A 144,179-nucleotide genomic window follows, 5' to 3' on the forward strand; every position below is an offset into this window, starting at 1 on the left:
TTGGACAGTCTTAATGTAAACATTATGTTTGTAAATAGCTTTTCCCTACTGTAATTTTAGTCACTTTAATATTTATTAAATTTATGGTTACTCTTTTTATTACTTAACATTTTTTTATTACTCTATTTTTATTCTGTAGGGTTACTTTTCATTTTAATTCATGTTTTACAATATTCTTACTGCATTTTACAAGCACTTTTACAAGTTTTATATCTAAATTGTATCTCTTATAAATTCATCTATGTTTGCATTGATATTCCAAGGACTGATTAACAGCTTAGAGATTGGTATTACGTCGAAGTAAGAAATGATGTTGTTACGGCTGGATAGCAGTAACTATAAGTGCTCTTCTTCACTCAGGGCCTTAAAATTACTTGTTATCCTAAGCATTAACTACGCTTCTGAGGTTTTTAAATACAATATCCTAAGGATTGACTGCCAGTTTAGTGGTATTATTTTGAAGTAATATTAGTTTAACTCAGTTACAGCTGCTGTCTTTTTTGTGAATGCATTACATTTTAGTGCTCTTCCTCACTTACCATTCTGGAAATAACTCGAGTAAATGTTCTCCTAAGCTTTATCTTGGAGGTTTTAAAGTTTGCTAGCACTAAGTAACCCAAGAATTTATTAACAGCCAAGAGGTGCTGTTCCTCACTTATGGTGATGGAAAATTCCAGACTTGAGTATAATCTTTTTTTAATGTTCTTTTAATTGTTTATTTCAGGGATTTTTTTATAATAATTGTGAAACATTTTCTTATTTACTTATTTATTTATTTATTTATTTATTTATTTTTATTTATTAATTTTACCCTATTTACCCTTTTGTCATTTTTGTTGTAAAGATTTTTTGTAAAGCAATATGAGCTGCTTTTGTATTTGAAAGGTAGTGTACAACTTAACAGTATTATTATTAGTAGTAATATTATTATTACTGTTATTATTACTGTTTTTATTATTATTATTATTATTAATTTTATTGATGAGTATCAACATCAGTACAAGGTTTAAATCATACACTGATAAAGTCTGACTAATAAACCCACGCTGCCCTTACAAAACCTTTCATAGGACCAAAATATAGTGTACTACATAAATTTCATCGTACCTGGCCCCTTAAAATTACGTGAACACTTCCAAATAAAATAAACCAATAAGAGACTTGAAATAAATAATTGAAACATTAACAGAGATTTTATTTAAGGACATGTTTGAAACACGTAGTTTCCAAAAATGAGTCTTAGATCATTTTTATAAATGTCAGACTCCAGGACTATTAATAACACCATGGTTTACAACTAAACATCAATTTGTTTGCACTGTTCTCAGAGTGCTCCAATATAGACAGAGCCATGAAACTTTGCAGATTGGTCAAGCTCTAGTGATGTCACAAGCTCTCTGTGGTCAGGATGCGTCTCTGACAGAGATCCTTTCTTGGCATGGACCTTTCATCTCCCTCTTAGTTCTGAGGGCCACAGGACAGACAGTATATCATTTCAAAAAGAAACAGAAAAGCTTTCAAGTGAGCACGTCCCTTGAAACGTTACCCAGGCCATAATTATAGTACAGGGAAGCTGGGAGGCTTTGAGCTGAGCTGCAGAGCGCTGCGGTGGCCTGGTGCACTGGAGACTGAACAGGGAGATGAGGATCAGAATGGAGGAACATAAGGAAAAGGCACTGACGTCATCACAGATGACAATGCTGTGAAAAGTATACACAGAGCCTGTGGATATAACAGAGAGAATGTATGTCATCTGTGAATGCAATGAGCATCATGCAGATTGAATAGATATACATGGTCTTTAGGTCCTGCTCTATAAAATATACATTCACACAGTGGCTCTTCTGAAATCAAGGGTTTGGGTACTTGGAAAACTGCTGTGAGGATTTAACTGAGTTTAACCTCATAAACAAGAGTAGCTTCAAGTACTGATGTTGGGCATGACAACATTAGGCCTAAGAGTAAAAACAGGAACTAGGAACTAAAAAGAAGGTTTGAATATACATAATGTTTGCCAGAAATCACCACAAACATAATGAGAAAAACTGTCTAAAAGGTGCAGTATATTGGTATTGGTAACATAAATAAAAGTCCTGGATTACCCATATAGAAATAAGCTAGGTTTGAAGAGTCCACACTTATTTGTGAGCAGTGGGCTAAATTAGTCATGCACAACTTCCATCCAAAACTATTTTAACATGTGTGTGTGGCCACCATACTGTTTTTCAGAGAATATACCTCTTCCAGATTCCATGTGTCTGTCTTAGTCATTTTGGAAGAGGAGGAACACACAAAGTGAAGCAAATAAATGTGATGTAGACCAGACAGACAGATGGACAGGACAATCAGGTCAGATCTCAAACCCATAACTAATAAATCACTCTCCTCTGTAATTTAACAGCGTACATATGACGGCCGCACAATCCATCATTTCAGCATTGTCATTATGGTGGTCGCAAACACAAATTTCCTGGTTGAGGGTACTATGGGTGTGTTTTGCTGCCTGTGTTTGCATGTGTGTTGAATGCAATGGTGCTTTTTGCAGTGTCGATGTAAAGTGCCCTTGGGTATCTAGAAAGGCGCTATATAAATGTAACTGTAAGTAAATAATTTTATAAAATAAATAGATTACAAGACATTCAATATCAGCTGAGGCAAATTAAATCAAACATATTTTTGCTGTCCAGATTAAAACATGTATCTCTATTTTTTTCAAACTTTGGTTCATTACATCATCTGAACACCGCAGCTCTTCTTCAAACTGTGTAAACATTTCATGATTAATGGACCAATAGAAATCCTCCTACCGGGCCAACCTAGAAGAGACATTTTCACTTAATGACTGACTGACTCCTAATGTTCAAATGTGCATGCCCGAGTAGGAACTGTTAGTTCAGCCATATTTCACAGAGATTAGGTGGCACTACTACACCTTCTGTTCAGCGATATTTCAGATTCCAGTTTGTAAACATAATTTGGAACTTTTTGACCATTTCCACCGACATTTACTGTTTCACGAACCAGCAAAATTAGTTTCCAGCTGGAACTAAAGAACAGTAGGTTCTTCAGCGTAAACCGTAGCTGAATAATAGAAAATAACACAGGAACACGCTTGGTTTGTATGTGTTTCTGGGGCTGTGTTTGGTGGGACATCATGTGCGTTAGCCAGAGCCTCGGCTTGGCAATATTTAGTTCACAAGACATTTGATTAGTTCAGCAACATTTACACACATTATATCTCAGAGTAGGACTGCTGAAATTGTCTTACTTTGCATGAGTGGGTGACTTTGTGGAGGGGAGACCTTTTGTGGCATTAGTGTGTTTATAAAACTCCATATAACTGCGCACAGCCACATTAAGCATAACACATTTTCTCTAACCAGTTACACTGAATAAATTATTAATTGTAATTCTTAAAATTGTGGCGGCACGGTGGTGCAGCAGGTAGTGTCACAGTCTGGAGGTTGTGGGTTCGACTCCCACTCCAGGTGACTGTCTGTGAGGAGTTTGGTGTGTTCTCCCTGTGTCCATGAGGGTTTCCTCCGGGTGCTCCGGTTTCCTTCCACGGTCCAAAAACATCCAATGGTAGGTGGATTGGCGATTAAAAAGTGTGTGTGTATATCACTCTGTGAAGGACTGGCCCCCCCTCCAGGGTTTGTTCTTGCCTTGATCCCAATGATTCCGGGTAGGCTCTGGACCCACTGTGACCCTGAACTGGATAAGAGTTACAGACAATGAATGAATGAATGAATTCTTAAAATCAACAAAACAATCTTTGTTCTTTGGTGGTAGATCATCTAGTATTTATTTTTAAATAAAACAAACCAGAAAAACACTGATGCCAGTGTTATATATTATGAACAAAATTTTATGCTTCCTTTTTCATGTCTGCATTTATTAGTCCAGCCCTCCATATTTTCTGTACAACACAATCCCATAATAAAAACCACATGTAAACAAAGACATTGACATGAAGCACCCAAGCTTCTCCAGACCTTCCAATGACAAAGGCATGTATTTTGGGCTTTCCTGTTTTTGAAATGCCAGAAACACCTTTGTAACAATGTCTATAAGGCTAATGGCGGTCCGGTTAAACTAGGCTTCACTAGTTTCTCTTTATTTACATTGACTTCCACTGAAAGTTAAGAAGGTTTTTCCTTCTCCTGTAAATTTGATATTTTGGAGATACATGTTTTTCATGCAGCAATAGATAGATACATATATAGACAAATATAGATCGACAGATATACGTTGATATCAGACAAAAAATATCACAAGGTAATCTTTTCCTTAGTTCCTCAGAACTAAGTACTCTAACATATTGCAAAACTTGGAAATATCCTAAACTTCAATAATTTTACACTGTGAATGTATTACATTATAGATTACATTTGGCTCCTGTAGCATCAGACACTGAACTATATAGCCTTCCTTTCCACTTTACGGTAAATAAAACCACAGGATGTGCTCCAGATGGATAGGGCGAGGATTATGTATAACTAAAACAAAAATCCTGGCAAAGAATTCTGACTGACTCCAATATATCTTCACAACATTTAATAAATGTGCTGGGACTGGAGCAGTAGATTTGACTGATCTTACTATACACAGGATGCTTTTGCTGTGGTTATGGCCCAGGCTTAAGAGGAGCTAAACAGACTTAGATAGGTTCCGTGACCTCCATAAACTTAGCAAATAAATTCATGTGGTTTAACCCTTATGAGTCCAGATTTGTTATATTATGTTTGCTAGGATATTTTAAATGTAATTTTGCAATCACATCATATTGCCATAGCGCTATATATATATATATATATATATAGGTAATAATCATATGATTCAGGTCTGTGCTTCTTAATTTATCGTGTTTGCTTTGTAATAAGAAACATTTCGTATTTCTTTCTAAAAGGCAAGACTGTACCTTATATATCTCTTATACTTCAAAACATAATTGCAAAAACATACACCAAAGTTCAGACCCTACACTTCCAAAATAATATCTTACATGAGCTACAATTACAATACAATAAAAATATTATTTAGGGCAGCAATATCTAGTGCCGCTGTCACACTGTTCCAGGGTTCTGGGGTTGTTGGTTTACCCACCTCAAGTCACTGTCTGTGAGGAGTTTGGTGTGTTCGCCAGGAGCTTGTTTATCCTTCCATATTTGTAATGAACTGCCTCTGCAATCATAGCCATAGGGTTAAGTGTGTGAATGACTGGGTGAGTGTGTGATGGCGCCCCATCCAGGATGTGTTCCTCACCTGCTGTGAGGTGACAGGTCTCTGGGCAGCTCCACCCACAGTGCCAGAGGACACACTGGTTTCACCCAGAGTTTTCTGGTGGTCTCTGGAGCCCTATGGTAATGTTTACCACCGTGGAATCATGCTTATTACCTCTTTAACAACAGAATTTTAATCTGGCTAAACTTGCATTTACACTGGTAAAATCTCCACATTCAAATCTTCAGATACATTTTACTAGTAAAAACAGCAGTTGCAGAAATCTAAATTTTAATAATAACTAATTATTTTAATTTTCGATATCAATAAAATAATTGTCAAAACCAAATCATATAAACTATATTTTAGAGAGCTGAAACTGTACATATCTTGAATGCATATTACTACTGGTCAAAGCAAAATTAAATCTATCTTTAATAAGTGTATTGAAACCCCTGAATTCCTTAATCATTTTTGACAATCTTTTGTACATACAAATACATTTATTGTTTGCATGCTTTTAAATGCTAAGATGTCTGCCTTCAGTCCTGAATGATGTGAAGGCTGAAGAAATACTCTGGACCTCCTTTTTATGTTTGTTATGTTGTATTCCTGCTGACCTAAATGAAAAATTGCATTAAAAGAGCAATCAGATGTTTTCTCTAGCAATTCATCTTTCAATTCATGTAACACCATTATGCTGAAACTTAGAGGCCTCATTGTTTTTTACTAATTAATGATACTGTACTAAAACAGTTTAAAATGGCTGGCAGTATGTAGGGCAAACATTCTTGGGGCATTAATGAGTTAATTCAGGGTTTACAAAGCAATTACATCTCACATCTCATGGGATATGCAATTAGTTGAAAATGTATCAATAATAAATCAATCATTTCATAATTATTGTTTGCTTCTTCTTGGTTATAAGAAGGACTTATTGCTCACTTAACTGTTGTTCAATCTAACAACATCAGAAATCACACACAATAAATACACTTCTTCAGCAAAAATCTTTTTAATAGTGATCCACACTTTGCTTCCTGGACAGTGTAGAGAATAAAGTTTCTGAAAAGACCACACTGACGAACTACTGAGGTCTGTCAATTACATAGATACCTTCTGATCTCAGTAGGGTCTATGGGGTGAAATTCCTGCCCAGGTTAGCCAGGGGTCTCTGAGTGTGGGAATGGCTTCTGATGGAGGACAGCACAGGTGTTTCTGCCGCTAATCCACAGCTGTATTAATAAATCAATGCCTGTATTCATAAAACAGTGAACAGGAGTTCAGAAGAATAGACATAACTGCATGGATTAGCAGGTATAAACTCTTACACATTTATATGCAAAACACAGCGTATTTCCCTCTAGCGTAAGTTATCTTTAGCATAAGATAACACTGCATCTTTTTACCTAAATATATTTCGTTTTATAACAGAATATTAACAAACTGTACAATTAATTGCATTTGCATAATTTTCTGATTTTTTTCAATGACCTTTTAAAATACCCTTGCTGGAGTATGCTATTTCCAAAACTATATTTAATATATTCTCTTTTTTAAATAATTTCATTACACTAATAATATAATTATGAAACTAAACCAGAATGGCTTGCCATTTTGTGATTTGGTAATGACACAGGACTGTGACCCATTTTGAGAAAGCCCTGTATTTACCTGGCAAGCACAACAAAGCTGTGGTTAGGGCAGTTTCTCTGAAAGCATCCATCAGAGAATGCATTGCCCCCTGCATTGGAGAGAAGTTTATGTAACAGACCCTTTTTGGGTGTAGCTGAACGACAGGTGCATGATTTCCAACTTTCCCCCCCACATCCTCAGGCTAAATTAAAATGCCACGGCAGGCCCGCTTTGTCCTGCTTCAGAGCCTTTAAAGGATTTGGGGTGGTGCATACCTGATGGCCAGAGTGGAGTCTGCTGGAACCGTCTTCCTGGAGCCCAGGTCAATGCATATATAAACACTTCCTCCCCTGGGGGTCAAGGACTTCTCTTGGATTACACGGCCTGCCAGTCGCCTACTCAATTCTCGCTGTGGCTCCTGAGGTCACTGAAACTCTCAATGTGCCGTGGGGGTGGCCATGGCTAAAAAAAGAGACTAGAAACAGTAAGTAGAGCTTATGTCCCTATCTTTTTGTGCATGTGGGCAGCCAGGAGGCCGGGGCTCTCATATTAGAATGTCCCCTGCTGGGTCAGGAACAATGACATCAGTGTTTATAGTGATATACCAAGAACTGACTAAGCCAGTGCTCAGTTTTATGCATCCACCCTGAGTGCAGAAAGAAGAGAAAGCACAAAATGCGTATTTTATAATGCATCAATATTTAATGAAAATTAATTTGAAGAAATGTTATTTTCATCTAAAGTGTCTATGAAAAAGAGAGATCATATTATATATATATATATATATATATATATATATATATATATATATATATATATATATATATATATATATCTTCTTTTAATCTAAGGATAAATTCACGAATTAAAATGAGGATCATTTGTATTGGTCCTGTCACCAATATCTCCCTCAAAGGCCAACTGCTTTCATCAAATTATAAAAATAATAAAAATAAAAAACTCTACCATCCTTTCATTCTGTGATGTTTCAGAATTATTTCCCTTATTTCCCCTAAGGCCTCTAACCTTTTGTTTCAGGAGAACTTGCTGAGCAGATTTCATCTTTTAATGTGGAGAGACATAAACCCTTCTCTGAGGTTGTGTATAATACTTGATGCTAAAGCCTCTATACTTACAGAGTATTGTTTAGATCAGATGCTAGACATGAGCTTCAAAGGGATGCACACATGAGAGGCCGGCATGCCCCCGTGCCTTTGAAACCAAACACTGTTATGTGATGTTGTTGGGGTGACTGTCATTCAAAGCGTTCAGCCAATAAATAAAAAGTTTAAATACAACCATGTGAACTGCTCAAGAGACTTGTTAGTAAATCTGAGATAATCAATCTTTCACACAGACAGAGTGAGCAAAATAAAATGGCAGTTGATTATGTTTGAGGTAAAAAGTTTATTTGAAAGAATATGTTCTTAAAGAAATGCAACCTATTCAAGGCCAGGAGATTCTTAGATGGGTGGGGGTGGGGGTTCCCATAGAGGTCATTTTGACAAGTGCATGTTACCTCTGCTGAGTGACTACACATGCAGACCAGGGTCTGGATTTGCATACTAAATTTGAAGCATTTTTCCAGTCCAAGGATAAAGATCTATAGTCTGTAATAAAATAGTGGCTAAAGAATAGTAGCCCAATAGCCAACCCTCTGAGTACACGTACCTTTATCTGATTATTCTTCTGTAGTTTATCACAAAGCAGATGTGTGTAATAGAGTGTGAGAAGTAGGGAGTCAAGACATATTTAAACCACAAAAAAGTCAGGCTGTGAAAAAGGTTATGGACCTTTCTCTGGGGCTCCCAAAGGTGCAAATGTCTAACTGTTTGCTTTATCATAGGGGGATCATAGGTTCAATCCCTGTGATGATTCAACCATCCGAAGCCAAGAGTCCAAAAGAGCATTACTGGCTTCAATTTTTCTGTGTAGTAGGACAGCCATCTCTCTTTCAAATATGTCAGCACAACTCTAGCTAATGCAGACATCTATCAGTGTTCTCCCTCAAGCATGTTGAGCGGTGCTTTGACCATTATGTTGAAAGCAGTTCAGATGACATGATGGCTGGTCTAAATTAGGGAGGGTAAAAAAATTTGTATCAAGACTAATTAAATGCTGTCTTTTTTGTCCCAGAATCCTAAGTCAGTGCTGCCCTATTTGTACAAGCTTTATAGATTTCATCATCTTGTATTTGTTTTATTCCTGTAATGCTGAAAGTCGTAATGCTGGGGTAGGTAAGAAAGGTACACTAAGTATTAAAACAGATGTGGTTGCTGGGAAATAAGCTTTGCTTCCAGAAACATCTGCATTTCTGAGGGCAATTCTATATGTTGCTGCTCAATAACTGTTCACTTTTTTTTCATGATGGACCCCCATTTCTGCGGCAAAAGTAGCTTTGCCAGCCCCTGGTAGTGTATCTTGCTGGATCCTCTGATTTATGGGCTAGACTCCTTTTCCAGATGCATGCAGCGCTACAGCAGGAAAATATCGAGCTCCAAAACCAGCTCCAAAGCCCAAAGTCCTGCTCTGACACACACAGAATGTCAGGCGGTTCTTTAGACCATGCAAGCCCTACACTAAGGGATTCAACTTTTCATGTCCCACCACAGAGTCTAAATGAGCACTAGCAGATAATTTGCAGGCTGAACTCTGTGATAATTTAGATGGATTATGAGTGTTAGAGCATGTTTCATGTCAAAGGCCAATGTGTCTACAAACATAAACACAGGTGGAAGTGAATGAAATACCTGTGGTAGGCCTGCAAGTGTTGTTTTTTTTTTCTTTTCTTTTTTTTACCAGCTGTACTTGTTTCAATTAAAAAACATAAACAATTATATAGGAATCATATCATATTTCATGCTAAAGTTTAATAATAAAATATGTTTGTAATTGTGAGCAATGGAAAAGACATCATAACAAATCGCAATGTGAATGATATCTTCATGTCTATGGAGTCAAGACTTAATTCAATGTGTTGTTGTTGAAGGGGAATGGAGAATTCCATGACTTTGTCTCAAGGTCATAAAATCGAAAACCTTTTTCCATGTTCGCCCTTTCATTACTAATTGGACTTTATATTAGAAGACACTATATTTTTAAAATATTAATGACAGCCCTATTTCAGGCACTTTAATACATCAGTAGCAACAGTTTTAGCAACAACAGCCTTGTTAACAAGGAAAATGTGTTATGTATTTCACAAACTTCCAGTGATTCATTTCCCTGTAATACTGATGGCATGGAAAAGACAAGGATACTCTTCTAATGCAACACAGCGATTAGATGGAAGTGATAAATGACACGCTACTGGTGGATAGATATAGAATGGAAATGGATGATGTCCAGTCTCCTCCAGTGGAAAACAGTGGACCTGCACAGGTCAGAGTGTGTGTGTTTGCAGCACTGTAGATGGGTCATCAAGTTATTATAATATTTTCACAGCTTTCTCTCGATATGCTATGTTTTCAAATGTAATAACAGAGCATAGATGGCTTTTTCCTCCTGGATCTTCCTTCTCAGCTCTTTCTGCACAGCTCTCAGCTCCTCCTTTGTCTCCTGATCTAAATGCCCTCTTTTCTCCTTCTGGAGAACATTTTATCAGGGTCGATCCACGATTTGTTGTTGGAGAAACGCCTAAAAGTCCTGTAAAGTAAAATACTGTAATTATTACAGTATTTTACATTCCTACATAGGTTCATACCATATTGTGCTGTAAGAACCAAGTGAATATGAAAAAATAGTTTGTGTCATATTTAAACATAACAAAAATGAATTTTGTTTCATACTTAATTTAACTCGATTCAGAAATAGCCAGCAAGTTACAGAAAACAGATTTAACTATTGCCTATTTCTGGTCATATGCTCTACAGTAAAGAGAATACCACCAAGTCTTCAACCATTCCACATTACGTCGCCTTCGATCATCGGACTCCAATCTCCTCACTCCCATCACCAAAGCTAAGCACCGTACCTCCGGGGACAGGGCCTTTGCCATAGCTGCTCCCACCCTCTGGAATTCTCTCCCTTCACACATCCATGCTTCAGACTCACTACAAACATTTAAAAAACAATTAAAAATGTATCTCTTTAAACAAGCATTCAGCATCCACTAACAACCATGCTTTCTGTTATTGTTTGTCTTGCTGTACGTGTTTTATTTTCTGTAAAGCGTCTTTGAGTTGTATAAAAAGTGCTATATAAAACTGATTATTATTATTATTATTATTATTACTCACTTAATGTAAAATGTGAAAAAAGTCATTCAGATTACTTTGTTGTGGAATGTTACATTCTGGTAAAAATACAGTCACACGTACTTCACAATTTTTAACACCAAAAGGAACTTAATGTCTGAAGAATTTAATGCCTCTGTGTGTAACGGCTTATCCAGTTCAGGATCAGGGTGGGTCTGGACATTACCTGGAATCATTGGGCGCAATACAAGTACACACCCTGGACAAGCAGCCAGGCCATCACAGGGCACCACACATTCATGCACACACCCATAGACACTTCTGAATAGCCAATCCAACAACCAATTTGTGTTTTTGACTGCTGTAGGTAACCAGAGCCCCCAGAAGAAACTCACAAAAACATAGAGAGAGAACACAGCAAACCCCTCACTGGCAGGACCCTGGAGCTGTTTAACAGTGACACAGACTGTTGCACCTTGTTGAGGGGCACCATCAGACATTTTTTCATTGCAGAGTGAGCCCTAATACTTTGTAAAACAAAATTCAAAATATCTTAGACTCTGAGAGTGAAGTTTTTTGGATTTAATTGATATTCAGAAAGAGAAGATGGTTTAAAATAAAAAGCAATTGATAAACCTTTATTTTTAGCTAGGCTGTTCTCTCTGCGGGTGTTTGTGTCCCAGACCTCCATCTTTAACAGGAACAGGAAATACTGTAGAAGTCTAGAAGTTGATGCACTGCCAACTTTAAATGCCATCTCTAAAAATACCAGCCAGGAATTTGGGGCTTGGCAAAGGGGGCAAGGTCGGTGGCCTGGGCCTTGTCGCCACTTTGAGGGCCTATTTTGACACGGCAGGCCTGTGTGTGTGTAATCTAACCCTGTCTCTCTCTTGGCATCTCTTGTTACTTGTGCATAATCCCTCTGCTTCTCTCCCTCTCTCTTGAGTTGCCTTGTACTCAGCCAGGGCTCACTCGAAGAGGTTTAGAAGAGAAGGGGATTTTCTGTATACAGTCTTCTGGGATGGTCTCCTCTGGGGCTTTTTGGTATTACAGAGCAAAAGAAAGTCTGTCAACCACATGTCTGGTGCACCAATCCTAAAAATGTGTGTCCACGGTGACAACGCAGTCGCTATTTTACCCTGACTCTGCTAGAATAGTGTTCCCCAAAGAATGTTCCCCACAAACATTCAAACCAATTTTATGTTGAGTTAGGTCATTGATACTTGAATATGTTGGTGTAAAGTTTTCCCTCTCTTTTTGTTGCCAAAAAACATGTTTTTGAACTTCAGCAAAGCTTTTATTGACTATGAAGCATGAACTGGGGCTGTGTCAAAAGTTTATAAAAGAAAATTAGTATTCTACTGGTTATTCTGATCAAATATGAAGAGATTAGTTTTTTTTTTCTTTTCAAAGCAACCTATGAAAAAAGTATATTTCCATCCCAAAAAGGTCAACCCAAATAGGTGTCTTGTGTCTGTCTGTCGTGTCTCATGTGTCTGCACGCTGGCGTCCGTCTAGTGACTGACACTTCTGCCCGTGTCTCATTCATGTTTTGTTTATTTGTTGAGTCATTTTGTTTAAATTATACCTGTCTCTGAGGGTACCTGAGTGCTGTGGGTTTTCTCTTCTGCTGTGAGATCTGACTTGGGGGACCTGGTTTCTCCGTTGCTGCTGAGCTTAGCTGTTTTATCTCCAATACTAACGGCTGGGCCTACTGACGAAGGGAGCTGTTTCCATTGCCAAAATTTGCCAGCTGCCTGCCTGTCTTTGCTGCTGTCCCCTAGGACTGCAGACTGAGAGGTCTGCTGTGGCTGCTGCTTGATGTCCCTGACGTTGACCAAGGAAGTGCTAACACTGGTGCACAGACAGACCTCTCATGGTGCCTATTTTTTTCTTTATTCATTAACTTTGGCAATGGGTGCCCTTTTTCTGGGTTGAGCACCTGCCCTCAAAAATGTCTGTGTATGTGTCTGTCTGGCGCTGACTTCTGCTGATTCGGCTGAGGAGTTTCGGCCTGTTTCAGCCCGTTTCGGCCTGTGAGGTAGGGCGATTTTTCAGGCACAGTCAATTTCCAGCTACCGGCCAATAAAACTGCTAACATCTACAATGACTATTGTACTCTTGTTCCATTTATTTATTTGTGTGTGTGTGTGTAATCTGTTTTGTATATTTTTGTATTTATTATTAGATGTCATATATGGCTTAGAACTAGGTATTTGTGTCAAATAATTATGACATTCCTTTAGCCCAGTTAATCTCACCAGAAATCCCAACCAGAAGAGCAGAGGTTAATTCCTCCTCAGGACACATTACATACACATGTCCTTATAAACATTACATAGATAAAAAACTATTCAGCAAATAACACTATATTAAAACTTCACAAAATTGAAACCAAATTATGACTAAGTACGAGGTTCACATTTTGAGACATATGAATATGTATAATGTGCAAAGATGTGCAATGCATCACAGTATATCTACATTAAGAGTCAAGTATGTGTGTTAAATCAACATATAAATCCACTACTGCACAACTTTTGTCAGATTGGAATTTATGTGTTTTTGTGAGTACACTTGCAATTAGTCCTGTCATCTTCAGCCAGCAGAAGCATGCTGGCTGTATCTCAAATGGCTCTGTACTTCCTACATAGTGCATTGCACATGTAGTTCATATTGATGAACTACAGTGTCTGGACCAAAATAATGCACTGAATGTTAGAAATGGAGCTGAGCCTGTGATAGCTGAATATAAATGGATTTGCGTTAGACCTATTGTGTAGTACTTGGGTGTTGAAGCCGTTATATAAGGACATATATCTTGCACTACACCAGGCTGAGGGACCCATTTGGAACTGAGCCCCATATATGTCTCATTGTGAGCATGGGTACTGTTTCAGATTTGTTCACATTTTCAGTAACTGCTTATCCAGTTCAGAGTGGCAATGGGTCCGAAGCCTACCCAGAATTACTGGACACAAGGCAGGAACACCAGTCCTTCGCAGGGCGACACAAACTCACCTATGGACACTTTGGAGTAGCCAATTGACATACCAACATGTGTTTTCGGACTGTGGGAGGAAACCACGCAGACACGGGGAGAACACACCAAACTCCTCAAAGAACCTGGAGCTGGGTGACAGCAACACTAGCTGGCGTGCTGCCCTCATAATTGATTAATGAGGCTTGTAATGTGAACATTCAAAAGAGAGAAGCACACTTAAGCCTTTGCTTATAGTCACATCACATCAGTAAAGTCACGTCAAATAACAGGTGAAAACAGACAGTAGAAACACAAAATGGTCAAAAAGTGAACAGTCAAAAGTAGAAAAACAGTAGGAAAAATAATAAGGGATGCATGTATTACTTTAGCAATAGTGATAGCTGTATGTACAATAATTACCCTAATTTTCTGCTCCAAATTATTTTCAAATAATGTTTCTGACAAAAATATAGTTAGTCTATATAGTATAGTCTTTTTAATCTATAAACAGTATAATGATAAAAGAAATCATTTACATTAGTAGTACTATCTTTGCTAGTGCCAGTGGCCCCTGTAGAAAAACTCCAATCATCACCAGACTTCTTTGTTTAGACTGCTTGAACCAGGTGTTTAGATAATTCAGTCTGTTGCTGCTGACTAAGACTGTGCATGCCCCTCTTCCCAACATCCCCCTGGGCCCTTTCTAAGACAAGATGCACATTATCCCTGAATACTACCCCAGAAGAGCACTGGAGAACTGGGGAAGTAATTTGCAGACATTCTTTGTGGTAGAATTAAGAAACTGCCACACAATATGTATTGCAGATTTTACCATCCACTGTGCTTGAATGTCACCTGACATTCAATTGTTAAACAGAACCCAGAGTTTTTTCTATGACTAAGTGTAATTTTAGGCCCAGAACTGTCTATCCTTTCAAGTCAGGTCTTAAGAGCAGCCATCTGGTCTGACCAGAAAGGGTCTTCATTTTGCTGACTGACAGGCTTTTTTCGTTTTAAAACATCCTAACAACCATTTCTCTTAATTTTCTAGTCTTTAAAAAAACCTTCTAACAGACACTGCAATATGGTTGTGTTTGACAAAGCAGCTGGGTTTTTATTTATTTATTTATTTATTTTTTGCCTTGAGCTTGGCACTAAGGTGAATATATTTGAAATTTAAAATAATTACCTCCATGTTCCATGTTTGTATAAAATATAACTATGCTGAGTACAGCTCTTGAAGCATTTTTACCATTTTATTCTTTGGAAATAATGTATATTTAATTCTCCATTGTAGATCCAAACTAGGACCCTCAGCAATGGAGTAACAAACAAATCTTACATAACGTCGATTTTTATTGTAATTTCCACCATATACTGTGCACACAGCACAGTGACCATAAATGTTTCTCCAGGACCAATGTGCTACATAAATAAGGCGACCAGACGTCCTCTTTTACCCGGACATGTCCTCTTTTTTAGATTTAAAAAAAAATGTCCTGGCGGAATTTCACAAACTTCCGGGGTTTTGTTTTTCTAGAGCTTACATAGAATTTCGAGAAGCGTTTCGTTCACAAACTAGTCCCGCCCTCCTCTACTCCGATTGGTTCGCTTGAGTGAGAAGGGGGAGTGGTGAAGTAGCCTAAAATCGTCGGATTGGACGGTCTGACGTGTCCTCTTTTTCACCATCTCAGATCTGGTCACCTTATACATAAACCAACTTACACAGAACTAAAGGGCAGGAGTGCAAAAAGTAATGTGCAACAAAGCACAACAAGTAACAACAACACAGGACAAGGAACAATAATTCAAGACAATAACAATAAATATTAGGGACAGGAGAGTGTAGATAACCAGTCAAACTACAAATTACAGGTGTCGTAAGTGTGATAAAGTGCAGTATGCTATAATGATATTGTCGATATGAAACACTGTACACTAAATTGCAGCAGGAGGAGACTAGTGATTTTAATAGTCCATTTCATGTCCATTTCAGTAGTCCTTCATCTAAAAATATTATGGGCGAATTAATGATTGCTGTAGACTAAAATTACCCCGCCCTTAATCAATAAATCAATCAACTTTTTTTTAATGTCAAAAAATTAAGGAACCAATCCATCAACTTGTGGGAAGGCGTTTTGAGCTGTAGGCAAACAGTAGAGGATTAAATTGATATAGAAGCAGGGCATAAATTCAATTTTATATTTCCAGGTATAGTCAAGGTGTAACATTACATATAAGCGATTTTAAGGCATTGTAGGTTATTTTTAAGAAAAATACCCACCTCTAGTTAAAGTAATTTTTTGCAAACGGGAAGCACGGGTTGGGAAAAGAGCTCTGACGCAGCTCAAGCAAATTAAACACGACAGCAGTGGTCTTCTGCTGCCATCTGTAGAAATGCCCTACGCTTTGCACCAAAGAACCATTGGACCCCATTGAAAATACACGTAGGCAACTGTGCTTTAGTAAATCTGTTATCCGTACACTTAACATGTATGTGTCAATAAAGATTACATTTGTATATAGTAAATAATTTATTAAATAAACAACATTTTAGTATTTACTAAGATATATTTAGTATTTACTAAGATACAAAAAACTGGATAAAGATTGTCAAAGTGTATATTAGAAAATGTGTTTTTGAATAATAATAATAATAATAATAATATAATTAAATGACAATGACAGCGGTACATGTAGCTAGCTAAATTGGCAGATATCATTAGAAACAGGTTTGATCTTCGTACGTCGAAGCTTTGAATGTGATTAGCTTGAAAGAGTGTTACAGATTCCTGAAATATTAACGAGGATTCACCTCCTCCTGTTTGGAACCACAGAGACACTGACACTGATTTACGGGTGGGAATGCCGACATTTAGATTCAGAAACACTTGATAAGCATTATATTTTCTCTAGCGGCCGTTATGGAGGGGGCGTGTTTCGGTGTGTTTTGCCTGAACTGAATTTTTCCCCTCGGCTGTATGAGGAGCATGAGCCTGCCTCCATCGACTGTACGGTGGTACTGGCTGTAGTTCTTTTTTTCCTTTTTTTTTTAAAGGAAGAAGAAGGGCTCAACACATAAGGACATAGAATACGGACAAATAAGAGCCAGAAGTCGTCGTGGCGTCGTCAGCAGAAATATTTTCTTTTTCTATGTGGCGTTAGTAGGACACAACAGGTAAATCCCATCAAATAAACAGCGCTAAGGTGAATGTTTTAGAGCGGAGAGAAGCCCCGCTCCTCCATTCGTTGCTCCGCTCGGTTAGCTGAAGCCGAGTGGAAACAAAATGGGGGTTAACGTTGCCACCGTTACTACAGGGGTGGAGCAGTTTTAAACCGAACATTACAGCCCTTGTTTCAACCGGGCGCTTTAATAAAATACTTGATCAGCGTGTTTTGTTCGAGTAAAGAGGAGATGTTACAGACGAGGCCTTTTGGTGCTTTTTAAGATCGTCTTCTCCGTGTCACCCACGTAGCGCCGCAGCTCTACAGAGAACAGCGGCTCCAACCAAGCTCAAATGAGCGTTAACGTTAGTTTCTTACTCGAGACCTCGACTCCCCCTTAACCTGTTCAACGTCTACAACGAGGATAGTCAGATTCACACGGAATTATTATTGTTCCACCTTAAATGGTGCGACGGCTATAAAGACGCTGAAGTTAATGTATGTTGAATATTCCGTCCCACCTTAAAAGGTGCAGCAGCTGTAAAGATATTGCAGTTGGCTTATTTTAATTCATCCACCTTAAATGGCACAGCAGTTAACGGATCAGGACTTGCAGTTTTATTCGAAAATTCCGCTCCACCTTAAATGGCACAGCAACGCCACAATGTAACGTTAACTGCCGAACAAATTAAGGTGGAGCGGAGAATTGTATTAAGCAGTAAATATGAGCCTCGTGCAGATGCCGAGGAGGAGGCGGATCTGTGACATGTTCAATACTGTCATACAGATATCTTGACTGTACGCGTATATCCGTTGCTGAAAAATGTTGTAGAGGCGCGATGCCTTTAAGCGTTGCTATCAGTGCAAGGTCTCTGCGGTGTGAGACATACGGTGCAGATTAAACATTAACATTACATGCCTCCATTCGCCTGTTTTCCCATGAGGAACAAAGAAATGTAAATAATTTTATAAAAGCAACGTGAGACTGTCAGGTCAAATCCAAACATCAGAATTAGGCAACGTCTTTTGAGTCGAGCGGTGTACAATGTGAATTATTAAGAGTCGGCAGACATGACCGATGACACAATTCCAGCCGTTAGCTAGGAATCACAGAAGACTCAAACAACCTGTGCAAGCTCACGCTCCCTCCGACACGTGAAGCCTGCTACACACAGCACTATATTACTCCTCATGCTCCGAGGAGAGCGTTGGCTACCTGGAACTGGTATACTGCAATAACGAGTATTCTGGTTGTAATGCTGCGAGAAAACTGTCCATGCTACCTGTCCAGAGACAGGCCTGTTGTGCTCTTAGGCTCCCAGCCTCACAGGGCTGAGGTATCATCATGGATAAAATTAAGAAAATTTCACTGTACACAACGTGTCAAAATATAATTTTGCTAAATTGGGACAGACAAAAAGTGTTAAAGTGTTTGTTTCTTTCTCTCTCTCTCTATCTCTTTTATATATATATATAAACACACACACACCTATTTTAGTTATAATTAAACAAATAAAGCTATTGTGTTTTACAGTATTTGTGTATTCCTTTAGGTATTTAACCCAGTCACACTGTGAAACAAGGTGAGCACTCAGTACAAACATCTTTTTAAAATTCACATTTCTAAAATTCAGACAATTTCTATTCTAAATCTAAAATCTATTTTTTTAGTTTATCTGAAGTAGCATGTCAGCCAGGGGAGGAAAGAAGAAAACCACCAAACTTTCCCGTTCAGCACGGGCAGGGGTCATTTTCCCTGTTGGGAGGATGATGAGGTATTTACGCACAGGCACCCATAAGTACCGCATTGGTATGGGTGCTCCTGTATACATGGCAGCTGTCATAGAATATCTTGCAGGTAAGAGCAAGAAAAGCATTATTATTATTACTATATTGAAAGTATATTTTAAATTGTATATGTGAAAGAAATCAACATTTTGTTGGTTGAAATATTTCTAATTAATAACAAATTATGTATGATCTGTTATTCTGTTAGCTGAAATTTTGGAGTTGGCTGGTAATGCAGCAAGAGACAACAAGAAAGGCAGAATAACCCCTCGACACATCAAGCTAGCAGTGGCTAATGATGAGGAGCTTAATCAGGTACAGTAGCATCTCACTGATATAGTAGTAGGCTATTTTAAAGAATTTTCTACACACTTCAAACAAACTGATAAGATGACCAATGGATAGATCTGACACATTTCCTTGACAATTAGCCTAAACAGAACCTGTTGTATTTTACTCTTTTCAGTTAAAATTTCAGTCTAAATTTAGATTTCATATCAAAGAATTTAATATACCATTGTACACTGTATATAATACACCATTTGCCATAGTTAATTACTGCATTTTAAGTAATATCGTAATAGACTCTGTACCTGTAGTCTGCACAATGACAAAGTTGAATCTAATCTATTTATGTATAGTTTACAATGCAGTAATTAATGTGTAACTGAAGACTTATGCTAAGAGAGCAATAAACATTGGAGTAAACTGTGTTAACCAAGTTAAAACACATTTTTATATACACATCATTTATAAGCACATTGCCCCATTGTTACAATTTACTAATCGTCAAGTTGCTGAACAGAATTCACTGCATTATAAAAGATGCTTCTTGTTTCCTGTGCTCATATTTATTCCTTCTTACAAGTGCATGCAAGCATGTTGACTAAAAACCCTGAGAGATATATTGAATATCTCTTCATCACATGCTTGAAGAAATATCAGGTGACCTACAGAAGCTTTGTAATACCACCCTGATGTTCTGTATGTAATTTAACAATGTAGACATGCTGCCTTAAAATGCATAAAACCACATGCACATTATAAACTATAGAATATTTCTGATTTCTTGAATATGGTGCCAATAAAAAATAACAGATGTCAATGTTTAATGCAATTTTTTAGAACACAAGACATTATCCAGAAACTTAAATTACTCAAGAAGAATGTGTATTTTTTTAACCCACACGAATCACTGCCACCCTTTTAACTGCAGTATCAGGGACCCTGATTGGGCTTTGCATCCAACAAATCTACGTTTATTTCATTTTTTTTTTATGTGTGCGCAGCTGCTCAGAGGGGTGACCATTTCAAATGGCGGCGTCCTGCCTCGTATCCATCCTGAGCTTCTTTCTAAGAAGAGAGGAGGTAGGGTGAAGGTTGACACACAAGTTACAGTCCCAGAGAAGACAGAAAAACGAGCTAAGGGCACCAAGAGATCCTCCACCAAAAAGAGCAGAGGAAAACCAGGCCGCAAACCCAGGGTCAGTCCAGTGCTGTCTCCTTAAAGCTGAATGTGTTTGGATTTGATGCGGTTCCTGGATGGTGCTTAGACATAATTGCTCTCTTTTATATGTTCACCTTGTGTATGCAGAAGGGTACAGAGAATGACAAAGATGCACCCAACTCTACAGTGGATGATGGACCAGGAGAGGGCTTTACTATACTCTCAGCAAAGAGTTTGTTCCTTGGACAAAAGGTTTACATCTGAAATGTTTCATTTTCCCTCACATTTACAGTTATTCATATTTTGTTTGTGGGTGTTTCTCAGTTTTCATAGGTGTAATAGTAAGAAGTTAATGTCTCTTATTATTTGTACCAGTTGTCTCTTACAGAGAGTGAGCTTAGCAAAATTGGATCTATCAAAGTGGAGGGAATTATTAATCCCACAAATGCAGATATAGATCTGAAAGACGGAGTTGGTAAGTGCACTAAAATATGTTGACAATAATAAAATTCAGAATGACCTTAAAAATTCTATCCTCAAATGGTTCTCACTGCCATTATTCCCTGATCTAACAGATAACTCCATATTATTTATTAGCGTTGAAATAATGTTTATTATCAATACTCACTGTGTGATATAGGAAATGCCCTAGAAAAGGCAGGAGGGAAAGATTTCCTAGATGCTGTGAAAGAACTTCGGAAAACACAAGGCCCTTTGGAGGTTGCATCAGGTAGAATTTGCTCAGCCTTTTACAATTAGAGAGTGGACTATACTGTTTGTATATATATTATTTCGCTTTGTAATTAAGTCAAACACTATAATTCAAGATATCCTGTTATTATTTTCTCTCTAAAACCTGTTGTATCCTTCTCTCCTTCAATCAGTCGCTGTTAGTCAGGCCAGTGGGATGGCAGCTCGTTTCATCATCCACTGCAATATCCCGCAGTGGGGCTCAGAGAGGTGTGAGGATCAGCTGGAGAAGACAGTGAAGAACTGCCTCTCTGCTGCAGAGGAGAAGAAGCTCAAATCAGTGGCCTTTCCATCTCTGCCCGCTGGAAGGTGAGTTTTTGGTGTCTAAGATTTCTAACCAATACAGAGAAAATATTTTAGAAATATTTAAGGCAAATTAGAAATATGGTCTCTAGGCAGAGAATATTGTTGGCGCTTGTTTCTGTTTCACATTGGTCCAAATGGATGAATTTCATAGACTTTGAGATGTATTAAAATGTAGGCTTCATCATTATGATTGCTAAAAGATCCACTGCCTAGCTAACATTTTGGTCTTAAGGTTATATATTACTTAGAGCTGGTAAACTTTGTTAATCATGCAACAAAAAATTGTCTTCAGATGTAAAGCATATTGGGCATGACAGCAAGCGCAGGCACCTTGAGAATAGTAGAGCCATGTCCAGGTATTATGGCATTAGTAAAAGGATTAAAATAACTCAGACAGCTTGAACTAAGCCCTAACCAAGTTACGAGTGCGTTACCTGCATCATTCTTAAATCAAGACCAGGGTTTCATGCAGTAATGTGGTCATGGCCTTGTGTTTATTATATTGTACCAGTGTTCGACAAAGTCTTCTTTTATTTCACAGAATTTATTTGTCAATCTGTTTCAGAAATGGTTTCCCCAAGCAAACAGCAGCCCAGCTCATACTGAAGGCCATTTCAAACCATTTTGTTTCAGCAACCACCTCCTCTTTGAAGAACATTTACTTTGTGCTCTTTGACAGTGAGAGCATTGGGATATATCTGCAGGAAATGGCCAAGATGGACAGCAAGTGATGATAATTTAGCAGTGGGTTTCTTTTGTTTGTAAGGTCATAGCCTGGATGCTAGTCTTTCAGTGTTTATGTAATCTCTGTACTGTCATCAAAATAAACAGAACTGACAGCGTTAGCATCCAGGCTATCAGTTGCAGCTTGTTTTACTGTTGGTATAGTGTCACGGAAGGTACTGTAGGTATATTCAGAAAAGAAAAAAAAATGTATAAACAAGGATGTTTGTGAGTGAAGTACTGTACGCATTTATGTTACACTGTCCTTTATGACACTCAGAGTAGATGACATTAATTTTTGCCATTTCTATTCTTAGACAGATTTTGTTTTTACATTCCATGTTGTAAAAAGACTTTGGACCATTGTTTTTCAGCTAGATTTCCTGTGTAGTTTCTGATACAGTTAGTTTACTAAGAAAAAGTGTTTCTCATTCTGATTTGAAATAAAACCAGATGTTTTACACCGTATCAGTAGTAGCAGTTGTACTTAATTGTAGAGATTCCTTGTAAAGAAAGAATTTCAGTCCTTTACATTTTAATTTTTATAGCTTTAAGTACACTGACTATAGTCTCAATCACAGACACTCCACCCACAAGTTGACGTTGAGTCTGATCATTTCAGTGCACTAACCAGACCTTATTGTCAGTATTCTGCCAGTTGAATTATGATCCCTATCTGTACATCTGCGTATACACACTTCTGTGTATTGTTTTTTTTACTGGCATCTATATTGATCCAATGTGAATCACCTCCTCCTACATGTCATGCCAAATATCAGAATTGCGATTGGTCCTTTTGCATGTCAGTCAAATTTAATTTCCTGCAATACTAGGCAGTTCTTGGCCACTTTAAGTGGTGAAAGGCACCAGACTCTCCCTAGAGACTCTAACAATGCAAGACTGCACTGACTTGAGCTTTCTTTAAGAATTGTCAACATGTAGCTTCTGGTTAACAGCAAGGAAAATTATGTTAAAAAAATGCAATGGTAGCATCAGTCGACCACAAACATTTAGTCTTGCATCGCAAGATTCTCTAGGGACTAAACATGGCTAAGAACTGCCTACTACAGCAGGAAAAGAAATCTGAATGACAAGCATGACCAATCACAAATGACTAATCACAAATCTGTTTTTTTGGCATGACATGAATTCATATCAGATCAGTACCAGAGCCTGAACAAAACGATACACAGAAGTGCTTTTAAGCAGAGATATAGAGGCAGAGTGCATCTGGCAGAATCCTGACAGTGAGGCCAACTTGACACATCTAGGCATCATACCCTCAGTCTACTTTTGAGTAAGTGTCTGTGGCTGAGACTAACAGTCTTTAAACTTATTAAAAGCAGGTACATTTTATTATGTACAGCATAGAAAACTGATTCTGCAATACAAAACTCACCAATCAAATTTGTTTACCATATATTTATTACATTGTAAAAAGTACATTTTATTCATATATACAGATTTGATGTAATTTCCTGTTGACTACAGAATTAGTGGCAGATTTTTCTAAAATGCCGTACAACTAAAGCACACATTTCTGTTTGGGAAAACCATGTTTCCTGAATAATTCAGAAATTCAGCTGCTCAAAATATGGTGTTGGTTATTCTAGTTCATTACAGTAAAGGGAGATAACCAAACATACTGTAAAAGTGTTGAAATATTTCTCACTTATAATGGAAGGCAGGGCTTTGAAGCGGCTTTTTTATGCTCTTACCAAAAACATACTACTTTTAGCTGTACTGCGTTTGGAATTTGTGCGTGTCTCAGTATTCTCAGTACCACACACTTTTCTGTTATTTAATTAAAGACCAAACCAGTCTGTAGATGTCCAGGAAAGTCCAGAGTAAAGACGAGTCTCCCATATATATATATATACTTTTCTTTGGGTAAAAAGATACAATAAAGAGGAGTCCCTCAAAATAAGAGTGTATTTCAGAAAACTGAGAGTTAAAACAGTGTTGTATTTATTCTAGGAATGAGGCCTTTAAAATTAAAATGGTTAAACTTTGAATTACACCAAAATAGAAATATAATCTAATGCACAATGTGACCTCAATCCACACACTCTCTTTAAGACCTCTCAGGAGTTAAAAAAAAAAAAATACAATAAAACCTGACATGCAGATTTCTGCTGAAAACACATTCAGTCATTTAAACCACTTTAGACAACCTGGACATAAAATAACACCTCTGGAATGTTCTAAATGTGGTATTTGATGAATAAATTATTCATGACAAAAAAAAAGCTTTCATCTGCTGTAATCTCACCTTGCTCTGGGTTAAATAAAGGCAATATTAGATCACAACTTAATAAAGAACTAAATTTATGGGGTAACCTTTCTGACTGTAGTTCTCCACATGAAAAATACAATGTCATGGTCTACATAGAGCAGAGTGTAGCTATATTTCAAAGCCTAGACAACCAAATATTTGGAAAAATATAAATTAGGTTTTTCTATTTTTATTATACAATTTAAAAGATCATGAGTGTCATGGAGAGTTAATGCTAGAGCCATTTCTATGGTTTTATTTTCCTCACACAGTGCAGTCCGTACATCCGAGAAATGAACATATTTTTGTCTGTAAATTCTTTTGAATGTTGTGCTGAAACTAAAGCAAATAAATTATTAGTATAATTTCAGAGTCAAGTTTATGAGTAATCTGGAGCACTGTTGCATTAATATATTAAATCTGCCCAAATGGTTAGAAAAAACATAATCCTGAATCAGTGGTGGTCTCTTCCCATCACTGTAGGTCTGTTCTTCATATTCCAGTTGTGCATGCCTAGTCTGAATAAATATTATCTGTGCAAACTGGATCAAAGGACATGAGGTTCAACAGCATTGGGTAAAATTACCTTAAGTGTAAGTGCGTTTTAGACAGGAAATGAGGAGCATGCAAATCCCTCTTTCTTTTCTTCAACGCTCCATTTCTTTTTCCAAAGTCTGCGCCTGATGTACTGTATTTCTTTTGGGCTGGTCATGAGGCAAGCAGGGGAATGGCAATGCAAAGTGAGCCCAGCAGTGTGGCATGATCTCAAATCCTCCAATGTCCACTTCTTGAAGCTCAAGGCCAAGCTGGAGTTTTTTATTTGACCTCAGAACCATCAGCAGGTTCAGCAGCCCGGGGTGGTAGCAGGGGTACAGGTGACGTGGCTTCAATCAGTGCAGGGTTTAAAATGATTGGCAGGGACATGGGGGGGACACCCACTTGCAGTGGAGAAGCTAAAGGCTGCAGTATTAGTGGAGACTGGCTGAGTGAGGGTGGAGACTCAGATCTTTTTATCGAAGTGGGCGCTGGTGGGGTGGAGGGTGGCACTGGAGATGATCTATCAGTTCCTGTAAGAGTTTGAAAGAACAAGTGACGTAGATACACTTATGAACTTTAAGAATGACAACACATGCTCACCTGAACTGACCAACTTACTAACCAGGCTTGGTTGATATGTGCATATTTGTTTGAGGTTTTGAAATCAAATAAAACTGAAATATTGTAGCTCATGGTTTGATCATGAGAAAGAAATGCAATAAAATTACACAATCTAGTCACTGATCGGGTGATTATTAAATATTTGGCCATTTTTGTTGTCTACAAATGTCAATTCTCAAAAAGACAACAATACAGGTATTAACATAATTTCAGTTATGGGTTATATGGCAAACTTGGCTACTGTGAATTTAGCCTTTATACAAACATGAATAATTTGATGTCCTGGATGTTTATGTTAAAGAGGAAAAAAAAGAAAACAACTAAATAATTACAACATTTGGTCCCTGTAAGTGCAAGACAGGAATCTCTGCCTAACATCAGGAAAGCACTGTTCCAAGCTCACCATTGGCACTGGGTGTTGGCATGTCCTGGGGTGATGCAGGTCTGCTCGTGGTCTTAGGCTCTGTAGGGGCTGCTGGCACTGATGCAGGAGCTGGTACAGGGGAAGAAGCAGGAGAACGGGGAGCAGGAGGTGGCACAGGCTCTATAGGAACACTAGGCACAGGTTCTGCACACATTTAGGGCACATATAAATGATGACTTACATGCAGAAAAACAGCACAAAAATCTGAAGCATGGGAGGAGAAAATGTGTTAAAATGTCTGTTAAATGTGTGTTTTGTGACCTGGCATGACTGCTTGTTTGAAGAGTTCCTCTCTGAGGTGAGGCAGGAAGCAGTCGATCCTCTCCCAGGTGATCTCCCATAGATCAGAGTAACCTGTACGAGAGTCTGCACTGTGGAAGATGCCTGCTGTGTCCATCACCAGCAGCATATTCTTCAGAGACTCAGGTATAGCTTCCAGCTGCACAGCAAATAATGGGATTTGTAAAATGGATAGCATCTGTGACTGGGCCACATTCAGATCCACTGAAGAAACACACACCATCTGAGCACTGTATTATGGCAAGTATCTGAAGACTACTGAACTAATCATAGAATAATACTGGACAGTTACATTTCTTAACTTTTGACTAAATATCTAGTCAATTATATATGTATACACTTTTAATAGTTGTGCATAAGTAATTATTTTACCAATAGCAATAAGCCATGAAGGTTTCTTACACCTCTAAAAATCCCCCTACTTCATTTGTTACAATTTAAGGTATTTATTCAATTTACTGAGACCAACAAGGGTTTTGTACATAGCCAATTACACAGGGGAATGTATCAAGAATATCCAACTTATGGCCATGGAAAATGCCACAATAACCAATCACATATTTAATATGCAAAGTGCTCTTTACTTGTGGATTTCACAGCCCACTTCACCATGTTTCTCAGGTGCAGTCTGATTTAATTCAGCTATAGATTTATTTTCTCTACACTTTTCTCGTTCCATTACACTGATACAGGCTTCATTTAACTCATCTGTCCACAAAATGTTTTGTTTCCAGGAGTTTTGGTGTCTTTTTTATTCTGTACTTTGTTTTATTTTGAACCCGTTTTGCTGGATTATAGACCAAAACCAGACCAAACGGTGTCACTGCCCACTAACTTGCAGTTTGACTAAATTAATCTTACCAAAAGGTCACTGGAGCCAGCATGCATGTATTTGTCCATGAAGTCAAGAATGGTGAGCCACAGAGCAGCGAATGTGGGCAGAGAGAGGAGTGGTGAAAGATGCTGGAGGAATACCTGAGGAGGGCAACACAATGAACATTATCTTCCACATAAATTATCTATAAGGTTTACTATTTACAAAATTATTTAAAGAGCTCTAATAATTTAGTTCTTGATATGTTGCTTTTAAAACAACGCAAAACCACTCATTCAACTTGAACATTTAAAAGCTGACAAGCCCAACAGAAATATTCATTCAAACATGAAAAAAATTGCATTTGTCTAAACCAATAAATTTCCCTTTCTCAGACTGTTCGTTTATTTGTCAAAATAGCCAAATAAATAAATACAAACGTTCAAGATAAGATGTGTATCTGACCTTGGAGAGTAGTGTGCAAGCCCTCATCCTGGTCTCCTCCATACCTCCAACATCTGCTGGGCTGATGTTGTCTAAGAGTTTGGTCAGGAGTGGGAATAGGACCTGTGACAGCAGGGTTTTAGTTTCAGAGTCAACATAAATTTCTGTGTGTTTAACATGTATTTATTCTGTCACATGGGATTGGCTGACCTTGTTAAAACAAGATTCCCACTCTACAGCATCCAGTGTTTGCAGATCATGAACAAGTAGTGCCCTCTGAAGGTAGGTGAGAGCCTGCATGCGGACTTGCCTTCTGGCATCACAGCACAGCCATGCCATACCTGCAAAATTACTTTGGTTATATATTATGCTTACGTGCCAGTGTATATCTTTGTGTATGTATCTGTATTACTGATGCTGTGAATTGTCAGATATTATCTGAGCCAAAAGTTAGCTGACCAGTGACCACAGTAATGTTTACTTTCCAAAAAATGGGGTCTGGTTATGCCTTGTGTATTTGTAGAATACTGCACCCAGTGTTGGCAGATTTTAGTTGCAGTGTTTAATATAAACCCATTTCAGATTTGGGACATATTGTTAAATGAAATAAAAACAATAATCTGTGATGTGGTGGGTCATTACTCTCCACCTTGTCAAACAGGTGTTTCATCATGTCAAAAAAAAAAAAAAAATTTCAATCCAAGACACAGGAGAAGAAGAACCCGAAAACACCGCTGAAAGTGAGTAATATTCAAAATCTTAAGGCAGCACTGCATGAGAAACTGTCATGCTACTGCCATAAATATAGCCACATGTGCTTGGCTGGGATGCCTTAAGTAGATTTGTCTCCTATGGCGATTCATGAAAACGAGCATCAGACAACAGTGACCACAGAGTCTTGAGTAAAAGTCCACTCAAAAGCTTCAACAGTGTTATCCTCATTTCCCAAAGATTAAAAAGTATAATTAATATGAATTGACTCACTGGTAAACTAGCCTCAGTCAGAAATTTAATTGCAGGTCAAATAGTTGATTGGATCAAGACTTAAGTATGCTGTGTGTCTGACCTTGAAGCAAAGGACACCAGCAGCTGGACCAGAGTGTTTGAGAGTCGGCCTCAATCTTCCTGCCACCAGCCTCAAGATGGCGCTGTTCTTCTGCCCAGGAGCTGTAGATACTGGCTGCTCGTGTGTGAAGTGTATGCATCAAATCTAACAGCTACAAAAGAACATATATTGCATTAACTATTTACTTGACATTTTTCTTTAAATGTGCTTTGCTTAAACAGTAAAAAATAAATAAATAATAATAATAACAACAACAGAGGAATGAATGACATCTACTGTTTTGTCCAGTTGGTAAAAGTAGGCTTGAAAATAAGTACAGTGAAACAAACCTGGAATATGTCTCTGCAATACATCATTATACAACAAAATATAGTAGACTGAACTGCTGCACTGTAACTGTCTCTTCATATATACAATGTGTTCTGATTTCTTAAAGAATTTACCAGCCCTTCCAAGAATATTAAATTTTAAAGGCAAAAATAAGCTAAAGACGCAAGTTTATCAGAGCAGGAAATCCAGGGGCTTCAGAGAACAGGATCATATGATTAAAGTTTGTATTACATAAATCATTCATTTAAAGCAGCAACAATTTTATATTGACAGACCTCAACTAAATAGATCAAGACACAAATGTTTTTTCTAAGCAAATATATTTAGAGAAGGTTATCAGCACTGACTGTTTTCTTCTTGGCGAGCAGGTATGGGAAAAAGAAATACAAAAAGAAACACCCTCATCCCAAAATACCCCTTGCCACCCTGCAACTTTAAAAGCTTAGCAGCAGGCATGATGACAGACAGGTAGAGGTAGAATGGAAAGGGCTGCGGTACTTACGTCCTGACTAACCTGTAAAGACACAGTGTGATAGCTAGCTGGCACACCCTCGTCTTCTTCATCATCACTGTGTGAACGAGAGGGCCGCTGACTGGTAGGTTTTGTTCGTCGAGACACTCCCTCCTTCTCTCGAGGCTTCTTCCGTAGCCGACTAGATTTGGAGTCATATTTGTGACTCTTCTTTTTCTCATGAGTACGATAACCTATCAAACCAACAGACAGACAGAGAAAGAGAGACGAGTGAGAGTAAATCCAAACAAACTTTTAAACCTGTTTAACATTCTGTCACCTTGTCTAATAGTCTTTCCTGTCTTTTCAGTAATCTGAGGCAGGGAAACACTTCATTCTTTTATCTTTCAACAGCAGTACAGTTCATTTATAGCATGGCTGTCTTGGAAATGCATCAAAATATTTTTTTTTGCTTCCCGAGGACAAAGAATACCTCTCCTGTTTGCTTGCAATACTGTTTCCATTAGCTGTACCACAGATTAAAACTATGTGCTTTGATCAGACTGCCTTCACAGTGAGCCTGTAAAGCCATGTTGACAGCAGGTATGTACAAAAGTGCATGGATCCCTCTGACCAATGAAAAGGCCATGTCTAATGGCAGAGCCAAGAAGCGCTGAATGAGTTTTAACTAAATCTGCTGAAGATAGCTGGATTGAGAGACACAGGAATAAATGAATTGAGGGCATACAAGTCATGCAGTTAGATTGCCCCGAGTTAAATGACTCACCCTTAGAGCACAGCTTAAGGTACACCACCAAAGAGTTTCCAGACATTGACACATCCAATTAGAGTGCTATGAAACTGAACTACACTAAGGCTCCCTAATCCCACAGGAGTCCATCTGTACATGGGAGGCTTGAAAAAAAAATGCCATATTGAAGGTTGGGTTTGAAACAGAATTATGATGTCAGGTCAGAGTAAGACAACACACGTTTTTTAATTACAGTGCTCTTTCTCTTCCCACTGAGATCTCTTTTAAGGAAGGGTGCTGAATCCCTGAAGCAACAGCTGTTTGAGTGGGATCCAAATCCATGTTGGCTGAGTTAAAAAGCAGGCAACAGGAAGTATTCTTTTTCATTATGTAAAATTATTATTTATTGTCTGAGTCTGCATCAAAGATTGAAATGTGTGCACGTGGGCAGGCACTGACTAGAATGGTTAACCACACACTGACCACAGTTTGACCACCTTATCCACTGCACAGCCACTTTAAAATCAGTATTATTTATTTCTTCATACTAGAATATTCTTGTAATTATGCTGCCCATACTGCCTTCTGTATATACAAAGCATGCATTATTTATATTGTAAATCTACTCTCAACTGCTGTTTATGTAAAATTGTAACTTATACTGTAATCTCAAATCACTGTCCAACCTGCTCTTTATGTAAAACTATAATTTATATAGTAAATATCAACCTTGAAAGGATTGTTATCTGTTGCCTCGCTGCCCATGTGAATTTATAAATATACATCTTGCTGACTTTTGGAAGACTGTCCACAATTTTTTACTGAACTCACATACAATGACAATAAAGACCATTTTACTCTTATTGTGTACATTCTGGATGAGACATAAAACTAATGACAATGGATACCTCACAGCAAGCAGAATTACTAACCTCCATTAAGACTGGCTTCCACAAACACTCGAATGGCTTTAACACACAGCTCAAAGTTCTCAGGGGTAACGTGTGCAGCATCGCGTACAATGAAAGAGAGAGACTCCACACACTTAATGAGAGACTTGGTGTCATGCAGGCCCATATCCTGACCAAGGGTTAGACTATACTGGTTGATTGGTGGAGGAGTTTGGGGTTTGGAACCTGGAGCAACTGGTGTTTTACTGCCATCCAGGTCATCTTTACCCACCTATTAAAAAAACAAATAGCGGTGTATTCTTAATTTAATAATCCTTTCTCTGTAGTGCATATGTAATTAAATTGATTTTTAGGTGATGTTTATATACATAAATTACATCTCTTGCATATCTAATTGTAATTTCTTGCAAAAGTCCAATTAAAAAATTACATTGTCAGTAACCAACTGACAAATATTCAAAACAACATCCATTTTTGTAAAAGAGAGGGGAAAAAAAAAACAACTTACACCAGAATCCATTTGTCAAAAAACATGACAATAAGCTTATATATAAAAGTGCATATTATACATACAGGAGCCATAACAAATGAGGGTGTATGTTTGCTCACCACCAGCCATCCCACATCAACATCTGTTGCAGAGCGAGGCATTCTTGACTTCCCATGCTCAGTGTAGACCTCAGAGTCTGAGGTATAGCCCCGGTCTAGAGTAATTTCACTCTGGTGGTAAGAGCTAATTTCACTGTCAGACTGAGCACCTGGAGAACACATACATTGCTAAATCAATAAACATATCACTACAACAAATGCACTGCAAACTTGGCTGCCGGTACACATATATTACATCAGTAGAGCAATGCATTATATTCTTCACCTGTGTCACTGTCTGGACCGGTGCTGGTGACCTGCAGGGCAGCTGGAGGTTTGACCCCAGCCCCAATACACTCTAGAAGGCAGAACAGTGTGAACCAGTCATCAGTGCAGTGGATGTTGGCAGCATTTGTTTTGAGGAGCTCGTGCAGCCCATAGGCCACCTCTCGACTCACTCGAGACAGCACATGAGGCTTCATCATCAACAGCAGGCGCAAAGAGAGCAAGACCTGTAAGAATAGCAATAAGCAATTTCACAGCATGAGGAAAAAAAATGGTATGGAATGCGAAAGTGGTTTGTGAATTACAACATTTGTGTAATCTTGGGATGCAAAATATATTGCATACGAAATACTCATATCGCAACAGTTTGCAACATCTAAAAGGAGCTTTCTTGCTAATCAAGTTTTCACTGTGACTCAAGCCTCCCGACTTATATGTAGCACTAGAAGACTATCAGAATTAATGCAGCTATATTCTGATTGTATATTACTGTATGGCAATCACATTTAGCAAAAATAACACTTGTTGTTAGTATATAATATGTTCACATACCTGTGAGCTGATGTCCTCTCTGCGCAACAAGCGTATAGCGAGTCTCAACAGTCCCACTACAGCTCTCTCAACCAAGAAGCAGCTCTCATGGGCATGCACACACAGGTGATACAGATGGTCACGCACAGTCTGCCACACACATGATACCCGGTCCCTGTTAGCAAAGAGACCCTGTTAGACACAAGGAAATCCCTAAAAGAATCCTCTCTGAAGCATAGGGTCTTATCTCACATCTCTACAGGGTTGTACCTATTTTCTAGGACAATACGAAGCAGCATTTCAAGACAGAATGCGGCATCTTCTTCATCATAAGTCTCTTCATCAGGAGTCACCGAGATCAGTGCCTGGCACATATGTAAATGGGTAAACACATCAGTAAATGAACGTCTCGTATGAGAGCTTAAATATATCACATTACATATAAGAATCTATTTTTTTTTTTTTAATGGGTTGAGCAATTTATTTAAGCAATCATAAATGAATAAGGACTAGATGGACATTGCTCACCTTCATGAGCTCCTGTAAAGATTCCAGTTGCAGAAACTTACTCTCTGTTATCAGTTTTTCTGGGTCACATTGCTGTCAGGAAAAAGAAGAACAAAAAAAAATTATGACCAAAGTTTTGTTAGCAACAGCATAAACAAAATCATCAGAGGTGTGTAAATGCAGGTTTTAAATACAGTTTTAAGAAATGGAGTTTGTAATTCTTGGTAGTTAATTGTTGATGTAACTGAATAGCTATGTATTGTCTCATGTTTTAATAACTATAACATCCTGGACAGGAAACTGGATCCAGATTTGAAGTTTTCATTACATACCTCACGCATACCGCTAAAGTTTAAAACATGAAATACATACCTTTATACAATGCAGGGCAGCTTGTTTAGCCTCCTGGTTCTCAGTTGATGGGCCTCGAAGTCCGGACTGTTCTGCTCCACCACTCAGTGTCAACCAGTTAACAAAGCTCAAGACAGCAGACTCACCCCTGAAAAAGACATTATTCAGTAGTCTAACTAAAACTTTGTTGAATTTGTATGTAATATGGGGGTATTAAGTAGTTTTACCTGTTTGATGGTGTCTCTTCACGCTGTAGCGAAATCTTTCCATTAGGTTCCACAAAGTCTTCAACCTTTGAAGAAAAGATTGTGGGTGTTATTGTCTATGGCAGCCTAAACAAATGTACTTATACCATAGATACACCATTCTGACAGCAGGTGGCAGTGTAACACATTTCTAGAAAATCAACACGTTTAAAAAAATTCCTCTGTGGAAAAACACTCTCAGAAAAATTACGTTTGCACAGTTACAGTAGTTTGTGTCATCTCAGTTTGAGTGTCCTTCTCTCACCTCTACCATGGACTTGGGTAAGAGTTCAGCCCTGAAGAGTTGGAGCATAGCATCCATGATGTTTTTCCAGCCCTCTCGCAGAATGTCACCATGACGATGAGCAAGGTTAAATACAGTCTTTGCTGCCACTTGAGCCTTTCCATTGCTGCCAAACACTGTGGGTAGGTTCTCTACAGACTGAACACAAAAAAGAACCACAGTCAAAAACAAAGGGTCTGATTTCACATATGAAGGTGGTCACTCTAGAGGTGTCAGAATGTGCAGTTTAAAGACCACTCATTAGCACAAAGCTGTTCTTACCTCACTGCTAAGTGTGGTAAACTTGCAAAGTGAGATGATTAAATTATCAAACACATCACTGAAGCCGTAGTGTGCTGAAATCATGGCACATTTCCTGAAAAAAAAGGGGATATTATTGCGGAACTAGGCATAATGTTTAACTGAAAATTCAGTTTGTGTGGAAAAAGCACCTGGTGTGTGATAAGCCATTTGATAATCACATACTCTAGTTGGGCAGCTCATTTATGATTAACAATTCTTTAATGATTCAACTTGAACTCAAAGACATGTTTTTACCTGAAGCCTGCAATGGCTTTTTGAATTATTGCATCATCCAGACTCTTGTCAAACACGTAAGAGAGAGCAGCGATGGTTGGGCCCCAGGTCATAGTGAACAGATCATGGTCATAACTGCCTGCAGGCAGGTGAAGGAAGATGCCTTCAGAAGTGGCCCCTCTGTGCAACAGCACACTCCACACGTAGTTCTCCTTTACCAGACCTGTCTGCTCATCAGGCATGACAATCTCTTCATTCCTGCAAGACAGTCACGCATAAAAAATTTCATTTGTTACCTTTACTCTCAGTCTAACGAATGAACAATGAGGTATGAATGACAGCAATTTACATGGTTTTAAAAACACTTATGTTAATATTTTACAGCACTTTGGATAATGAGAGATTTACAGTATAAATTAAGCAATAATTATTCTCTTTTGTCAGTTTCATAATAATAGCAAATATATTTAAATCTCAGCAACAAAAGTCTTTTTTATAAGCTTTTATTTTGTCCATCTTCCATTATTTTTTTTATATTTGCATTTACTTTTTCACAGAATATTTTTCCACACATTCAATGTTCAATTTTTAGAAGCTGGTGGTATTTTCTACTTCTCATGATCCAACTAATTTCAAACACTTTGAATAATGTTGAGATCTGGGTTCTGTTTAGTTTTCTCTTTAGTTCGGAAGCAAGAGGAAAGCTTGATTATCTCTCTCAATAGGTCAAATTGTTACTTTATTGTTGGTCTGATGGTAAAAGTTTTTGAAAATCCTGAATGATTAAGCCCCTGCTTTGGAATCTCGAGGCAATGTATTATCTTTTGTTTAATCTTCACTAAAATGGGTCCTAAATGTATTACTTGTACAGAATGGCAATTTTTAAAGTAAATAAACATACCCATTGACATTTGCAAAGAACAGCATTTGCATTTAGCTATCTCTTACTTGATGGCATTGTAGATATCTTCCAGCATGTCCTGATCAAAGTCTTTGCCACCATTCACACCTTTTAGATTCTTCTTGAATTGCTAGATAAACGTTAAAAAAAAAGACAAATAAGGAAAAAATAGATTAAAATTCCTTCATTCCAATCATTTATACCAACATCTAACTCATATCAATTTTCAAATCCAATAATGGGTTTACTGATGCTGCTGTCCCTTAAGTGTTGGTATCGGGCAGTTTGGTCTAAGGCCAAACTCAGCTCAAATAAACAGACACATATCCGCTGTTGAGTGATGGCGTTAGGCCACTGTTTTACTGCATGCCTTCTTAATGGCAGGTAGAGCAAGATCCCTTGGGAGAGAGATGATCAGAAAGAGAAATAAACAAGGGAGTAAACAGTGGGGAGTGGGGGAAGGGCCAGCTGGGAATGAGGTTTTCATAATGGAGCTCTGGTCCAGACATTCACTATAGCTGCTGTAGAGACGAGACAGCTGGACTCACACTGTCAGCCAAACAGCACCGTGACCTCTCAGCTTCAAGAGCTCCACTTTCACTCTGAACTCTCTCCTTCCACTTATCCCTAAAGCATGCAGTGTGAATATCTGAGGATTGGGTTCCAAGAAGTCCTGATGTACCTCTACAAGCTTAGTGGACAGATTTTCAGATTAATTATGGTGCTAAATTATACTGTAAACACATCTGTGTATAGTGCAAACCCCCTCAAAACATACATGTATTGTAAATTTGTCATGGTGATCCAAAAAAAAAAAAAAAAATAAAATGTGTATGGATGTGTGTGTGTGTGTGTGTGTGTGTGTGTATACACTAGCCCGTTCCGCTCAACTGCTGACAGGACTGATAAATTGGCAGGGCCTAGCAACCTCATACAACACTTACTGGAGCTACCAGTTGTTTATGTAGCAACAAGGATGTGTAGAATAAATTTATCTCCAACGCTAAACCTACATCTGAGAGACAGATGTATAAAATGTACCCGCCTATATTAGCTTATACTTGCATATTATGTGGCTGTTAACAGTGACTGTTTGCAAAGTACCGTATTTTCCGCACTATAAGGCGCACCTAAAAAACTCAAATTATCTCAAAAGCCGACAGTGTGCCTTATAATCCGGTGCGCCTTATATATGGACCAATATTGAGCCACAACAGGTCTCGCAACTACGGTAAGCCTACGGTACGCCTACTTCATTTTCTTCCGCGCGCGGTGCATACTGGATATATACCGGTATATATATATTTCATTTCCATTTGTTTTTTATGTAAAGCCCAAAATGGCTCCTATTAAGAGACACGCATATGATGCAGAGTTTAAACTCAAGGCGATCAGTCACGCAAAAGAACACGGGAATAGAGCAACAGCAAGAGAATTTAACATTAACGAATCACTAACGAACGGGATTCGTGGATGAGGAATAACTTAGTAAAATGAGCTTTACATGTTTATTTTGTGTGTTGTGTGATTTTAACGTTTGAGCAACGTTGAGTTATTGATATATTGTTATCGCTTTGCACTATTTCGAGTGTTACTATATTGTGATTATTATTATTATTGAATCAAGGAAATCTCCCCCCCCTCCCACGATGTGGGGTATATTAACATTGCACTACATGTTTTACCTTAAACTACGCTGGGTTGTAATCTATTAATAAAGTTGAACTGACCTATCTGACTGTTTTGTTGACATTCCCTTTAGCGCAGCTCCATCTAATTGATGCATAACGTAACCCCCAGCCTCTACTGTAGCATCTATTGTATGCGCCTTATAATCCGGTGCGCCTTATATATGGACAAAGTTTTAAAATAAGTCATTCAATGAAGGTGCGCCTTATAATCCGGTGCGCCTTATAGTGCGGAAAATACGGTACTCTCTAGAACATGTATGAAAAGACAGATAGCCTGTGCTGGTTCGGTTATGTGTACATCCTCACCTCCACTGTCATGGGGATGTTCTGTTTACGAACGTTGTGGTTATGCTGATCTGTGTTCAACATAATGACAGCGTAGGCCAAAGCGAAGCCAGCATCATTTGTCAAGAAGGGATTGCCATTCACTTTCTGTAAACAGAAAACAGAGCAACACATTGGTCACAGCAAATATACATCTAGAAATAAAATTTACATTCAGAATAAAAGCAAACATTTATATAGATAGTGTACTTAAAAATAACATCAATGTGATGTGCTTACTCTTTAAATGTCAGACAGTGAATCCATTCTTGTTACAATAATTTGTGGCAACAGAAAGGGCGCAACCTTGTTTAGCTACTTTGTATGATGATATGACCTCATTTGCAGTGACTGAGGACTGACACTAAGAAAAGACATTACTACAAATACTTTCCAGGTCACACAGAGAGAGAGAGAGAAGCTTTCTTTATTTAAGAAGTACATACATGCTCTCTTCAGTGGTTTAGCCTCATCTCTCACTGCAGTATGGTTATGTCATGCTTCCTAATGCAACATTTTCCTCTTCCCTGATTACCTGCATGACTAATGGCCCTGTCCTTAATCCTCATTGGGTTGCTGTACCACAGTCACTAATTACCTGATGATGGGGCCAGTTGGTGGTCAGGATGGCCTTAGCATGTGGTAATGGAAGAAGTGTGTTCCAATAATTGTGAATGTGAGAGAGATAGCAACTAACCTACGACCTATTTACAGTATGCATGTACATGTAGTATGTCGTTCTGCTCAAGTGTACTCGTGAGTCCCTGCCAAGTCGAGTGTGTGTGTGGCAGCTGACTCACATGCCAGTTGTCAGTGAAGGTTTCCAAAAGTCGCTGAATGACCGGCGCTTCGCCAGGAAGGCGGAAAGCCTCCAGATACAAACGCAGTGCCTCATCTATGCGCAGCCCCTGAAAGGTGAACGTACTAGACGAAAAACCAAAAGAATGCCAAGTCAAAAGCTTTTAACCACTTCACATCATCTTAAACAAAGCAGACTTCATATTATCCTGCTGATTGCACAAATCAGAGACCGCAAATATGAAATATGAAACATGCAATGACCATGAAACTTCTCGTCCTAATGCCTCTATCATGATACTTAGCACAGCTAAATTCTCAATGTATTCCAAAATTCACATCATCCCATAGCTTTAATTAAGAATTCAGAAGCTGCAAGCACAAAACTTCTTAAAGGAAACAGGATGAAGATTAGTGATCATAGCTCCAAAACAGGAAAATATATATTAAAGTGCAAATCTGACACCAGAAGTAAACAAAAATCAGTAAAAGTTAGCATGTGATTGTTCAAGTTAATGTCTCTTAAAAGAAATCTTACTTGACAAAACTGTCCAGCAGCTCCATGTTCTTTCGGTCACTGACAAATTCACCTATCATCTTTTTGTCCAGACGGGGGTTTTCTCTAAGCCACTGAGCCACTTCATTGTTGTCCATTGGACTGCTGAGAAGACCTTTTTCCTGTAGAAACTGGATGCCTTTCTTAGGTTTCTGATTAAATTGCTCTGTGCCTGTGATCAGGAGCTGCAAAAAAAAAAAAAAAAAAAAAAAAAAAAAAACTAAGCTACACTTCTAATAATAAACAGCACTGAAATAAGCAGCTAACAAGATTTGTGGAGCAATAAATTTATACATCATTATTTTTACTATTCTAAAAGGTAAAAATCTATTTTGTGTAGATCCATTACATATTTCTCAATATGTGCAGAACCATAGATCACCTTTTTCTTGTTTTTGATGTCCACCAGTTCCTGAGAGTCTGGAAGATAGCTGGAGAAACGCTGAGGCTTTTTAGGACTTTTTGTCTCAGCTGCAACATTTGAAAAGTAAAACAAGAAACTGAATACAAACACATACAAACAATAATAGATAAATATTCCACATAAAAAAAGACAGTACCTGATTCTGTTTCCTCCTGATCTTGCCTACCAAGCCTCATCTTTTCCGCCATTAGATGGCCACTGGTAGGAGGACATATTGACTGCACCTCAGACTCCACTGAGGTCTGCCCATTAGAACAAGTCACTACCTTCACAGACTCTAAAAGTTTACAAGTTCAGCAACAATCACTACATTATTACATATATGAAACACCACAAAAAAATACAAAAAAAGGTATGTGCATAATACATATACATATGTATAAAAACACAGTCAGACTTCATACCTGTTACAGCATTTGTGCTATTGCTGACAGCAGCCTCTCCTTCAACGGTTAATGTTTCCGTTTGCTCCTGCTCAGCACCATTGTTCATCACTTTAGCCTGACAGTGGGCTTCTGTGCTGTCAATGACAGTTAACAGTGCTTCAAGTGAGAGAAGGTGGGTTGTGTAGAGCTGTCCTGACACTGGAAAAGCATTCTGCAAAAAAAAAAAGAAAATATCCAATTATTTAATATTATTAATCCTTTAAGGGGGCATTGTCTATGTGCCTGAAATTCAAGGTTTGAGTAGATTACCTTGGAGAGCAGTTTAGTCAGGTCCTCAAAGAGGTTAGAACAGTAAAAGTCACAGTCGTAATTAATGTAAAGCTCAGTGACAAAGCTAGGGATTCTCCAGAGCTGCACAACTGCCTCAAGGGCCATTTCCTTCATCTCATAGGGCATCTTTGGGTTCTCTGAGGTAATTATATCCATCAACTTCTTCAAGTACATCTGCAGTAGACATGTATAATTAGCTATTTACATAATCACATATAGTATGTTTCACAACAAATCTGGGCATGAAAGAGTTACATACTTCTAGCTGAAACTTGAGATGTCCACGCATGCTCTCAAAGAGCAGAAAGCAGACTCGTATGGAAGCAGCATATAAATTTATTCGGTCCACACTCAATAACTACAAAAACAATAATACACTGTTATATATCTTTAAGCAATGTAGAAGTACCTTCACAAACTTACTAAAAAAAAAAAAACTCAGAGAAGAGTCCCACCTGAATGAGGTGTCTGCAGAGCTCATCTTTGACCAGACACAGCAGTGACTGGTAGGGAGCAATATGGGCAGCCTCCAGGGCCACGTTCAGCAACTGCAGACCCATATGCATCATCACATCCGAGTTGTGACGATCGTGAGGGTTGGTGAGGGAGATGAGAAAGCGGAAGAGCTCTCTCAGACATGGGAGTCCATAGGGAATCAGAGCAGTGCCTGATCAAAACAGAACTACATAAGTGCATTGTTTAGAAGACTATGGGTTACATTTCTAAATGAACCAAGCTGCAAAACAGAACAGAGTTTAACGTAAGTTGAGCAGATAATGTACCCTCTTTCTGAGTAGACTGTGTGAAGCGCACTCCTCTGGGATTAACATAGTCCATGTCATGCACCGATGCAGAGTCAGACTGTTCTGCCAGTGAGTCTCTGTCCTCCAGCACCTCAGGAATGGATTCCACTGAGGCAGATTGAGTACGTTCAACTTGCCTACCCTCAGACTGTGAACAACATCCAAACACCAACTTTCAGTAATTCTCCCAGAGGAAAAAAAAACATTTAAACTGAAACATTCAATAGAAACTATTTCTAGTCTACAATATGAAATCATATACAAAGGTAAAATGTATTATGTTTTAGTAAAACATTATTTGCAATTAAAAGCAGTGTTTCTGGAAAAAAAAATAATAATGGGGAATACTTTATGTTCATTAAATTTTACTTATGATATGTTGCATGCATTAAGAAAAAAACTAAACCCTAAACTAGTCACAAGATATATTTAGCCATTCTAAAATTTAGGAAAACTGAATGGCTTGCAATAGTAATAAAGCTGTAGGTTTTTAAGAAATAATAGATACTTAAACAGTAAAAATGTACTCACTTACTGACATATTTTTTCACACAATCCTAAAACTTTTTTGAAGAGAAGCATAAATTTCCTTTGAAGTACACTTTTTGCATTATAATTCACCGTGCGGATGATACAGATCATTTGGGTTTTACTGTGGGTGGCTTTCTGACTGTTTACCTGTGCGTCCAGTTGGCCAGGCTCAGTGTTGGGTGCGGTGCCTGGAGTGGTGGCTGTGGAGCTGCTCTGTTCCAGGTCTGTGAGGTCTTCTTTAGATGTGGTCTTTGAGCAGTTGTACAATCCACTGTCTGTAGTAGGGCTGGAGATAGAGGAGGCTACACTGTCTGACGCAGGGAGAGCTGCAGAACCACTATGCTGCTCAATGAAGGGCACTCCACCTGAAAGTCCATACAGGTCCTGATTTTTTTATTTCTTTTAGAGCAATGGTGTAAAACTGTGTTTCTCTATTCTCCGACATTCACTTTACTTCATGTAAACTTTAATACCTGAACCTACTCAAACATATTCACACCCAACATTTCAATTTATGTGTTACATTTCAGAAAGGAAGAACATTAAAACAACTTGCAATAACTAGTTGGAGCACTGTGGGGTTGCTACAATTTGTATTTGTTCCAAAGAGGTTGATTGTACTATGATGCTTATTACCCAATCATCTGTCTATATTGTTAGCCATATATTGCAGATAAAATAATTAAATGTATTAATAAACGAATAACAATTGTCCCTCTCATTAAAAATGAAAGATCCACGGGATTACCTGAGAGGTTGTTGCTGAAAGTGGAGAGCTGAGACTGGTCCATTTGTCCTGAGGAGCTGCGGACCATGTGACGAGAGGGCCGAGGAGAACGCTTCTGCTTCTTCCACTTGGATGACTCACTCATTCCGCCAGCACGCATCTTCAACTGAAAAACACACATAACATCTTTATTGTAAAAAACACATCAGGCAATATTGCTGAATACTATTCATGCTACTTCCATCTTTAAAAAATAACTTCAAGAACACTCTGAAGCTGAGCATCATCTGGATACAGTTCTGAGATGACAGTTTTTAAACAGTACCTTAAGTTTATTGTTGTTATTGTACAAACTAATCAACATCTAGCAAATATCCAGCTTGAAAATTAACTTTTTCATAGGAATGTGATACCACCTTAGCACCATTGATTTTATTAAGCCCGTACTAGACAGTTTTCAGTACCCTCAGATGTCTGTTTGATCATCAGTATGGCAGACGTACATACATAAAAAAAAATGTCAGTCAAAAGCCTAGACACAGAAGAGTCATGAGCAAATTCATACATAACTTTTCAGATTAGAATGTGAAACATTAAAATACTTTCAAAATGTCAAATGTGTCCACATTTCTAACTGATTTTGTACATAAAAAAAATCTGAATCATGTTTGCTTCTTCAGAAAATAAGAGAAATGTGCAGTTCTCTGAGGTGACATGAACTATAGGGGGTTAAGGAAGGAGAGAGCTAGAAGGTTAGAGGAAAGTACAGTTACTCTGATCTGTGACTGCAAACTCTTCTCCTTACCTGCACTCGTTTGTTTTTCCACAAGATATTGTAAGCCTCAAGAGAAAAGGGGCAGGCCCCAGGATTAGTGGTGAACACATAAGCGCAGAGGGTAAAGACGTATGACTGGAGAGCAAACACACACATCTACACCATGCGGCGAGCAAATGCACACACATCTTAATGGATGTAACCAATTTCTGGCATTCCACATACATCCTCAAACAACACACATGCAACTCCAATAAAAACATCAGGGCCTAAGCGATATATTGAATGACCAATAATATCAGCTGATGTTTGTAATTCACAGTATAAGCCAAAAACACTGTTAAGGACAAACCTATAATTTTATATATGTTTTTAACTATTCCATTGCTAATGTCTCATGATAACAGAAAAAACTTTGTACCATTATGTTTTAACTGTATGAAAGGCATACACACTAAACTGATACATGTGAAAAAAAAAAAACATCACGGTAAATATTACTATGTATGAACTTTATATAAACCTACTCTTCAGCATATAAATAGAAAAGGAAAAAAACATGACATAAGTCTAAGTGAAGTTTCATTCAAACTTCATTGATTGTGTTTAAACTGTACTAAATCGATTCCCCATTATAACAATTAAGTATACATTTAAAACAAACATAAAAAGTTTAGCCAATATAATTAATATAACTGGTAATTTTAATTTAGCAAATATAGTTCTGCCAGTTTTTAGTATTAATGTTAGCCGCCTAAACTCTGTATCCTCTACAAAAATGTATCTGTCAGGCCCTAAGACAGACAGACAAACAGACACACATACACACACACACAGTCTTACAAATGATTAAATACACCCTCACAAACACACAGGGGAAACCTGGTGCATTCTTCAGAGAGAGTAAAAGTTATATTACAAGTAACAAAACACACTCTAAATACATACAAATACTTAAATGTGGGGCACTAACTAAAAAATGAAGACAAATGCACACAGAACAGTCAAAATTACTGTAGAATAAGTCCTCTATTTAAATATACACTCAAAGATAACAGAAGCTTAAAATAGCAATACAAGATATGCATATGTTCATGTTTAAATGTGTTCGCAAATATCGCTGTATAGTCCTGTAAAAGAATAAACCTTTAACTTTAGACCTGGAAAATAAATGTACACCAATGGGTAGTGGTACTCCAGATCTTACAAAATTTACCACTCAGAATTTACTTTAGAATACTTCCCCATGCAATCACCGCTTTAAGCCATGCTTCCCTGTGTATTTAAATGCACTAGCTGAGGCCCAATCATTGTGCCTGCTTTATATAAATAAAAAGTACCCTCTCTAAACCCCTCTGATTGGTGTTTCTAGGCTGATCTGCATAAATAAGATCCTGTGTGTCCAGGATACAGCCTGGGATCTGTAGAAAAGAACCAGCACAGGAAGGAATTGAAGGAAATGAAGAAGAAAAAAACGAGTCTCTGTTAAAATAAAGTTACCGATGCCCATCATTCCTCCAAAAAATGGTTTGTTCTGCTAATGAATGCAAGTGCAAGGAAAACGGCAAAGGCTACCACATTGACATAACTTTAGTACACCATTCATAATGACTGAATTAATGGTCAATTGTAATGACAGTGACAGATGATATATTAGGGATAGATGAGAAGCAGAAATGCGAAAGGGTCACAACAGCCAGACTAAGCTAACAGGGTCTTCATTCAAAACAGTATTTATATTTACCTTCTTCATATTGGTGCCCACAAAACTTTTAGCCTCTTCCTTAAACTGTGGAAGTCTGAAATGGGGGAACAGAAACAGAACATTACCTTGGATGCAAATTTTACTAACTTAATGGCATACATGAGAACAGGAAAAAGGCAAGACATTTCCAGAACATCCTTGTTGGTTCATATAAGCAGCTCTTAGAGACTTCACATAACAGTTTTTTCCAGACAAAGTCTGAAGATCTAGCCTTTAGCTTCCACTACATATTACATTAGACTTGTAGCCAAATACAAAAACTAAGTACACCACCTCAAGCTGATGAAATTAATTCAAATAAAAAAATAAAAAACTTGTGTGAATAGCCATGTTGTTTCAGATGAGAAAATGGCATTTTCTTAAATATCACAATAGAATAATAAACAAATTTGCAATTGAATACTGATTTTTTTTTTAAAAAAAAAAGAAAAAAAAAAAAGAAATCAGATGACGCTGTTCCTTGTCCAGATAGAACAAATTAAAATTTCTTCATTGGTCATTTTAAAAAGCCCTCTAAGGCCAGTGTAGAGTCAATATGTCAGAAGATCTGACATCTTTGTTCATGGGCTGTGACTTCTTGACCTGTAGTGCTGCTTCATTAGCTGATTTAGATGAGATGATGTTCTCATGATGCGTTGTGTGGACACTGCAGCTTTGCCTCAAATAATCCGTCACCTCTCAGACACTGGGAGACATAGGACCTGATGTTAACTCTGCTCTGCGTTAATAGTGTTGTCTTGCTGGCTCGATTATTGGATGATCTGAGAGTCCAACAGATTAACATCCCTAATGCTTTCAGCAGGCTGCTTAAGCCTCCTCCTGAGCACTCAATAAGATCTGCTGTTCATTACTCCATCTCTGTCTGTCACGCACTCATGAATGTACACACCCCTCATCCACTCCTTATTACGAATGTGTGCGTGTGCGTGCGCACACAGAAATACAAACTCATTGTTAAGGTCCATCACCAGTATGAAGGCAAGATTAACATGAATGTTTTGTTTTTTTTAGTGAGTACAGTGGAGCAAGGATATTTATATATTTATAGAACAAAGGGATTGATGTATTGATGTAACTCACCTGAATTATAGCTAAAATCTTTTGTAAGCATTCATGAAACATACAAATGAAACAGGAATGTCATGATTTTATTTTTGTTTATCAAAAGAGACAAGGGTGTGTGTGTGTGTGTGTGTAGTCCTCATCTATATGCAGATGGTAGACTGGGTTGCTTTGCAGGCTCATTCCCTTGTCTGTGTGGGATGTGACTGGAAGTCTAATACAAGTGCTGTCTCCACGGATACGCACGTCTGATAAATGCCATCCCATAATCATGTTATTGCATTAGAGAAGCAGTGCACTATGACCTGCGCAGCAGGAGTGAGAGGTGCTGCACACAATTAGATGACATTTATAGCAGCGTAATAGTGTACTAGAAAAGGAAATCAGATTTAAATTTACTGCAAAGCATATACTTCATTATAGTCAGCAGCCAGTGAAAAGTGTGATCTACGTGACTTCATTGCTTCAGCTAAAAAAAAGTATGTTAAAATTCATGCATAATACATTTTAATTTGTTCTGAATTTGACAAAAACATGAACCCCATTTTCCACTGTGATGTATGAAAGGCAGCCTAATGTGCTAGTTGCATTAGATTTCACTGTTTGTAAGAAACATGTTTTCAAAAAACAATCATAAACAAAAACCTTATAAGAAAATTAGAAGAAATTTAGAATTACATTATGTTTTAAAAATGCGGCCTCTGGTTTCTGTGTTCTGCTAAATTCCCTTTGCTTTACTGTTACGTTAGTTACGCCTAATAAAAGCAAGTTTTGTCAATTTTATGAGACATTCTTTCAGCCTAGAGTACCAGTATTCTGGAAGTTCATTAATTAAAATGACCCAAACTTAAGTAACATCTTACATCGTATTGAATGTTATCAATAGAGTCCAGAACAGCACTGCAATCTCATTAGCCTTCGGCTGTTTAACAACCTTGCATGTCGGAAGTGGAAAATCTATGCTAGCACAGGAGAGTGAAATTGGAAACCATTAAAGACACAAAGCAAGTTCCTGCTGTGTTCGGTCTCAGGTTAATCTTGATTATGTTTACACGCAGCAGACAACTCTGCTCTTAATCCCCATCCCCATATTGTTCCCTGGCTTTCTCTCTTGCTTTTGCTGGCTCTCACTCTCTGCGTCTCTCTGGTTACCTGGAGAAGAGCAGCTGCACCATGTCCACAAGTGTGTGCTCGGCTGATTTCCTCAGAAGCTCTGTGGAGGGCAGAGAGCACAGACAGAACGAGTATGTGAGTGTGGGGTTAGTTTAGAGGAGACAAGGCAGCAGCAGCTCAGGGCCCGAGAGTCCAGCTCTGTTTGGTCAGGATTATACCCAGGCTTTATTACTGCCCTGCTCAGGGACTGGGGGGCAGGGAACTGTGAACAGAGCTAGCTTGCACTGGGTCAGCATTTGAAGATTCAACTGTGCCAACATAACAGCTGAAAATGTCAATGTAAAAAGAAATTGAAAAATTATAAATATACACTATTTTTCTTGCCACTCAGAGATATAAGGTTAGGTATAATGTTCAAAAGTCACATTGTCTCCAGCCTCACCGCTTAGCCTCATCTCAAAGCAGATGCGGAAGCAGGACTGCATAATCTCACACACAGACTCGTTTGTCAGATGGGCTCCCACTGGAGTCAGCAGCAAAGTCCTCAGTACCTGAAAAATCACACAAAGCCAAACTCTGTATTAAATCCCTCCCTGAAGGCATGATTTTCGTGTACTGAAACTTCTAACACTTCTAACACACAAGTGAGTGACATTTGAAGATGTAGACCATTACCTGAAGGATTTTCATAAGCACCACTTCATCACTAGCAGGGTCTGTCCCCACAAATCTGGCATGTGTGACAGCATCAGCCATGTTCTCAATACCTGCTGCTGCTCCTTCATGATTGGCATCTGCAAAAACCAAATGAAGATCATACTGAAGGACCCAGAAATACTTTTCAATTTATAAATGAGTATCAATTAATCAATACCTAGCTGGGCTAACAAAATAGTTCATTCAGAATTAGATAAGTGCTGACGAGTTAAAATTACATGACCGTCATATAATAAAGCTTACACAATTAGCCTAGTTCAATCCACAAACCCCCTTTATTCAAAGCGTTCCACGTGGAGGGTCCCTCACAGCCATCTGACATCTAATCACCAGATGTGTTCTTTGTAGGCAGGTGGGTAAATTGGCTGTCTAGGCAACGGGAGCCAGTGTTTTGAAACCTAAGCTGAGCCAGATAGCAAGCTGGAGCCAGGCTGCTTTTCTTTCCCATCACCTTTAAAGAGCATTTCATTAACTAATAAGCACAGACTGCCTCAAATGGAAACCAGGACCATGGCTGCAGGTAGAACGCTGACACCAGAGCACATTTCACTTATTACCAGTCAAACAAAAGACTGAGCAGTGGAAACATGTTGGCACTTTGCTCAGTGGTCCTTCAAACATATACCTGAAATTACAGTTAAACTCTTATTAATTAGTCTGGAGGACAATATCAATGAGAACACATGTTGTGAGTGCCCTGTGAGCTTTTTTTTTTTATTTTATTTTTTTTTATAAAAAATATTAAACCTGTCTGCTTAAAACATGGGAAAAACCCTATTCTCAATTAACTTTTTTTTTTTTTTTTTTAATTGGAGTGCACATGGTAAAATAGGGTTATGAGTGTTAGTGAATTAAGCACACATATAAAAGCAAGGCCCACAATAAACGAGACCCTCTTCCAAGCACCCAATCTCCACGGAAACCGGAGCCATGGTCTATTCAGCACAACATCAGAAGTCATCTAAAATACTAATCCTCACTTGGCACAGGCTACACAGACAGGCGGCAGAGTCATTGTAGAAATAACAGAAGTGTGGGTGCGGCTGGGGGGCTTTGTGCATGTGTGTGAGAGTATGTGTGCATGTGTGTGTGCACAACTGAGTGGGGTTCGAACAGCTGTTGCACTGTAAAAGGGTACGTAAAAAGCTCATTTGAACAATATATCATCATAGAGAAAGCTGTTCATCAAGTAAAAAGATGCCTGTAAGATGTATGATCCCTGTGTGCCCTCCAAGTAAGCCTCTGCATCAATACAGATAGCACCTCAGGAAAAAAAATGAAAAAGGGTGGGGGGAGGGGGCGGCTCACGAAGCCCAGTTTAACTTGCATTGTCTGCGTAATCTACCAGACTTAATAATAGTGTTTCAGCCAGTAAACTTAATTTGCTATACGTACTGTCTAAAATGTTTAACCAATTGGATATGGACTGGGAGGGGCATAGATCCATACCCATAAAGTCACAGGGCAATAGTACTTACTACAATAAACAGAGCAAGAAAAGAAAAGAAAAAACACATTAAAACATTTTTACATCAATCCTTTATGATATTTTCTTATGATATTTTCTCTCAGCAAGACAAAATCAGGCCTCACTGTGCACAAGTTACAAAAGCATGACTTCATAGACACAGAACCAGTGTGCATGACAGGCCTGCCTGCAGTTCAGACTTGTCCCCTAAGGAACATTAAAAGAGGAATATGACAATGGCAACCACAGACTGCTGAAGTAATGTATCAAGTGAGAATGAGCAAAAATTCCACTCCAAAAATTGTGACATCTAATGTCATCGGTTCCTAAGCATTTAGACAAAATTTAAGGTGATATACAGTTCTTTTTCACAATAAATGTCATCACAAAGCAGCTTTACAAAGGTCTAAAAGAAAAGAAAAGAAATTTGGAGTAGGAAATGTGGGATGTCGATATCTGTCAATGCAGCTGTCCCCCAGAGCCAACCGAGCTCAGGCCTGAGATTGTGGAGAATTAACCGTCACCAAACTAACTCACACACACAGAGACCCCCCAGTGTGCTAAAAGGGCTCAGGTCTCACTGTACACACAGAGGGAGAATGAGAGACACACAATGACAGCATGGTGGGCATGTCAAGGCTGATAAAAAGCATATGCTGTAAGGTCTCAAGAGACAAGCACTGGCTAGAATATACTAGAATAAATGCACTTTTGCAATTGAACAATCCTCATGTCAGAATCAGGCAAACACAGAACAATACATATGAAAATATGGACCAAATGAATGTCAATTCAGGTCTATCAGAAACGTGCTGAAAATATATACTGTAAAGTGTGCACACAATGTCGAACAATGCTTGACCAATAGATGGCGGTGTCCTTCATACAGTAAATGATTGCCATTGGATCTATATCATATATCTTAATTCCATCATAATTAATAACAGTACACTATCCATGTTCATTTATAAGTCTGAAGAGTGTAATAAATATGAACATAACATAGCCTTGTATGTAGTATATACTAATGCTAAGAGCCAGGATTTGCCACTACTGAAATAATACAGTTGAGTGTTGTGAGTCGACTAGAGCTATAAAAGTGTTATCTATAGAGTGTGGTGTGTCTTTCGTCTGTGGAATGCTAATTTGGAGTAATGATAATGTCACTCTTCATGGCAGATTAGAGGAGACTGAATGAGCATAACCCATCAGTCAGCATACAATCTCTCACATGCCGAAAGGTCATTTAATCACAGACTCATACAAGTGCATTAATATGTCATGCTTGTCGAGAGTGTTCACCTGGGATTAACGCAGTTCTGTGTGTGTATATGTGTGCATGTGCATGTGTAAGAGAGTGAAGCGTGTAGAAACAAATGAAAATACATTTGGAAAAGGAAGTAAGAAAAGCAGAAGGCACAAAAGGAAAACTGAACTAACAATTTAGAAGTGGAGGTGAAAACCTAGATGAGCATTCAAAAATGCTGTATCATACATATTTTCTTTTTCCTATTAATGATATATATTAATACAAAATCAAAAACAATATTCATTGGGTAAAGTATTAGAACTTGAAATATTTGTCCAAACACCACAGGGTCTGGACATTAGTCTGCTCATGTCATGTTTTCAATGGAACTGGACATCAATGTTCAAATATCTGTTGAAAGTGGTGTTCAAATTTTACATATATTCCCACAGCACACTCCTATTTTTCGGCATTAGGAGTTTTGAAATGATATCATGCAATTCCCAAAATTCTAAATTTGTTTAGAAAAAATTACAGAACTTACAGAAGTGGTTTTATAAAGTATTTTTCCGTATTATAATTATTATTGTGATTATGATTGTAACTGAAAGTAAGATTGAGAGAATTGTAACTGAGAAGTAGTGCAGGGGGACTTATATTGACTTATTTTTGTTGATGCAAATCAATTCTAAATTTAAAAACTAAAACTCTAAATTCGGGACACTGCTAACTGTATGAAAGTAAACTACGACCGAAAGTGACACAATACTATATACTCTGAGTAACACATGAGTTTCTGTGGTAATCAAACAGTGAATAAAACTTAAAGACAAGTTCTGTTTCATCAAGGTACATTCAAGGTAATTTCATTACTGATACAGCCGCATGTTTGCTTTTGTTAAAGTGTAAAAATAAGATAATAAAAAAAACATCTTAGGACTTGAAAATGTAGCTTTATAAGAAAGCTCAATCTTAAAAGAAAATAAAAAAAAAAAAGAAAAGAAAGACAAACACAAAAAGAAAAACAAACAGCAACAGATGCAAAGTACCATTCAAGCACCATGGATGATCAGAGAAATGTAAGTTCCCTAGCTGAGGTTGACAGAAGAGACTTTGAAACACCCTGCGTCAGCATGTGTATGATCCCTTCTATGGTAGCAAGGGCCATCATTTGGAGAGCCACTGGGTTGGTTGCTATAGAAACCCATCCCTGTGAACCTTCTGATGAGATGCTGGATGTGGGTGGGATTAGGAACAGTGCTGAATTTGGAATGACTGTCTCATGGCTATTGTTCATTTTTTCCTTTGCATTTCATTTGTTGTCAATAATTCAAAATATAAAATTCTACTTGCAAATTGTGCATTTCACACCAGTATAGCAATAAATAAAGTGCACTATTAAAAACAAAAAACATTTGAACTTTCAAGACCACATTGTCGTCTTTAATGATTTCATCGCCCTCATTCTGGTACATACAGCTTTCCCCTTTGATACTTTAAGCTGTATAACTTCACCTCTGGGGTGCAGGTTTATCATTTCAGGTCACACCAAAATATCCATCTGTGTGTTTTGTTGTGCAAACCATGCAGCTGCTTGACAAGAGCTGTGATATTATTTATTCAACAACTCCAGCTATTTATGAGAAATAATAATAAAAAAAAATCATGGACATGTAACATCTGGAGCCTTGTGCTGGTTTCACATTTGACAGTCACTGGCAGCCACGCATCATATTTCTCTGGTGAGACTGAGGACAGACTGTGCTAATCATGCTTCTTGCACAAAGAGCACTTTATGCAGCTCAATAGTGAAATATACTAATGACCAGTTTCCTTGATTGAGCCTAAACATAAATTAAACTGGATTTTTAATAGTCAAATGGCATCATACTATTACATTATACATATATAATTTAGCAAACAATATAATTCATATCCAAAAATCTTTTAACTTAAAAATGCAGTTTTGTGGCAGGAAATAATATGAATTGAATATTAAATGGAAATATTTTAATTAAGTTTACTTATAAGGCCATAGGACAGGAACTTGTTGACAGATGTAAGGGCGAGGCCTGTGATGGGTCCAGTTGTGTCCTCAGAGCGAACCACGTCCAAAAAGGGTCGCAGGAACACATTAGGCTCCACATCAGAAAGGTCTGAAAAATACAATACAGACAGAGACATGAATGCATGGCAAAACATTGTCCTGGTTTAATTCTTCATTTTCAAATGTAATAACCAAAACCAACATCCAACTCAATTCTTAAAGTAAAAAGGAGGGGTTTGTGAACAGAGAACACAAGCAAGAGCAACACTGATTGAGTAATTTACTCAATTATCAATAGCTCTTTTTTTAAGGCAGTGGAAAATGACATAGGATTTATCACTAATAAAATGACTGTGGCGTAAAAGTAGTCCAAAATAAAAAAAATATATTGTTATGCATAGGGATTTTCCTTTAATAAATTAGCAAGAACATTATGGTAAAGTGCATAAATATAATTTAACACAACTAGCTTAAACCCAAAAAAACTATAGATACAAATATCTATGAGGAAACAGACCAAAATCATATTACCATTTTGATGATGCAAGCTTATGATTGTATGGTAGTAATTAAAAGGTATGGCAAATAAAAAGAAAGGTCCTCACACAAGGCCCTAAGCTCAGAGAGCCAGTACAACACAGCTGCAGCAGAAGGTACTACATACTTCACCTCCAGAGTCTGACTTAGCACTGAATTTGTGGATGGGAAAGCACCTCAGGCCAATCTAACCAGGCTTGGGGAGCAACCCCTCTAAAAGCAATGGCAAGAGTAGGGTGAGGGGTTACAAAACACAAACCAGGTAAAACAACAGTGAGAAAATTAGTCCAGTCACGAAAGGCGCTGAAAATGCTAGGCTGGAGCTGTGCTTGCCATAGCAATACCGTGAGGATTAGGGCTCTCCAGAAAAATTTCTTAAACACAAAAAAACAACCCATGACTTCAAAGCCCAAGACGAGCCTCAACCAATTTTATAAAGTGCACATGTGACCACCGAGTATTAGCTTGTGTTATCTAATATCCCTGCGGCCTGTTTGAAAGTCAAATATGAAACAATTTGAAAATTTCCACACTTGTTTTATCCTTGGCCAGGATGCTTTCAGACCAGCTTCCAAAAGCAAATCTTCAGTTGCTGTTTTTCTTTTTTTGTTTGTTTTTTCATTTTTTTTTTAAACCATCTCAATATTTTCTTTGTATTGTCTATAAAAATGCTCAGTGATGTGCTGTAAACGGATTCATGACGTGACATTCTCTGCCAGTGCAGCAGTATCTGAGAACAGGCATCTCAAGTGCCTTCCACTTATATCCGTGAAAAAGCAAACCATACAAGAATAACAAAAGTAACTTTGAAAACCAGCCAAAGAAACATTCAGCAAGGTTTAAAAACAAAAAGCAAAATAACTCTATTGTGTTAAATCATATCATGAGTGCCTGAAACTTTTAAGAGTGGGCTTAGAGTCTATTACTTTACAGTGGGAGAGGGGGTCTGCAGAGAAGAGGGCAGACAAGGGGGAGAGGGCTAAAATGAATCTGTCAATAGAGCCTAATAAAGACTTCATCAGAGGCGATCACCCCATAAGTGCCACCATAACACTGCTAGTCTCTCAGACTGGAGAACTCAATTGTGTTGTATTGATCTGGGAGGCCATCAGCAAGCAGAGGCATTCCATCATCTCTCTCACCCTCTGTCTCTTGTCTGTCCAGGCCAATCTTCTTAAATAAAAGATAAATATGACTTGGTACTCCAAAGCATTCTCCAGAGCCTCACAGGTAAATAAATAAATAAATCGAGGTGTTGGAGCATGATGCAGAGACAATCCCACAATAACCAGTGTGACCTTTGGGTGACATCGCCTAAAATAAAATGGGGATTAAAGTCATTCGCTCACCCATGTATATTGCATTTAAGGGCTGCTAGCCTACCTGAATGAGTGAGTGTGTGTGCAGGAGAAGTGTCCTTGGAGAACATGCTCCCTGAGATGGGCAATGGCATGATACGCCTCCTAACAATCTCCCAAAAGACTCCATCTTGTTTCACTGTTACTCGCAGAGGTACTGTTCATGAAAATACAGAAGTCTACAAATAATTGAGTTCTAACTGCTACCGTTCCATGGCAAATGCAAGGCCTGTTAACATCAGTTAGCCTATGACTTAAACAATACAGACTGCTCCTGGATTCAAAGAGCAGGGACCGGTCTGGGTCCCATTTGAAGTCTCGGCCTGTGCAACCATGTGTGTCTTGTACTTCAGCAAATAAACCACTGAGCAACGCAGTCCCTCTGCCTCCTGGGAGAGCCTGCAGGAGAAGATGCCGGCACTACCCATTACAAATGCACATCCATTGGCACTGAAGCAGAACAGGCTTAATGTTTAAAACAAAGTTTTAGTAACCAGTAACTCTTCAAGCTATTGTTTGAAGGTATTGTAAAAGGCTTTTTATCATCACAGTCTTAAACAGCCAGAGCTGTAAAACATGACTTTAAAGTTAATCTAACAAATCAATTCCAATTCACTTTTAAGTTATTCTCAATAAAGGAAAAATGGAAAATACTGCTGCCTACACCTTTATGAACATTTATACTTGTGCGCTGGACTGTCTATGTCACTCTGCAATTACAGTCATGAAAGAAACAAATGCAAAGCTGGCACATTGTCCCTCCTGGGTGCTGGCTCCTTAGAGTTAAGATTGCACAAGGAGGTTGTATAGAATACTAAAAGTAATTGTTCACTTTTTACTGAAATACAGCAGCAAAAATGCGAGTCATCTTGCGGTCACGATGAGACTGAAGGCAGCTTCCTATTCACTATTAGGTACTCTCTCTACCCTATGAGCCAAATCTGCTTTTTTTCCCCCGACAGTTCTCTCGTTTCACTTTAAAAATCCTTCATCTAGATTTTGCCAATCATCAGAATCACGTGACTGAAAACCTATGATAGGTGTCAGATAGAGGAGTATAAAACGGTATCAAGCAATAACCACTGCTTTGTAGGAAAGAAACAAAGTTTTATGGAGTAAGAGAACAAGATCCAATAATTCTGGGATGACTTGAAATGACATGAATGAGAATTGTCCAGTATAACTTCTGCCTTGTTTACAGCCTAGACTTCAGATGAAATATTGTATAAGTAGACATTTACCAACTACAAAAACACAGTGCAAGTGCATCACGATGAACACTTGTAATTAAAAAAAAATAATAATGACAATACAAACGGCAAATAAAAATGACTCCTAAACATTTCAAGGACAGAGAACAACCAATCTGATGAGTATGTCAGAGGGAACACACAGGCACACAAACAGTGTCCAAATAAAAACATGCATCTTACTTTACAGGAGAAGGGAAAATGTGTATATACGAGAGAGAGCGAGAGAGAGCGAGAGAGAGAGAGAGAGAGAGAAAAAGCGAGAGAGAGAGAGAGAGAGAGAGAGCGAGCGAGAGCGAGAGCGATTCGGAGCAGCATATGATTAGGGTACACCACCAGAAATACAAACAGTGCCTGACTGTGTGTACTGGAGCTAACAGTGCTTTGTATTTGCTTAATTTAATCACAAAAGAATGAGTAACTTAATTTGTCAGACTGCTGTGTCACATATTTTAGCCAATCATACGCATCAAGTGACTTTAACCAGCTTATGAGTAGTTCAGACATTTTCTTTAATATTTGGTACATTTGTGAATGTTAAATGAAGGTTTCACACAGAAGTGCTGCCTTTAAAGGTTGTTATAAAAATTTTATTCACAAACTCAGGACTATTAACTCCCTTTAAGTAGTAACTCATATGGTGACATTATATGGTAATTTACCATGATGATGATCCCCAATGATTTGTGTGATATGAAGTTGATGTTTAAGCATGGGCACGACAAACATTCAGTTTCTAAGTCCAACCTTGAACATGGACTCAACCCTTACCTTTCCATACACTGTGGTAAATTGCCTGTATTTCAACCATATGTCTCAACAAATAAATGAACTCAGTGTCTGAGAGACACTGAGCTACTAAGAACTAGCAGAGTCCCAGATGAGACAGAGTGAAGAATTCTAAAACCAAAATACTGACAAGGCTAGGAGCGTAGTGGGTGGGGGGGTGTCGTCGGATAGGGGTTACTCACCCCGTGACCGACCCAGCAGTCCAAAACCAAACACTGATGGTTATTGATCTGCTGCCGGAATTAGAGCTTGGGCCTTTCCAGCAGTCTGCTTTAATATTGGGGGAGAAGGGACTCTCTAACAAGGCCAGCAAGACTTCAGCAAACCCTGAGAGACCTCTTGTCTCTGCCTGCTGAGGCCCCCGCCAATGTCTGATCCATCTGCGGGGAGGAGTTTGACGCATGTCAACGCGGCACTCCCTTGCTCCCTCACCTCTCTCCTCCATCTCTTGAAGGAAATTGGCACTTGTCGAAGAGGGCAATTAGGATGTAACAATGTTATGGAACTCCATATGGTCGTCCCGTACAACCCGCAGCGGTATTTTATGAATGCTTTGAACAATGCTCCACACAACCTAAACAGGCAATTTGAAAGCCCCAGAGAAATTAAAACTTTTCTAGGAGCTTTCAAAAGTAACTCAGTGCAGCTTCTTTATTTATTTAATTTTATTATTTTTTTTTTTTTTACATAGTGAGATCACAACAGTGTTTTCTTTTCTGAGGATGAAATATAGCTTATATTTATATAGACGTTGAAAGGTTTCTTTAGGCATTCTGCCCTCTAGTCAACAAGGAGAATAGCCAATTTACATTATTTTTTCCTCAAGTCAAACAAACCCTATCCTTGATCAAAACTGAACAAGTGTAATAAATAAATATAATAAATAAATAAATAAATATAAAAAAATAAAATCTGCAATAATAAGTCAGATTTAAAATACAGCAATATGAAATAATTGAAAATCCAACAAAGGAAGGAAGGTACAGATATATGAGAATTCTAAGAACATAGGACAGATCATGGTAAATCACTCGAGAGAGAAAATTTTCATTCCCACATTAAAGTAATCTGTATTTTTTGGCAAGTCCATTCCTTTAATCTAAACTCTTTCATTCTCTCTAGTTCATCAGACTCTCCTGTTTGTTGACTGGTCCCCTGAGCACTGAACCACTGTTCGCCTCACCCCGAGGCTGAAAGAGAGAGGATGGAAAAAAGAAAAAACCTTTGAGCTAGAGTGCAAACAAACAAACAGCAGCCCTGCACCTGACCTTTGACCCCAGGAGCTTTGTTCAAACTGGCCTCTGGACTCAAACTGACCAGAGACTCAAATGCTGAAGAATTTGACTGGGCTCAAATACTGCAGCTGGGAGAATGAACTGAGAGAATAAATAGTTTATGTGGAGAATGTGCAGTATGTTAATCCAATGACCTCAGTAATTTCATTCCATATACTGCAAAACTGCAGAAGAAATTATTTAGTTACTATAAGGTAATACCTCAGATACTTTATGTTAACATAAGAAAAGAAAAAAAAAATCAAATGTTAAATTTACAAGCAGTTTGTACAGGTTTGACCTTTCAGTTTTACAATGTAACACATTTAGATTGCAATGTACAAAATGAATTACAAACTAAGAACATTATTTTTTATTATTATTTAAAGTCCTTTGTGATCCTGTGATGCCTGCAGTTGATATAACGCCTATATTATGTTAAACATGTGCTCTGTACTGTACTTATTTGAGTGTGATCTAAACAATTAAACAAATAGTATATTTTTTACATAACTAAAAAACATTCAAGTGCATAACATAAAACAGTCAGCTGCTTCAGTCCACTGTTTCAATGTAAATTAAAGCTGTTTGAAAATCTCACCAGCTACAGCGTCAACTAAAGTTAGGAACAGTCTCCCAGTGGACGTAGATTCACAGTGCAGTGAACATAGGAATGTGCCGTGAGAGTGTGCTCCAGAAGCTTTTTGAAATAAATATGCCTCAAAAAAAAAAAAAAAAAAAAAAAAAAAAAGGCCCTCTATTTTGTCCATGAAGAAAAGGGTTTCAGAAAAAACAACAAAATTGAGGATTATTCACTTATAATAACTGATTACCTGTTAAAACCTAATATAATGATTACCATATTTTTCGCACTTATCTTTTCCAGCTTTGCACAAGGTAAATAAAAAATAAAAAACACTGCATTATATTATTCATTTAGGTAAATTTTTGTTAAAACTTTATTTAAATGATTACATAGCACTGCTAATTTTGTGTTCAATATAAAACTTGCTGAAATCATTTCAGTTTGTGTACCAGCATATTTTAAAAATACTGTGATAACAATGATAAATTTGACCACTATAATCATTACATTTTCATACTGTTCCTATCAAGCAGTGCCCAACTCTCTCTCAATTTACACACCTTCACCACTCACATTCAGATCAAAAGACCGGCCCAGCAAGTTCATGCAGTTGGTTTATTAGTTTTATTATGTAAAAAATAAAAAACAAACAAAAAAAATATTAAAAACCTGTCTTTGGAACACTGCAGTTTCATAGCTAAATACTCTGTCTTGGTGTTGACTGCTTATTTCACAGGACATCATACATCTAATAGCAAGTTAAACAATTTTAAAAGAATAAATAAATAATAATAAATTCATGAAGGATTAAATTTGGTTTTTAATTTTTTTCTAAGCTACATCCTTGATAACAGTATTATGAAATAATTACTCTGAAATTTTGATCATTCCTGAAAAAGTACTAAAATTATGACAGTTTATGTAACAGTTCATCTATATAATTAAACCTGAAAATCCCAGCAACTTTAATTAAAATACATAATCTATTCTAAAATGTAACACATTCACAAACCATGGCTTCATTAGTGACCAACCCCAGTACGCTTTGCACCTGTTATCCTGCAAATAAAATGTATTTTCTATGCTGCATACTTTACACAGAAGCCACATTATTCTGCCACAGCCAAGTAGGCCTGGACGTACAGTAATGTGTTTCACAGTCTGCTGACTGCTCATGATGGATGGACTTCTGCTCCAAACTATGTTACGCTCAATCAACTTACAAATAATGGATGTTTATCATGCTGATTTAAAACATTTGAGAGAATTCCGCTGTCTGCATGCGCGTTTTTGTGCATTTTCCTAGTATGCTTCCTGAAGAATGTGTTGCTGAAAGTTGCTTCCTGTGTGCATGAGGCTGCTGAGAATTCTGAAACATGGCTGCTCATAACAGTTTGCCCTATACATTACATGATACAGTAGTGTGTTATATATATTTGCAAGTGAAGCAAAATTAACATTACCAACAAAAATAAAATAAAAAAAATAAATAAATAAATTAAATAAACTTCATGCCAAAATTTCAAAACGAAGGAAAATAAATGTTTCCTATAACGATTGGGGAAATAACTGTGCCTTAAATCATGACACTGGGTGATATGTTTTATCGTATTTTCTGCATCTGACATAGCAAAGAAGTGACATTGCTGCTTAAATTAAGCCAACCACTGATCAAGTGGCAAGTTAAAGAAAATCATTACTCGCATCATTACTGACAAATATGAAGCAAGGCTTGAGATTTTCTCTGGCATTACTATACACATTAATATGCCTGTAAGACAGTTGAAAACAGATTACTGAAAGAAGTTCCCTATGTAAACCACTCCACTCCTGCAGTAAAGGGAAAAAAGAAACGGCATGATCTAATCCAATTCAATCCATATTATTTCGATACATGCATATGCCAAAGTGGTATGCCCTTCATCAGAGGTGGCTCTGCATTAGCACCTCTATTTAGAGAAAAAACAAACAGTGAATGAGAGACACACACTTTCCATCCCATCCTTTGAACCTGCACTCCCAGCAAGCCTTGATGTGTCTTGAGCAGTATAAGGGGACAGAGAATGGATGGGTGCTTTGAGTGGCTTACTGTAAGGGGTTAAGCCTTCAAGAGTGGGCAACGCTGCAGGATAAATTGCCACACATGCTCTGGCTCTGAGCACATTTCACACCCATCCTGATGACTACTACCATCCACAACTTAGCGGAAAGTATGTGAGAGAGAGAGAGAGAGAGAGAGAGAGAGAGAGAGAGAGAGAGAGAGAAGAAAATTTGCAAGAGACTGTCAGAAAGGCAGAAAAGAAAGAAGAAATAAAGCAAGCCGACAAGAGAGAGGGGAAGGGAAAAAAATTCTGGGCCTTATTTGTTTCACCTGCTGCGTTCCTTCAACTCTCCACTAATGGCATTCCCATGGGGTATGAGAGAATCCTGCAACCACGCACTATAGATCTGGACAACAGGCCCCAGCTACTGTGTTAGCAAGACACAATACCCACAGACACTGAGGCGCATACTAAAACGGGCCCTGCCTAGAATTACACTGCTGTTTGAGCCTGGAAAACAGAGTGAGGAGACAAAAAGGAGAGAGAGAGAGAGAGAGAGAGAGAGAGGGAGAGATTTAGTGAATAAGTGAGCAAGCAAGTGACAGCACATGTGTTAGAAATCCTAATTTCAAAAGTTTTACTAGTAAAAGCTGTTGAAGTAAAACCATATTTTTGTAAACTAGCCCTCACAGCAGGCAATGAGGAAATGCTCTGAGATGTTGAAGTTAACTTGGCTAACAACATGCACGGAAACATTACATTTGGTGATTTATTGCAATAAAATCTGAGTTAATGTAATTAGGTTGCCGTTCAGTAAAACAGACCCGGCATCCCTGGCAGAACAACATTGAAAATATTAGTTTTGATATTAATTGTGTATATTTGTGAATGTATAGATTTTAAGCTGGTCTGGTGAAGGCAAGTGGCTACTCAAGCCACAATCTTTGCATTATTAATGGACAAATATGAAACAACGTAGTCACGGGCAGCAGGTAATAAGAAATGGGAGACTGCATTTGCCTAAACTCAAATAATACAATTTTCCCCACTGCATTTCTTGTGCAGTATATAAATTATTGTGAAAATGTTGCAAAAATAACCCCAAGTGTTGCAAGTAATTGTGACTATATAATTATTGTGATATCCGTATGTGGATATTTTAAAAAGGGTTCTCATTACTAATTATTAAACTGTTAGTGTGTAAAGCATTTAGCATAATTAAAGCATTAAAGCCTGTAACTCAGAACACCACCTGTAAGTCTCTAGATACATAAGTTTATAGCAGGGCCTTAAGCAGCCACATGTAGCCTGTAATAAAATTCAAAGCATGTGATTTTTTAAGTACTTTTATATGAACCACTGTGAAGTAAAATCAATAATTCCTAAGAATTCAATTTTTATTGATTAAATATCCTCAGTTGTAAACTTAAACTGAACAGGCTATATACAAAGACTACACCATCTAAATTACGAATGCATTTTTTTTTATAATTGACCCAAACCAAAGCCATGAGTAATCACTCAGCTAATGTTGATTTCTGTGCCAATATTATGGTAATTAACAGAAGAAACCTTAATGAAATATGAATGGTATCAACCGGCAATCGTTTCAACTGAGCTTTTCTTGTTGCAAGACGAATGTACAAATTGATCATGGTGTTACAATGTCACATGAGATGGACAAGTTAAAATTACTGTCAATCAGTGCTGGACTGTGGAGTAAATATGGCTCAGAGTGTAGAAAACAAGTCTAATGACATTGAAATATTTTTAGGTTACTCTGCGCGCGCGCGCACTCACTCACGCACGCACACACACACACACACACAATGTGCAAATGTTTTATATATCCAAGACACTTGATTTGGAACACATAGGTGCCCATGCCAATACTGCTTTAACCCGTATTAATAGTCGGACTGGCCTGCATTTATACACAATGCTGAGATTTTAGTCTCCCAGCATTGACAGCAAATCCTGTGTGTGTGTTTTATAAAGCACAGCAGTTAGGTGGGCTGGATTAGGCTCAAGTCACCTAATGACTGTGTTATGAGCCGGCGCATTAAGGAGGATTAATCTTAATCTGAGCCGTTTCAGTTTGCTGTGGCCGTGTGATAGGGCAGAGGGCTGGAAAAGCCTGTGGAGAAAAAGCCTAAACAGAGCAAAAGAGCAAAAGAGACTTAATAAAAGAGTTCACAGGTCTTGTACCGATCAGCACTCTATAGGCTCATTTCTGGTGAAATATTAAAGAAAATGTATGCATGTTAAAATCCTATTTGATTCCAACAACAACAACAAAAAAATCTACTTTTTAATTAATGTATACATTTATATAATCTGAGAGAAGCATTACATTTATGTATAACCTAAAAAAATTACAACAGGAATTCATGTCAATGGTATCAAAATAGGAGGAATGTGTTTACAAGTCCCTGAAAATCCTTATTTATGTATCACAATTTTTTATACCATATTTTAGGGAAAATGCACAGAACCTTGAATTGTTTAAAACTGTAAACAGACGTCACAGCCAAATTGTTGAATATACTTCAGGGTCTCTACACTGAAGGAAAAGGGGAGAATAAACAGTACAGACTAATTAAAAAATTAATTAGAAGCATAATAAGCAGTACAGGAAAAGCTCAGGCATGTTTGTCATAAGTTTCTCCAGTTAACATTGCGTCCAGGCCAAGTGTTGGGCTTCTAAGTGTCAGTCACTCTCTCTCTCCATGGCAACAGCTGATGACTTTGGTCAACACAGGCTAGGGGACAACATTTCTGTGCAGTGATGCCACAGGGTGTCTGTAGTGGGCAAACGCTGAAGCCTATCAGGTTTACCCTCAGCGGGGCACTGAAATGCTACTCTGAGAGTGGCGGGCGATGCCCTACACGGCTTAGCAGACCAAGGCGACAACTGTCATAAATTACTCCCCTGAGACAGAGCATGTCTGCAATACTGTAACAAACCCAGCATGAGCAAGGAAGAGTATAGAGAGAGAGAGGTAGAGAGAGAGAGAGAGAGAGAGAGAGAGAGAGGTAGAGAGAGAGAGAGGTAGAGAGAGAGAGAGATCAAAATGTACCATCCCCAAATTTGGCATTGGGAGTTTTATCTACTAAAATACAGTATTTGGAGGGTAAAAGCAAAAAATACAACTAACCATACCCTAAAAAAAAAAGAAGTTTATAAAACACTGACCAAGCTGAACACTCCTGGCCTCAAACGCCCCTAAGAGCTTGAAGAGGGGGAAAAAAAGCTGAGGTACTCCAGCCGAATTCACATCCCATCCCAGTCCTTTCGAGTGATGTCTAAAGTGCACTTCCCTGGGGTTTGCTGTTTGTCATAAAACATCTCTCAGCACATAATTTACCCAAAACCGGAGAGGCAAAAAGAAATACAAACACAATTTACAGAAGTGGCGGAGGAGTAGAATACTGTAGCCGTTTGCCAGCAGTGCGGTAATTTTAAACCGTGCAGCGTTAAGTGGCTCTTCCACCGTACTGTGTGGTAATGTGGGACAGCTGAGCACATGGGCCCTGAGCCAGGAAGTGCATTATCTTTATGAATTCATGACAAAATTCTTCTTAGTTAGCTATTGCCAGATAGGTGTTTGTAAACATTCATGCTGAACTTTCACATGAGAATGTCTTATACAAATGGAGCTCTAACCCAGTGTTACTTATTTTGATAGTCTCTTTTTTTCCAGTGCTACTAGTCTGCCAATAGTCACTCTTATACCAAGTGCCAGTACATACTAAAAGTCTAGTGTTTATATAATGCTTTGCACTTAACAGATCAACCGAGGTCTGAAAGTCAGAATATTCTTGGTAGCTAGTAATTAAACGCAGCAATCTACATACAGACTAGACATTAAGAACACAATCACGAATGAAGGAATGAGAAATGCACCTATGCAATATTGAACAATGTTTCAAAAAATTAAACAATTGATCTTTAAGAAACATGCTAATACAGGAATCATCTATTTTAAATATGTTAAAGGTCTAAATTAAATTTAATAGATGCAAACATTACATTTTTAATTTAAGCATCCAATACAAAAGATAACTGCTCTATTGGTAAGTCAATGGCGGTATTTTGAAAAGTTGTTCTGAAATTTTAGAGCATGAATGACATTTGTTTGTATATTTATTTATTGCTCTTGTTCTTTGTGCGGCCAGGTTTCAGAATATTTCTCCACTTAACTACACTACACACAGGTCCAATAAAAAAAACAGTATAGGAGAGCAGATGCCTGCTAGGTTTTTAATACATTATACACGATAAATGGGCACAGTTCTGAGTTAATGTCTGAGAAGAGTGACAAAACTTGAAAAAGTGTAACAACTTTCAATATTCAGGTTTTGATACTAAGCACGTTTCACTAAACACTTCTGTTATTCATGAGTCAAAAACAAATATTTTCAGGTAAAAAAAACTCAGGCCCAGGGCTAATGGATGTTTAAAATAAAATAATACAAATGTATTACTACAGTTCTAAAAATTATTTTGCAATTCATTTCTCTTTAAATGTTTGGAGTTCTTGACGTCCCATACCTGATTATTTATCATTTGTTTTTGTCTAACAGAATACTTTCCCATAAAACAGGTTTTGCAGTCTGTTGCGTCTCCATCTCTCCCTGCTCGTTCTGCACACGCAAGGCTGCGCCTATCCAATCCGACTGGCATCACTGCCATGGAATGCTGAAGTCCACATTTTTCCCATTCAGCAAGGAAAAACGGCCTTTCAGAACCAATCAGCTAGAAATGTTGCTTTGTTTTTATTTTCGACTGAACTTCCTGGAACCCATTATGAAGCTGTCAGGGATGTATATTTAGCTATGGCAACAACGGGCCTCCTCACCCACTTGCGCCACTGGTCATGTCACCTCTGATAAACAGAAAAACATTTGGTTATCCCCTTTGTCACCTTAAAAGAAAATGGTCAAATGTGTATGTTAAAGGCATGGGTAAAACCAGGCAAATGAACATGGTCAAAAATAGATGAACAGAGCGTATCTCATGATTCATCATCAGTTTAATATCTATGACAGACTGTTAGAAAAAACAAATGTGGTCTGGTGGATTTTAAAACAAATAAATAAAACAAATCAAACAAAACCAACTGAAAATGAAAATTGCAAAACTGACATTTTGATCTTTAGACCTAAATCTTCATTGAAATGGTGTTACTTCTCAGAAAATTGTTAATTGAATTCTCCAAATCTAATTTTATTGATTTAGAGATATTAAATCATTGACTGTGTTACAAATCAACTGCATAGAGATGAGATTCTACTTACCTCCCTGAAGAACCTGCCTCACAGACTCAAATCACTGTTTACTCGCTTTAAAATTATACTAATAACTAACGGCAATGTAGAAAAAATGTCCTGGGAAATGTCCCTGGAGATGACATTAGTAATATGGTCCAAGGCTCAATAATTCTCTTTCAAAGCTATTAAATAGCTATTAAAGCTATTTCAGCAAAAAGGGACAGGTTTTAAACTCACATTAGACGTGAATTACACAGGAGCTTCTACATGGGCATAAGCCAAAGAATATATGCTTTATATTATTGGAATTTGAGGCAGTTTTTTTTATTCTTAAATGAGATAATAAGATATTATTTTAAGTGTGGTCTGTTGAGAATTCACATGCAATTATAGCTAGCTAGTTAGGGTCAAACTAAGGGTTCCCTTGTGGACTACAGCTGAAGAGAAGTACCACTAAATATACTTCAAAATTCTTAAGTATTTCTAATAGGATTCTTGTCCACATGCACAATAATAAAATAATTACAACAAACTGCAAGCTGCCTTGTTCTGGTCTATAATCATTCAATTTCTTTGAAGGTTAATGTGGTGTGTTGTATTGCTATATTGAGGTATTGAAGGCAGACCAATCCATCTCTGCTGTTGTATGGACAATTCTGTGCTCTAAGCCTCAGATTAGTCTGACCTATACTGAACTACACAATAACAGTACAGTCTTAACAGACTCAGCCTGCTGTGACCTCATCCCCTACCCCTTAAAGACACACTGCCATGCAGCAAGTGTTCCCAAGTCATAAATTCAGGGTCAGGATTTCACCACTCAGTCACTGCCACCACTGCCAGTTTAACAGGATTTTTTACAGTTTAAAACCAACAAGGGCTTGTGTGCATAACTGAGATTGCTAAAGTTTGCCCACTGTATACTGGTGTTTCTCAACATGGAAGGTGACACATGCCGGTACAAAACCAGTCATAACACCAAGAGACACAAACCTGCATTAAACTGACAAAGATTCAATTTGAATACATTTGGAAAAAAAGACTCAGCTTGTGATTTTTTTCAAACAGTACACATTACCACATTCCATTAAAAAAAAAAAAAAAAAAAGGAACTACTGCATTATACTGGAAATACCTTATCGGGAACTTAAACAAATGTGAAGTGTTTAAGTATTTAATAATTTAAATTAAGCCTAACTAAATCAACCTCGCTTAGGATTTTTTTAAAAACATGTAATGAAGAGGAGCTTTAAAACTCTGGCAAGATCTTTAAGTGACAGGAAAGAACCCCTGAGTGTTGGCTGGCATGGCACCACACAAGGCAATAAAAAGTGTGAGCAGCAGTTGAGGGAGGAGGCTGGCGCGGCAGTATATCGGCAGGTCTATTTTGCTTTCAAAGCAGTCATCACCTCCTTGTTGTCCTGGGTTGTTAGCATGTCCTCTCATCAGCTGTGGGGGCCACCTCCCAGCCAGTCTCCCACCCCTGTCAGCATACTGGCTTTTGTCAAAATTTGTAATCGGCTGCACTGATCCCATTCTATTTAAGAAAGGCTAGTCAACAGGTTTAAAAGACTGGCCTCGAGTCACCTCTCGATTGAATATTTATGCTCTCCCTGAATGGCTGGCAGTTGTTTAATCATCTCAGAGTGCCTGTTCCTCCTCCATACCCCTGACGCCAACAAGAAAGTTCTGACCCATGTCACCTTTACAATGGCGCTATGCTTCAAACCCAGCTGTTGCCCAAAAATAGGAGTTGCTTTTTTAATACCAGGCCTCCACTTGAATGTTATTGCCTTTGCCAGTGTTCTGTTCTATGCCAAATGGGGTTTGCCGGGAGATGGGGTTCAAAGGTGTTTGGGTATAAAGTCCAATTTTTTCTCAGGATGTCACTAAAGTGTAATTAAGAGTGAACTAGATAACTAAGGTGATGAGCACAGAGCCAATAAACCTTAATCTCTTGAAACTCAGGCAACAGGCATGTTGTAATGGATTGGGATTTGGCTATTTAGATATGATACTTTAGAGTTTGATATGACCCTTGATAAAGTGATCAATTTATGCCATTCTTCGTAATGGGTGGTATCCATATTTTTCATACCGTTTGAAAATATTAACACTGTATATAGCATTGTCGTGGGGGGGGGTGCACTGCTGGGCTACACTGAGCCTTATATCTGTGAGCACAAAGACAAGTGAAGGTTTTTTGTGTGACTGTGCTGTGCATTTAGCTCAGCACAGCCTGACAATACACACCGACACACACCAAAACCTGTTTCTGAGAGAACAAATTTCAGTGACTGGTGCTGGAGGATGTAGCACCACAGTAGATGGTTTTTCCATCTCGAAACGAGTTCAAATCACACACATTTAGAGAATAAAGTTTCATACCCATGAGCACAAAGTCAAGTGAATTGTCTTCTGCATTTTTTTTTTGTATTTGTTTTTTTTTTTTTTAAATCTGTTTTCAGCCTCTTTCCTCTCTTTCAAGAAGGATTCAGCGCTAAACTCACAACTACTGTGGGCTACTGGGTTTGTGTTTTCTCCCCACCCATTTTCAGAGTGTGACATCACCAGTCAGTGAGTGTTCACAAAGTCCTGTCCCTGTAGCTCTTTTAAATGCACATGAATGAATTGTTTGGCCTTGTTTTTAACTTATTCAGACACAATGGATTTGTCACAACACACACATTATAAATTTGAAATACAGCACTCATTCTTAAGATAGTTTGAAATACTGTGGTACCCCTATATTGCCACTATACCGCCCAACCCTAGCCACTGTAAAGTTGATTAAAACATACATTGTCCACAGCTTGCAACCATGAGGCACATTCCTAAAATTTGGTTGGCCAAGTCACATTTGAAGCTGTTGAAAAACACAATATGAACACCTGTATGACCACCTCACCACATCTGAATTCCATTGTAATATGCCACTGTATTAATTTCAGTTAGTTTTTGCATGCAAGTGCCAGCCTACGTACAATATGAAAAAATACACCAATTTCATCAATTAATTCGTATTTATTTAAAAATACATTCACTATAAACTACTCTGCAATAAAATATCCATGTCCAAGATGGAGAGGTACTCACGATCAATACCATACAACAAAACATTCAACATTAAATAGCCCATGCAGTAGAGTACTACATTGCTAAAGATGCATGGTTGAAAAGTCTGGTTTCAGAAAGCTTCTCAGCGTGGTTGACACCAGCTATGTTGTCTCAGGCAGCACTGTTCATGCACAGTCACAGTAAACTGTCCAAAAAAAAAATCACAGTAACACACTTATTGCTTTATTAATAAAGTTGACTTACACTTATAGAAATACTGTGCTTTACAGTGTGTGACACACAGCTTCTGATTAAAAACTGATGTTAAACAGCACTCAAAGCTAAAAGGGCACATGTTAAAGGATATGGAGTCATTATGTATTCATGACCTTAAAAAGTTTATTTCACACAAGCCACTTTATGCAAAAATAAAAATGTAAGAAATTTCCAGCAACCAGTAACCAAATCTACCAGTTCAAAATACTTAGGCATGCGGAATTAAATGACAGTCAATCAAATCTAAAGTGGCTATTCTTTTTTATTTATTTATTTATTTTTAACTTGAAGGGAGTGGTTTGTGGCTGTACTATATTTTTATTCAAGTAAATAACTCAAGGGACAAACAGTGGATCAGGACACCTACAGTTTTAATTGATATACTGAAAACAGATACTGCCATCTAAGTTGTGTGCCATACAAATTATAATAAGATGAGCATACTTTTCTGAGTTTTGACATGACAACAGCATTGTTTGGATTTCACGTGCAAATAAGACTGTCAGACTGTGTGTATACACAAGTGTGTGAGAGAGTAGTGAACCAAGACTAACAGTTGGACTTGAATGCACACAGCAATGCCTATCTAATTGGATATGTGTATTAGAATGTTCGTGGTCACAGGGCCCTTATGGGGCATGAAATAACAAGCAGCTGTGTGCAGGGTGTGCGCGCGCGTGTGTGTAGAGAGAGGTTTATTAGTCCTGTCCATAAAGGCAGTCTGGGATTCACACTAGGACGCCCTAGGCTTAAGAACTGAACGCCACACAACCAAGGCACCATCTCTGCAATACTAATATTAGCCCTTATTTCTGCAAACCCCCGACTCCCCTTCATTCCTCCTCTGTCCGGGCTTAGCCTACGATTGGTCTCTGGATTCTCAACACAACCTTTGTACACCTTGGTGCTCCTTAGTGTCCATATAAATGCATGGAATCTCTGATGTAACATTACGTCAAGGATTTGTCCATAAGGAGGAGATGCTGCACATGGCATATGATTTCAGATGGTATCCCCTTAAACATGTGACCAAAAGTACAACATGGAAAGCTCCATTCCGTTAAAAAAAAAATATAAAAAAGCTTTCTATAACTTTCTCAATTAACCACACAACAGGCAGCTGAAAGAAGTGTTCCTGACTTAGTCAACTGACAAAACATATGTTTTGTTTATTCTGAAATGAAAAATAAGGTTCAGTGTTTACTCTTAAATAATTACCAAAAGAAAAAGTTTTCATAGGGTGGTTTACTGACAGTCTCACAGCAAGCAGAGCATAGAAATACATAGGCCAATCAATTTGTGGCTTTATATTTATAAAATCTCAAATAATTCAAAAAGAAAGCACCAGAAAATCAAGTTGATCGAGCATATCAAGCTGACACCTGGGATTAGGTATATAGATGACAGGGCATTTATACACTTTCTATCACAGTGATTAATTACAATTAACAAGGATTAATTATCTATTCAAAGGTGCCAAAATATAACAACAACAACACATGGTTGAATGAAGATTGAGTCACCAAAAACAGTCTCTAAATTAATATCATTCTTTGTTCTGGTGCATGGCAGTTTTCTCCTTGGATTAGTGAAAGCCAACATTTGTCACCTTCAAAAGCTGCCAGTACACAGTCTTCTTGAAAATCTCTCAAAAATGCAAGCGGTACCATCAGAGTGTCACAATGGTGGGTTTGGAGCTGTTTTTAGAGTGGATCCCCAGAGGGACAGATGGGAAAACACAGAGGTGATGAAACAGCTAAAAAACAACTTTAATTCCTACACTGTTTGAATGCCTAAGTTCTCAATGAGGTGTTAGAAGCAATGGCCTATTCACCAGCAAGAGCAAAAGGAGCAAGCACTCATTCTATATCCATTACCGCCTCATAAGACATTACAGGTTGACCTTGCTCCTTAACACAAATTATATCACAGTTAATTCCGACGCTGCAATGTGACTGGCTGAGAGACATTCCAGGAGTGCCAATATTACACGATAACGGCACTCTGATCAAAGCTCCTCAGGTATCACTCCGCAACATAGATGTAACTTAGCAACGATACCAGCGCTTTGTGCCTGGACATTTTCCACTCAATGGCAATCCGGTTCATTTTCCGTTTGCACACATTATTTTGAACAGAGTAAAGGGCTATGGTGCAGCGGATTGTTATCGACATTCTGAGTTGTAAACAAAAGAAAATCTGAAAAAAAAGTAACTGGCTATGTATATGTGGTTTCTTTGTAATTGTGTTCAACTCGAGGTGCGTCTTTTTTCTCTGCTTTCGCTCACCAGCTCAGTAGCATGGTTCTAGAGTGATACTCCAAAATACTCACTTTTAACTTAAACAGAGAGAACTCTGCATCATTTAGTGTATGATATATATCACTAAGATCTGAATCTGCTGTATACAATGGTTAAACCATGACATTATATTAACTTTATGCATTTATCTCTGCTTCTATCCTGATTTGGACAGAGAGCAGGCCTATTTGGAATTAGAGACTTCTTTATAAAAATTAATAAAAACAAAGATGCACCATTTGTTACTTCTCTTGAAAATGTGTTAAACTGATTGGTTAAACAAAGAAAACATTTCCAATCTTTTCACTGACCACCTTGATTGTATTTTTTTAAACAGATTTAAAATCTGATGTCTGCAACACACTCCAAAAAATGTTTGTAGCATGTGCAAAATAAACTTGCATAGGCTTGGCGATAAAAAAAAACAACAGATAGATACCAGCTGAAATGAGAACGACTAAGAAAGCATAATTAATATGCAAAATTTAGATTCATTACTACACCCATAACATGCTCTCACCCTGGCTCTGATACAGTCAGTCCTAACATGTCATAAATGGAACATGTTTGTTTGGGGGTTTTTTTGTGTGCGTGTTTTTTTTTTTGACTGAGATCAGAACACAGCTGTGTGTACCCTATGCGTGCTGACCAAGATCAGAAATACAACAAGCATTTTAAATAACTTGTTTCCACCCTAGAGAACAAAATATGTCAGACATTAACTACATCTTTTACATCATCTCTAGAAACAACCCAAAGAGAGTCCAAGATCAATAACATACAGCAAAACATTCAACCTTAAACAGTCCATGCAGTAGCGTACTAAGGACACATGGTCGAAAAGTCTGGTTTCAGAAAGCTTTTCAGTGTGGTTGACCCCAGCTATGTTGTCTTAGGCAGCATGGATAGTCTGTTATTTTTATAACAATTTGTGTACTGGGAAGTTACTTTTTTTAATATAATTGACTATATTTTTATTTTAGTTTGTTATATCTTGATCTACCACAAAGTTAACGTTACAGTTAAAATTTTTATCTCATTTTGTTTACTTGTCTACTTTACGGGTTAATGGTCTTAATCAGAGGCATAACAGTCTCTGTCTGAGGTAGGCTTTGAAGATATATTTCTAAAACTGCGTGGCTGCAGTTTCAGTTAGAGGACTGCCACTGCTCACACAAATCTCCATAATGGCAAACGCTGTGAGGATGATGCACTAACTAATGGTCACAATTTATGTTAGAACATGCCATATTTGGTAAATATCTTGTGTGGAGTGTTTCTTAATGCTGCTAGGAGACAGGGTGAAATCATTTTAAGTGAAGTTATACTAATTTTTCTACTAAAATTTCTGCAGCATTCAGTCCCTGAGTAAACAAATATGCCATTCAGGGTTGTTTGGTGTAAAATGGTCGTCAAAGACCAATATCTTTTGGGTTTTCCTGTATTTTGTATATGAAGAAAGAACTAGAAATTAAATAACTATAATTTTTTTTATCCAATTACAATGCTTCCCAACGTTTCAGATATTTTCCCTTCCTGGCTGCTTTCCTTGAGCTTCCAATGTGAACAGAGGAATCTGATTATCTTTTCCTAACAATAGGAATTCAACAATTATGCTTCAGATGGAAGTGTTTTATCTTCAAATACTTGGCCTACACAAGGACTTTGAGTGTACCGATGAAATTTGTAACACAAGTGCTTTGGGACTTTTTAGGGACTCACTGAGTGGAACATGCATTGGTTTTTAACCTTGAAGCAGACACACGTCTCTCTACCTTCCCCATACTTGTCCTGTCCTCATCAGAACATCCGGACCTCCCACCACCTCCCTAAACACCTCACACTCTCACACTCTTCTCCTGCTAGCCTTCCTCAGACCCAACCCATGATTAATGATTGTGCTGGGCCTCTCCATGCTCTCAGCACATTGTTGAGAGGCTCTGAAACAGGACAACAGTTGCATCCCGTCCACACACCAGGCATAAGCTCCGCCTGTCAGTCCCCGGTTAGTGTACTGTTAACTGGCCAGATTTACAGCTACTAACCAGCGCTCGGTGGATGCCTGGCAGAGAGGGGACACACATTTATCATCCCGACTGACAGAGCATTTTACTATCACTGCTCAGAGACCATGGTAAGTTGGTTTCTAAAGTGACACTAGCACACTGCAGGGGTGATAAACATACAAGAGGAACTGACAGTCAGATAGTCCTCTGGCTTAACAGAGGAGATAACACAAAATCAGCAATGGCTTATGGAACAACTTGCCTACTTAAGCAGCAGGACAGTACATATAACATTACACACAGGTCAACTGATTTTAGCAAAGCAAGTTTCTATGATGCTATTAGATAACATAATGAATTATTAATTACCATCCTGAAAGCATCATTTTAAACCAGAAACCAGAGACTTCAACTACAACTGACCAAATGTTTGTTCTTTCTTCCAGAGATATATGCACTGATGACAGTGCTGGGGAGTAGCATGGAACAGTTGAGAATCACATTGTAATGGAAACCCTGTACTCTAGTTCTAGACCAATGATACAGAGGCCTCTCTCCTCAGGGGACAGCAGTTGTAAATTCTTTGTAGTCAAACTCTCGCTATTCAACAGGTCAAGGCCTCTAGCATTTACAGTGTTAGTTTAAAAAAAGGGACACTGCCTTAAACCTTATTAATCTAAGCACAGGGGATAATGATAATTCCCAGGGTTTTACATGCATGTCAGGGTAATTGTCACAAGAGACATGGATTGTGGGTAAATATAAAGTGCAGGTTTGGTCTGGATGTTGAGGTACCCTAAAATAAAATCTTATTTATTTACTATTATATACAATGAAGCATGATCAACATAGTGTTTATTTATTGTTTTGATTTTGTTTATTTTTTTCCCAAACACTTGGCAAATGACCATTCTTGTATTTTTCTAGTCATGACAAATTTGTCATGTTCCAAAAATGTATATAAAATGGAAAATGTTTTCTAGTCAAGATTAGTTTTTAATTGTCCATGTCCTGCTCCATTTGGTTACATCAACTCAATGGCCTCTTCAAAGGATTCACCCATGGGCATTTCTTTCTAGCCACTGCCACCATGAGTAAACATTTTTGCATGTGTAGCTGACTGATCTGAGTTACGAGTCATCTTCTTACTCTCTGTTTGCCAAAGCGCGTTCTTACCATTCATTTGGGTCAGATATATGTGCAGATATCAAATAGCAAAGGAGCAGATAGGGCCTCCATAGTGCAGGGTATACCCACATACTGAGTGAAGCCCTCACTCATGCACAGCTGTGAGCCTAAGACAGCTCACACTTGACCTTGAGCTCCACTAAAGAGCGAAAGACAAAGCAAGACTGCCAAGCATGATCTCAGATCACAAACTACAAGTGCTGTGCCAACATAAGAAAAATTTAAAGCTAGAATAAGATAAGAGTGTTTGAGATCATAAAAAAAATTATACATTTTTCAGGTTTTATGCCCATAAAGACAAAAAGGACATAATTCCCAAAACAAATAAATTCAAATACATTTGGTTAACACTAACTGCCAATTTTGATCTAATCTTGACTGTAATAAAGAGTGCGAAGGGAAAAGGGCAACTATCCTATGTGAACAACATAACAGCCAAATAAACCCAAGTTTCACACATGGAAAACAGACTACTGCACACAGGCTGAGGCTGGTAATAGTCAGCTGTTCACTGAGGCCCAAGGACACATGTAGCTCTTTGAATAAGAAATGCACAGATAAAAGGAGGGCCGACTAATTTGATCAAGCAAGATGACCTTACTATGTGATCTCTGCTCTGTCCTTTGTTCAGGGGACAGAGGGATAATTATTACAAAGCTCAAATGGTCAGTGTTGAAAAGTATCATGACAATATGCAATTATGAACCTAACTGTCATGAGGTTCAGGTGATTGTAGTCAATTAGGGATGTGCTTGTGAATTTTGTTAATGTTTAAAAAAAGAGCTAAGACAAGGAAGGTGGGGTAAAAGGTTAAAAGAAAGCTGTCAATCAGATGAAGCTTTCATGTAGTCTTCAAACCTGTATTTGTATGAATAAAAATGAGGGGATTTAGTCTTTCAGCTTCCTCTGCAGACTTGTCAAAAATCTGACCTTCATTGTAGCACAGGGGGAGGAGACGACTCCAGAAAGATTTAAAGATTTAACAGGCTAAGACTGAGGCTGGCTGCTGCATAAGAAGTGGAGAAAGGAATAATGTAAGCCAAGAACAGACTTACAACTTTATGTCAATCAACACATCACGTTCAACTCCCCACCCCAAAATCCTCTTTAGTGGTGTGCTATTCAATGACGAACAAAAATTATTCAGTTTGACAATGAATCTGAATTCTTGGTTTGTCCACAGCTCAAATCCAGTATTTCCTTGCAAATACATGGGGATCTACAGAACAGCCCTGTGACCTGGACACCAGATCTGTAGCACTCTGCTCTGATATGTCAGTGTCTTTCAAACTACATAAACCTTTTATTGAAAAAAAAAAGTATTTTTTACATACATTTTTCACCATGACACACCCAGAGTTGTTTTACATTAACAAACGCATGTCTGTGTTGGCAGTGAAAAATATGCTACACTACCTGAACAATGAAAAATACTATTTAAGCCTCTTTACACCAGACAGATGATCTGATACATGAACATATTTGCTATTATTTAGTCAAAGAATATATTTAACAAAATTCCCTTCACAGAACTAGACCAACAAAACACCAAAAAAACACAGATACATATCATTGGGTATAAGTAAATGCTAAAGCATTTGTGTATATGATTTGTGATTTTGATACATGTGATTTTGTGTACATATTATTGTAATTCAAACAAAATATTTTCCTGCTTTTTTATGTCATGGTAACATACTTCTCTAGTATTAAAAAATAACTTTTATTCAGCATAAAACACCTAAAAATTAAGAATTAAAAAATATTTTTTTTATTTTCCTGCTTTTGTTGACAGCTGCAAAAGTGTGTGCATCAATTTGTTCTGTTCTTGGGGATAAAATTATTCCTAAATGTATGTACAAGTTTCAGTTTAAATTATTTAAAAATGGATTTCAATGTCAGCGATCATGAACTTAGTGTATTAATATTTAATATTTAGGACATTTTTTATAAAATTACATAATAAATTACATCATTTTTAAATATAATTATACGTTACACAAAAATACTTTAAAGCTTGTATACACCTAACATTTGTACCAAATGAATGAGAGATAAAAACAGAGTATCTTACTATTATCTAGCTCTAATTCAACATTCATGGAAAGCATACTACTCAACAAATACACTTGGAAAGTGAGCTGGTGTTCAGCATCTTTCTAGTTTATGTCCAATATGGGGCAATAAACACAAGCAATAATCAAGACCCATTACTGTATAAGCTCCTCTTTGTTTCAGAAACACACCAAAAAAAAGTTCCTGTTCCAGTAGTGGAAGAAAAGACAACACTTCCTTTCCCAGAACAATCCATCTCCCAGCCTGACAAGTCCCTCTGCTATATTTACCCAACCAAAGCTGCAGATGATATACTTACAGCTGCATACTGCCGCCGCATGGCACATGGTCCTGCCAATCATAAGGCCAACACAGAGGAAAGAGAACAGAACCTTTATCAAGGCAGAGAAAGTGGTCAGGAAACCACTGGGACTAATCCACGTTTCCTTTGGCAAAGGCTTTTGTTGGAGGAGATAAAATACCCATAGTGTGAATGGAATTAATGGACTTTCATTCAGCAAACAGCTGGACAACTACAACCTATCTAATGCCACTCACAAAATGCAAAAATTAAAATTAACCATACAATGAAACTGATTACAACTGTTATGTGTGTGTCAAATTCATCCAGCTTGAGAATATTTAATATTCTGACCAGACATATAACCATGGAGATTTTTTTAACATATTAAAAATGATTTAGTCAAGTTACTGACAGAATTTTTCAGATTTATATCAAAAATCAGGACAAAACAGGCAGTCCTGGTGACAAGGACAAGAACCACCAGTCATGTGAGAAAGTAATGTAAACACACTAACTTATGTTTTACTAGTTTTAAATCCATTGTTTAGGTTTTACAAATTAGATATTACAACACATTAATGTAATCTATGATTAATTGATCAACTTTACTTTCACAATGTTGTGAATATATTTATTCCAGATAATTTTCCTAACTTAAAGGAAATGATGAACTAGCATGCAAAATTAGTTGTATGAGCACTAACTTGGCAATGGAGGAGGGTTAGGGAATTCAGAGACAAAAAGCATTGCAGATTCCTCCCAGGCCCCAGACACAGCCGCTCCTGTCCATCTACCACTATTCCCGAGAGAGAGAGAGAGAGAGAGAGAGAGAGATCCTAGGCACACTCAGAGTCATTCCACCTCTCACTATTTCTATCTTGCTTGGGAATGGGACATAACACAGAAACTACAACTAGCACTGAGGTGAACAGGCCTAGGATGTAATATTAACCATCAACTATCACTCACATATCAAGAAGTATTCAAAGTTATGCTCAGCATGAACATGCTGGTTGTATTTTCAGATGCATGGTGGGTAATAGGAAAGTTAATGTTACACTGCGCTCTGAGGGGTGCTTTCCCAGATGAGGATTAAGCCTAGTCATGGACTGTCCTCCTTACAATTTAAAAAAAAAAACCCACAGACACACACACACACATACACACTTCAAATGCTGTGTAATCCAGGACTAGGCTTAACAACCCATGAGGGTTATCTTGGAGAATAATGTTTCATCACAACTCTCTACCTAAATTATTTGTTATGGTTTAAAGTTTAATAAAGGATTCTGAAAATGTGAGAAGTTCAGTGAGTGGTGTATCCATGCTGCAGGAAAACTAAGGCTGAATCTCAAATGTCACCCTACACCTCTGTAGGGCACAGTATCAATCATAAAATAAAGGTTTCTACACTCACGGATTGTGTTGTATATCAGACCAAAAAATTATTTTTATTCAGCCATAATGATCACATCTTCCTGACGAATTAGTGCAATGTCTGGGTGCAGAAATTTTAGTTTTATTATCTGTGAAGTGCATGATGGCTCTATTTATGCCAGAGGTCCTTTCTACTGACTGACAGACAAACGGAGCTGTGTTTACAAACATGATGCAGATAAATGGGTCAATGTTCCATATAATGTTATGGGCTAAATGAAAAATAAAGATGTTGAAGGAAACAAAACAATTTAAACATCACCATTGCTGAGTTGTGTTTATGAGTAATATGGTTACTACTACACACAAAGGCATAAACTGCAGCCCAAAATGTATAAAATAACCCGCATACAATCTTAATACAGACATGAACTTGTGCTGTGCTAGAGAGAATGTGAGGTTATGTGGAGTGGTTCAAAAATGTATATAAGAACTATAATAACATATCTGTTGGTATCTGTTCATGTATTCCAAATACATCATTCTAAAGCCAAAAACTATCTACTTCTACTTATAACTATCACTTTTAGTTAATCACATTAATATGAAAATACAGAATGTCCTGTTTAAATTTCAGAGCATTGTTTATAGTCAAACATATTTCTTTGTTAAAATAGTTATTCATTTGTACAGTACACCGAAATACTGGCAGACAACTTCCAGCAATTTACTCCTACATACAGTTACACCACAAAGACGTTTAGAGTTACAGCCTCAGTTATTTCCTACCATGACCTCCAGTTGGACGCACTAAGCTGTTATTTCTTCGAGGGAAACCAGAGCACCTGGAGGACACAGGGAGAACACACCAAACCCCTCACAGACAGTCACCTAGGGCTGGGCACGAAACCACAACCCCAGGACCCTGGAGCAGTTTGACAGTGACACTACCTCTTGCGCCACCGTGCCACCCGGATTATAAACAGCCAAATCAAAATTAATGGTTTAATCCCAGTTGTTGTGGGAAAGATTTTCCATCTTACTGGATGTTTTTCTTAAACAACAGAATAAAATGTATTGAGTTTAAATAGTATTACCTGTATTTTCATAATGTTTTTATTTTTTTTTTAGTGTTCACCCCATCACGCAAAAAATTACTGTTTGTATGTGGATGACGTTTAAATTGTCTGCGTGTTTTTGTTCATCATGTGAGTTACCACACAAGCTCATTCTTGTACTTTTGGTAATGCAGTTAGCTGTCTCTTGAATTTTGAAAATTTCAAAGAAATCCAAAACAGCTAAAAAAAAAAAAAAAGTTATTTTTTTTTTATATATATATAAACGTTACACACCTACAGAGCCAGAATAGAGCATTATTCTCATCTCTGTTCAGGCTTTTCAAAGATTGAAGGTCTATCTGTTGTCTAAAAACCTCATGCCATTAGCCCTCACTGCCATTAGCAGAGAGATGAATCCTAGCATCCCAGACTGCTTTTTTATTTTCCCTAACACAGAGGCTTCATAAAAACATCAGACTGATTTCAAGTATGCAAATAGAGAGAGCTAGCACGTGATGAGAAAGATTTTATAAAAGTGTTTTCTGACTAAAATCATGGGGACATATTACACCTCTTTTTATAAACAAGCTAGAATATGTCTATGGGCTATACAAAACATGTTCATGAAGTTCTTTGCACAAAAATCACTCTCACAAAGAGATATCACCAGCTTCAGTCCCTTTCAGAATGAGCCGTTTAAGTGCTGTCACTTTTATGCAAATAAGATGTTGCTGTTCACGCCCCACTCATCCCATGTTTAAACTTAACATTTACCACACATAAAAATGACAGAAAACAGAGGCGCTATACCCTATATGTTCGAGACAGAGTCAAACCCAGAGCAAGAAGAGAAGCCACCTGCACACAGAGCCGGTCCAGACTTTCCTGGGGCCCTATGCAAAAACTCTGAGTTGCACTTAACTCTTCACTAATACGCTTCCTCTTTTTTTTCGCTTAAGAATAAACAGCCAGCCATATACAGAATAAAAATGTGGTGTAAACAAACAATAATAAAAAATATAATAATATAAAAATAAAAATTATATTATAAACAGTTTTAATAAAATTAACTTTGTGATCAGCCCTCCAGCATCCAAGGCATTCTGTAACAGCTGCAGTCCTTAAGGCAAATGTAGCTGTTTTTTCTGCAGCTTGGTGTCACCTTAAATGATGCAGTAGTTTTGTCCTGGCACCTATAACTGCTTCACTGTTTAAGGTGTTCAACAAATATTCGGTGGGCGTCACGGTGGCTTAGTGATTTGCACGTTCGGTTCTCAGCGCTGGGATCTTGGATTCAAGTCCCATCTGGGTGGAGTTTCCATGTTCTCCCCGTGTCTGCGTGGGTTTCCTCCGGGGTCTCCGGTTTCCTCCCACAGTCCAAAAGCATGAAGGTTAGGTGAATGGGCTTCTCTAATAAAATGTCCTTGTGTGTGAGTGAATGAGGGTGTATGTGAATGAAAGTCTGTATGTGTGAGTGAATGTTTATGTGCCCACACATTCACCCAGGCGCTCTATTCTGGGTGAAATCCTAGTGCCCAATACAGTCCTCCAGGTGGACGGTCGTTCCTAGTCGAGAGTACGCTGTGCGCGTTTGGCTGCCACTTCTTGCCAGTGTGCGTGTGGATTGAGTGTTCTGAGCGTTCTGAGTAGTGAGGATTGTAAAGCGTCCTTGGGTATCTAGAAAGGCGATAGATGGAGTGAATATAGCAGCATTTAAGTTGGAACTGAAATTTCGAAGAACTCAACTTAGCACTTGGAAAGTCATTTTTTAAGGTGGTATGAAATATCAAGCATCTTTTAGATCGTACTGGTGTGTTTGGGTAAGTTTAAACGAGTACCAGACAATATAAAAACCATCAGTATATGTTTACTTTTCAGCTTGAAAGTTTGGTTCATGACACTGTGGCACTGCAAAGATTTTATGATCATGGAGAGCAGCTGCGCAGTGCACGCCACCTCTGAATATATTCCTGCAGCTATGTACATTGACAATTATTTATTAACAATCCAAACTCAAGAAGAACAGTCACAAGTTTACCTCACGGCCATTCCCGCAGCCCAGTCTCCTGAAGTCTTTTTTTTCTGTTTTAATTTCCAGAAGGATTGTTTCTCTTTATCTTCTGATTATACACAAACTCTCCCTAATTTGAGACAAGGGGGCCTTCGTTTATTTGGGGGGCCGTAAACAACGTGCATAGTGAGCGTATAGGGCGGTTAGGCTCTGCCTGCACAAACACCTTCACGAATAACCAGGGTGGTTCCATGCCCATTTCCCTAGTGTGAAGTTACAATAAAGGGAGCCATCCAAACGGCTCGCAGAAGCATATGATTCCTGACACCAAAATGTTTCAACTGACTCACAGAAAATGGATGGATGTTTGTTTTTTTTCATGCTTGCAGTGTTTATAAGGGCAGTAGAGTCCCAAGTGGAAATACAAAAGCCCACAAAAAGTGAGTTTTGCCTAATATGTCCCCTTTGAATCCAAACCCGTCTACCACAGTAAAGATATTGCATATTATTATGCTGAAAATAAAAAAAAAAACATGGCCCTGCTGTATAATCCAGAAGAACTGCATAAAATGATATGATGGTTCTTTTGTCCTATACTTATCTTCCACAGTATATGACTTTTTAATAAACATTACACTATAACTTTATTACTATCAAATTAAAATAAAACTTTTACAAACATTATACTGTCAGACATCAGTGAAGGACCATTTCTCAAAGCCCTTCCTTTCCTTCAGAACACTTTCTCCTTCAAAACCAAAGCCTACACCAATGCATTTAGAATAAGAGAAATATTAAATTCTATTAAATAGAGGAACAATTGCACAAGACTTCATAACATTTACTCTGGCAGTCTTGTTCATTATGAGGCATTTAGATAACTAAATGAACAAACACTGATATATTTTCTATGGGACTTGTGAAAATCATGAAGTGGAATAAAGTCCCACCATAAGACACTGAGAATATAATATTGACTAACTTGAAAATGCCATCCTATGTCTCAGTGGATATTTCACACCTGATTAAATACGCTTTTAACATGCGTGTACAGGGGATTATAGGTTAGGCGCAATGACAAATATTATATTGCAATACCTCAAGACCTTTACTCAGTACATTATGCATCAGGATATTTAGCTTGACAAGGTGATAAAGACAAAACAGCCCTTACTGAATAATTTTTAAAAAAACTACTAAGAAAAATTATTTTTCATTTCTTTTCATTTAATTTCTTCTTGCTTCATATTCAAATAAACAGAACTAATTATGTATTCTTTTTAACAAAACAGAGGTTAATTTTTTTACATACTGTCCATTCTTATATAATGTCTATTCATTTATAAATATCTCCATGCTAGAGTACTAATGACAGAGATATGGCATAATGCACATTTTGATGTGGCCCAAGCAAATACTATGCCATATTATAATGTTTCTCCCAACTATGTTAAATGCATAAAACAAAAATAAACCGTTCCCTAAAATCTCAAGAAAGCACCAAGATATGTACGCTTAATAAAAAATTAAAAATCAAAGGGGGACAAAAATATTGTCAGACTGTTCACACCTACAAGGAAGGCATTAGTGTGAATGCGAAAATCAAAGGGTACAAATATGCACAGTTCTAAATATGTCATCAATATAGGATTGTGTTCAACAAAGACACTGTTGGGAAACTCACTTCTTTCACTTTCTTAATAAATGTAAATTCGGTGGACCACAAATCTGTCTGTGACTGAAATAAAACTAATAACATGTAACATAGCCACAAGCACATATAACAGCTGCAATTTAATTTGGCATGGACTGAACAAGTTTCTGGGTGCAGGTAACATGAATATTCAGTCAGTCTTGTATCAAGGAATTGCACAGTTTTAATGGCTTTCATAGATGCATTTCCTGGCCTTTTGCGTCAGGATCAGACTACACAAATTTAGTCTGATTTTGGCACGATTCTGTCATATCCGATAAATTTCCAGTGTCTGAGCTGAATGTGAGCATTGGGGACGAGTAACGGTTTTGTAGTGTGACATAATCAAAGATCGGTGACTTGGTGTCTAGGACGCCCCATGACACCACAACAAAAAGTTAAGCATGTTAGATTATTTGGATCTTTTCACCTAGTCTGACATATCCTACGGAATGTTCCTTAACAATGACCAACAGGAAGACAGAGCACTGTCTGTTGAAGAAAAGAAAGAAGGAGGTGGCTGCTGCAGCTGTCAAGTTGAAAAATAAAATTCAGGACATTACCTCAAGTTCTCTTTGAAAGATAGAGACTCCATAATGTCCTCTTCAAAATATCCAGGAATGGATCCACAATTGTTTTTCTAATTTTTCTTTTCAGAGCACAAAACAGCCTGCATCAGTCACAGAGCTTCTGTAGCCATAAATGACAGTTGCACGGCCCGTCTGCACAGGGACCTCTGAACTCGTGCAATGATGCAAACAAGGAATGGTCCATATCAAACATGTAGTGTTGCCAGTCTCCCAACCAAGACATGGCACACATTTATAGCACTAATCTGACATAGTGAACATCATAAAAGACAAAAACATTGTGTAGTCTGATCCCGGCATTACTCGTTGTTCCAGGAAGTCCTACAGATTTTCATGAGGATTCTTATCTGTGGATTTCACGAGTCAGTCTGGATATGAGCAAGTTCCTGAATGATCATCATGCTAATCAGTAGTGGTGGATGTATATTATGTTCTTATCATAAAAATGTAAATATTGTATAGTAAAAAACCTTTGGTGTATTCTGTCTACAATGTTAGAAAGATGTGCTTTAAAAATTAAAAGTGTGCCAATTTTTTTTATTGTAATAATTAAAGAGATTGGTAAGTACAGACAAATTTATTGTGATAAATTTTGGCCATACAGCCCAACTGTACCAATTGTGATGAAAATTTTACAGCCATATTTGCAAAACCCTCCTCCAGCTTGAAACACATTTCCTGAAATCTAAAGTGGACACAATGCCTAGCATCATTCATATACAGGCAAAACTAAGATCTGTCTGACCAGTTAACACATTTCCAGTCATGAACAGTCCAATTTTTGTAGCTGTTCACCCACTGTAACTGGGCAACTTTATAAGCAGAAGCGAGCAAAGGCCTCTTGCGTGCTAATCTGCAGCATATGTTCATAGTCTGCTGTTCCCAGCTGAGTGTTCTTTCTGAAACAGGATGTGACGAACCTGTGTTGACTCCTAGAAGCAGTTCTTGCCTGGAAGCAAAGAAATTCCCAGGAAGTCCCAGTTTTGTCTTTTTTTTTAGCTTTCAACCAAAATTCTGAAGAAAATTTTGTGTACCGTATTTTTCGGACTATAAGGCGCACATATAATCTTATGATTTTCTCAGAAATCAAAAGTGCGCCTTATAGTCCGATGCGCCTTCTATGTGTACCCACAAATGGCTTAAGCATTACGGCCACCGTAGTCAGGATCCTCACTGAGCGCGGTGATACATACAGCTCTGTGCGCAGGAGCCCCGTGTTTCATTTTTTTATACCGACTACCCCAAAAATGCCTCCTGTTAAGAGACTGGAAGTCTGGAATCATCACTGAAGAGCTAAACATCAGCAACGAGACCGTCTCGCATAATAATGAAGGGGATTCGAGCATGCTTGATGCTGAAATCGCCCAACTATTAAACTCTGATACTGAAGATGAAGAGTTTGATGGATTTGTAGTGGAGGAATGAACTGAAAAAGTAAATGTATTGATATGCAGTTACAACTGGACAAGTTGAGAGTTTTCGTGAAAGAGTTAAATAAAGTTTGACTTACGGTCTGAGCTTTGTTTTATTTAATGCGCTGCGCCTTATAATCTGGTGCGCCTTATATATGAACCTAGACACCTTAGCAGGCCCTTATTGATAATGCGCCTTATAATCCAGTGCGCCTTATAGTCCGAAAAATACGGTACACTAAATTTTTGCCACTGCTGGTCAAACTGTTGGACAGCATGCATAGACACACCTGAACACTCAGGTTCCTTTACACATTGGCCTTTGGCATACCCAAACGGAATCACTCCTTTTTTGCTAATCGTTATCTGCTAAGCAAGAGACATTCACTGAACTATACCACATGTCCTTAACCTGTAATGTCCGTTGCACACCCCACAGGTATTTATAATCCAATTATCCATGTGCAAAGCTATCTGAATGAGCCTTAAGTTACTACCATCTTAAACACGAAAGGTGACTTTTTTGGTCCAGGGAACTTATTATGCTACATTTAATATATAAGCAAGGTAAAATTAGTACAACCGTGTTAACCCAAATGGCTGAATTTTTCACAATAAGAATGCAAATGAGACATTTTAATAAGATTTATAGTTCATGAGAATGTCTAACCTTTGATACTATTGAGGACATCCTTCAGCTGACTGAAGTTATTGAGAAGTGGATCTTGTTCTTCATCCTGTGGCAAGAGAAGCAAAATTATTTTTTCTTAAGACTGAGGACTTAAACCAAAAATATAAGTGTTATGTAGTTTAAGGTACATGCTGTCAGTCCCAAAGTAAAGCCATTTTTCATAGATCATTCAGAATTTAAGGCTACATTCACATAAATAACCTCATAAATCAATTAAACTTTGTTTTTTGCTCAGATTCAAATCTGACTCTGACACATGCACATATTGACATGTTCATGCATCTCAGCCATAAATTGGCACCAAAGCCCTGTACAGTACACGATCTAGGTCCTTAAATAACACCTTCTACACCCATGTATTGCATAACATGTAACACAAATCCATTTATATTCAGCTGTTACCTGCACAGCTCCTTTTCTAACATTCGGAGCATTGTTTTTGGTTAAGAAACTGTAGTTTCATCACCTGCGCAGGGCACTTTATAGGAAGAACAAAGCCATTTAAAATAAGACAAACAGCCTGCATCTCACTGCAGGTGCTGGCTGTTGATCATAGTAGTAAGCAAAATGACACATGAAATACAGTCTGACCATTCACATTCATGTCACATGCCCACAAATCAGATACATATCCAATCTAGGACCAAATAGTAAAGTGACGTATGTCTGAATTGAAAAGATCACATTTGACATGTCCACACAGACCAGAAAAAAAAACTGAGGCAAAAAAACTTGATTTGAATCACTTCAGCCTGGTAATGTGAATGTAGCCTAAAACACCAAAGCTAACATGCATCTATTGGAAAGAATTCACTTGTGCATTTCTCCTCCATACAGAAAGTGAAATATATGACACAGTTACACAGAAAATATCTTTGCCCAAACTTAAGTATGTTTGGAAATCTGAGACCTGTGGCTCCACTAAAGGCCCTGAGAAACTTGTTAGGCTTCATGACGTCACTAAATTCATGCAGCAGCACCAGTGTTTAAATGGATATCTAACATCTTTTGGCAAAAAGTTAAAACCCCACAAATCCCAAAATATATACAAATTCAGAAAATAATTATTCAAATTACCACAGAATTAAGCTCTTAACTTGGCCATCTTTGTCCTCTATTCTAAACTCAACTTAAAGCCTGTGAATTGAGCTAAAGAGCATCTATACTTGAATCTAGCATCTGTACATGCAGTACAATGTAGACTTTTTAGCTATAAGGATTATTAAAAATATCTGTGGAATTGGGCTGATACTGCAGCAACCTAGGCCCAGGACATCAATTAAACCTAGTATTGAACCATGTCTCAAGGTCACTGGGAAATCATTTAATTAAATCTAAATGCAACCCACAACAGAGTGTACCCAGAGATTAGACCATTCCATGAATTGACTATATTTGGCAAAAATGTAGGCTTGAAAATCAGAAAGCTTCTCTTTAAATTGTTAAATACCAGCCAAAGAAAATGACACACACTTGGATTATTTTGAATGCTTCACAATAGGTTATGACTTACCAGTGGTGTATGGGTACTCCATCTGGAGTTTCTCTTTATAGCACCAACCACAGTTGAAATCTCTCCTTGAACAATGTATATATTCTTGTCCACCATAGTGAACCTGAAGGTAAAAAGAAAAAATATAGTTAGACTATGTGCTGGCAAATAAAGAAATGCAAAAAATGTTTTAAATCTACTCTGCCTCATACAATTTCATGTTGCCTGTTCACCTACTAATTTCCCTTGACAGAAAAGTTGTTCATTTATGTCTTAGGTCTAAAATCATAGTAAACCATGTTTAGGCATGACTATTCAAAGCCAAAGACAAGTTATGGCAGACTAAATATGCCTAGTTTAACTTAAATCGTTATATATATATATATATATATATATATATATATATATATATATATATATATATATATATATATATATATATATAGAGAGAGAGAGAGAGAGAGAGAGAGAGAGAGAGAGAGAGAAAGTCCACAGTAAAATGAGATGATTCTGGGTGAATAAAAAGTATTTGTTTTACAGATTCACATGGATCGCCCTGAGAGGAGCTGTCTACATACATTTTAATGTACATACTATAACAGACATTTACAAGAAACATTTGAAGGTCAATGAAAAGTTTGCACTCTCGTTAAAGCCTACACATTTATTTAACACACATACGCATAGCTATAAGAATATTAACCAAATAGGCAAATTAGTCACTGATATTGAAAGCCCAAGTTCAGATTTGGACTGTTTAGATATTCCAAAAATTATAATTGCAACTATCTGTGAGATAAGGATTATTTACTATGAAAATTGATATATATCTGCCTGATGATGAGAGTGAGCTTGGGCTATTAAAAGGTGGACTAAAGCTCACCACTATTAAAGAAAATGATAACACACTTATCTTCAAAATTAAAAGGTCACCCGTTCAATTCCCTTGGACCAGAAGGAAAATGGAGTGTTCTCCTCAACATCAACAGTTGAAGTGCCCTAAGCAAAGCTCCCAGGGTGCAAGAAGGCTGACAGCCTTTCTGGGTATGTATGTGTTTGCTGCCCTAAATCATTAGTGCATATTGTGTGTTTCCTGCCATGGATGGGTTAATTGCAAAGTCCAAATGTCATTTTACTGTCATGCAATTATGATAAAAGTATGTTTCATGTTCAAAACTTAACAGTTAATTTCTGGAGATGTTTTTGTGTAGTTCCACTTTGATATTTAATGGATTTCCCTTAATCTGCTATCTTTAGTTCCAATAGAGGTATCTTATTGTACCTTAAACAAATATCACTTATTTCAACATTTCCATATTCGGAAACAAATTTTTTGTATTGTTTTTGGAGATCACCCATCATTCAATAAAGCATGGTAGTAATGTGCAATATCATAATATTATTACTATGAACAAGAACATAAGTAACACAATACAAATGCATGCTAAATAAATTAATGTAAAAAATGTGCATTGTGACTTGATACATGTGTGTGTACGTATGTATTATGTACTATGAAAATGTATTTAGTGCCTTGGAATGACACATACAATCATCCTGTAGTCTTAAAACCTTATGCAGGCTATATTAAACAGCAGATTAAAAACAGAAACTAGGGCAAGTAAAATGACAGAAGTTGACAATGTGGCAAATAATGAAGTTAAAAACATAAGAATTTATATTAGGCTATGTATGAAGAGCAACACACGATTAATAAGAGCCGAAGAATTACAAAAAGATAAATTACTGAGGAAAAGGACAGAGCGCGTTTTCTATACTGTCACTTAGTCAGCTAGCTTACGTTAGCAAATTAGCTAGCTAAACAAAATTGCTCGAGGTGTAAGAGCACAGTCAGCGGTTATACAGTTATAAATAAAGCGGCAAAATACCACTTAACATCAGAAGCTTTGTTAAAAGTCTGAGAACAACTCAATAATCGCTGCTGCTTTTATTTATCAGCTGCCAACCCAGGCCTGTTGAGGTAACTACAGTTGTTAGCTTCTTAATGAAATTCTCCGTTCCACCTTAAACGCTGCAGCATTAATTTAGGGCCCATGGAGCGCCATAACGTCCCAACTGCATTACTTAAGGTGGAAGATCGAATTGGAAAAAGAAGCTGGTGGATAACAATCCAAACTCTCCTTCGAAAACAATTAAGTGTCTAAATTACATAAAGCTGTCCTTTTTGGACAAAAAATCTCATACCTGTGCGAATGTGAATCCAAAATGGCCTTCAGTACGTTTTCCACTTATGTGGCTCTAGCTAGCAAAATAGCTAGCGCCCTACAAACCTGATAAAGCCCTGTGTTGTGCGTTTTCTCGCCACAACGCGCATGAAACAAATGACACCACATGCGCCGGTTGAATAAAGTGTCACACTTCAAGCACGTTCAATTCATGCCCGTTTTTTCGGCTCTGGTTCAGTTTATGAATAATCTATCTCTCTCTGTGTGCGGCGAGAGGCTTCAGCAGTAAACTTACTGACGTGGAAAAGCCCGGAGCGCACACTAACCTCATGTGTTGCATCTGTAAACGACACACAATTTCAGCCAATCATCTCCATGGACCGTTCCCGTCCTCTGGGTACTGCTGCGTTAAAACCCTCGCTTAGTAAATTTCTCTTCCTCAACACTGTGTATACGTGACTTTAAGAATGAACCCAATACATGTCCATACATGACTTTATCGGACATTCACTGTATTAATTCTGGTGACAATTAAATTAAGGCGGGACAAGCACGAAAACCCAGGGAACCCAGTCAAGTTTGTGTGACTTCAATGACGAGACGCGCAAATCCTCTGACGTCATCGTTGTTTTCCTTTTACATGTGGCATACGAGGCCGGGTAGATGGTCAGTTCACTGGCCAGTGGGCTATTGAAATAAACAAGCTGGAAACAAATCAATACTGCATGTAAGCCAGCTATTCCTCTTTATTACGAAATCTTTGCCCATTTTCTTCATGTTTTTAAGAAAATTGTTTCTTTCAGCATCTCTCCGAATAGTTATGAACCACTTGATATACAATACACAAAAATAATCCAAAACATTAATATTGCTTTTTTTGTTTCTATACTCACTGTCCATTTTATAATTTTGACAGCCATAAGGACACCACAGAGCAGGTGGCAATATTGTGATGGTGGTGTGTGGCTGGAGTGGATCAGACACAGCTGTGCTTCTGGAGTTTTTAACAACTATTTTAACCTGTTGTGCTGCTGGACTGAGAATAACCCATCAATCAAAATATTCAGCCAACAGTGTCCTGTGGGCAGTGTCCTGTGACTACTGATGAAGGAATAGAGGACAACCAACACAAACTGTGCAGCAACAGATGAGCTCCTGACCTTACAATTACAAAGTAGACCAACAAGGTCGGTGTGTCTAATACAGAGGCCAGTAAGGGCCTCCAGCAGCACTGGTGCGTTTGATTCATTCATACCAGAATGACACACACTAACACTAATAGTTGCTTCAGTGCTGAATATCCACCACCCAAATAATACCTGCTCTGTGTTGCCGTGTGAGTGTCTTGACCATTGAAGGATAGGGCAAAAAGAGACTAAGAAAGTATGCAGAGCAACAGCTCTAATACTAGCTGTAAATGTAGAACTACATTGCACCTGCATGGTAAGTGAAAATGTTTAAATGGACAATGAATGTAGAAACAAGGAGATCAGCTTAAAGTTTTTGCTCATGTATATGTTCAAAACTTTGCTAACATCACTTGAAGTTGTAGATCATTGATCTCCAACTAATCTAGACAGTTGTAAGCATTTGTTCAGCCGTTAAAAAAACAGTTAAAACAATCTCCTTAGAAAAATATATTGAGCAAATGGGATGTTTTTAAAGAGTTTGCACATGAGCACTGGGTTTTGCAGAAGTGGAACACTCTTCTCTGAATCAATGGAACACCGTCCTGTACCATTAGGATATGTTCAAGTGCTTTTGGGACACAGAAATAAACATTATACATGTATATCATCTATATTTATATACATTTAGACCAGTAGGGAATGCATCAATAAAACCACATATTCTGTGGCATGTGCATCAGAAAAAACACAACTGTAACTGTTCTTCAGGTGACTGAGAATTCCGATGCAGGATGTGACCAGACTATGTCAGCAAGAGAAGTCCAGCAACAACTACACAGAGATAGTTATAGTCCGCAATGCATAAACCCCTCACATCAAAGATACACTTGTGTGACACAGCTGCACACTTGAGAGTCCAACGAACATAAGACCTAAAATAGATATCAACGCTGTCCAATTAAAAACATGTATCTCCATAGAAATACTCCAAAATTACTTAGTAAAATATATTTTTATTGACTTACATTGAAAGTTAAGAAGTTTTTTTCTTCTTTTCCTGTACAGTTTTGGGAGGTACATGTCTTTAATTGGACAGCGCAAAATATGGAAACAGTCATGTCTTCAGATAACTAATCCTTTGCCATATTCTGCACACCTGGGTAAGTGGCTAACACAGACGGGTACAGATGACTTCTTACTGTGAGGGGTTAGAGCATTTTTCTGTACTTGTCCACTAAGTGAGACGCATCCCAATTTTATGACCAGACATTTACATCTTGATGGGGGGGTTCATTGTATGGTGTGATGATTATGACAATAATTTGCACTCAATAGATCCCAACCCAATAAAATAGTCATGGAAGATATTCAACATGTGTGTTACACAACACTCCCCAAACACTTTCATTGAAACACCAACTGACGGATGATCTTTTTGGAGTAAAGATCTTCCTCCAGAAAGTGAGGAGCTATGACAATGTGGATTTAAGTTCTAGCTACATAGCTTGAATTTACCCTGAGGTTCATAGGATTTGTGCATATCACACAAAGCTCAGATGTAAGTTCAAGTTATGTATAAACAAAATATAAAAATAAATGAAAAAAGAAATGAATAGCAACATCATAACATTACATAATGTCAGTTTATGTGCATTAGGGATGGTCAGTGGAATTGTATCAGGGCTGAATTATAGATTACATTGCTAGGACTGCTTTCTATGTATAAAGCATAGATTTGCTGTTTTTAGTTGTAGATGTTATTCCAAGGGGTTTTCCCATGGTTTTCCGTAGCTTTAGGACAGAGAAACCTAACTTGAGCTCATTTTCTCCAGCTTGTCACTGGATTTAAATACAGTCGAGTGGGGCAATCATTAAGCCTTCAAAACCCCAGATAAATCTCCTTTTTTCAAAACAGGAAACTCACAGTCTTTGAACATTTAAAGTTTACTCATAAATGTATAACAGAATAAGAGTAATATGATTATGTTTTCACTTGTCCTTTACTGTTTAAAAGAATATTAAAACATGCATTGAATAATTTATGTTTCTGTAAATCTGTTCTGCCAGTTGTATCAGCACTAAAAACAGGAAGTGTGTGCCTATGTATTTTCAGATATGATATCAAGGCTGGGTCCTATGATAAAAATATAATTTTACAATATTTATAAAAGTTGGAATGCAACAGTGTATTGTGTCATAAATATAATTATATAGTGAGGGGTTAAACCTGTTGTTTAGAGGAAATCTCTATCTTGGTTATTTAATAGTACAACAGACATTAAGTAAAGTGAATGATACCTGTACATGTTCTTGATGGATTTGTGAATTTTTTCTTTGTCCAGTCAAAAATTACATTTCACCATTAATAATTAAATTTATGTCATTATTTAATCAAAGCAACAAGTGGAGTGAGTATGGATTTGGGCTACTCTGATGCCCACTTATCACAGTATCAATATCAAGTCATAATATGTTGCCAAACTTTGTGTAAATCTATTGTTTTTGAAAATTGAAAATGGTAATTTCATGATTTTCCCAACTTTGAAAAGAAAATTAATCTTGGCCATAGTTCACATAGATTTGCCTTGTGAATTGTGGAACATAAAACACAAGTCAGAAAAGTATTTTAGGTATGTTTGTCATTATACAATAGTGTTGCCACATGTCTAGTGTTTATGTTTCATTTCAAATTGTTTTGAAACAAATGGGTAAATATTATTGACCAAACTTTAAACTCAGTTACTTAAATGTAATTAACACTGAACAACTTGGCTCACTAGACTGCTTTTAAATATACCACATTTCTGTGATGTTAGTCTATTTTAAACTAATGGCTTAAACCTTGGTGTAGCCCTTTACCTTTCAGTAGCTCCTATCTGAGCTATGCTGTATATGGCTGGCCCCAGATTCTATATTTTTGTGTTTTGATGTTTGGTAAACTTAAGGTTATTGGAGTGGCTTTCAAAATAAACAGTCAATATAAACACCTTTTATCTACTGTTCCTTTATAATATATGTGGTTAATGATAAAATATGAAATACTGACCTAGATTTTAAAGTTGCATTTGAGTATACTACTTCAGGACTACTGCATATCCTTAAAAATTGTAATATTTTTTTAATCACTGAAAATCTTGTACTCATTATAGAACGGGAACATTAGCTCATTGTGATAACTGTAATGCACTCCTTGAAAATTAGTGAAGAAGAACCTTGGGGCAATATTTATTTTAAAGGTTCACCACAGATTTAAAGCATTATCTACATGAGAGAATCGCCGAGAAAGAGAGAAGTATTGAATTCTAAGTGAGGTCTGTTGTATTAGCTGGATGCTACAAGTGCTACATGTTCATCTGAAAAGCTAATGACCTCTTAAGTTTGCAGCAGAACTGTGATAAAGTCTTTGACATCTTTAGACACAAGGGTCAAGTCCCAGAAGTGCAGTAAACGTCCAGCACGTCCATTACTCCTCCGAACAAGCACGAAGACATGTTTTGGCTGTGAATGTGGGCTGAGAGAGGCTACAACAATGTACTTCTTAACCACAATAGAAGAAACGGCGCTAAAAAATATAAAACTACTTGAAAATCGAAGTGGCAACTTGGAGTGTAATGCTAGATTTTGTCGATTGTAATCCGGTTATAGTAAGCAGACAGCAGCGTCGTTTCTGATAGTTCTTACCCCGCCTTTGTAAGAGCGCGAAACGTAGCTCGATGAGAGAGAGAGAGAGAGAGAGAGAGAGAGAGAGAGGGGTGGGCAGTCCTTTCTTCTACTCTGGACCTGTCGCACAAGATATTTAACATAAAGTCAGTCCCCCTTCTGCATGGGGATCAAGCCTTCACTTTCCTAGCGGCAGCCCTTATGACAGACACACGTGAGAGTAGAGAAGGAAGGGAAGGAAACGGGAGTTTTCGCTTTGTATTTCGCAGTCCGAGGAACTTTCTACATGACGGCTGAGGGCTACAGCAGTTCAGGACAGCAGCTCGACCAATTTGCGTTTTGCAAGGATTACTTCCACCAAAGCGGGATCTGATGTGAGTAAACTCCGCATTCAGTGCCGTGGTGATGCTCCAGTAACACGAGGTTAGAGCTTATTAGAGCGAAGGACTGGGTGGATGTAGCTCCGGTGAGATATGTAGCATCATACTTATCATCGGTGAAGCTTAGTGTATTCTGTAATGGACGTGAATGAAGCTGAATGCCGTGTGTTAAGGAACAAGAATGAAGTTTAATGAGAGCAGTGTCGTTAGTTCATCGGACAGTAGCATCCACAAGAAAGCCTGGTCTGTAGCAAGCGCTAAATATCTGTGACAAACACATCATCGTAGTGATGTAGCGCAACATATAAAATCAACTGACTTCTGCTATTTAGTTAATGCGTAATGTGTTAAACATCCACATAAAAAAAGTTCAAATTATTTAAAACACAACAGGTTACGACTTTTTTTTTTTGTTTTTTTATTTTGCGTTCGGTCACTATTATGCTTACGTTTCGTTATAAAATGCCCTGACTTTGTATAGCCTTTAACACACCTCGACATGTCTAGGATTTTACTTTGAGGCTTTATATTGTAGTGAATGTTTTATTTTGGTTAATATATAACCAATTAGCCTTGTTGTGCCGCGCATAAAACTTAAAACAAATTTAATCAGGGTAATTTTAGAGCTACATTCGACCAGCTCAGAGAATCTACACCACCGTCCTGAGTCCGATTCAAAAATATATTTGCCAATTCAATTGCATTCATAATCGTCTACAACTTGTTCATAGTGAACCATCTGTAAAATAACGCAGATTAAAATTCCCGTTGAGATATATGTTCGTTGTCTGTTATTGATGTCTACAGGGGTTCCACGTGAATGAGTCGCTCCGGTTTATTTCCCCCTGGTTAAGCTCGAATAGTTTTATTATAATGAACGTTATTCACGTTTTAGTGGGGTACATTTTTTAACCCATAATAATAAAAGCATCACACTTTCAGTGACTTTCGTGAGCCCTACTATTACAAATTTGACTATATCTCTGATTAAATTCTCAATTGTTTGAAGTGAGAATACCTCAGAGGTCAAAAATATTTGCGGGATCTGCTCAAATTGATAGGCGGCAGGTGCTGAAGCCGCAAGAGACAGAGAGAGAGAGAGAGAGAGAGAGAGAGAGAGAGAAAACGTATTCACACACTCACTATTCTCCAGTACAGCTGCTTAATTGTTCTTTTACAGCGTACACTTTTTATAAACTTCAAAGACGCAATAGAAAATCGGGAAAAATTTGGTAGTGGAACTGTTGGTAACGGTAATCATTAAACATTCACGGTTGTTACAATAAAAATAATAATTATTATTATATATAATTAAATTATTATTATTATTATTATTATTATTGAAGTGTAAACTATAAATAAATTATCTCTACAAACTGAATGTGAGAATTGTGTTTCATGTGAGGATATTTACAAATTATTTTAAAATATAAAAAAATAATATAATTCAGGCCTATATACATATTTCTCGGCATTGTTATGCCAATACCCCGTACAAATAAGTACTAATTTTATTAGATTTATTTGTGCACTCAGTTCAGAATATACACCATGTAGCCTAATTTACCAGATTGACATTTTGTACGTGTTAGAAATTTTAATGAATATGCTCCAGAGCAATTATTTCTGCTCAAATGCAAAATATGCAAAGAGAATTTTAAATGATCCAGATTGTGTTTTGCAAGGTAAGGCGATTGTGTTATTAATATTATGAACAGCCTTTCAAAGTAAGCTTCAATGTCCTATAGTTTTATCAGTTGGTTTTCAGTTTGTTTGTTAGCTTGTACTGATTATTTGAAGTTATACATCATCTGTGATAGAAGCACCTCAATTATGCAGCAAGCAAAGCATCGTCACTTCCAGCTTAGTCTCAGCGTACTCATTCCTCCCCAGGGCAGCTTCTCAGTGAATGCTGAGTTCACTCTACAGACACATGTGGATCAGAGACCGACGGTGAACTCGGAGTAAACTGATGACCGCAGGCCTGTGGCCATGCTTGTGTGAAGGGAGTTTAAAGCTGCATAATCAAACTAGTGCATTAATCTGGAAATGTGTATGATAATTGGACGAAACAAAACGTACTTGTAGCTCCCTTCCTCATATTGTTTCACCACATATTTAACTCTCTGTCCTAGTGTTGTTTCTCTATTAGCCTTTGCATGCCGTTTGCTTGTGAAGATGCTCTGCTCGTGCAGTATTCCGTGAGCAATAAAAGGGACATCTGTATCTCAGTCCAGAGATTAATAGCGCGTGTATAAACATGAGCAGCATGATTGTGAGAGGAGTGCTCCGAGTGCCTGCAGTTACACCGCTATACAGAGATAGAAAGCATGAGAGAGAGAGAGAGAGAGAGAGAGAGAGAGTAGAAGAAGAAGAAGAAAAGGCGCGCTTTAACACACACGGGCAAATGCAAATGGATGTTAGGAGGGTAGAAATTAACATCTACAAACATTGGGTGGAAATTCCATCTGCCGCCAGCTCGAGTGGGTCCTTAATAAGTTCTCAGACAGCAAAGTGACACACATCTTAATCAACTCTTAATCCGAGGAATTAATTCTGGACGCGTTTATGAATAATTCCCAGCCTAATGCCGCAGCCCGTGGAAATGCGCTCGGTCTGCCTCCGCCCAGCCAACAGATGGACCGGCCAATCTCCCAAAAATTGAGAGGATTTCCCCGCGTTATCTTCTCTCTTATTAGATATAGATTTTAATGAGATCGATCGCTCATATGCAAACTGCTGCATTATCAGCTCACCTGCTCCAAATGAACCCTGCCTTGCTTCCTTTCCACGCGCTCTTCTTAATGTAATGTAATGTAACGTGTGTATGACGTTTTCTTTGCGTGTGAAAACATTGACGTGTGATTGATACTGTAACTTTGGATGATAATAAATTCCTATTAATCTGGACATAGGCATAAATGGCTATGAAATGTGTTTTAAAAAGTTGGAAAAAATCAACCCACAACAAATCTATTATTAATATTATAAGTCGTATTAGTAGTAGTAGAAGCAGTAATAATAATAATAATAATTTTCGCCTTCAAGCACATAGATTTCCCATTATAATGTTGGGCCTGGTGCTGGCCTGAAATTTCTCTATTTTGCTTTTCTACATATAGTTCTGAATCATAATTTAATAATAACATTATTATTATTATTATTATTATTATTATTATTATTATTATTAGTTATTATTATTTATTTATTTACTTATTTAATTTTTACAGTGAATATTCGCCCAAGTCAAAAAGACTCTCTCTCTCTCTCTCTCTCTCTCTCTTTCTTTCTCGCTCTACTTCTTGTAGTCAGTGTTAAACTAAAACTGATTTTTTTACATGGAAATCCAAACTTTTTTTCTCAAGTCTTCGTTATTCACTCATTGAATAATGTAAATAAATGTCATTCACAATGTCGAATGGGATACAATTAACACTGACATTTAGCGGTACCGTGGCATTTTATTCACTATCCAAAATCACTAGCACACATACTGAAATGATATTTTCACACATATTGAAATGTTTGATTGTCGTTTCCTTCCTATACTTTGTGTTTGTGTGTACTTAATGCAAGGTACTCTTTTTAAAACTGTCGTAACATAAAAATCGTACAATATGTCATCAAGTAGCATTTTTGTATCACTTGCAGGTAATAACCTTCTGTGACGTAGCTTATAGAGGGGTTGAACACTTTGGACGTTGTTCTGATGAAAATCATTCTGAATGAAGCGTTTTACATCAAACCACTCTGAATGTTTTTTATCCTTAACGGTTTAAAAGACAGATATTTTAAACAAATCAGTGGAATTTACACTGTAAAGCGATTCTACTCCTTGTTAATCTTATAGTCTGATCTAGATTAGAAAAGTGATTCGAATCTATATCACATTGGTGGCTGGCTACCCAAAACACGTCTCAATGGGTTTCAGAAAACATGTATTTTAAATGCCATGGGATGTTGGACTTTTATTTTGACAGACGTTGGTGATAGATTCACATTCGTCTACCACTGAACTGTGACAGACAAAAGTTTTTGAAATATTTTTGGCGTTTGAATCCTGAACAATTTGGTCGAGACTTTAATGACAATCTCTAACCGTGTGTCCAAATGTGACCAGCACTTCTGTATAGTACAGTAGAGTAAAGTAACTGAGGGGAACATACGCTCCTGTGTAAATGTTGGAAATGTAGTTCCTCTCAAGGGACGCAGTCACACCTTGTTCTTGAACAAATCCCCGTACACATTACTTTCTAATTCCAGTCAGAATAAAACCAGGAGGGACTGCGACCACCAATGTGTTCAGGATGTGACAAAGTCCCCCCTCAGCAGAGCATTCCTCCTGAGACCCTCAACGGTCTCCTGAATGCACTGACCTGCTATGAAATATATAATCAACACACACTCTATGTGCTTACACTCTACAAAAACACCTAGGCCAAATATTTTAAAAGCTTTGCAACAAAATAAATATTTTAGAGAATCCATCTGAAATTAGTGCAAAGAAATTTTTAAAATATCCAAATGTAAAGATTTCCAAGCCATGAGTTTGTGTTTAAAACAAAGTCTCTGCTGCAGTGTCTGAAATGGTTGTGAGTGTGCCAGATACATTCCTGTTACATGTTTCACTTCTCACAGATAATAGCTGGCTCTTGTTTCATGGGAAGTTTTTAGTTGATCCCATACATCAATCAGTGCTCTTCAGCAGCAAAGCATATTCTCTTACTGTGATCAGGTAATGAGATCAGGACATGCTGTCATTCAGACAATCGAAGAGATGACTCATGAATACAATTTAACACACACAATTTCAGGCATGAGTTTATGTTATAAATAACCTGCCTTGGGTAGAATAAATGTGTTGTGGTGTGACAGGATCAATGCAACCATATTTTACTTAGAAATGTACAAAATTGTAAAGATCTCTCTCTCTCTCTCTCTCTCTCTCGCTCTCTCTCTCAATTCACTTTTATTGTCCATTAAACCTAGTTTTGGACATAATAGCAATGCCTGAAATTATTCCTCTGTCCAAATTTATTACAGTTTAGATTTAGCATGGCCAAAAAATCAAAAGATTAAAAAAAAAGGTAAAACATAAAAGGCATTTTTTTGTTTTTGTTGTTGTTTTTGAATAAAAGCAAACTAATATATGTCTTTCCCAGTGTGTCAGGTCTCTGCTAATCTCCGTACTGGGGGTCCCCCTTGAATACTGATTACTACATGATTTCATGAAAATAAACATTGATATGTTCAGACCATCTTCAACCTATGCATAGCAATAGGATTTTTTCTTTTTCAGAATGGATGAAAGCATGCCATGCAGCTTATACCCACACAATTTAGCATATTTTGCATTTACTGATGGTCACATAACAACAAGGACATATTTGATGGGGCATATTTAGCATTTTTATTACTATTTGTAGTAACACAAGAATGCTGACTTTCTTGTATATCTGACGCTATCAAACTATGCATTTAATTTTCTCTGAATAATGGGCATGTATTTTGCTATTGCTCATTAGAAATGGGCATTATAAACCGTGTAAAGGATTTTTCATTGAAGAATTTTGGCTAAATTACAGTTGGTTCAAATCTAGTCCTTCAGAAATAGGTCTATTGAAATCTTAATTAATAATAGCATTTGTAGAGCAAATGTCTAATAATTTATATATATATATAATTATTTTTTATTTTATTTTACCAAGGATCACTATAAAGACAGCTTGAACTCTATGCTGTTAAGATTTTATGATATTCGTTACAACTTTATTATAATTGGTATGAAGTTATATCCTCTCAACGCTGCAAATCAGAAATCACCAGGGTATTTTAAAATAATCGAATTCTGAAAAGTAAAAAAAGTTGATTCAAATGATTTTAAAATGTCAAATCCAAGACTGTATATGTTTTAAGTTATTGTGTTTTTGTCTGTGAGTCTGTGCAGTGAGGTGAGCTTGTGAGCAGGTGATCTCAGTGAGGGCTCAGCTCTGAGATTCATTTCCTCTGCCCTTAGAGCTGTTGTTTTTTTCTGGGCAGTCTTTATCTGAACCGAAGCAGTGAGTTATGTTATTTACGCGGCTCTCAACTCGAGTCCTGAAGCCGTAAGGTGAGGAAGGGAGACTCATATGAGAGGTGTTAACTGCTGCTGTATAAATACACCAGATGTTATTTTAGCACTGTTATTGAGCATCGTTCCTCGCGAACCTGCTGTTTACAGTCGGAGCGACGTGTGTTCGCCCTTAAATCAAAACCAAAATGGCCGAACATATATAAAATACAATTTTAAAAAATGAATTAGTCTCATACATTTCCACAGACCGATAATCATTGAATCTATTATATAATAATGTCAAGTTTATAAATGAAATAAGTGGTTTGTTATAAATGTTAGTCGTGTTAGTACATTTCCAATTATGGTGTAGGCTAAACGCTGGTTTTTAAGAAACGTCCGTTTATCTAAAAAATCGCCCCCCCTCCAAAAAAAAAACATAAAATAAATGAATAAATAAATAAATAAATAAATAAATAAATATTGAGTGAGTGTTACTGAACAGAGGAACCTGGGCGCTCTTTAAACTCCAACAGATGTTGTTGGACCTCTTTGCAAGTATATGTTTATTATAGTTTATTTTATGAACATTTGTATTACGGACATTTAAAAGCACACGAGGTTTTTCAAAGAGATTTTTAACAAAGCTAAATAAATAAATTGATTACTAAAAAAAATAACCAGATTAAATACATGTTTCTTAAAGGGACAATAGAAGTTTATCATTTCTGGGGTAAAACGAAATAGCTTAATGTAAACTCGAAAACCGCGTGCGTCAAAAACTTACGCCAAATACTATAAAAAAAGAGAAATGTTTAAGGTTTTTGTGACGTTTTTCTACCAGCTTACTGGTGGGAAACCTAACCAAAGCAATATTTTACGCAAATAATTTATGACTGCCGCATGTGAACGGTTTAAGGGGGCCGTTAGCGCGTGGGAATATTGATCTAGCTTGTTTTTTTTTCTTATTTATGTATTTGCATGTGTACCTATGCTACTTCGGTTCTGATGCAGTTGCTGTGTGTGTGTGTGTGTGTGTGTTTAGAGTCTACAGGGGCGTTGTTATGGATTTTAATCTGCTGACGGAGGCTGAAGCCCGCAGCCCCGCGCTGTCTCTCTCCGACTCCGGGACTCCGCAGCACGAGGCGAACTGTAAAGGCCAAGACACCAGCGGTCAGTTCTCACTCATTCCACACGCTCGGGCGCGCACACGCAAACACACACGCCTCTGAAATGACAAAGCACTTTCCAAAGGACCTAAATATGGATACAAATATACAAACAAGGAAAAACAAACAAACAAAAACAAATCACAAGAAACTCGCTAAAGTATTTGCAAAAAGGCCGTTGATCAGAAAACAGCACATATCTTCAAAAACATGTCAGTTTCCAAGAGACGTTATTCGTTTTTAAAAAAGAGATGTTGCTCCACTTATTTTTGGAAAATTTTCTTTAATCATGAAGTCTGTCAATTATGTGGGAAAAAATGGACAAAACTGAGATGCTTTTTTGACACGGGATTTGTTAGTGAAATCTGATTTTGTAACCTGATATCACTTCAATAATAACGAGCTTTAAAAAAAGTTACTCGGCTGCTGATTTCTGTGACGTTTTTAATGATGAGTTTTTAACCAGTCTGTAAAGAAAAACATTTTCACTTTTTTATTAAACGGTGCTGTTTTCCGTAATAACCCCAAAGGAAGACACTGAACGTGGTTCTTTTCAGTCACGAATATGCGTGTATTTAGGGCACTTGTGATAACCCTGGAGCTGATAAGCACATCGCAGCTCTTTCATTTCTCTTTCAGAGAGAAACAGAGCCAGCAGCTGATGGTGTTCCCGCCAGTAACTGAACGCAGATGCTGCTTTAGAGAAGTGCCACAGGCTGCTTAAGAAATAAGCTGTACTCTCCCAGCAGCCCAACTGGAGGTCAACGCTCATTTTAATATTAGCTCTTTCAAATCTTTCATTTGCTTCCAGTTTAAAGCCAGATTGGAGCAGACTCAGGGATTTGTTTCCCCTGCACTGATGCTCTCAGACTGACTCCAGAGGGTATAAGCACTGATGGAAACTGAGAAGTGAGAAAAGAAAGGGTTGGCCACTGACAAAATCAAAAAGATTGTCACTTTCTGCAGCTCTTTTATAAAGTGTTTTTTTTTTTTGGTTAAAGCTCCACAGCTAACACATATGCATTGTCAGCAGCACAAAGTTCTATACTTATTGAACTCTTGCCCCTGGATTTTTTTTCCATTTGCATATACTAATTTAAAATATACAAGCACTGTTCTTTTATAGTAAACATTGCAGAATAGTCCTTTAGTCCTTTAAATATTAGGAGTTTTTGTGATGTACCCATATTTACTGTTTTAGAGAAGGGTACATAAACATTGTGGATTTAACAGGATAGTACACTATATGGACGTGCTCATTAAAACTTATGCTTATATTATTTATGAACTATAACTGTTGCAAAGAGTGAAGTACTGATGAGACAGCCTGTTAAAGGCACTGCAGTACAAACCCCTGTTATGAAAGATCAAAGAGAAACATTAAAGAACAGAATATGGACTGGAAAACTTCAGTTATCAAAAACTGTCAGTTTTAGATCTCCTAAACATATAAATCACTAGCAGCGATAAGGGGCCGGCATGAAAGGTGGACATTTGAGTTCATGCAACCCATCGGAGTCCTTCTAGTGTATAGCCCAGTACCAGCAGTTAAATGTAATACTGGCAATGTAGTTTAACAAAAGCTCAGTATGTTCTACAGAATTACACTGTAATGTAGTATTAGATGTTGCCTAATATCCTTTGAAAACAAATCTTTACAAAGCTAAATACATACACAGGCGGAAAACAGAATGGAGCTATCATTTGTATTACAGTTCATTTTCCTGGTATTACTTTGCTCCACAGGAACCATATTGCTTGGATTATTTACTTTCTGTGTATTATTATAAACTGAAATCCCATAGTGGGAGACACGTAGGACATATTCATAAGATATTACACTGCCTGTGAAGAAAAAATAAATAAGCACTTTAAATAATTATTGTGACTAAATCCCCCTGGGGAAAATCTTATAAAATATATGTTATTCTGTACATTTTAAACAGAAGAACACTTTACCATAGCAAATTAACCCTACACTCTCAGAAAAATGTTCACTGTTGTGGTACGTTTTTCTATCACTCAGCAAATGTATCCTCAAGGGTACATTTCAGTAGCTTTAAGGAACATAATTGTATCATATTCTATAATGATTAGAGATGTTATAGTTGTGTTGATTTAATATACTTCATTTCATATCCAGGACTTTTATTATGATTTTCTTATTTGGCAAAGTTCTACAATGAAAGATTACAGATGTCCCCTTCTCCTTCTGGAGAAGAGAATATAATGTACCTTTAAGGAACAAAACTGGACTTTTAAACACGGTTGAACCTTTAAAGATACATTTACAGAGTTTGTACATTTAGTGACCAATATTGTACCTCTACCGTACCTTTTTTTCTGAGAGTGTATAAAAGCAACCTGAAATTTCTAAACATTTATTTATATCTCACACTGTATCAAACTGAAACACAGTAAAGTGTTTGCGGTTGAATTCATATTTAATTGCAGCCCAATGTGGGGAGGGATGTGGAGGCCACTCTTAAATCTTCCTATAACAAGCCTGCAGGCACCAGAGCAAGCCAACAAGCTTTCGTCAGTATGATCCCTGTTCATCACAGCTGGGGAAATGTTTCTGTGAAAAATATGTATACAAAAGTATATAAAAAGTATATAAAGTTAGGAATGACCATATTTTCAGATGACTTCTTGTCATCTGAATCAACCCTTTAAATGAAACTTTTTTTTATAAAAATATTAAATAGAATTATATTTTGTTTTGTCTATAAATTATTTGAGATTTTCCAGATTTATTATTTAGTTTTTTGTTGCAGCTGTTCTCATAGTCTCACATTGTTGCTGAGACTACTGTAAAACGAATGGCATAAATACCTTCATTCTTTACCTCTCAGGCATTTCTAGAAACTTCATAATAAGAGTTAGTGTAGGTGAATAGCGATCTAAAAATGTGTCTGTCATCTGGCATACAACATTGTCCTGCCATATTGGTTTATGGTGACACTGAGTGTTGGAAAGCCTGCTGATCATTTAGAAATGCTTCTACTGTTAAGCCCTTGCCAAACAGCTCCAAACCTGCCCTGTCACTAATGCCTGATCTAGGGATTATGTGGCCAGCTAATTTAGCCCCTTCTGTGAGGTCTTCAGTTTGCAGAAATGTGGTCCACTGAGAGAGGATTTTCCCCGAGACAAAACAATGGATGTTGGGGCCTGCTTTTTAACTTGCCTTTGTGTCCGTTATTATTTCTTTATCTTTGGTATGCTGTTTCTCAACAAAAACATTTTTCCATTGTTCAGGTTTTTCATGCAAATATGTGTCATCTGTGTGTGTGTTTCCATAAGAAAATTGGCATTGACTGTTTAGAGTAAGAGTATATCAGATCAGTGCAAATGTATAGCAGTATATAAAGAGTCACAGCATTTATAGTATGTTTTAACTCTTCTTTTATGCAGATACAGAAAAATCTCATCAGAATCAAACAGATGAGTCTAACCCCGAGGACGGTTCTTTGAAGAAGAAGCAGCGTAGGCAGAGGACACATTTCACCAGCCAGCAGCTCCAGGAACTGGAGGCCACTTTCCAGAGGAACCGCTATCCAGACATGAGCACACGGGAGGAGATCGCTGTGTGGACAAATCTCACAGAAGCACGAGTGCGGGTAGGCACCCTGGGAAACAGAAAACTCAATCTGCAACTCGTTATGCTCAGGGCAATTTACTAATGATATACAGAATTCTTTGGTAGTGCTGTATTGATGCTACATATAGAACAGAATACATTCATTGTCACTGTACATCTGCATTCAGTTTGCAGCTCCCTAAATTTGATATAACTGTGCTGAGTCTGCCTTGATCCAGCACTGAACAGCAAGGTTTATTTACTTAATTCTAAATCATACATCATGCCTACATAAGTACAATACATTACATCAATATAATTAATGCCAAAAAATAAGTATACTTAAAGGCATAAATTAAATTGTATGGTCTATCAGCCACTTAAGTTCTGAGAACAGCTTTGGGGTATGATTCTGTACTTATTCTCATATGGTATCTAAAATGGATATGGTTACATTAAAGATTAAAAATTAATCCCTAAATTATGCAGCAAATTCTTTAAATCATCCTTGTACAAAAACTAATACGCACTAATACTGTCCCTGTTGAATTTCATTTGAGCTACATTCAGATTTTCATTGATACCTGCGGGCAATTCCTCTGGACCTCCAACACTGTGTCTTTGAATTTAGTTGAATTTTCCATTTCTCATGACCCAAGTAATCTCAAATTTAATTTTAATCTTGAGGTCTAGGCTCAGTAGCCTGAACAACAGGCACTTTTTTGTCTGATTTAGTTTTTCTTAATTCTTGGCTAGTTTCCTTTTCTCTGTGAGCGTTTATTGACAGCTTTCAGACCCTTAGCACAGAGTTGTCTTTTTACGAATGAACAGAAACAGCTGTGGTTTTTTTTTCATCTGAAGCAAGGATGGAAACTGATTTTCCCTTTTTTCCTCAAAGATAAATTCTGTACAGTTTATGGGAAAGGGACAGCTTTGGTGTTCTGCTGGTTCTTACATGACTACTTGGAGTCCAAATTCTCTACAGCTCTATAGCTGTTTATTTAATTTACATTACATATACATGTATATATACATCTATGTTTTGCTCTGTAACTGTTAACTAAAAATGAAATTAAAGAAACGTGATCAGGAATATAGCTGACTGCATAATTATAAAATATGTTGGAGTAATCTAAAATGCAGCTAAAGACAGCTAAAGTACATGATCTAATACAGCTGTGTTCATATGAAAACACATGCAAGTCATGTGCAGGTTCAGTTCTGTCCTCTCAAATCACATCCAGGGGTTTTGGTTATTGAAGCATGGTGGGGTAGGCAGGTGGGCTACTGGCCTGATGGATGGCAGCACAGTCACTGCTTTCCTGCCTGACATCTAATGGATCAAATTCATGTTGGACAGAGGAAAGGTCACATAGCATGCAGTCTTGGTTGTTATTTTGAAAGAACAACAGGACTGGAGCTGCCCCTGTCCTAATGTCTATCACTGGCCTTCTGAACTGTGCATGTATGCCACTAATCCTAGCTGGACACTCACTCCCGCCACATAGCCCAAATGTATCTTCTGTCATGATGATTTATGCAATTGAATGAGTGTGTTCTAATACACACTCAAAGCCTAAATCATGGCCCTGACCTAATGCCAAGCTGACCCAGGCTGCCTTTAAAGAACTAAATGCTAGGCCACACACAGTAGTAAGTGGTTTTCTTAAAGAACTTTAACCATGCTGCTGCTGCTGTTGGTCACTGTGCTAGACATCACCCTCCCAGCTGTGTAGTATTGTGTGTTTGGGGGGAGTCTTAAGTGGAACTGGCAATGACTAAAATAAACAAAGTCAGACATTCAGTTCAGTAAGCGAAGAACTAGCCAAAAGCCTTAGACTTTATTATTAAATGGCACAGTATATCTGTCATGATATAGATGAGAAACTAAATAAAGACCAGAGCCATGCTGACAATCCAGCTAACATTTGACATTCAGTTATTTCTGTGAGGCCTTAAACACCACTGCCAAACACAAACGTCATTGGAAAAGTAGGAGAATGCTTCAAAGAGAAGGAGATTCCCTAACTCTTAAAATAAGCTTGTATTAGGTGCGTTGAAAATAAACACAACCACAATACAACCCTGTGGATTACTACACTCAGGCTCCATTATGCATAGGAGCTTCTCACAGTGATAGTAAGTGAGTGCTCTATCAAGGTGAAATGGCGCTACTTTCCTCTTCTCTTAATATTATGCATCATAATCAAAACAGGTTTCATTCAAACACAACGACTACATTTATGTATTTGCCATTTTTAGTATCTGACCAAAAAAATATTTCATAAAACGCCCACCTATTAGTGAGCATTAGATGGATTTTCCAATATTCTGTTAACGACAATTGGATTTCATTCTTTAATTTTAATCTACATTTCAGCTCAGTGTATGCTTAAGAAAACAGATTTGGAAAAGCTAAACTCAATATTTTCTTTTAAAATTTGCAATTAAAACTTTAATCCACCCATATCCTCTAAAAATAGGGTCTTAAATTTGACTAATGTGCGCGAAGCTCTATCCTGACATTTCTCATAGGAGCAGCTCATAATAAGTGAATAATTTAGTTTTAATAAATCAAAGCTAATATGGTTTGATAATTCATAGGCCTGTTTTTTTCTACCAGAACTTTTTACTTTTTCCTTTTTACTTCTGTAGTTCTCTCCTGATATAATTTTTCAAACTGAGACATAGGTACGCCCTGTTGCTGTATGAAAAAAAAAAATAAAGTCATATATTGTTTCAAACCTTGAACTTTTCAAATATTTTCATTGTATGAATAATTACAGGATTTTCACACAACACACATTATAGACCATTTTCAAATGTTCTTTTTTTTCATGATGCATGTTTTTGAAAGCGAACTTTAATAATAAAAAATTCAATGTCTTATTACGATATAAACATTACAGTATAAAAATAATTTACTTTAATAATTTAAGGATAAAGAAATAAAAAAGGAATGAAAAAAGTCAACATTTTCAATATTGTTCAGAATTGTTCAACATCTTAGAATTAACCTTTCAAAGTTTTGACTTTGTTCCTCTTTGCCCTTGAATGCAGGTATGGTTTAAGAACCGCCGAGCCAAGTGGAGAAAGCGAGAGAGGAACCAGCAGGCTGAGCTCTGTAAGAATGGCTTTGGCGCTCAGTTCAATGGACTAATGCAGCCATACGACGACATGTATTCTGGCTACTCCTACAACAACTGGGCTACCAAGAGTCTGGCCAGCAGCCCTCTATCAGCCAAAAGCTTTCCCTTCTTCAACTCCATGAATGTAAGCCCCCTGTCTTCTCAGCCCATGTTTTCCCCACCCAGCTCCATCCCTTCTATGAACATGGCTTCCTCCATGGTGCCATCGGCAGTGACAGGCGTACCAGGCTCAGGTCTGAATAACCTAGGCAACCTGAACAACCTGAACAGCCCCTCGCTCAATACAGCAGCAGCAGTGTCTGCAACAGGCTGCCCCTATGCCCCTACGGCCAGCCCCTACATGTACAGAGACACCTGCAATTCCAGCCTGGCCAGCCTCCGGCTCAAAGCCAAACAGCATGCCAACTTCACATATCCAGCTGTGCAGAACCCCGTCTCCAACTTAAGCCCCTGCCAATATGCCGTGGACAGACCCGTATGAGCCCCCTCTGCACTATCAGAAAAAAACGGTACCAAACTATCATTGGGGTGGAATTGGAGCCCCTGACGTCTCTGGGGTAGGCCCTCAGGGGTACATCTTTAATACCTTTAGTCAGGTACACATCTTCTACAGAGAACACATGCTTCTGCATATCTTGGTGCAAAAAAATATATTTATTTTCTGAGTTGGAATCATTCAAGGTAGAAAATGGACTGTGACGTTTTACATTCTATGCCCCCCTCCTCATAGGTTCATCTCAGTTAATAAATAGAAATTGTGCACTAAAATGGTCAGAAGGTGAACTTTTTAAGCTTATAGCAAATGACGTGTTAATTGTCACTTAACTGTAATTGTACAGAGTTCAGTTGCAATTCTCATTTTAAAGTTTCATTGACTCCATACTCCTTGTTCTGCCTCTAAGCATTATATTTTAATTCCCTATTTTAAATATATTTGGTTGACAAGCTACCAAATTATCACCTTCTCAAATTAGTAGTGTAACTTTATAAAATAATTTAAAGTACACAATTAGATAATTGAGAGTATATTTATGTGGTTTGTACCTCAATGAGCAAAAATGTACTTGTAGAGTACCTTTTTTTCTGAAAGTGTGCCTGACCAGTCAAATTCCTCATCCTTAATCTCAAACCCACTCCTAATTCAACCAACTGTTTAATTGTGAGGCATCACCCAGCACTATGGACTGGTTAAGAACATGTGGCATCTTGAACAAGACTGAAGTGCCATAGGAATAAGCTTCATGAGGAACTAAGAGAAATGAACTCGCAATGGACCATTGCCTCAAAGGACTCCATCAGAACCTGACACTTTGATGCTGAACCGACCAACTGTTGACACGAGGATCTCTACAGTTCCTCCACTGCATGACTAGAGAGCATTACAGAGAAGAGGACTCCGAGGCTCTCTTTACTGCACTGGTAGGACAAACCTTGCAAGGCCAATTTAAAATGTCCAAAAATGCTTCTGGCCACCAAGGCACATGCATTCGCATTACAAGCGAAAGGATGTACATAATGGACTTTCTGTTTTTGTATGTGACAAAAAAAATCACAAAAAACTATATATGAATCGTAGTACTTTAAAGATGAGATAAGCATGTTCCTCAAGAGCAGAACCTGGGCCATGAGTACCTCCTTAGGAATTTTAATCTTTGTTGTGAATTCCATTCACCTAGGTTAAGAGGTCAGAGGTCAGAGGTTGCTGTCAAATGGAAGATGAAAAGTAGCAATGAGTAGTTTGAGAGAAAAACAAATAAGTACATGAGTAAAATTATGTTCCAGCTCAGTTGGAACCCAGAAAATTAGGAATTTTTTTAAAGAAAAAAAAAAAGCCATTGAATATATAGTTTTGTGTGGTGTTCTAAAAAAAAAGGGAGTCTATGACTGTAAAATAATGTATGTAAGAGTGCAGTTGTTATAAAACAAGCTTTTTTTTTGGTGTAGCCTGCTTTGTCTCATTAAAAGGAAAATAAAGAGTTATTTGTTTTATGAGTAACTAACACACTGAAATAATATATGATTCCGAGACCATTATTAGATCTCCAAGTATGTTTTGCCACCCATGTCATTCAGCACATTGTCCAGGTCAAATATCCACAAGCATCCTTGTGACATCCATAGCAACATTACCTAAGCATCATGACAACATCATACAGCTGGACTGGAGAAGGAGGGTGAGGGATATAGAGGTTCCTGTTGACTCGTCACTGATCTGTTTGACCTACAGGCTTGGAGGGGTCTTCAGTGCAGGCGGCACTTTCTCTTGAACATTCGGTTGTGTGGGGGGCTGTGGGTGTGGGGGTAGGATTTTTGGTGCCATGCCTTCTCTGCTCTGATGGAGCATGGCCAACATTACATAAGCACATAAGAGGATCCCTCAGAGTATCACAACAGCGGGGACTGCTCAGTCTCACAGCCGCAGCCAAACTAAACCTGAGTTCGTTCAGCTGTTCACAGAAACGCTCGCTGCTTCAGACAAATCAGCTCCAATCGTTTACCCAGCAGACAGGGACTTGAGTTGAAAAAAAAATTTGTTCAGTCGGTAACCATTTATTCAGTTCAGAGCCGCGGTGTGAAATTGTTTTTTTCTGTGAAAATCTTTAAATGAAAATTAAAATGTAATTTCTGACTGTATACAATTGCCTTTTTACTTAGCATTTGTTTAATTTTTATATTCAAAAATTCAATGTCGCTTTACACACACTGCTGGCTATTTTAGATGTTTTATCCATTATGTCAACGGACGAGTCAATAAGTTAAATGATAATTACTGTGCCAAAGTGCCACTCTAGAAAAAAAAACAAAAGTGTTTATCGATGCAAATATGAAAAGTTGGGACAGGGGCACAATAAGTGTGAAGAATGAATAGAAAATACATGTCACAGTGTTTTGAAGCATTACATTATAAGCAGATAAATAAAAAATATAATAATAGCATCAAACAAAAGTTCAGTTATTGTAAGCAGAGATCTGTCATGGCTTATCACTTTGTGCCAACATTTATGAGAGAATTGACATACTGTTCTGGAAGAACCATCTCAGTGCAAGACACAAAATAATTTAGGTCTTTAATCATCATTACACAAAACTGTACACAATATTGTGAAAAGATTCTGAGAATCCAGATATATCCTAGTGTGAAACCAAATGTGAGTGGCCTTCAATACATCAAATGGCATTGCATAAGGAACAGTCATGCTACACTGATAAATAAAGCTACATGGATGCAGGAGTACTACAGAATATGCTTTATCAAGAAATGCAACCCAGTTCCATGGTGTTCCATGATGAGAAAGCCTTTTATGAATTCTGTCCAGAAATTCCACCCAAAAGTTTTTTATGCCCAAGGACAACATTGACCACAGACTTTTGAACAGCTGATGTCTGAAGCCAAAATTGGCAAAAAGTCAACTTGTAAAACTAAAATAATTTAAATTCTGATTTCCCAACAATTAATATGTATAATTAAAAAGAAAAATCACAGCAGTCAACATTAATTCCTTCCAGCTTTTCTTTAGAGTGTGTTGTGGATATCAGGTTTTACTTGTTTATATTTACAAAAGACAAGCAATCTGGTCAGTGAAAACATTGTTTTTTGGTACTTTTTTCAACAATCAAAGTTCAAGAGAATGAAAAACATTAAGTATCACAGATTCTTGTTTTTATTGTATTTTAAAACATCTCAAGTTTGTTGACAATAAAGTTTTTAGAAACATTATTATTAACACTTTTGGAATACCCTTTACATCCACATAGCAATCAAGAAACCAAATGTTATGATTATTTAAAAAAAAATACAAAAAACAAATCTGTGGCAGCTGAGCTCTGTAAAAAAAAATCCCATCCAATCACTCATTCAGAACAAATTAAAGGAGTGTATGGCCTTGCTGGGTCGGCACGGTGGCGCAGCAGGTAGTGTGTCGCAGTCACATAGCTCCAGGGACCTGGAGGTTGTGGGTTCGATTCCTGCTCCGGGTGACTGTTAGTGTGTTCTCCCCATGTCCAGGTGCTCCGATTTCCAAAACACACATTGGTAGGTGGATTGATGACTCAAAAGTGTCCGTGAATGTGTGTGTGTGTGTGTCTGTGTTGCCCTGTGAATACACCCACCAGGGTGTATTCCTGCCTTGTGCCCAATGGCCCACCGCGACCCTGAACTGGATAAGCGGTTACAGATAATGAATGAATGAGCTGCATGAATCTCCATGAATACTTATTTGTACATGTGCAGAGTCCTTCATAAGGGTTCACAAACATTGCTGAAATCTAGCTCCCGTAGTTGTATAAAAATGGCAGAGAATACAACACCAATTCTTAGAAGAGCTCGCACTGCTAAACAAAGGAAGAAAAGAAAGGCAGAAGCAGAAAGCAATGTGCTGCACTCCTCTCTCATGGACTCCTCCAGCTGTAGTCAGGCAACGTTCATTCGTGTGAGTGGATTTGGAAGGAGGGCTAAAAGTATGAGGTGGGATTTTTTCAGTTGGACATTTTTTAAATCTGGCTTACATTAGTACTACTCCAGCTTTAAAAGTATAGTCTTAAATTGAAGTTTCTCTCTGAGTGCATACTTATGTAACGCCTGAGCAATTGACTGACACATTCCATAGCCAATCACACAGAGTTCAGTTAAATGTAACATGCTATCACTAACGGCAATAATGTATGTCAAAGAAAACAGCCTCAGCTCTCCAGCATTGTATTATATGTTGAATATGAACCTTGTTAGCCATCTGAGATTAAATCAAAATAGTGATTTTTTGATTTAAGTGCAGTTCTCTGTCCATGGATATCTTTATAATCTATTCACGTTCTTTATGTTTTAAGTTATTTTCACTGATATTTAAATGGAACTTTTGAAATATATTTTGGAAAGACATTTTAATATAATGTAATTCTCAGTAATATAAAGCTTTCATATTAGGATCTACTACTGCTCCCATGTTTTATATGTTTTACATACAGCTTCCTAGTGTCACACTAGTTATTTAAAATGCATGAAGTTGCACAAGATAAAAAATAACTATGATTTTATAAATGTATCCACAACCAATCTAGTTTAATATTGTTGAAAACACAATTTCCAGACTTAGAAACTGTAGTACATGCATTTACATATTTCTGCACAAATATGTTTTCATCCTGAATTGGCAAACAAATACTTTGTATTGTTTATGAGCTTTAAAATGTAAGCTGCAACCAGGTGAAAGAAGTTTTTTTTAAACTTTAAATTTAATAGGAAAAAGAATAATAAATAAATAAAAATGTAATAAAAAAAAACTAGAGAGACAGTAGTGTTTGGAATCAATGCAAATAAGTAAACAAATAAAATAAAAATTGTTGATGTGAGTGAAACCATCCTAGTGACACTTTTTCTGAGAATGTAAAATAGTGAAAAAGAATATTTACTGTATTGGTGTTTTGTCCAGATGTCATCTGAGAAAGTTACATTTTACAATTTTTTTTTATAAGGAAAGCATTTTTTCTGAGAAAAAAAACAGCCTTTGACAGTCTATGATCTCCAAATCATTTGTAGAAGAAATGTTAGTTTAATTTGAGTGGTCACAGACAATAGACTGTATTGTGGCTGTAGAAATGCCTGTGTGTGAGGGTGTCTGTGTGTGTGAGTGTGATGTGTCTCGGTCACACTGATGATCCTGTCTCAGCACTGCGAATCAATATCTCACTGGAGGGTAAATATCCTCTAGTCCCCAGTGTTTACTCCACACAGCAGACTGTGAACCAGAAAGAAAACACATTAACAATGGTCATGACCCATGCTCTGAAAAATCCTTCTAACTCGTAAGCGTACAGTAACTATCACTCCTGAGATTTCAGGTACCTATAAAGCAAGTTAAAACCCATTTTAGGATTGTGATTAGGAGAAGTGAAGCAAAGGAAGGTGTTTTGTTTGAATTCAATTCAAAATTTGTTTGGTCCTGACTGCATTATTTAACTTTATTCACCATTTGTCCTGTTGGCTGCAGACACCATCTACAGGTTCCCTAATGATTGTTTCATCTGAATAGGGTAAAGACATGTATGTACTTCTGTTTTAGAAATTTATTTTGTACTAAATCAGTACATTGTTTGTTAGTAGGTACTCATTTTTTGTTGTTAGTTTTATTAATTTTACAAATCTTTAACTGGCATAAAACAATTAATATTTAACCAAACATTAAAAAACCCTCTAACAATAAATAAATACTATGGAATCATAAATAACCCATTGCAACCTTTTGAGTTCATTTGCCTCAAAATTTGGGGAACTCTAGGTCTGCAGGTTTACTGTTGTTAGTTGTGTTGTTACCCCACATGCAATATTTTGTTTGTGTATCTTATATTCTTTTATTGAATTACTTAACCTTCTTGTTAGGTAGTTACTATGTTCCCTGCTGCTGACATTGTTCTACATTATCTAGGTACTACAGTACCCAATTATTAGTTATGACTAAAATAATCAATGTTTATTAAATCTATATCTTGCTTATTCCACTTTTTTTAGCTGAATATAACTATGATCTATATTAAATTATAAGTACATTTAGACTCAATATATTAGAAGGTGCTTTATTTTGTTCCATAAAACTGCATAAAATAGCACTTATAAAAGAAATTCAACATTTAATTTGTGAGTGTGTCTGTTCAGGGCTTGAAGCTATTAATTTATATTTTTCTGTGTTTAAATAGCATATTCTTAGTGTGTATTCGTGTACATTTATTTTAGAATTTAATTATTATTAGACTCTTACATTTCAGTTTGTAAAGGTTGTGGATATATTTATTCAGTATAAATTCAAATTCTCACTTTTTTCAGAATGAGAAAAAGTAACAATTACAAGTAATCCCTTTTTACCCACAGCAGGCAGTAACAGCCTTTTTATTGGCTGGACTGTGAAACCTTATTTGGGACCAATAGTACGTCCATTTCAACCAGTATGAGATAAGCAGTTTTGCTGCCAACATCCTGCATTCATCTAAAAAGAACAGAGACAAATGTATATTACATTTTATATGTATTATGTTACCCAATATAATTCTAATATAACTTCTTCACTACACACACAGCAATGCAACAGTAAGGCATCCAAATATCCTACAATCAGCAGGTATAAACCTCAGGTTATAGGCTTATAATGCTAGCAGTCATTTTTATCCAAGATAACAACATCATCTACATCAAAGGGACTACAAGCACAGGATATTACAAAACTTGTCACACCAAGACTTTCAATCAAGGAATAATGAAAACCTTTTAAAAAGCTCATTATCAAAAGTCATCTCTTACATAATGCATTGTGCTTTATATCAAGAAACAGTGACCTAATTCGCTAATTGCACATATAGTTGGAAGTCCCAACTTAATTACATTTTTTTAATCAGAGGTACAGTGAAGTCATGTCATGGGGCACTAAGATGAAATTAATATGAAAAATTGGATAAAAGTTATTGAAGCCCGAACAGAGTGTCATAATCATGATAATTAGTACTGAAAATAAAAACACTGTGGAGGAAATGTCATTTCTTTTTATACTGCGTTCTAAATGAGGATTAAAGAAATTAAAGTCTGCAGGGACGACTCTCTACAATTATTAACTAGACAAATTGATCAAAGACAGACGGAAAGTCACTACAGTGTCTCAATATTAGAGCTGTTATCATGAGCTGCTTGCATGAGCCCCCAAACGATTGTGAAATTAGAATGCTTTGATATGATTTTATAATTAAGACAATACCTCTGCCCATTAGCATCCTTCACTTAGTTATGTCTAACTTCATCAGGACAGGATTCAGTAAGTTGTAATAGGCTATAAAACTGGTTAAAGTAATAATAATGTAATTTCGCTCACTGAGCTTAATATGATTCCACCTATTTCTAAGTGTTGAATGAAGAAGTACTATTTCCCTTTTGATATAAAAAGTGAAGTTAGTTATTAGCATTTATGAATGTACTCACTTCACTCATTACTTTTAGGGGCAGCACTATAGCAGAGTTACCCAAACAGTGTGTCAAATATAGCCATGAAGACGTTTAACTTAAAAGTTACAAGCCCACAACATCATCAATAAGAGAATAGATTTATATTGATAATCATACTTAATATGATAAATTTATTACAAATAATTTTCATATATACATTTGTATTTTAGCTGCTTTTTCCACCGCAGATATTCACTTTGGTCCCCAGTAGAAAACACTTTTAGATCCTCCTGTGCTGTATTAATGAACAGCCTGAGGAGCAGGCCCCAGGAGCACTGAAGGCCCCAGACTACAAAACACTTGAGCACAAACTATTTCGTGTGTGTGTGTGTATATATATATATATATATATATATATATACACATACATACATATATAAACATAAACAAACAAAGAATACCAAGATCTTCCTACACAAGATGATTTTCCCAAATGCCAATTGTTAGGTTTAGATTTTGCACATTCTCCGCTTGAAATATCCACTTGCATTTGATTATCTGGAAGTCTATATTTTTCTCTTGCCTCCTGTGACTATGCTCCAAATGTAATGCACTGTGGGATTAAAATTCCTGAGGTAAAGCCTAAAGATGGATCAGCTTGTTTTTCTTACCTCTTGCCCAGTCCTAACAGCTTGCTCCATCTTGTTCAGAGACTATTTCCCTGTTTTCAGTCTTACAACTCTGTAGATTTTTATTCAGACTGTGGGATAAAAGTCAAAAGTAGGCCTATAATATCTACGATATCTATGGTATTAACACATACCATAATTATGAATGAACTCCAGGGATATATTTAGACACCCGGGCTTAAACCGTGACTGGAAATGCAGGTCTGTTAAACAAAAACAAGGCCAGAGTCAGAACAGCTGTTTATTGGCTCAGCAGCACAAAGCTCATCCAGACTCCATTAATTAGCTTCATCAATATTAGCGCAGACCTTCTCCGCTCGTCTGATGTTATTTTCATAATGGATAATCCTGATCTTTAAGAGAACCGCCCGCTGTCAGCGCTCAGTAGCATATGGAGCATAATTACACGATCAAACTCCATTTTATATTCATTCAGCGAGTTTAACAGCGCTGAGCTCATTAGTCTCTCACTAATATCCAATACCAACCTCGTTCATTTATTTTATATATTATTATTATTATTACTTTAAATTGTATTTATGTATATATTTATTTATTTATTTATTTTGGCAAAAGGTACAACGCCGACGCTCCAGAGATGATGAAGGATCAGAAGCCAGGCCTGAAGTCTGAAGGCAGATCTTCAGCTCTGTAATCTACACCGCTCGGCAATCTACGCAACTCTCTCTCTGCTCCGTTAAAGCCCGCTCTCTGCTGCCATCTATTGGCTGTAAAGTGTAAAGTCCACATTCATTAACCCAGACTCACAGGAGCCAGTGGAATTAGGCTCCAGTTTTAGACCCCCGCTGCTAGATCCATGCCGCGCGCTCTTACCCCATTTTAATAATGCCCTTTCTGATAAGCTAAATGCTAAAATATGCCACTGCCCCTGGAGGACAGGTATGGTATATTTGTGTTAGTTGTGGACATATTTAATAGCCTTCAAGTATTGTTGATGTACACGTAAATGCTACTATAGGAGTTGCACGTGAGCCCCTTTATTTGGGGAAATGAAACAGAGGCAGCCATGAACACCTAAATGTGTATATGCAAACAAGGAGCATATATCCCACAGTTCAGCGTATCGGTGTCATTCTCCCATGGTAGTTCAGAAGTTTAATTTCAGCTAAAACTTTAAGGATGAGATAAATATACAGGCCCATACTGGTCCATAACTGCTCTTTTTATGGTGTGTTCCTGCCTTGTGCCCAGTGATTCCGGACCCACTGTGACTCCTAAACTAGATAAGCAGTTACACTGATTAACTTTTTACACAAATATATTACACTGGCAATTTCTTTTTTTATTGTTATTTATGCGGGTGTCTTGCTAAACTAAAATAACCTTCAGTATTCCTTACATTTGTATAAAATAAGCTCTGCAAATGTATTCCTTCATTCATTCAGTTTCTGTAAAGGATCATCCTGTGAATCTGGAGCCTACCTGGAATCATGACTACATGGTAGGAACACACCCTGAACTGGGTGCCAGTCCATCATAGGGTCCATCATAGTCCATCATAACACACTCACACAGTCAGTCAGACAATCGGTTAGTCAGTCACTCATTCAATCACACTTATGGACATATTTGAACAGTCAATCCTGTGTGTGTTTTTAAACTGTGGGAGGAAACGACACAAACACCAAGAGAACACAGCCAACTCCTCACAGACTGGGACATGAGGAGGGGATTGAACCCACAGCCCCAGAAACCTGGAGCTGTTTGACAGAGACACAACCAGTTAAGCCACCCGTAGCCATACTAAACATATACCACAATATCAGAATAATCTGGGAATTGATGTTGTTTTTAGTTTTATTTACTGGAAAATTATGACATAACTTCCAGTAGTATACTTGCAAAGTAACCTTTTGATTTACCTCAGTACATGCTCTCACCAAAGTCTTCCCAACGAATCAATTGAGTGCTCAAGAACACTGGAAATACTGGAAACTGTAAGACCAATGTGCTTGTCAGCAATAATCATTTTTCCAGATTGTCTCTAGTTAAAGAATCACATTGTTGGTTAAACATTTTTTGCCCAGACCCCATATTGGTCTTAGTCAGGGATTTTAATGGCTCTCTGTTGGTTTTTGGACCAAATGTCCATCCACTGATCTCCCAAGGCTAGATGAATGGAAGACCAGGCCACAAGCGTGCCAGCCCCTCCCAAAGAATGACTGAGTGTCAATATGGCAAAGTTCATGTGTATGTGTTCATTATTATTCTTAATATTACGATCCAGCCTAAAGGACAAAAATAGCCTCTGGCTGATAGGCGTGTAGACTGAAATTTAATGGACATCAGTTTCAGAGCAACTTGAGAACACTCAAACAAATCCACTGTGAATAATCAACCAAGAGATGATTAGTGATTGATATTCAAACTTTACATAAGATATCAAACGGAAATTGGACACTACTGCTGAATTTAATGAACAAGGTCACTGGTGTTGTGAATATTCCACTGTTCATGGTTTCTAATAAGTTTTTTCCCCCACATTAGGTTACTCTGTTTCAGACATACCGTGTCATAAATATGCAGCCTTATTTACTTAATAGTTTTTTGATTTGGTGGTAAGCCTGATTTTCCAAGTGAAATGCAGGGACTATTTTTTCCAAAATGTTTATTTTACTTATTTATTTATTTTTTATATTTATTATATTATTATATTATATTTATAATTTATTTTTATAAATTTGAATACTGGAGTAAAAAAAATAAATATATACAATAAAAAAAATAGTGCAGGCATAGTACAAAAAAGCCCAAGTGGCTTGTATTAGGCAATTTCCCACTTTAGTCTAACTTAAATTATATACATTAAATAAGAGAAATAGCAGAAGAGGAGAACATGTACAGAAAAAATAGAATAGATACAGAATAAAAGAGTCATACCAGAGAGATGGTTGGTGTAGTGTGGATTAAAAGAAACAGATGGGTGTAACAAGAAATGGACTTTAGTTAGTCTTTTGAAGGAATTTAGATTGTTAGTTGGGTGGAAAGAGTTCCATATACAATGTCATCTTAGTGAAACTGCGAATTGGCTTAATGTGGTTAGTATGGTGGAGTATTGATGGATTTCGGAGTTATATTGAAATGCATTTTGGAACAGTCAGGAAGGAGGTTTTGCTTCAATAAGAAAATAAACTGACAGATTTGAATAAGGTTGATGTCATATACCTTTAGAACTTTTAAGTTAAAAAATAGCGGTTAAGAACAAACAAAATATGAGGAGGAAGTGATCATTCTAACAAATCATTTTTGGAGAATACAAAGGCCTGTGAGATTAATGTTGTAAGTGATAGCTTAGATAATATTACATTATGACAAATATGGATAGATAGTTGTATAATAAAGTTTGAGAAATATATTTAAAAAAATATTAACAAAGTAAAATATAAAATGAGAAGTCTATTTTATGCTTCACTTATACATTTTCCATTCCACTCATTCATTTTTAGTAACTGCTTCATCTTCATCTTGACTGTGTTGGGTCCGGAGCTACACAGAATCTCTGGGGGCAAGACAGGAACACACCATGGACAGAGTAACTCCACTTATGCAAGATATAAAGATAAAGCTTGACTTGCGCTCAAGTAAATAGGTTTACTCAGGTTGCCCTAGGTTTACCCAGATAAAGATCAGATCAGTGGAGGGTGCAGAACAGGTGCATGTTGTGTTCTGCCAGATCCTCACCTGGAAAATTCTCACAATCGTATTGGCCTGCCTGGGTAATGGCCCTGTATATAAGGCCCTGCAAAATGTAGCAGGACACTGTCATCATCAAAGTGAGTATGAATTTAGGAGATTCATATGCATGACCTTATGGTTTACACATACATTGTGTTGAAGACTGGTTTGTTTTTTCTGTTTTTTATTTTTATTATTTTAGATGTGGCTGATTTGGTTTGGGGGACTTGTGAGCGGCATTGTGGGAGCGGCATATGGTAAGAACAAAACAATTATTTTTTGTGTGTGTGTGTGTTGTCAGAGGACAATAAATCATAGCAAAGGCATAATTATATTTTTGAATATTTCAAGTTAAATATGTTAAATGTGATGGGGCATTAATTATTGCATGCATTTATTTGTTTCATTTTACTCAGCCTTAAATGAGCAGTAAGCCAATTTTACAAACAAAATTTAACAGAATATATTTATGAAAGTGAATACGCATTAGTTGCACTGTTTCTCTTTGAAGAGCAATTCATATGTGATGACGAATTTTATTTCGTCTGTGTTTAAAGAAAAAGTAAAGTAAATTAACCGTGTTTAAAGTAGTTTTATTACAGAACCTCTGATACTTTCAGGCAAAAGAAGAATAATCCCAGGGGAAAATAATTTATTACTCCTATAACACATATTTAATGTTTGTCAGGGGCTGAGGTGTGCTATGGAGACCTTGGTTGCTTCTCTGATGATTATCCGTGGAGTGGCAGTATCGAGAGGCCTATTGCCCGCTTGCCGTGGAGTCCTGACAAGATCAAAACACGGTTTTTACTCTTCACACGTGAGAATTCTAATAACTACCAGGTGTGTGTTCCTCAGTCCCTGACCTGTAGAACTGTGCTTCTCCTGTCCAAACCTAAACTAAAGTTGATTCAGACATTGGATTGACTGTTTTGTGATATGCAGGGATGTCACGACAATATATATTTTTGTCTGTTACAGACATTACCATACAATTGTTTACATGTAATATTGAGAGACATTTATTTGGACAATCATATATCAAACAGGTTACATTTAACATTATGCTTATTGATTTTTTTCATGTTTAAAGTATTGTGCACATGCTCTTAATCATGGGCATTCATCAAGATACATTGGCTATATAAAGAATATCAATGCTAAACATTTAGAAATTTCATTTTGAGGTCAAAATCTCAAGGTGTATTACATATAGATAAAATCATATAAAAATATAAAGTGAAAACAAAATAACAGTCATGAAGTATAACACAGAAGTGGTATAATATAAAACAATTAATAAAACACCAGTAGCATCACTAGAAATACCATAAAAATACCAAATATAATGATTAGAATGTAATTCCAAAATACTAGAATAATGCTAGTAAATTTCAAATATTTTTGTAGCAAATATTTGAGTTTGCTATTATTATTTAATTAATTAATTAATTAATTAATTGCCCCTTTTTGAACAGGAAATCACCGCAAACACATATTCCATTGCTGGATCCAAATATAATTCCAGCAGAAAGACCCGGTTTATTACCCATGGATTCATTGACAAAGGTGATGAGAACTGGCTCCTGGACATGTGTCAGGTATACAAAAGTTATTATTATTATTATTAATTATTGTTATTTTTAATAAAAGAAGCTAGAGTTCTTATGTATGATGTTTGCCTCTCAGATCATGCTGAGAGTTGAAGATGTGAACTGTATCTGTGTGGACTGGAAAACTGGCGGGAGGACGCTCTACACACAGGCAGCCAGTAACATTCGAGTTGTGGGAGCTCAGATTGCTCAAATGATCACTGTTTTTAGAGTAAGTTAACTATAAACGACTTCTGCTGTTTTGACATTTTTGGATATTTGTAACAAACAGGATGCATCACAACCTGTTATACAACAAGTCTGTTATGTTTATTAGGCTTGAGTCATGAACACCTGCACTTTATTAGGCTTGAACACCTGCACTCATTCTCAAAGTTCACACAGCCAGATAATCAAAGGACAAAGGTTAAAACCCTCATAAACAGCAGAGGCTTCACATACTAAATTTACTGTGCATAAGCAATAACAATAAGTCATACTCAAATTTGGATACTGCATTTCAAAAAAGCCATTTTGTACATGTTTTAATTTTTTGGTGTTAGTAAACAGTTTTTCTTCCTAATTCAAGTGGTTTATATCTTATTAAACATGGATCTAATACACCTTGGTTGTTTTGAATGGATATTAAAAGATAAGATAAAGATAACTCTGTACTGATCCTGAAAGAAGTTGCAGATATACAATTGTCAGAATAAATAGGGCAGGGTTACAGAAGTACAAATGTGTGATAGCCATATGCTATGTACTGAATGTTTTTTTTTTTACCAGCTGTCACTTAGAGACACAATGTAACATTTGTTGGACATGATTCAGTGTTTTTTACCCAACAGGACAATTTCCAGCAGAGTCCTGCAAATGTTCATGTCATTGGACATAGTCTGGGTGCACACAGCGCTGGAGAGACTGGCAGAAGAATTCCAGGACTGGGCAGAATTACAGGTACCACACAGTCAATTTAGAGATAACAGTTATGCAAATAATGCACAGTTTTTCTCAGATTAAAATGAAGAGCTGAGTGGAGCAGGACTTTAGAGCTACATAAAAAAGTGGTTATGTTTTCCTTTTCAGAAATAAAAAATATGTTTTAGCTGCTCTGAATTTTGTTGTTGTGCTTTAAGGCCTGGACCCAGCTGAGCCATATTTCCAGGGATGTCCTGCTATGGTGCGACTGGACCCCACTGATGCCCGTTTTGTTGATGTCATTCACACTGATGCTCTTGCAGTTATCCCCTACCTTGGTAAGATTTAAATACAGGACATTCCTTAAATCTGTGCTTTCCTTGCTTTAAGATATATATATAATTAATGCAATTACTAATATGTGTTACATTACATTATTTTAGGCAGTAATATTTTACATTTTTAAATAAAATACAAATGAATAAAAACCTAAAATATGTGGAGAGATTTTTGCTCCAAAAATGACTATACTCTATAAATATAGTATTTGTCTGAGCTCATATATCTGAATAATTCATTTTTTCTTTCAGGCTTTGGAATGTCTCAGGCTGTTGGTCATATTGACTTCTATCCAAACGGAGGGGAGCATATGCCTGGCTGTGATAAGAACATCATCTCTCAGATTGTAGACATTGATGGCATTTGGGAAGGTGAGAGATTAAAGTGTTAATACATGCCCTTCTTAAATGGTTATGACTTTTCATGTGAAAATGTGCATGTGTTGGCTTTCATAAGCATGAAGTGTACAGTTGTCAAATCCAGCCTTAGGCTGTCTTTAACCATTCACAGATTTTCCATAAAGGTGGTACTTATAACTCTATGTAATCCACAGAATTTGAAAAAAATCAGCATACTGGATTAAAATAATCAGCCACATGCAAAATGTCAATTTCATATACATGTACAGAAATCCCTATTTTAGTACGTCTCTATTTGGTCATCCTTGTCAAATATAATTGCACATCCTCTGCAGTCTACACACAGATTAGACATAAAAGTAAAATGATCTCCTTGTCACTTTTGTCAGCTCCACTTGTTGTACAGGTAGATTTTGGTTGTAGATTCAAAATTACATAGTGTAGTCTATTTGTTGCTCTGCATATACTATTAGCCCCTTTTGCATTTTTCTTAAACGCTAAGTTGTGCTTATTTTCCAGTGTATTTTTCTGACTTTGAATATGTTTGCAGAATGTGACACTTTTTGACACTGCAGTAACAGGGATTTTAAAGCTCATGTTTCCAGTAGAAGTGTGCCGTGCAGGCTCAAGTGATGGTGTTAGTGTGATATCACAGGCATGGACTGAAGGGTCAGCACTGAATCTGATCTGGTCTATTCTTGAAGATAAAAGGCCATGAGAGAGCCAGAGCTTCATACACAGAGCTCTTTCAATGTCTGAGACTGATCCACAGGGTGAAAAATTACAATGACACCTTTCACTCTTTCTGCACCTCTTATTCTGGCCATTTCTTCTTTTCAATTTTTATTTTGTTAGGCACCCGCGACTTTGTGGCCTGCAACCATCTGAGAGCCTACAAATACTACAGCGACTCCATCATAACTCCAGCAGGCTTTCTGGGATACCCCTGCTCTAACGACAAGCAGTTTCAGTCTGTAAGTGGGATCTTTTCAAGTTCAGCAGGATAAACTGATAAAGACAAACAAGATACAAACAGGATATATCTGTGAAATCAGGAAGGATACTGTGGCTCTCCAAAAACAAAAGCCAGCTACAACAACAAAACACATAGCAAAACAAAAGAAAAAACATTTACACCATTTGGCAGATGCTTTTCTGCCAATTGATGTACAATATTTATCATGTTATACATTTAGATACTTTTTTTTTCTAGTTCAAAAAATTATACTTGTGTAATATGCTATGTTTGCTTAAGCTGGTAATGGGACCCTGTCTTCTAAATGTATGTGCAAGTTTCTGAAAATATGTTTATTCAAAATTATTCTGGGACATTTTTATCTCTATTTTTCAGCGTGAAATATTCGTAGTGCCAAGGACAGATGCCATGTTCAACTGATTTAAAAAAAAAAAAAAAAGTCAGGAAGAAAAAAATATTTTTATGGACAGCGGAAATATTTCTATAAATCCAAGAAGAATACATCCATTAAGAGCATAATTCAACATTTTGGGAATCCTCAGTCTTTCAGAAGAATGACTGGGCATCTCAGACCTTGGAGTCTGCTTAAAGAGGAGGGGGAAGTATAATGGAGTGCAGAGGGACCACCTGTCGTCGCACATGACACTGATATGGCTGTGAACTTTTTCTATCATTTTAGAAGTCGATTCACTGTGACTGGTAGGGCCTGACTTGGCTTCCCCCCTCTGTCTGCTGGTGGGCCTGCGTCTGCAGCTGTCCCTGCAAATAACTCTTTATCCCTGGTTTGGGACGCATCCCAACTAAACAGTGCAGCACACACAGGGCATGACCTCATGCCTATGATCTCTCCTCCAGGCCTGATATCTTCTGCCTGCTCTTCTTGTAAACGCCTGCAGGGTGTTATTCCTTCTTCCTGCGGACAGCTATTAACTTGCCTGTTCCCACACTATAAAGCACAGTAAACTCTTGTATCCTCATTTTTGGATTTACAGAGTGATGACTGAATACACTTGAAAGATGACACACAAAACAATAAAGAAGACACTGAACCTTGCCTCTGAAACTGGCCACTGTCACTCTGCTGGTCATGACACAAGGAGAATGAAACAGTAATGAGAATGTCTATTGACTGTGAGAGATTTAAAATAAGTTCAAACAGAAAAGTAAATCTGTCTTGAACATTCTCTTTTTGAGCATGGTTTTTGTGTTGATTTTGCTTTAGGGACAGTGCTTCCCCTGTGCCAATGGTGCTTGCGCTACTATGGGTCACTTTGCAGACACCTTCAAGGTACCCAATGGAGTGGTAAACATGAAGTTTTATCTGAACACAGGCGATTCTCGACCATTCCCACGTAAGTCATTACACGTCCTACATAAAAAAAAAAAAAACATAAAATGACATTTTTTACATTCTTACATAAAAAAGTAACCCAGCTGTTTTCAGATGCTAATTGTTATAGCTTCATTAAACATGATTTTGAAAGACTTATTTTAGAAGGTAACACAAATAATTTTTATAGTGCACAAGCTTAACTAATACAAACCCTATTTTCAGAAAAGGTTGGGACATATTGTAAACTGCAATAAATACAATAAAAAGAATCTGTGATTTGTTCATTCTCTTGAAGCTTTATTTAACTGACAGGATCACAAAGAAAAAATATCCAGTGTCTTCACTGACAAGGGTTTTTCAAAGTTCTCATGAGCCCATTAGGCTATATTTATCATACAAGCATGACAGTTTCTCATGCCATTCTGTCTGAGGGCTCAAACAGTGTTGCCATAAACAGGCAGAGATTTCTCCACATTACCTCAAACATTTTACAATGTCATGTTGAAATCTTGAATTGAACAGTTCACTGTTTGACAATTCTCTCACAAAGTTTGGCACAAAGGATCTTTGGTGGAAACTCCTTTTGTACTCGATCATGATACTCTCGCCTTTTACTAATTCACCTGCTTGTTATGGAATATTTTAAGATCAATTGTATCTTAAACATTCTACAAACTATTCAACTATATTTTGCCTATTTATTTGAATGTCTTGCAGTCATCTAAACTTGTTTTATCTACAAAATAAAATACAGTTCTGTTAAAACAGAGGAAATCTTTTCTTTGTGCTTATTCAGTTAAAAACAAAGTCTTTACATTTTAACCATTTAACCATGGAGATTGTAGCTCAGTTTTTAGTTTTTGGAATTATTTAACTAGAGAAAACCATATTGACATCCACTGTTTTACTTTTTAGGAATTAACCATATATACAACCTATAAGGTATTTATTCATTAACTGTATGTGACTCATAAGTAGGCATTTGATTTTTCCACTAGGTTATCGCTACAAAGTGTCAGTCACTATTGATGGCTCTCGAAGGAATTTAGGATACATCAATGTTGCACTGTACAGTAGTTTAGAAAATACTCGCCAGTATCAGATTCACAGGTGTGTATGCAATCAATATTTGTAATATTTTATATTTTATGAGATGTTTTCATCCCTTTCATTGGAAACTGTACAATTTCATTTGAGACAGGACAAATAATAAATGTAAAATTTACCTGGTTTCAGTGGCACGCTGTCTCCTGGTAAGACATATGTGCTCCACATTGACGTCGAAAAAGATGTAGGTGATCTGAGCTATGTGAAGTTTTTGTGGAACAACAGTGTGATCAATCCTCTGCTGCCCAAGTTTGGTGCCACTCAAATTACAGTGCAGAGAGGAAGAGATCGGAGAGTGTGAGTTTCTTTGTCTGCCTCTCTGTCCATATTCCTGCCTGTCTCTCTGATTCTCTGCCTGTCCAAGGCCATAGTAATAGCAAGCATATTGATATGATATATTGTTTAAATGCATGTACATTTTTACTAAAATAATTAAAGATTTATAACAAACTTATTAGCTTATAAGAGTGGTAAAAGGCAACACAGCCACAACCAAATTTAGCTGGTTACCTCTATCTTTATCTCTCACTCTCTCTTTATCTGACAGGTTCAATTTCTGTGGAAAAGATCAAGTGCGGGAGAAAATCCTCCAGACACTGACCCCCTGCTAATGAAAAGAAAAAAATCACCATTTCAATTAAAGCATTAACATTAAAAATGCCTTGTTTTATCTGTTGATGATAAGGGCTAGACCACAACCTGAGGCACTTTTGTTAGTGATGTAAAAGTATTTTCGAATCTTGAAATGAGTTTCTCATTGCATTTTCTAAAATTATAATAAACACATATCAAACGATGTCCAAATCCAGGCTTAATAAAGCATTGACTTATTCCATATCTCTGGCAGCCCTATGCAAAAGTTTTGTGTGACAATACTGTACAAAGACTCAAACATAAGGGGAATATATAGCGAGTTGAATGAAAAGATTTTAGGAGAGTCGTTAAATTGAACATATGCCTGTTTTCCACAAATTAACACAGTTCTCTAGGGGTTTAAAAAGTCAGTGACCTGTTTTGATCAAAAATGCCACAGGGATTAAACAACAACACAGTTTTCTTACTCTGTCTAAACAGCCCTGTTCTTTTAAATGAAAATGAGCCTCAATTCTCCAAATGATAGAAGCACTAAGGCAGAAAGCTGGTTTTAGTCACTTTCATTTCGTTCTCTTTCATCTGTTCTTATTTTTGCTAGATTAAAACAATATACTTACAGTACTTTTCAACCATATTAACTCTGGATCTTGAACTGGAAGGAAAAAAATAGGTGGGCTTTGAAAGAATAGGTGGGCCCAAATCTGTTATTGGAGGGAATTAGAAGAGGTGGGACAATTCTAAGGTGCGTGCCCCTACATAAGAAGCAACATAAAATCAGAGTGACTAACATTTTTTTTCTTACAGCGTATAACTGTGGACACAAATTTGATTTTAGTTTTTTCCCTTAAATACATTTTGTGAAATAATCTGTTGACTGTGTAAACTTCCTTAAACTTGCTGGTGTTAAAGCAAAACCTTGTTTAGGTTCCAATCCAAATGTTACGTTTTACAGTAGAAGGAAAAATATTTATATCTCCTGATGGATAATTACATAATTTAAGTATTCAAATATTCATCTTGATTAGGAAAATAGGCAGCTGCCATTTTCCTATAATCTGATGTTTTGTTCTGACAGTGATGTAAAATTCAGTTTTTACAATATGAAAGATTGGCTATAAATCTCATATCTGGTTTGTTAGTTAAACACTGGAACAAATTCATGCACTGTGATGTACCCATGAATATCAATATCAAAGAAGAGAGACCAGAGTCAAAGGCATTACTAGACGGGTGCTCCTTGGTATGTCTCAACTTTTCACAGGGCAACCATGGCTCAATTAAGGGACAGCTGTTGCCTAATGTTTTAAAACAATGTCCTGGGACAGCATGGTCACGATTTGGGAGTCAAACAAACAAATAGCCAGTGAATATTTCCTAATAAATAAATTAATGAACAACTGCGATCTGTTGTCATTGGTTTCAAGTTTTTATTACTATTATGCTGTTCCACGACGTTGCTAGGATACAGAGAGCTGACTGCTGTCAGGTGTAATAAATACGTTTATAACTGAAATAAAATGTTAAGAATAATACAAAATCTATGAAGATGAGGCAGCAATGCAAAGGTCTGCTCACAGGAGGAAATGGCTGTGATTTGAGCTATTTGCTCTTTAACTGTTCGTCCCAAAATAACTTGTTTTAATAGTATTATTAAGTATAAAAATAATTTATTTGGAGAACAAGGTAAACGATTATTGGAATCTTAATGCTCATAATTACTTTTCCATTAAGTATTTTTCAAGGTAAATATAAGTATCACGAACTTCAAAGCCCACTATATTCTAACGAACTGCTGTTGACCGTGCTGACGCAAAGGATTATGGGAATTCTTAGGCAAGAAAGAATGCTTCTACGTTATCTGCAAGAACAGCCAAATCGAGGAATCGTGGAAAGCAATTTTTCCACAGACATTCGATGAATATTGCCTCAGAAGACAGCACTCCAGCCGTTTCAGATACAGCCGTTGAGTGAAGTGTTAGTATGCTGTCCCACCTGGGGTTCCGTAGATATCGCAAATCACGTGACCAAAACAATTCATTCTCCCGCGAAAACCGTGTCTGTGTCGCTGTGAAGAGACAGCAGCTCAGTAAAGCTCCGGACTTGGAGGATACATCGTCCAGCAATGTTCTGTGAGAAGGCAGTGGAGCTGATTCGAGAGCTGCAGCGCATGAGCGACGGACAACTGCCGGCTTTTAATGTGAGAGTCTCTGTTCACAGCACACACAACTCGGCTTTACAGAGTCTCTATTGCTTTACTCCGAGTTACTCTTTAGCGAATAGTTCGTGTTTTTACCCACTGTTCAGATACATTAAAACCTTAACATATTTTATAAATTCAGCTCCTGTAACGAGTTTGTCTGGCGACACTTTTCCCCAGCCGTTAAACTTAGTATTTTTTTCATTAAAGCTGTGTTTAGTCCATGAAATCTGTTTAATCTATGTCCAAGTCTAATTTAAAGAATGAACAAAGCGTTGTTGGTAATTCAGGTCCGTTCGTGGCTTCAGTGTAAATCGCAAAGTCAGCCTGGGTCCCCCACTCCAGTCATCAGTTAAACCCACGAAATTAACCTCTATTCATAAGGATGACACGTTTGGAAGTTATTTTCAAGAAACTATCCCTAATGCCTATACCCCTCACCTTCCTTCAGTACGTGAAATGAATATTCAAGAAGTGTCCATCTGTATCTTCAGCCCCACCTCCACTTCTCAAGCCCCATCCCGCACGTTAACAGGAAACATGTATGTCTGAATTAACCCGTTATGTGTGGAGTAGTGCCTTTTTTTTAAAAGCAGAAATAAGCATACATCATCACTGAACTTAAACAACACTTTGCAGACATGTTAAAATGTTGCCTGGATTTCGTAGGTTTGGTGTTAATTGTTAACCTTTCAGTGTAATTATTTACATTGGTGATGATGGGAATCACAAAAAAAATCTACATTTTGTTTTAACTTCTCCAGCTACCAGGAAACCCACAAGTAGGTTTGAGCTTTTAGATGCAATGCTGTCTAATGAATAGTATTATATTAGTGTATACTAATACTATAATATATACTAGTATTATCTGAGCAAGATTAGTTTTTAATGGGCTACATTGCCTCACAATATCCTTAGTTCTCTAGTTTTACATTAATAGTTACCCTTAGATAGCAGCATTCTAGACACCCAAGGACACTTTACAATCAATGCGGCACAGAATGCCATTCCATTAAACACACACATGCATTGTGTACACTCAACCAGGAAAGACCATTAGAGGGTTCACCCAAGGATAGAGTGCCTATCCATATCTGGGCATATATACACATACACACTCATTCACTCACACCGCTATTCACCTAACCTCCATGTATTTGGATTGTGTGAGGAAATTCAAGACCCCGGGGGAAACCCACACAGACACGAGGAGAACATGGAAATCCCACCCAGATTGGGCTTGAACCTAAGATCCCAGCACTGAGAGGCAAATATGCCTTCCATATTGCCCAATTTACATGTTAAGGGTACAGAAACAAGTTTACATGACCAAGTTTTACTTGGACTGAATGACGTCCAGATCACTATGTAGTGCACTGTGTATGTCAGGAAATAATGGCCTCTACATTATGTTGGACAGGGAGTACGATAGCTAAGAGGGAAAAGCAAAGAGCTTTATATTAGACATAATGCAGAAGCCATAGTTTCATGGCATATGCATTCCGCTATATAGGGTGCAGGGAGCCGTTTGAGATTTAGCCTCATTGCTCACACAAAACCAAAACCTTTTGTCTCAACAGGAGGACAGCATTCGACAAGTTCTTGAAGAAATGAAAGCTTTATATGAGCAGAACCAAAGTGATGTGTAAGATGCTGGTTTTATTAATATTTTGTCAGCTTGTATGATTGTCTCCCATCATGTCACATCTCACTCAACCCTAATATTTCACAAAACAACCCAGAAAAATTTCTGACTTAAGCTCAGTCAATCTTGTCTTCTAAGGGACATTACTATTGAAAAAACGTGAACTTTGACCTTGTCTGAATTAATATTTTTGTGAAATACAACTCTGACGTATAATTGCGTTGTGCATAGAGGTGTTCTCATTTGCTATAGTTCAGGAACCCAGTTAAAACAGTTTTGCCTCTAAAAATGGAATCTCTCTGCACTTTCTTACAAGTAATGAAGCCAAGTCTGAGGGTAGGAGTCAACTGATACCAACCATCAAGTTTCGCCACTGCTGTTTGCTGAGGAACCAGCGCTGTGTTACAGCCTATCTGTATCTATTTTACTCCTTAATATTTTATAGTCTCTGTTAATAAGAGCAGAACATACAGCAGAATATTTTTATCCCCTTCCTCACTTAGTTCTCCCCTTTCTGCAGTTATGACCGCCTCCTTCGAATTCGTGCTCTGCGATGGGAATATGGGAGCGTTTTACCTACAGCAATTCGGTTCCACATGTGTGCAGAAGAGGTGCAGAGTTTTTATGTAATTTTTACTGTTAACACCAAGTTGTTATATTTTTGTCTGTTTGAGAAATATACTAATGATTTTAACAAACGCTTCAGCTGGAGTGGTTCAATCAGTACAAGAAGTCCTTGGCCACCTACATGAGATCACTTGGAGGAGAAGAGGGGTTGGATATAACACAAGATATGAAGCCCCCTAAGAGCTTATATATTGAGGTGAGGAGGCAGCATTATTTTCTGATTTATTCTACTTTTATGCCCATGATGGGTACATCTTAAATGTTTGGTATTGCACACAGCTTGTGTAATTGTCAGAGAAAAGCATGAAATGCAATATTATGCTCTGAGGCAGCAAATTAGTTTAATGCCACCATAGTCAATGGCAAGAGTTTGCTAGAGAGGTATAAATATCCCAGAAATTGGGCTGTGTATTAGAAAACAATGTAATACCTTTGGGATCATCCAAATTCAGTAACTCATTTCACTAATGTTCTTGTGGATGAATGCAATTAGATTGCAACAGCAATGTTATGTGGAAGCTAGAAGCTTTTCCTGAAGTAAATCAGATACAAACTAGCAATTAAATATTTCATGTATTTCATATACGATTGGCCATAGTTTACTTTTTTGGAAGTTGGAATCCTGTCTGAATTATTTACTGAAACTGTGTTTCTTTTCCTCTGCCCGTCTCTCAAGGTGCGCTGTCTGAAAGATCATGGTGAATTTGAAATAGATGATGGTACAGTGATTCTCTTGAAGAAAAATAGTCAGGTATAAGCTCTAACAATATATTTGATCATAAATTCTTTCCAGTCAATTATTTATTAGCTCTTAATTTTAACATTTGTTTCCACAGCATTTTCTGCCACGATGGAAATGTGAGCAACTTATTCGACAGGGAGTGCTGGAGCATGTCATTTCTTGATACAGAGGTGTTGTTCCAGGAAGCTGATATTGATGCATGCTTTTAGTGTTGATCAAATATTGTAGCTGTCTTTGTATTCATACAATTCAAAGCATATACATATGATCAAGGCAGTTTTCAGTGTGTGAAATTTTACTGTCAATCTGCATACAGTGATTGGGACAATCTACATCAGTCTTAAACTGCTTTTTTCATTCATGTTGATAAAAACATTGAAGGGAGTAATAAATTGAAAAGGTTTAAGAGTGTCAATGCTTAATAACTTATGAACAACACAGACTGTACACTAGTGCATTATGACATAACATTTTGTGCAAAGTTAAGGATAGCATGTGTATCAAAACTGTACATTTGTTGAATACTGTGCTTTTGGTTGCTCTTGATTTGTCAAATATTTACCACCTTCTGTTGCCAATATATACCCTTAATTACTAAAAAAAAAAAAAAAAGGAAAACAAAATTACAATGTTGTGTACCATTTACAACTGGAACTTCAGAGTACTTCACTCATTCCACTAATACCATTCACATCCATGTTTGTCTCAGCAGAGACATAATAAAACTGCTATGTCCTTTTACTGCCACATTATTCTGTACATAATTGAAAATAGTGTTCTAGCAAGGACCCGTGCAGAAGAACCTGACAGTATTAAAAGTTGTAACTTTCAGAGTAGCTTGCATTATTTGTGCTTTTAAAAGTTTTACTGTGGATAAGGTGGTTCTTGGACTATGCATGAGCTCCGTAACAAAATGTATATTTCACAGCTGTTGTTTAAAAACAAGTGGTTTAAATAGTTACGCTTTTCTAAGCAGAAAGGGAAGCAGGGGCTATTTTGCGCAGGAGTTTGTTGAGAGTGATGACCTTCTCTTCCAAGAGAAAAGATTTCTTCTCTGCACTTTTCTGCCTCTGCTCTGTTACCTGCAGAGCCTTCATGAGCTGAGAGTTCTCAACATACAGGTCTTTCAGCAGCAGATCGGACTTGGTATTTTTAGCCAACTGAAGGAAGAAAGAACAGGCATTTAGCAAAGCAGTATGCCATTTAGTCTTTTTAGCATGGATTCAAGTCTATGATCAAATTATCAAATTAGTATTAACAGACAAGGCCCACCTGTTCTTTCAACTGATTGACTTTCTCCTGTAGCATTACACGCACACTCTTTAGCTTGGCTTCCACCTCATCCATTCGCTCCTGCATGTTCTCCATCACTTTCTCATATTGCTCCTGTTTAAAGAAAAAATGTTTCTCAGTTAATTCTGCATATCTTTCTATAATCAAGCCATTACAATGATACGTGAAAAAAACAGCACTTGGCACAAGGCAGAACACATGGGTGCTAGTCCATCACAGGGCCCTATACACCCACATCTAAAGACACTTTTTAATAGTCTATCTACCTACTAATGTTTGGAGGGGTTTGGACAGAGAGGAAGCCCCTGCAGACACAACAACACCACACCAAACTCCTCCCAAATAATCACACAAGGCAGGGTTTGAGTCCTCAATCTAAAAACCCTGAACCTGTATGTCAGCGACATTGTGTTGCACCGGCATACCACCCTTATATCAGACATAGTTAATATCCGCCTGGGCCGAGTTTGGGCTTCAATTTAATAAACTGTGGTACAGCAGAGGGCGGCATAGCAGGTAGCGTCACAGTTACACAGTTCCAGGGACCTGGAGGTTGTGGGTTTAAGTCCCGCTCCAGGTGACTTTGCGGTATTTGGTATTTGGGTTTCCTCCAATGGTCCAAAATACACACGTTGGTAGGTGGATTGGCGACTCAAAAGTGTCCGTAGGTGTGAGTGAATGTGTGTTGCCCTGTGAAGGACTGGTGTCTCTTCCAGGGATTGTTCCCACCTTGTGCCTGATTCCAGGTAGGCTCCAGACCCACTGCGACCCTGAACTGGATAAACTGTTACAGTCAATGAATTAATGAAATAAAAGGCACAGCAGACTTACCTGCTGAAGGTTGAGCTGATTGCTGGCTTGCCGGGCCTGAGTGTGGAGTTGCTCTTCCAGCTGTTGAGCTCTGGTCTGGTATTCAGTAAGCAGAGTGTTCAGGTGAGCAAGCTGCTCTCGGGTACCAGTACTGACCTGTTCCCGCAGTTGCTGGACTTCACGCACATGCTGAGCCTGACTCAGTGACAAATCAGTGTTCGCCCTTAAGGCCTACAGCAAAAGAAAAAAAATATATATATACACTCATTCAATAAGTGAAACATTAAACCTATATATTATATATAGCCATACCTGTTGTTCTGCTTGATGCTTGGCCGTCTCCAGGTCTGCCTGTTTAGACTTTAAGGTAAGGCATTCATGTTTTACCCTCTGAAGCTCCAACTGTTGTGTTTGCAGCTCAGACTCAGATGCTGCCACCTTCAAACAGATGAAACAAAACTTAATTTCCTGAACAGGACAATAGGGAACTACAGATAAAAATGGTTAAAGCTGAGCAAGTGGAGATGGAACAAAACCCAAGCACCCAGAGCAGAGCAAACCCACTACCTCCAGTCCCTGGAGCTCTGTGACTACAACACTACCTGCCGCCCAGGCCTGGTACAGTCTTACTGAAATAACCATGGAATTTTAATGATAAGACTTCATACAATACCAAGATAGATGCAGGTTTTGCACCGTTAGCACAGAAAACATGGTGTCCCTTTTCTTAAATGAGTAAGAGTTTCAAGCTAAATTTCTTGATGCAGTGGTAGACTCTTAAGAGACAAGTTATAGTGCTCCCATGCCCATGTGACTATATTTAATCACTGTAGCATAAGTTTCTTATGCACTGCCATCTGAGGTCAGAATATTTTTGTCTAACCTTGTTCAAAAGGTCGTCATTGTGCACTCGCACAATCTTCAGCTCTTCTTGCAGAACGCTGGTTGCTGTTTGTTCATGCATCTTGTGAATCTCCTGAAGCTGTTGCTTTTCTTTACAAAGCTCATGCAAATTTGCTTCAAGCTGCAGAACCTAGTAGTGAACACAAGGTGTGCAACTAGGGAAATTAATTGTGTCCTGAGTGCTGACTCTACAATCTCAAAATAATTTTAACAAGTTTTCCCAGCTTCCACTGGAGCTACAAACGCACCTTTTCTTGAGACTCTTCCAGCATTATGCGGTGTGCAGATACCTCCTGGATGTAAGCATTCTTTTCTTTGCTCATTGAATAAAGCTGAGTGTGAAGCTGTTCTGTCTGGGTTTCGAGAGTACTGATATGCCCCTGAAGCGTTTCTCGCTGTGAAATGAACATGGCTTGTTTTAGTACAAAAAGCTTGGCCAAAATGTTTTTTGAGGGTTATGGATTTCTTATCAAAGATTTTCACCTTCTTGTTCCTTTCCTCTGCTTCCTTTAACAATTCATCCTTTTCCTGCTGCAGTGACTGGTTTTTCAGAGTTAAACTGGTTAGAGCAGACTCGACTTCTGTCAAATGTTTAAGCTGTAATAAAAAACATTTTTAAAAGAACAGTATTAGATTGCCAGTGAAATCATTTAAGGTGCCTTACATTATCCATATACACAATATTTTAACACTGAATTCGGTGGCAAATACTTAATCAGATTTTCTCCCCTAATCACAAACATTATAAACATTTAAACATACACACACACACACACACACAGTACCTTCTCCTTTACTGCTTTTAATTCTATTTCCAGGTGTTCCTTTTCCGCTTGCTTGCTTGCCTGCAGATCGATTTTCTCTTTCTCTAGCCGACTGGATGTGTCCTGCAGTTGTTTGAAACTGGCAGCGACATCTTCCTGCTCTTGAGACACCTGTGCAAGTTTTTCAGTCAACATCTGCACTGCTCCTTGGTCAGAATGCAGACGAGAATTTAACTCTGCATTCTCATTGCTCAAATGCAGGTTCCGTGTACTCAGGTCCAGCACCACTTCTCGACACTTAGAGTTCTGTTTTATTTTTAGGGGACACACGATTTTACGGTTAGAAGAGAGTTTGTTCAAAAAATTATAAAGCTTGTGAGTTGAGGAAACAATCTTGCCTCTTTATGCAACTTCTCCACTTCCTCCTGAGCCCTTGTATGTTCTCTCTCCATCTCCTCAAGTTTCTTGCTGGGATGATAAATTATAAAGCAATTCAAATTGATAAATAAAAAGTTACACCATAAGGGAAAAAATGAAGTTGCTTCAGAATTAGCAGATATGCTTAAAATACATTTAACACTGAAATGATAGACTTGAACAACTTTTCAAAACAATGTTTAATCTATTCGTTGTAGTCCAGAAGAGTGCCAAAATGTCTGCATTTTATTGATTTTACCACATGATGAAATGGCTGTATATATTACATAACCCTAATGCTAATCCAAGTATATATAGTGTACATTTCAATATTGTGTGTTTTTTTCAGCTGTTACGTACATAACAAAAAATGCACATCTCCATCCCTACAGTGTCCTATAAAAAGGCAAAAAGGTGTACCTCTTTTTGTTGACCTCTTCTTCAAGCCTTGTCACATCCTGCTGTAAAACAGCTAGCCTATCTTTCAGTGCACTGTTTTCAGAATTAACCTCATCAAGTTGGGCTCTACAATTGGAAACAAAAAGTGTTTATAAAAAAGATTTTACCAGGCCATTTGATATTTTCCAATGTATTATTAAATATTAGCAGTGATATAACACACAGATTAGATATCTACTGGCAAAGATTAGTTGTGAGACTACGTAACACTGCAAACAATGTCAAAAAAGGTGTATTGACAGTCATACTGTCTTGAAATCATGCACAAAAATCAAGGCTTCAGTTAGTATGATGCAAGCGAAATGAAAACTCATTACTTGCTAAGAATATCTGAAAGATCAAAATGCAAGTGTGAAGAGTTAAATGCAAATTCATTCAATACACAATCAGATGAATACAGAATGGTGAGAAGTGCTTTTGAAACTATGTCATTCAACTCTGTTCACCCATGTCGGAGAAGCAAAACAGCGAACAAGGCGGATAGGATTAATCGTTTTTCATTCATTTTTCATCTACCACGCCGAGTGCCACAAACCTGTGTGGACTGGCTGGGTCCATCACTGTTTCCAGAGTCATGACCAGCCTCTCCATTTGCAGTAACTGCTCCTTCATTCGGTTTTTCTCCTGCTCAAATTCCTCCTGCACCCGCTGAGCTTCCATCTGGGAATCCATCAATGCTTGCTGCAGCTGATTGGTGCTGTTGTCTGCTTCTTCTCTCAGGGAGCACAGCTCCTTCTCCTTGTCCTCCACAAGGTTAGTTAAAAGTTTTACCTCACTGGAGAGTTGGTTGACATTCTGAATCAAGTCCATCTTCTGGCTTACTTCATTCCAGAGCAAATCCATCTCTTTGGCTTTGGCATCCAGCTGTGTCTCAAGTTCTTCTACCTTTTTGTCCCTGTGAAGTATCTCCAGTGTCAGCTCCTCAATGTCCTCCCTGAGCTTGCCTGACTCAGCCTCCATTTCCACAATCTGGGATGACAGCTGGTCAGAAAGACGGCAGTAAAGGGAATTCTCCTGGGAAAGCTGACTCTTCTCTTCTTGTTCCAGGGTCAGTAGCGTTTGAAGTTGAGCAGTCTTGCCATGCTCTTGGTTCAGGGTATTCTGTAAGTTGTGTGTCAACTCATTCAATTGGTCCCAATCTTCAGAAAGCCTTTGAACCTCTACCTGAAGGTCCTTTATTACAATGCCTTGACTTATCAGTTCCTCTGCAAGTCTGTCCCTGTGCATTTCCACAGAAACCAGCTCAGAAGCCTGTCTTGAGAGGTCGTCGTCTCTATTCTTCAGTGCTTCTTGTGTTTTCTCCAAGTTTTCTCTAAGCTGCTCGATTTCTTTTTCTTGTTCCTCAAGCCGTGTTTGCTGCTGGACAAATGCCGTTGATAGATGATTGCAATTTTCCTGCATTCTTTCTTTCTCTTTTTGCAGCATTTCTGATTCCATTCTCATACTCTCCAGCCCCTGTTCAAAGAAACTTAATTTTTCTAAAAGCTCTTGCTCCCTGGTTTTATCTGCTGCATGCCTTTCTTCAAGCTGAGACTGCTTGGAGAGTAGCTCTTCTTTGGTTTTCTCTACCCTTTGCCTGTCAAGAAGCTCCCGCTTTTTCTCTCTTTCCGAATTGAGCTTCTGCTCCAATTGTGACACTTTACTGAGCAGCTTTTGCTCTCTTTCCTTCTTAATGTCCATCTCCTGGTCTTTGGCATGCAGTTCAGATGTCAGATTTTGAATGAGGGCATCTTGGGCTTTCATTGAGATCGTGTTGTCTTCCAATTGGACACACATCTCTTCCAACTTCTCCTTCAGCTGTTTCTGTAGACTGAGCAAATCTTCATCAGCGTTAGACTTAATTTCAGCCTCAGACTGCATCCTGCAAATGCACTCCTTCAGTTTGCTGACCTCTGCCTGGTGCTTCTCTTCCAGTTTCTTCCTCTCTAGAGCAGCACTGCTGCAGATCTGAGCCTGTTCTTTTCCCAAATGCTCGACACTGAGAAGGCGTTCACGACGCAACTCCTTTTCCAGCTCCTGTATTCGAGCCTCCAAGGCACACATCTCCCTGTAGTGCTGCTCAGTTTGTTCCTGCAGCTTCTGCTGAAAACTGCACTGAACCTCACTGCACTCCGCCTTCATCTGAGATAACTGTTCCTCCATCTCCTCCCTAGTACACAGCAACATGCTTCATATTTTACATAATGTATGCACATCTATATCCATGGAAAAGCTGTCATGGTCTCCAAGGTAAAACACAAAGTGGCTATTTTAAATATTAAACGTAAACAAAATGTTTTACAATCTGCTTACTTAACCTTCAGCAAATTTAATCACTGATGTTTTGACTTATTTTTTTTCCATTTTAAACAACTCATGACAGCATGTCCTGACACAGTATTATCTGAAATTAAGTCTGAAACAAAAAAAAAAAAAAAAAAAAAAAAAAAAAAGAATACAAAACTGTACATATGAATATAATTATCTATTAAATTGTCATACAGTTGTATATCCTCAAAATGTAACATAAAAAACTGCATACATCCAGCTGTTCTGAATGTTCAGAACCATAAAAATTGACCTAGTCCAACTGAAAGACTGGAGATCATACATAAAGTAGTAAAATGTCCAGTTTAGTGCTTGCATGATCTTGTATGATTAACTGTATTATAGTACAGTATATGGGTCCTGTATTTTAATAATTATAAAAAGCTCCCAGATGCAGTTTTGCATAAAAGAAAATGCAGCAGAATTTTTGATGTATGTTTTTGCATTTATTTACCTACTGCAATTTGTTTATCGCAAATATATAAGGACAGAAATATTTACTCAGGATATTCATCCAAAAACACATTTACTATAGAAGGCTCTAATTTAATGAAGATGTTAAAAAAATAATATATATATCCACCACCAGTGATACTATGAATTTTCACTATGCTAAATATTTGGAAATAGTGATATTAGGACAAGGCATAAACACAGCACATTACACAACTGTTGAACTTAATGATTTGTTTCTGAGCTGTAAAACCATGCATGCAACCATGGCCCTTGAAAGTGGTAAAAATTATAAACTGAAATTTCATTCAACTTTGATTTACATTCAGCTAAAAATCCAGAGACCACAGAATATTAAGGTCGACTCACCGAACAAGCAGCACCTGCTGGTCCTTCTTCAGTTTCAGTTCTGCCTCTAGTTGGTCTTTCTCTGCAGTGAGGCGGTGTACAATATTGCTGATCTCGCGGGCATAGTTCTGCTCCAGTTCGGCCTGCTCCCTCTGAGCCCGCCGCTCTTGCTCAGGACCCCAGGCCATGCCCTCGCCCTTAACCCTTAATTCTCCCTCCAGCCGCTCCACTGTCTGACGCAGCTGCTCTAGCCTTTCCTCTGCCACAGCTTTCTGCTCCTCTAGCTCACTGATCTCCATCTTGTAGCTCTGTGCAATTTCTTTTCTCTCAATCTCCATGTTCTGCTTCATCAGCTCTATGGAGCGCTCATAGAAATTCACCTGCAAATAGGAAGCATCACACTTCAGGCCTCTCTGTATGTTGTACAGATTTGCAGAGAATTTTAGCAGTTAATGTTACAAACATATGGGTAGGCATGGGGCCCCAACCAAGTGTTCTTAGCTATGCAACATTCATTCATTCATTGTCTGCAACTGCTTATCTAGTTCAGGGTGAAGGTGGGTCTAGAGCCTACCCAGAGTCCCTGGGTGCAAGGCAGGAACAAACCTGACACATTTTCACACCTACGGACACTTTTGAATCGCCATTCCACCTACTAACGTGTGTTTTTGGACCGTGAGAGGAAAGCGGAGCACCCGGAGGAAACCCACGGAGACATGGGAAGAACACAGCAATGCAACATCCTTCTGTAAATGTTTTATTTTAAATGTACAAAGTTCATCCTTTGAAATGACTCAAACATTTCTAGACAAAGTAATTTGGGTCCATTTTAATTTTGTTTAATATGTATACAATTCAGCTTTTGAGATGTCTCTACAATAGTATTTCAGCTATGCAATAATTTTGATCATTAGACAATGCTACACTGAGGCAAAGTCATGATTATTTAGGCATGTCGTTTACATTTTTCTCAATAGTGGCCGCTATTAACTCCACAGCTAATTTAAAGAAGCATACACTGAACAGCCACAACCTTATAATTTCTTCAATCATTGTCCATTCTGAGAATGACCCACCACCCAAATCATACCTGCTCTGTATGCAGAGCAACAATATGGACTACTGACTGTAACTGTAGAACTACAAAAGTTCTCTTTTATTGTCAGTGGAGCTGAGAGAATGGACAGGGAATTTAGAAACAAGGAGGTGATCATAAAGTTATGGCTGATCGGTGTATATTATAGGTACCAAATATTTGTATTACCCTGACCACAGAGATTTGGCTTAAATAACTTTTTCTAAAATATGCTTAACAGTTTCTTCTTTCTCTGATTATATAGGTTAGGCTGTTTATAAAAGAATGTGTGAAATATATTATATCAATTAAAAATTTGTACCTTAGTCTCCAACTGGATCTTCAGATCCTGGACTTCCTGTTCATACCTCTCCTTCATCTGCTCCATGGCTAGCTCTGTCTCAATGCTTACAGTGGGGGCTATACTTTCCAAAGAACCCAACGCTGCAAACAAATAATGATCAATATTGTGTGAAACTTTTACGGCCTCAGTTGGATAAGACTAGTTTCATTGCAATAACGGCTTACCATTCTTGTCAGTACCTTTCCTGACCTGGGGAGATGTGACTTTTTTCATTTCTGGATCATCTGTAAGGAAGAGGAAGGAAGAGCAACTTGGTGAACGACTCACTAACTACTCATAGAAATCTGACAAATGTGAAAAAATATAAAACAGTAAATTATCATAAGACTCAGTTTGAGTTAAATTCACCAGAATCAGAATCTGTGGTCAATGCTCTGTGGGTGGACCAGGTGAGAGTGGAGAAGCCGTCCTTGGAACGTCTGCTTCTCTTTCCTAAGCAATGGCTCTTTAGTGCTTCTAGTTCTGACCTCAACTCGTCATTCCTGTCCTGCAACTCCTTTTACACACATACAGAATCAGTCATTGGTATGGTAACACCAGGCTGGTAACGAAACTAGCAATACTTCACAAACCTCCACAGAGGTCTGCAGCATTAGTTCACAAACAACTAAAAACATTACATATACTGGATCAAAACCTGTCCGCATAGTAAGAATTCCTAAAATATAATTTAAAAGCTTAGTATGAATAAAAGTTTACTTAATGTAACATTGCCACAAGACTGTAATCTGTAATATTTATGACCAATTCTTAAAGGATAAAAAAAAAAAAGTATATATATATATATATATATATATATATATATATATATATATATATATATTTGTATTTGTATAAATTAAATTACAGAGTTTGAAGTGATTCCATTCATGCAATGATTTCATATATAAAAAAAACAAAGCAAAGCAAACCAAAAGATCAAAACATTATTTTAGATATTTTATCATTAACTATGTACACTGGGGGCAGCACTGGCCTAAATTTAGTGAAGGATTAAATGCAGAGTGTCAGTTTCCCCAAGGGGATTAATTATCACTTCTACCTTATTTCACATAGTGTTCACAGTCATAACCTTGAGTAAAGTAAATACTGGCTTTATATGAACCCCAGAGAATACAGAGAATTATGCCTCACTTCACATACATATATATATAAATAGAAAACTGCTTTTAAATAAGTTGTGAAGAAATACTTAACACATGTTTTAAAAGGTTAATGTAACCTAAAGATTATTCCTACAGTTTGATCCATAGTGGATGATAAAGGTACCAGAATGTTCATTAGCATAGGGTTATGTATAAAAATCATTTGGCTCATTCTGACAGGGCTAACAATCACTGATTTTACAGCAGTAATAAACTTTATTGACAGAATAGTACTTCTGAGAACTTTTTTTAAGTCTAAAGAAATCTTTATTCAAATTTTAATTTCTCTTCTGTCCATGCAACAACATTAATGAATACATAAATAAATTAAAGAAAGCATATAGTCTATATAGCTGTATTGTATTTGTACCAACCAATGTGGTTGACATCACAACCTCAATTTCAGACTCACCCTGCACTGAAGTTCATATTCCTTCACGATCCCTGAGAGGCGCTCCTCCTGGTGTAGCAGTTCTGCACTGTTTGGATCTAAGCCACCATACTATCAAAAAAAGTAATAATAATTTTAATCACTCAGGACTTTTATTTGATGAAGAGTACATTTTCAACAAATGCAAATATTTAACAGGAACCACACACAAACAAAAATGTACTAACCTTGTCATGTAGCATGTGGTCTAAATCCTTCTTTAACTTAGAAACGGTGCTTTCTGATTCAGATAGCTTCTCCTTCAGAACACACATCTCCTCTTCCAAACGACTGTTCTCCTGTAACGTTAGATAAACCATTACTTAAACCTGACACCACACTGCTCACAGAAACATACACCACAACTCTGCCCACTGGCTTTCCTAAGTGATGTGTGTTCACACTGAACCAGAACATTATGCAAAAACATTCACTGAGAGCTTTAAAGCAATATCTGCAGAAAAAAGCCTTACACCGTGCATCTGTGGTTTAGTGGAAAATCAGTGAAATAATTCATCTTGATCTTCGTGTAAAGCAAGATTCTATCTCTCTGAAGGTTATACAGCATTTGTGTAAACACTAAGGCTTCAGGAGCAGGCCTATTGACCTCTGATAA

The 144,179-nt window shown here is 37.5% G+C and overlaps 6 protein-coding genes and 1 long non-coding RNA gene across 13 annotated transcripts in view; 4 read left to right on the plus strand and 3 right to left on the minus strand.

Moving 5' to 3' along the window:
• The first annotated feature begins 16,818 nt into the window (after positions 1-16,818).
• Positions 16,819-22,678, plus strand: macroh2a2 (macroH2A.2 histone). 2 transcript variants are annotated; one of them, XM_066679325.1, is made up of 10 exons: positions 16,819-16,896; positions 18,756-18,785; positions 18,874-19,060; positions 19,199-19,305; positions 20,280-20,474; positions 20,585-20,689; positions 20,813-20,912; positions 21,078-21,167; positions 21,322-21,496; positions 22,059-22,678. In XM_066679325.1, exons 3-10 carry the CDS (start codon positions 18,889-18,891, stop codon positions 22,222-22,224), a joined length of 1,110 nt encoding a protein of 369 aa, XP_066535422.1. In that variant the 5' UTR covers positions 16,819-16,896; positions 18,756-18,785; positions 18,874-18,888; the 3' UTR covers positions 22,225-22,678. The 2 variants fall into 2 exon arrangements, with proteins under 2 accessions (XP_066535422.1, XP_066535421.1); XM_066679324.1 differs by lacking the exon at positions 16,819-16,896 and adding an exon at positions 16,949-17,215.
• Positions 22,679-23,326: 648 nt separating this feature from the next.
• On the minus strand, positions 23,327-89,454 carry gbf1 (golgi brefeldin A resistant guanine nucleotide exchange factor 1). Of its 3 annotated transcripts, none has more exons than XM_066678392.1 (40): positions 89,267-89,454; positions 86,776-86,878; positions 85,242-85,308; positions 52,112-52,243; positions 47,329-47,447; positions 47,096-47,204; positions 46,693-46,753; positions 44,458-44,512; positions 41,960-42,104; positions 41,359-41,576; positions 40,660-40,828; positions 40,333-40,544; positions 40,137-40,235; positions 39,857-40,051; positions 39,566-39,758; positions 39,298-39,438; positions 39,120-39,208; positions 38,720-38,922; positions 38,184-38,307; positions 37,366-37,491; positions 35,416-35,498; positions 34,489-34,725; positions 34,213-34,306; positions 33,913-34,089; positions 33,630-33,694; positions 33,424-33,550; positions 33,073-33,144; positions 32,815-32,909; positions 32,566-32,719; positions 32,015-32,240; positions 31,750-31,898; positions 31,162-31,411; positions 29,542-29,732; positions 28,698-28,848; positions 27,842-27,972; positions 27,653-27,754; positions 27,235-27,348; positions 26,335-26,512; positions 26,053-26,217; positions 23,327-25,558 (listed from the first exon to the last, which is right to left on the minus strand). In XM_066678392.1, exons 1-40 carry the CDS (start codon positions 89,278-89,280, stop codon positions 25,308-25,310), a joined length of 5,586 nt encoding a protein of 1,861 aa, XP_066534489.1. In that variant the 5' UTR covers positions 89,281-89,454; the 3' UTR covers positions 23,327-25,307. The 3 variants fall into 3 exon arrangements, with proteins under 3 accessions (XP_066534489.1, XP_066534488.1, XP_066534490.1); XM_066678391.1 differs by having other exon boundaries at positions 29,530-29,732; XM_066678393.1 differs by lacking the exon at positions 89,267-89,454 and adding an exon at positions 88,960-89,236 and having other exon boundaries at positions 29,530-29,732.
• Positions 89,455-94,029: 4,575 nt separating this feature from the next.
• On the plus strand, positions 94,030-110,003 carry pitx3 (paired-like homeodomain 3). The gene is made up of 4 exons (XM_066679336.1): positions 94,030-94,104; positions 101,208-101,335; positions 104,746-104,951; positions 107,972-110,003. The coding sequence occupies exons 2-4, from the start codon at positions 101,227-101,229 to the stop codon at positions 108,539-108,541; spliced, it is 885 nt and encodes a 294-aa protein (XP_066535433.1). The 5' UTR covers positions 94,030-94,104; positions 101,208-101,226; the 3' UTR covers positions 108,542-110,003.
• A 3,356-nt stretch (positions 110,004-113,359) lies between these two features.
• LOC136705009 (uncharacterized) lies at positions 113,360-117,190 on the minus strand. Of its 2 annotated transcripts, none has more exons than XR_010803993.1 (3): positions 116,976-117,190; positions 116,802-116,870; positions 113,360-113,792 (listed from the first exon to the last, which is right to left on the minus strand). It is a non-coding gene; the product is annotated as an uncharacterized lncRNA (long non-coding RNA). The 2 variants fall into 2 exon arrangements; XR_010803994.1 differs by having other exon boundaries at positions 116,650-116,870.
• A 241-nt stretch (positions 117,191-117,431) lies between these two features.
• On the plus strand, positions 117,432-127,655 carry LOC136705773 (pancreatic triacylglycerol lipase-like). 2 transcript variants are annotated; one of them, XM_066679523.1, is made up of 15 exons: positions 117,432-117,567; positions 118,074-118,129; positions 120,135-120,461; positions 120,566-120,620; positions 121,052-121,206; positions 121,842-121,964; positions 122,053-122,187; positions 122,807-122,915; positions 123,095-123,214; positions 123,467-123,586; positions 124,430-124,548; positions 125,773-125,902; positions 126,882-126,993; positions 127,120-127,287; positions 127,538-127,655. In XM_066679523.1, exons 4-15 carry the CDS (start codon positions 120,566-120,568, stop codon positions 127,599-127,601), a joined length of 1,410 nt encoding a protein of 469 aa, XP_066535620.1. In that variant the 5' UTR covers positions 117,432-117,567; positions 118,074-118,129; positions 120,135-120,461; the 3' UTR covers positions 127,602-127,655. The 2 variants fall into 2 exon arrangements, with proteins under 2 accessions (XP_066535620.1, XP_066535619.1); XM_066679522.1 differs by lacking the exon at positions 118,074-118,129 and having other exon boundaries at positions 117,456-117,567.
• Positions 127,656-129,544: 1,889 nt separating this feature from the next.
• gins1 (GINS complex subunit 1 (Psf1 homolog)) lies at positions 129,545-133,026 on the plus strand. The gene is made up of 7 exons (XM_066679139.1): positions 129,545-129,781; positions 131,362-131,426; positions 131,743-131,841; positions 131,947-132,037; positions 132,133-132,249; positions 132,730-132,804; positions 132,890-133,026. The coding sequence occupies exons 1-7, from the start codon at positions 129,707-129,709 to the stop codon at positions 132,956-132,958; spliced, it is 591 nt and encodes a 196-aa protein (XP_066535236.1). The 5' UTR covers positions 129,545-129,706; the 3' UTR covers positions 132,959-133,026.
• A 718-nt stretch (positions 133,027-133,744) lies between these two features.
• Positions 133,745-144,179, minus strand: part of ninl (ninein-like) — a 23,422-nt gene continuing 12,987 nt past the window's right edge. The window contains exons 13-29 of one of the 2 annotated variants that reach the window (XM_066679137.1): positions 143,752-143,862; positions 143,546-143,635; positions 142,337-142,484; positions 142,153-142,212; positions 141,947-142,068; positions 140,571-140,929; positions 137,977-139,590; positions 137,403-137,507; positions 136,964-137,033; positions 136,587-136,871; positions 136,285-136,398; positions 136,050-136,196; positions 135,782-135,931; positions 135,211-135,336; positions 134,920-135,129; positions 134,068-134,181; positions 133,745-133,955 (exon numbers count right to left, since the gene is read on the minus strand). In XM_066679137.1, coding sequence (XP_066535234.1) covers positions 133,764-133,955; positions 134,068-134,181; positions 134,920-135,129; positions 135,211-135,336; positions 135,782-135,931; positions 136,050-136,196; positions 136,285-136,398; positions 136,587-136,871; positions 136,964-137,033; positions 137,403-137,507; positions 137,977-139,590; positions 140,571-140,929; positions 141,947-142,068; positions 142,153-142,212; positions 142,337-142,484; positions 143,546-143,635; positions 143,752-143,862 — 4,017 coding nt within the window. In that variant the 3' untranslated portion in view covers positions 133,745-133,763. The remainder of the gene's footprint in view (positions 133,956-134,067; positions 134,182-134,919; positions 135,130-135,210; positions 135,337-135,781; positions 135,932-136,049; positions 136,197-136,284; positions 136,399-136,586; positions 136,872-136,963; positions 137,034-137,402; positions 137,508-137,976; positions 139,591-140,570; positions 140,930-141,946; positions 142,069-142,152; positions 142,213-142,336; positions 142,485-143,545; positions 143,636-143,751; positions 143,863-144,179) is intronic. The other variant, XM_066679138.1, reaches the window with a different exon arrangement.

The sequence above is a fragment of the Hoplias malabaricus genome, chromosome 8, assembly GCF_029633855.1.
Source record: "Hoplias malabaricus isolate fHopMal1 chromosome 8, fHopMal1.hap1, whole genome shotgun sequence".
NCBI lineage: Eukaryota > Metazoa > Chordata > Actinopteri > Characiformes > Erythrinidae > Hoplias > Hoplias malabaricus.

Excerpts from the sequence above, each read along its gene's own strand:
- macroh2a2 (XM_066679325.1), top strand. The coding sequence starts at position 18,889 with ATGTCAGCCAGGGGAGGAAAGAAGAAAACCACCAAACTTTCCCGTTCA. Across the intron at positions 19,306-20,279 it reads ATGATGAGGAGCTTAATCAG|CTGCTCAGAGGGGTGACCAT; the intron begins GTACAGTAGCAT and ends ATGTGTGCGCAG. Across the intron at positions 20,690-20,812 it reads GTTTGTTCCTTGGACAAAAG|TTGTCTCTTACAGAGAGTGA; the intron begins GTTTACATCTGA and ends TATTTGTACCAG.
- LOC136705773 (XM_066679523.1), top strand. The coding sequence starts at position 120,566 with ATGTGGCTGATTTGGTTTGGGGGACTTGTGAGCGGCATTGTGGGAGCG. Across the intron at positions 126,994-127,119 it reads CGCCAGTATCAGATTCACAG|TGGCACGCTGTCTCCTGGTA; the intron begins GTGTGTATGCAA and ends ACCTGGTTTCAG. Across the intron at positions 127,288-127,537 it reads AGAGGAAGAGATCGGAGAGT|GTTCAATTTCTGTGGAAAAG; the intron begins GTGAGTTTCTTT and ends TTTATCTGACAG.
- pitx3 (XM_066679336.1), top strand. The coding sequence starts at position 101,227 with ATGGATTTTAATCTGCTGACGGAGGCTGAAGCCCGCAGCCCCGCGCTG. Across the intron at positions 101,336-104,745 it reads TAAAGGCCAAGACACCAGCG|ATACAGAAAAATCTCATCAG; the intron begins GTCAGTTCTCAC and ends TCTTTTATGCAG. Across the intron at positions 104,952-107,971 it reads TCACAGAAGCACGAGTGCGG|GTATGGTTTAAGAACCGCCG; the intron begins GTAGGCACCCTG and ends CCTTGAATGCAG.
- gbf1 (XM_066678391.1), bottom strand. Across the intron at positions 40,545-40,659 it reads ACAGTCTACTCAGAAAGAGG|GCACTGCTCTGATTCCCTAT; the intron begins GTACATTATCTG and ends TGTTTTGATCAG. Across the intron at positions 32,910-33,072 it reads CTTTACAGGAGCTCATGAAG|GCACTGATCTCGGTGACTCC; the intron begins GTGAGCAATGTC and ends CATATGTGCCAG.
- gins1 (XM_066679139.1), top strand. The coding sequence starts at position 129,707 with ATGTTCTGTGAGAAGGCAGTGGAGCTGATTCGAGAGCTGCAGCGCATG. Across the intron at positions 131,427-131,742 it reads GAGCAGAACCAAAGTGATGT|TAATGAAGCCAAGTCTGAGG; the intron begins GTAAGATGCTGG and ends CTTTCTTACAAG. Across the intron at positions 131,842-131,946 it reads CGCTGTGTTACAGCCTATCT|TTATGACCGCCTCCTTCGAA; the intron begins GTATCTATTTTA and ends CCCTTTCTGCAG.